We start from the raw sequence: 109,653 nt of genomic DNA, 5'->3' as shown, positions 1-109,653 counted from the left end.
GGGTCACTGGTTTGATTCCCAGTCAGGGCACATGCCTGCTTGGGGGCCAGGTCCCCAGTGGGGGGCATGTGAGAGGCAACCACACATTGATGTTTCTCTCTCTCTCTCCCTTCTGTCTAAAAATAAATCACCCTAAAAATAAGAAAAATTAAAGTAAAACAGGAGGCAGCAGGTTGCAGCTGGAGGCCTGAGTGAACACAGTGGTTGCACCAGCCCCACCCGTCTCTGAGCCGGCTGCTGCAAAGACAGGAATCTACCGCTTGCTACGAGCCAAGAAACGTTCATGCTTGGCAACCATACCGTGTTGTTAGTTCTCACAATGCCCTTTGGGGTAGGAACCATCAGCACTAGTTTCCATATTGGCAGACTGACCTGCCGTGATCAAGCAGCTGGTAAGGAGCAGACACGGGGTATGAGCCTGGGTTTTCTAGTTCTTCAATACAGTTCTTATGGCTTCCTATGCTTTCCCTTTCCTTTTTCCTATTAAACAGTGGTCACCTTTTATCCACTGGCTCAGGACAGGGATAGGGATATAGCAAAGCATAAAACAGAAATAGTTCCGAAAGCCTCTACAAAGAAGTCTCAGGAAGACACAAAATGTCTAGGATTTAAACGGGTTGAGTGGGCCCTGCCCCCCACCCCCGGCAGAAATGTCTCTGGTGAGGGAGAGGAAGAGAAAGGAGAGGAGGAGAGAGTAGGAGTGTAGGTGGCAGAGAAGAGATCTGCACCCTGCTTCCCGCTGACGTGAGCAGGAAGACCCGGCCTGACCTGGCACAGCCAATGGGACCGGCCTGACCTGGCACAGCCAATGGGACCGAGCCCGTCCTTTAGACGGCTGTGCTCTGACCTTGGCAGGGCAGCTGCGGCTGGCTGTAAGCCACAGGAGGCCCTTTGCATTTAAATGACCTTGAGACTAAAGACTGGGGACCAGATGGACCTTCTTGATAGCTTGGTGCTTGCTTCTTGGCTGATCTTGAGACTGTCTTCTTTAAGTATAAATATTTTGTTGCCTAAAGGTCACTCCCAACAGACACACGCCGTTTTGCCTTATCCTTTAGCTTAGGGAACACCACACTTCTTTCACTCACCTTAATTATGTTACAGACTTAGCTCTACTCTGGACTGTAATTTAATCCAAGACTGAGACTCCAGTCAAGTAGCTGGGATCCCAATGTACTTGAGAAGTTTCCAGAGAAATTTAGACCATTTAATGACATTTAGAACTAAATCAGTACAAGCATCTATGAGTATCTGTACTAAAAGCTTTAGTTCTCAGTACTCCGCAAAGTAGGCACCCAGAGTGTCCTCATGCTGTGGAGGAAGGCCCTGGCTTAGAGTAACGGGTCCAGTGCCACACGCCAGGAGTCAAGCCCAGGCACTCTGGTTTCTAGAGAGAGCATTTCTAACAACCATGCTAGCGTTTGGTGTGGTGCCACAGGCAGGGAGCCTCCTCAACACCGAGGAGGTGCTGGGCCTGTGAGGTTGATGCCCTGTAGTGTGAGCACTACATGCAAATTATATCTAGGGTATAAGAGACATATACCTTGTCCCAGAGAGCTCATCTGAGTTAAGGTAAGGCATGTACATGTGCACCTGTCCTAGGCAACTAATAACGTAGCAGGGGACTGGTACGGGCAGGAGCGATGGGCTGCCCCCAGTGGTCAATACACCACAAAATCTTGACCACTGGTCCACAGGGTTGGATCCTGGATGTGCCTGACTGGGTGAGTCCTGGGCAAATGGCTTCTTTGTCCATCTAACGACGGGTCCAGCTGACCAGTAAAGTCCCTCCCAGCAATGCTGGTTAACTTCTGTCTGCTCTGCCCAGCGTATGCCTCTGCCCATCCGACCCACTGGGCTCACAGGGACTCCCTGATCCACTGTACCACACACACTCACCCTCCACTGTCCAGTTTCCTAAATGGTCCGGTTTCACTGATGCTTCACGTGTCATTCTTTTCATCATTTTATTACTTTATTCTAGTGTTACCACATTTCTTTTTCAATTTTGTTTAAAAAATGCAACACAGCCCTGGCTGGCGTAGCTCAGTGGATTGAGCAAGGGCTGCAAACAAAAGCATCGCAGGTTTGATTCCCAGTCAAGGCACATGCCTGGGTTGCAGGCCACCGGTCCCCAGCAACTGCACATTGATGTTTCTCTCTTTCTCCCTCCCTTCCCTCTCTAAAAATAAATAAACAAATAAAATCTTAAAAAAAAAAGCAACATCAAACAAGTAAATGGATACTCATACCATTTTAATGGGTATTTGTTTTTATGAAATTCCATCCTCACTTGGCTAATTGCAGGACTGAAATAACTAAATAAAATACACCACGTGACCAGGCCGGTAAGATTAAACTACTTTGAAACTGCCGCACACACTGATTCACATAACTGTTTCAAGTGAATGTGAGGCTGAATTAAACACAGGTGGGAAATAAAGCACACATTGTGATGGAATAAATAAACCTGTAAAAATAACATTTAATTTTGAAAAGAATACACACAACAATGAAGTGTAGCAGGATGCAAGGTCAACAGCCAGTCACAACAGCAGGCTAAAGAAACGCGCACGCATGGACGCGGACAGACAGGGGAGCGGGGTTTCTGCACCGCCGCACGCGCAGTGCGCCGGACAGGCTCCTCCCCCTCACTGAGGCTCTCCTGCAACTCGTTTTTTGAAACTCATGGCTGCTCCTTTCCAACATTTTAATTCCCTTAGTTTTTGAGAACTATGTGCTAATTTCTGGGAGTATATAAAGTAAGTAGACACATAGTCCTTTGCTCATATGAGGTTTGAAAACTAGCAGTTTGATTGGGCAACCACCGTTCCCCACGGAGAGAAATCTGAACTTACGGGACAATAATGCTCAGCAGCGGAAAGTTTGCCGCCGGAGGCTCTGGCAGAGCGAGATTATCGGAAGTGCTGTGCTCTGATGGGGGAAAAGGAGGTGTTTACAGAGGTTCAGCCCAAGTTCATCACTGTTTGGTCCTTTCCCAATCACACAATGTCAGTTTGTGGAAACTCAAGTTTTTAATACAAAAGCCATAAAATATATTTATTTTGAGCAAGTTGAGTTTTATATAATTCTATCCCTTGTTCACAGACATAGGAAGTTGTAACAGTAGGAAGATGGTAGTTTGAGAAAGCATATCTTGAATAGAAACATTACAAAACATTTGAGCACATGAATTTTTAGCATACTAAAAATAGAAGTTTAGATATATTATCCTCAATGATTTAAAATTATTTTCGTGTTCACATTTTATTTCCAAATTAACCTACATTTCGCATTAGAAAAACAACTAACATGTATTAAGCTTTTTACTTTTTTAAATGTAGATAAGGGAGAAGATGACAAATGACGGCCCGTAATTCTTAGCCTAGATTATCCTGTGGACATAAGAAAGTAATGCCCGTACACGTCAGAAATGTACAAATTAACAAGTAAAAGCCTTCGTTCTTTCCTCTCCCCACCATTATACCCTCTCCCCACAGGCAATCACTTCGCCCTTTTTGACAGAAGCTGAACACGTGGGGAACTCGTCTTTCAAAGCCTAACTCAGGTTCTGCCATCTGGAAGGCTCCTGCCAGACTGGAAGACGGGCCTTTAGCAGCAATGCCAAGGCACCCCACCCCCGTCTACAAAAGTGGTCTGATGTCACCTCCGCTTTGTGCCAGGACCCTGCGTTCCCAGGGTCAGACTGTCCTCTCGGACATAAAGAGCCTTGGAAGTAGGGAGGACGATTACAAACAGCACTTTATCTCCGCCCACCAGTGTCAATATTTCTTTGAGGTAAATAGTAGGAGATTTAATCAACAGAAAGAAATGAATATTTAAATTTAATAAAAATTGCCAAATCACCTAATAATGCACTAAATTTGCATTCCAGCTAATAATGAGTGCTTGCCTCCCCTTATCCTCAAACACAACTTTCAACTACTACATGAGTGATGAAAACTTCAGGTTTATGTTGCATTTTTTACAGGAAACAAAGCAAATCCCTGCCCTTAGGAGCTTAAATTCTGGTAGTAGGACACACACACACACACACACTTTCAAATGACTGTGAGGCTCAATTAAACACATATGGGAAATAAAGTACACATTTTGATTAAATAAGCTTGGAAAAAATTTAATTTTGAAAAGAGTAAACAGGACAATGCTCACTCACACACACTCACACTCACACACATGTGAAGTGGTTGATAGGTGCCACAGAGAAAATAAGGCAGGGTAAAGAGGAGAGAAAGTAATAGCAGTGTGTGTGGGGCAGCTATTTTGCACAGAATGGCCAGGAAGGCCTGTCTGATGAGATGGGTATTTGAACAGACACCTGACGAGCAGTAAGGGAGTAATCCACGTGAAACCCAGGAAAGGACATTCCAGGCAGGAGAAAGGGCAAAGCGAACAGGCTGTAAAGAGAGAAACTAGTCGGCATGTTTGAGGGGCACGAGGAGGTGGGCAGATGAGAGTGCCAGAGTGGGGTGAGCAAGGGAAGGAGGAGTCAGGGAGAGGTCAGGAGTAGCGGGGTGGGGTCGGGTCAGGTCTTAGATGCTGTGCTGCGTGAGATGGGAGGCCACAGGAGGGCTTGTCCGTGCCTGGAAGAGGGAGAGGGGACCAGAGACAGTTGTGAGAACTGAGGCAATCCAAGTGAAAGATGATGCAAGTATGAGGGGGAACCCCCCCAAAACTGGAATTGTCTTCTGGAGGGTGGGCCTCTTGTGGTATACAGGCTTCCCCCACTAGATGAGTGTTCTAGAAACCCTTCTGTGTCAGTGTACCAGTTGGCATTGTTGTCTCTGTTTGGCTTCAGTGAATTTTTTTGGAAGACTTTCAACACATTTGCCCATTTCACGATGGGTGATTTATGAGCACACCTGCCCACACTGTGCTGAGTGTTCAGCAGTTTTTGACCAAAAAACCCCAGTATGACTACTGTGCTCCAACCTCCCTATTCACCCAATCTTGTCCCTGTGATATTTTTGTTTCCTGGGATGAAAAAAGTCCTCAAAGGGAGCTCTGGCTGGTGTGGCTCAGTGGATTGAGCCCAGCCTGCACACAAAAAGGTCACCAATTGATTCCCTGTCAGGTCACATGCCTGGATTGTGGGCCAGGTCCCCAATTGGGGGCTTGGGAGAGGATGGATGTATCTCTCTCACATTCATGTTTCTCTCCCTCTCCTTCTCCCTTTCTTCCCTTCTTTCTAAAAAAATAAAAATAATCTTGAAAAAAAAAAAAAGGCTTCAAAGGGAAATGTTTTGCCCCATGTGGAAGAAGTGAGACAAAAAATGGCAGAAGTACTAAAAGGCATCGAAATTGACAAGTTCAAACACTGTTTTGAGCCCTGGCTTGTGTGGCTCAGTGGATCGAGTGCCAGCCTGCAAACCAAAGGGTCAGTGGTTCAATTCTCAGTCAGGGTACATGTCTGGGTTGCAGGCCAGGTCCCCAGTAGGGGACACTAAAGAAGCAACCACATATTGGTGTTTCTCTTCACTTTGTCCCTCCCTTCCCCTCTCTAAAAATAAATAAAATCTTAAAAAAAGTGTTTTGAGCAGTGGAAAAAAACATCTTGATAGGTGTACTGCATCAAATGGAGAGTACTTTGAAGGTGACTGAAGTTTAAACATGTAAGAATAAATACATCATTTTTTATATTCAATAACTAAAATCTGGGGTTTTTTGGGTCCCACCTCATATGTATTTGTAAGTAATTTTTCCTACTTTGTTTTGTTTTTTGACAGGAGAGATAAGTGGCCATGTTAGATTTTGTTTATCTTTTATACTAATACAGCAATCTTCTGTTTATATCTTGGTTTAATGTCACATAGACAAGAAATTACAAAGTAAACTAATATTTTATATTCTTTTTTGTATTAACATTTTTGACCTATCTGAAATTGTTTTGTGGATAAGCATTAAAACACATGGCTATGACATTTATCCATTGCACAAGAGCACCAGGCTGAGAAGGGCTGAAACCTGGCCAGGCAACGGCGTGCAGCGCGGCACCGCGTGCACCAGAGGGCGGGCCTCTGTCCAACCGGTATAAACGTGCGGTGCAGACCGGTGGTGGCACCGGTGGTAGAGATCCACCTCTAACCCACTGTCTCCACGGCAATCATTGAATAACACGTCTTTCCCCACATTAACTTGAAACACCACCTTTATACTCTATTCATGGCTGCATGGGTCTTTGGTGGAACCATGAACCTCAAAGGTTGAAGTTTGTCTTATTAAAAACTTTTTTCTTTAATGTACCTTCCTTACACAGGGAACTTTTAATTTTAGGAGCCAGATTGGAAGCAAATTTTAACATATTAGAAAGAGTTGGTGCAGTTGGACAAATAACCTCTCATTTTCTGATGCAACAGACGAGAATCATTTCTTTGCTGTCTTTGCTTAAAAACTTTACCCTAAACACAGTAAGATTCATTTCAGAGTCCTGCGCTAAGCCTCTGAAAGGCTTTCTTATCTATCTTGAGGCTCCACTAACAGCCTGACGTCCTGCTGTTACCGGAAAACTCTGCTTCGAGGTTCAGGCTCAGCACTGGTTAGAGCGCTCTTTTCCCCGGGGGAGGGCTCTTCCACACCGGCCCTCACAGGGGGGCGGGGCTTCAGAGCTACAGCAGATTACTGGGGGCACATTGTGTGGGTGGTGAGGCACTCTATGCTCCATGGTCTCTTTCAAACAGAAGTGAGAGTCCTGCCTTTTCAGCTTTTTTTTTTTCTTCCTTCTAGGTCCATCATCATGCTACTCTGCCTCAGTGAGAAAAGAATTAAGAATCATTTGAAACTTCAGTAAAAAATCAGAGGCTTCTTTCTCCCAAGACAAACAAGCATAAGAAATAAGAGAAATACGAATGTGCCAGCGTGTGGTTTTATGCTTCAGCAAAGAGAAGACGAAGACATCACAGGTCCCAATTGGTCAGGCACTGCTCCCGCTCCCTGACAAAGGCCTGCAGTTGGAGGGGAGGGGAAATGGGGGGAGAGGCGGCAAAACAGTTGCAAGTTCTCAAATGAGTAGCTTCCTCAGATTCTCTTCCCCTTCCTCAGAGTGGACTTTCAGAAATTAATCTCTCCCCATGCCCACTGGTTGGTCAGCCTTGTTGTCAAGGCTGCTGAAGAATTCACTAGATGGTAGCTAAGCTTATGTAAGAAAGAATCTGAATTTATTGTCCAGCCTCAGAGTAATGCCTTTGTGTTAAGCGGTAGATGGAGAAATGAGGAGAGCAGGGGGGGCTGAAGGGCTCAAACACTAGAAGATACAAATACATAGTTTTACATCTTCAGTTGTATGAGAAGAAGCATGAAAATGTCTGAGGAGTCATATTTTAGTTAAGAGCAAGAATTTCTGACTCGGCGCTTCAACTATATATGCTTAAATATTTTTAGTTGAGACATATTTAGAATTTTCTGCTTTCCAGAAATCTTAGAGCAGTAACAGTGACAGCTAGAGCTTTAAAAAAATCAGGCACCGGAATGGAGATATATATGATAATTTAAAAAAAAAAGGTTTTATTTACTTATTTTTAGAGAGGGGAAGGCAGGGAGAAAGAGAGGGAAACACCAATGTGTGGTTGCCTCTTGAGTGCCTCCTAGTGGGGACCCAGCCAGCAGCCCAGGCACGTGTCCTGACTGGGAATGGAACCAGCGACCCTATGGTTTGCAGGTCTGTGCTCAATCCACTGAGCCACAGCAGCCAGGGCCATATATGATGATTCTGATATTTAGATATGAAGTAGATAATTTTCAGTACCCCTTTATACCAATTTCCTTCCCTATCCCCAAGGCCAGGGGTAGTTCATGCTTCCATGTGGGGGCCCAAATACTTCATCTAGACCTACTCTTGCAAGTTACTCCACACTTCAGAGTTATCTCTTTATTCTGACCTTCCGCATCTTCAGATCTTCCAAATAACAAGACCCCTTTCTATTCCTTCACGTCTCCACCAAGTCATTCTGTGTGGAACACAGAGGTCATCAGCCGTTTCTAAAGGGTTGCTAAACCCCATTCAAACCTTTTCTTTTCCTTTCTAACAGCCACTGACATAATCAGAGACCCAGTAGCAACAGAACCACTACATTATATAAATAGACCAAGGAACTTGGTGGATAAAAAATAAAAAACATTAAAATACATTGAGAACATATATATGTTCTCAATGTATTGCCACTTGAAATTTAAGAAAATTTGGCCTTGTATAAATTGTTTTATCTACTTTTCAATCCAGACCACTTAGTTGAAGGTCAGGAATACCTGAAGAAATGGTTAGCTGCTCTGTCATGACCCTATCGTAACAGTCCCAAATCTAGACTATGTACGTTTCCATGGCACCATGGTTCCTATCTACAAAAACCAGGCTATTTATCATCTTAGTTGGCAAGAAGTAGAAAAGATGGTAGAAGCACAAATTTAACAAATGCTATTTTATTATTTACTAAAATACACAGTGATTGTAAGGGTACACCTCACAAATTACAAAAAGGAAAAGTACAGGGGAAAGTAGAGACAAATGCATTAAACAACAAGGTACCCATTCATATGCAGAGCATGTAGAATAGAACAGTTCTTTGTTAGTTAGACAAGAACAAGAGTAGGTACATTGCTGTGTAAAAAAGTGCCAGTTACCTAGAAGTATACCACTACCAAAAAGTAGAAGAGTGTTGGCGGTGCATCTAAATGTGCCCTAAGTAGATGACAGCACACACAGGTTGGGGTCCTACGACAGAACCAGTGGTTTCAGGCAGACATCTGCGAGACACTTGGCTGCCTATCTTGCTGGAAGAGCAAAGCCCCAGGACCAATCAGCTTCCCTACCTTCCATAAAGCTTTGTTCAGGTGACTTTGGAATGTCGTGTCAAACACCCCATTCATTTCTGCTGCGAGTTCCCTCAGAACAGACACTGTGGACTCATCACTGGCATTCAGAATCCGCACAAAGAATTTATTCCACAATTCACCATCTTTTAGCCTAAAAATATACAAAACCATTTCCATCAAGATTAGGCATATAAAAGTTAAAATTCTTTCTGTGTTTAACTCAAGAAGTACATTTATGCATCAAGATGATTTAAGGCAATGCCCAGAACTCTAGGGTTAGAGATCATTCAAGTAGTCCTTTGAAAGTCCAAGGTGAAACTTTAGGAAAAGACTGACCATAGTGGGAAAAGCCATAATACTATGCACAAAAAGGGGAAAAAAATTCTCTCATCTGAATCTACACATTTCCGTTGTACTAAGATGCAGCCTTTCCCTTGTACAAATAGAAGAAAGATGAACATCGTCTCCTCTACTCTGACTTTCCTAAAGTCCAGGTCACTGGAGACCGCAGCCCTTCTCCGCCCGCCCAGTGGTTTGCTATCTCCACAATCCTCGGAGAATACAAAGCTTGACTGAAGTAACTACATGATATTTCAAACCCATTTTTAAAGTACATGTTAGAGACAAACAAGACTGGCCAAACTCTGAATCAAATAAAGAAAAAAAATGTTATTCAATTGTTGGGAGGGGGAAATGAAGGAGAAGAGGTGTTAAATCTTCAACACTGATTTTTTTTTTTTTTAAACCAAAGAACAGCCCTGGCTGGTGTGGCTCAGTGGATTGAGAGCTGCCCTGTGAACTGAAAGGTCACTGGTTCAATTCCCAATCTGGGTACATGCCTGGGTTGCAGGCCAGGTTCCTAGTTGGGGGTGTGCAAGAGGCAACCGATTAGAGTTTCTCTTGCACATGGATGTTTTCCTCCCTCTTTTACTCCCTCCCTTCCCACTTCTAGAAAATAAATAAATCTTAGCCCTGGCTAGTGCGGCTCAGTGGATTCAGTGCCAGCCTGCAAACCAAAGGGTCACTGGTTCAAATCCCAGTCTAGGGCACGTGCCCGGGTTGCAGCCAGGTCAGGTCCCTGGTAGGGCGTGTGAGAGGCAACCACACATTGATGTTTCTCTCCCTCTCTTTCTCCTTCCTTTTCCCTCTGTCTAAAAATAAATAAATAAAATCTCTAAAAAACTTTTAAAAGATAAAGAAAATCAATAAATCTTAAAAAAAAAAAGAGAACTTATCAATAAGTGTTAGATTGGTAACCTTGTTCTGAGAAGTTATTAGCTCTGATGAACTGAGGAAGAATATGGAGTATGTAACAAGTTGAATGAGCAGGCTTGAGGAAGTACTAAAGTTCTGAGACCAAGCAGCTCTTATTAAGAGACCATTTACTTCTTCACCAAGGAGATTCAGTTCTCTGTTTTGATTCCATCCATTCATTAAATAAATAATAGCCTACAGTTAGTATATAATTTAAAAATTTAACTCTCTTCAAGAGATGCTTAACCTTTCATAACAACAGCTATGAAAGAGGGATGTAAGACTTAAGACCAGCCCTGGCCTTTAAGACAATAAAATCTTTGGCGGGGGGTGGGGGAAACTAAAACCAATTGGTTAGAAAATTATTCTCATGAAACGTTTTGCAGTCTGTATGATAAATCTAGGTCCAGAATGATGTCCTGAAGTCTGAATTGTTTCTTATTTTTAATTACCAACTCCCCTGTCTTGCACTAGGTGCTCCGCTGACACTCCTAAGAAACACTGGTTGAAACGAATGGAATTGTGGCATTGGGACTAAGAAAACTAAGGCTGCCAAAGCAGAGAGAGCACCCAAGAGAAAGAGAAGATTATTTGAACAGGCAGAGACCCTGAAATCACTAATACTTACTCAGAAATATTTTGGCTAAGTCTCCAGAGGGACCCATCCCAGAAGACCTGTAGGTGCTCCTTGAACAACAGTAAATGTGCTAAATCTGCTATACCCAACAGATCTACCTGGAATTACAAAAAGTATTGTCAGCTAAAATAATTCTCTGCTACTATCATGGTAATTTATTTATGTAGGAAGTTGAGAGATACTATAGTGATTAAGTTTATTTTACAATATATTACTTTAGTAGACCATTCCTTACCCTTACAGTAAAGGGAAAGCTCCTTAAGAAGTGATCAGTGGAGCCAACTCTAGGAATCACCCTTAAGAACAAAAGGTAACAAAAATATCTGGACCATCGGATTCATATTTGTGGACCTGCTGCATTTGAGTGGACTCCAGCTGTGATCTAAACGTGGTCCACATGATTAATTCAGGCTCATGCTACACATTCAGTCAGCAAATGCCATATGTCCAGAACTGAGTCAGAAAGCACTTGTGCAAATAACATAAAAAACACTCTATATTTGTCCTGATGTTATTTTCATATTACATTATTTGATTTAATAGTCAACGATTCTGATGAATACAGAGCAGACTGTTATCCTTATTTTACAGAGAAGATCACAGAAAATGACTTATACAAGACTGCCTGGATAAGTGGCAGAATTGGCCCCGACACTCCGGCTACTGAGTTAGTCATGGGTCTGCACGTGTGTGTCTATTCTTTAGTGTTGAGACAAAAAATGGTACATTTTGCTTGAGTTGATGATATTTGAAAACTAGGTCATCTATTCCAGGAGAGAAAATATCAGTAAACAGTAGCTCCCATAGCTTCTCTAGAGAAGAAAGCAACCAGGAAACCCTCGGCACGTGCTCAGGCGTGCTCACACTCACCTGGCAGGGCGAAGAGCAGCTGGCCAGGATCTTTTGTCCTTCCAGGGTCTGCACCGTCCGAAAGCCGCTGACGGTGAAAACGTCCAGCTGTGCTCTCAGGTCAACGCTGTAGGAAAAGTCCACTATGTTCAAAGCTTGATTGTTCTTCTCACAATCATAGAGATCGTAGATTCTAAACCAAAATTAAAGAGAAAGGGATAATAAAAATAGGCCATGAAAGAAGCTGCATAGATGGTCTTAAAAAAAAAAAAAGAAAAAGAGGTTCTGTAGGTGTCTTAGCTATGACAACAGCTCCCTCCAGTGGTTAGTTTTTAAAATGCACCTGTAAGAGCCGTGGCAGTGTCCATCCAACCAAGAAAGGAATGTCAAGATTATAGTTTAGTGACACAAAGTACTTACTGTGTATCTAAAACACAGTCCATGGTCACCACAGAACATTTATAAGTTTCTACATTATATAAAGGAAGTATTGGAAGTGGAGTGCATGCCTCTGCCTTACACTGTACATATAAAAGCAACGATTATACATACTGGTAAGAATTATGATAGAGGAACTAGGTGTCCTAGTCGTTCTTGTTTACTATTATAAATTAGACATTCCAAGTTTCCATTTTCATTCAGATTCCTCCCTCCCAGAGTTTAACTGAAAACAACATAAAGCTCTTTTTTTGTAAAGTGCTACCTACATTGAAATGTAAACTATACTGTTCCTATTAAACTAATACAACACTTATTATAACACTATTATAATATTATAATAATATAATAATAATATAACACTATTATATTTATAATACAACACTGTATTATAAACTAATACAAAATTCTACCTTGCTCTTATTTCAACTCTTACTTCCTAAAAACAAAAACAAAACAAAAAAAAACAAACAAACAAAAACACAACTATGTAACACTAATTCACTATTAATTGATTTTATTTTCCTTGGGTTTGTTCCATGCCATAAAGCTATTACACTCACAGAAATGCAGGAACTACTTATGTGAGAGAAGCAGTGGGCTAGTTTTGTGTTTCTTTGTCTCTCTGCTTCTCCCAGTTACTCTCCTCAAGTCCCTGGCCAACACTGCTGGCAAGTCCTATTCCTAAGCACAGGCTCTGACTAACCCCATGATACAAAGCACCGAGTGATCTATTTTACTTTAAAATTTATATCTACTCCCATTTTTCCTTGGTACAAGATATGACCGCTCTTTTGGCCATCACAAAACTATAATTCTCAGATATTTTTAAACTTGAAAGATGCAGGGAAATGTTTCTTAGGTTAATGAAAAGAAGCAGGTAGGTCTCTTCGCTCTCGAACTGGCCACTCACCATCGCCATGGGCAAGGCATTCCATTTTTTTTATCTTATTTTCCTCACAAAAAAAATATATAAAAACTTCGTTAAATTACTTTGAAAAGTTCTTTTAATTCCTTTTGAATCTATCTGAAATTTCCTACCAAATTTGCTAGGCAGTGACAAAAAGGCAATGCCCCCTTAACACTATGTGCTTTTTTGGAGTCACTGGTGACTGAGAGAAGGGGTTTCTAAAGACACAGCACGCAAATGCTCAACCCTTAAAAGGCTTAGTTAGAACACCACTTTGCTTAAAATCTCCACCATCCTCAGAACTCTATCACTACCCTCTAAACTTTCAGTGGTATGAAACAATGAAAATAAAAACTATACCCAGGTTCTCACATTTGGAAACACATGGCAGGATTTCTGGTGGTCACAATGGCTGGGGGAATCCATTTAACTGGGTGGAACAGAGATATAAAACATCCCCACATGCCTGGAACAGACCTGCACAAAGAATCGTCTCATCTAAAATACCTCTGCTGCCCTGGATGAGAAGTGCTGCTGCATTATGCCCAGGGAAAGCGGAAGGATTCTGCTTTCTCAGGAAAGAAGGTGGGATGCTCCAGTTCTTTTGGTTATAATTGCAGAAATACATTGAGGGTTCCTTTGATTTCCACGCCAACTATAATTCAGTCTTCTCTTACAGATTAAGTAATAAGGGGAAACATAAAGAATGACGGAAGCTTCTTGTACACATCATTGACCTCAGAGAGAGCTAACTGGTCACCGGGAGCTGGGGCAGACAGACGCTTTACACCGGACTGCTGTACTCAAACACTATGAGACAGCAGCTGCTACAAGGGTGTGATGGTCCTCCACTCCTTTTCATGAAACAAAAACAGTGAGCTATGCCTTCCTTGGCCATGCTTTAATTTGTTCTTCTTTTAAAAAATAATTTATTTTACTGTTTTTTATTAAATTTATTGGGGTGACATTGATTCACAAATCCATCCAGGTTTCAAGTGTACAAGTCAATAAAACATCACCTGCACACCACATCATGCATCTGTCACCCCAAGCAAAGTCTCTTCCCACCCCCGTTTTCCCCACTTTGCCCAGCTTACCCGCCCCGCCCCTTAATCCCCTTTCCCTCTGGCTATCACCACACTGTTGTCTTTGTCTTTGAGTTATACTACAGCTGTTGTTTTTCTTCCTTAATCCTTTCACCTTCTTTCATCCAGCCCCTCCACCCTTCCCCTCTGACACTGTCAGTCTATTTCATGTGTCCATGCCTCTGCTTCTATTTTGTTGATCAGTTTATTTTGTTCATTAGATTCCACATGTAAGTGAGATCGTATGGTATTTGTTCTCTCTGATTGGCTTCTTTGATCTAGCATAATAATCTCTAGGTCCATCCATGCTGTTGCAAAAGGTAAAATTTCCTTTTTGGGGCCGAGTAGTATTCCACTGTGTAAATGTACATGCCTTAATGTGTTCTATATGTTCTCAGTTCTTAAATATTTGGGCTTTCTTATTTCCTGCTCTGTGCTTACCTCCTGAACCTGATGGCTAAGCTGGGTTTAATTTGAACAGTAAGCCCCTTTCCTTGGCATAGTTTGCACCTGTACTTTGGTTTCACCCATTCCTCCCACAACTACCTTCATCTGGCCTGACTGAAGCTTTGGTCTGTGAAACGTAAGCAGTGCCTCAGTCCCGCCAGATCTGCCCCAGTCCACTCGAAGACGGGTCAGGCTGTCTACCTTCCCCCAACATTCGTATTTTACATTTCTTCCTGACAGGAATCACCTTAATACTGACTGGGTAATCCTTTTTTCTGAATTAATATATTTCCAAAATGTCTTTTTTTCTTTGAATTCTTTTAAACTATTCCCAGTGTTATTGCCTTTTAGGTAGCAAATATTCTCTTAACACACTAGTTGGTCAATGCGGCACTGTCAAAAGGTAGAAGAAAATGACAACTATCCGTGTTTTAAGAGAAAGCTAAGAGAAACATTAAAAGAATGAAAGGACCAACCTGTTTCGAAAAATCAGACTCCTTGGACTCAAGTCACCATGGACTATCTCTGCTTTGTGTAGTTTCTCCACTATTGTCAAAAGGTTATAAACAATCAGCACTGTTATTTCACGGGTAATAAATTCACTGTGTTGAAAAAGATCCTGCAGATAGAAGGACAAACAAACTCACTATTTCTTAAGTTAGAGTGACTGCACTTACACTCAACACCTTGCTTACTGCTGCTTTCTACTCTTCCTTGTAGTTCTCTAGCAGAATGTAGGCTCCTTTGTAGGCTGGGCCTTCGCCTCAGTTTGAACACTGCTCTTCTGTGAGATTCTTTGTGAGGATTTCAGGAAACAATGGATGGTGAGCATCACAGATGGACCTGGCCCATAGAATGTGCTCTATAAATGGTAGCTTTTAAATACCCCCATTCCAACCATTTTAGAGAATTCATATTACAATCAAAATATTCAGCAAAAACCTTCTTAAGAACATTCCAAAGAATAAAATGTTGTATTGTCTTTGGGGTCTAAAAATAACCCAGTGGGGGGTAGTATAGATAAAACAAGAGTGGCAAAAATAGTCCTTTTAACTTCTGGTTCCCATTCCTTACAAAAGGAGTTTGGAAGTTGCCATTCTGTCTCATCAAGTAAAAAACTTAGTAACTCTTCTAGGATCTGGAAGTATAGATCCACACTTTTGTGAGCTCTTTTTTACCTGTAAGAGCTATATACCAGGTTCTCACAGTAAATATTGGGAAAAATTTACTCTCCTGCTTCTGGCAGGAGGAGGAGAAAAGAAACCAGTCTGAAATAGTCTATGGCATTCTTTTCTTTTCTTTCTTTTTTGGGAAGATTTCATTTTATTATTTTTTTTAAGAGTGGGGGAAGGGAAGGAGAAAGAGAGGGAGAGAAACATCGATGTGTGTTTGTCTCTCACACACCCCCTACTGGGGACCTGGCCCACAACCCAGGCATGTGCCCTGACTGGGAATCGAACCAGCAACCCTTTGGTTCACAGGCCAGCACGCAATCCACTGAGCACACCAGCCAGGGCCAGTACGCTGTTCTTAACAGGGTCTGCCCTCAGGGGAAACTGGTTAAACTGGTTTCTTTTCTCCTGACCTGGGGAAAAGAAACCCCCAACAGCTCCAGCTGGTTCTAGCTATCCTGTTCCACATGAGGGGGGTTGGAAGAGGGGGCTGAGAAACCCTTATGAAGTTCACAGTCCAAAGGCACAGGCTCACTAAAAAAGAACATAAATCACAGGACTACATAATGCTTCCTCTCCCCTCACACCTTATCACTACATTATTAAGGGTCTATTTATAGCAGTTCCTTTTACCAAGTACATTGTGTCTGGCTACCAAGAAAAAAATTACAAGGAATACTAAAAGGCAAAAACAAAATTTGGAGAGACAGACCAAGCATCAAAACCAGACGTGGCAGGGAAGTGGGAATTATCTGACCAGGAGTTTTAAAACCAGAGGGACCATGAGCTGATGATGATTCCAGATGACTGGGTCACTGTGCTGTTACCTACTTCTGTATATGTCTGAACACCAACATCATAAAAAGTTAAAAGAGATTCTTGGTAAAAATAACTTGGGAAAAGAAAATGATCGATGCTTTTCATTTATAATGAATTGGTCTATTTCTAGAAGATTAACAAGAAAAGTCCTTTTGCTAAATGAAGCACAAATCTCTCTACCCGAGGATTTGAGATTATATTTTTAGATAATTGCAGACCTGAAGGGTGAAGCAGTCTGTGTACTGGTGCCAAACAATACAGCCGTCCTGGTACTGATAGTAGCTGCACAGATGATCGCACTCTTCATTCAAACGTTCTTTCAACTTCAGGTTGATGTAAAAGTCCCATGGGACAGTTTGAGGAGACACCTGTAAGAAATTATGTTTTAAAATAAGAGCAGTTAGAATCTATGGTTATGGTTGGCAGATTAAAAACATTCCCTCCAGCCTCTCCAATACTCCAATAGAAATAATAGTAAAGGGATGTTTTTAAAAGCATAAATGTCTAATAAACGACACAGCATCAGCAAATTCTGGAAGCTGAAAAGAGAACAAGAGATAACAATCCACTTGGCAGACCCAAGGAAGGCCGATTCTAGCAATGGAGCAAACTGAGAGCAACCACACTTATGATAAAAGACCGCCTCCCTATAGTATAAAACTGGTGGCCAATTAGCCAATTAGCTATAGGAGGGTGAAGGCAGAGCTACACCAGGAGGGGCTGAACTGCTACAGAGGAAGTTAGATCCCAGATTCTCCCTCCTCCTCTTATAACCTGGCCTAGCAACTGCTTCTCCCCTAGAACACCAGAAGTTTGTTCCTAGAGGGCAAAACAGAAAGGCTCTGGGTTAGAGGATACCAGGCACTTTTGAGGCTGGGAATACCACATGGACAAGAGAAATAAGTTTACATATCAAACATTAAGATGACTTCCTTCTCCTCTACTCTCCAGACTAATTTCTCCACTCAGCTTTCCAGAAATAGCAGCCAGGATTATGTGCTCCAGGCAGGAAATTAGAGAAGTTTTCTCTGAGGGATCTGATCAGTTCAACAGGAAAGATCTAAAGATCTAATAGGTAGAATAGAAAATGGCCAAGCAAGATCATCCTACGGAGAGCCCCACAGCTGTCAAGGTCCCTTCCATACAGAGAACTTTCCATTGGCTTTCAGAGCCCACACTGAAATAGGAATAGAGCACCCGAGACTTGGAAGCCAGAGATCAAAACAGACAAAAGGAAATAGGCAACAAAGGAAGAAAAAAATTAAAGCATCATTAATACACCCAGAGAGGTAAGGAATATGCCATCTTTGAAATGAAGAGAATGCTACAAAGAAAATTCTGAGAATAAAAGAGCTCTTGCAAACTAAATACATGAAGAAATAAAAAACGCAGTAAAAAGACTGAAAATAAAGTTGACAAAACATTCCGGAAAGTAAAAAAGACAGAGATAGAAAATAGGAGAAAGAAGATAAGATTTTTAAAGATCTGTCCAGGAGATCTCATATCCTAATACACGGAGTTCTGAAATGAGAGAACGAAGACTGAGGGGAAGAAAAATTTCATTCTTTGAAGAAAATTTCTCAGAACTAAGGAGTTCAGATTGAAATGGCCATCGGGTGCCTAGCATATGGGTAACAAAAGGCTTGTACCAAAGCATGTAATTGTGAAACTCTGGAAGACTAGGGACAAAAGGTCTTACAAGGACTCAGAGAAGGGAAAAATAATCTCTCGCAAAGAATGGCAAGACTTTAAGAGCAAGATCAGAAGTCAAAAGATAATAGCACTCATCTTCAAGAGTCTAAGGAAAAAGCATTTTAAACCTTGAATTCTAACATCCGATCAAACTACTAATCAAGTAAAGTGTGGAACATGGAATTTTCTGGATGAAAGATTTCAAAAACCTTGTATCTCCTGCATCCCTTCTCAGGAAGCTACTAAAACACGAAGGCTTAAACCAAGAAAGAAGAAAAAAATGGAATCCAATATAACTAGGCATCCAGTATAAGAGAGATAACGTGAATCTCTAGGCTGGCGGTGAATGAAATTTTCAAAATAATACTCGTGTGTGTGTGTGTGTGTGTGTGTGTGTGTGTGTGCGTGCTCGCGCACGCATGCAACTGAAGGCTAGAATGTAACTGGTCCATACTCGAGCAAGCCAGAAAATTTCAGATTCCCTCAAAAAGATAAAATTATAGGAATAGTTAGTATGTATGGACACATTAAGAAACCTATACGATAACTTCTTATTTCTGATATCTGATCCTGGCACATAATGATGAGTGATTTCTTGAAGCATCAGTGACTTTCTATAAGAAGCTTATAGCCTGTTCAAAGGACCTGATGGTACTGTGGAGCCACAGTTATTGTTTCAACACACATTACTGACAAGGTAACTGTAATGACAAGGAATCAGTCCCACCTTTATTAAGGTTAATTCTGCAGAGTTCCTTGGTGTCACCCAGAACAATTTGTAATCTTCACATATTAGGTATTCTTGTTTAATGCAATAATCCTCATTACCTGTTGGGAAGGTTTGATTCCATTTAAAAACCACTGGAATATGTATAGGCCCCTCGCTTCTACTCCCTGGTTCAAGGGCTAACAGCACTACATATTTGCCAGTTAGTAGCAGCTAGAATACTTTTCAAAATCACTTGTTAAACACTGAAAGAACACATAATTCCTATTGTTACTGGGACAAGAACTTATCAATGTGTCAACTTCTATGATTCTATTTCTTACAATCTAGAAATATTTATTGGCCAAAAGCGTTAAGCTTAAGTACAAATAATCACTTTGTACGCTGTCATACACAAAAAGACATGCATTTAATGGTACTTACCTAACTCAATTTCCTTCTCTACTTCCAATTCAGGCATTGATCTATCTTCTACAAAAAACTCCGCAGAAGCACTCAGCTCTGGTTGGGATCTTAGTAGTTGTCTACGATACTGTGAACACCAGGGTGACTGAATGGGGTTTTCTGGAGGGGGAGGGGCAGTTGTAAAAAAAAAACAGACAAAACATCACCCAGAAAACCTAAAAGGAGTACTATAACAGAGGGGATAAAAACAAGATTACATGATTAATACCGATAACCTAACAATACTTATCCATCTCAGGCCTCCGCCCAGTTAGTACTAATACATTTTAGAAATTTCACAGTTTATGGGAACTTTTCTAGAAAAGAAAAACATACTTGGTTTGCTGAGATAAATGAGTGTTCACCAGACATGGATGCAGATGTCTGCTCGCCAGTCAGCGGTACGTAGGCACTCACCTGTGGCTTCATTAGTAAGCTCCAGTTTCTCGGGAATTTGAAGACATTTGATAGAGGAGGTGCTTATAACCGAGGCAGAAGATCCAGACAACCCAGAGGACTGTGTGGCCTCACCGCTGTCTTCAATAATTGGGCTAGGAGAATAACAAATAAGTCAGTCCCATCAATTTACCTGTTGTAATTTTATTTGATATTTAACAGTCTCATTTTCAAAGGCCATTATTTTCCTATAACAGAAATAGATTCATAATCAGAATCCAGGTACCTTTATTTACCCTGGTTGACAAGCAATACCTAGCATTAAATTTCTCAACTTACGACTTATTTACCTAATCTATAGTAAATGCCAATTCTACATCTATACTAAACTATTAAGAAACTAAGACACTAACCTTCTTCCTGTTTATCCCTTCTCTGAACCTCGCACTCTGCAGTAAGAAAGGGTCAAAAAAGAAAGGGGGCACCAACATCACTCAAGGTGAGTGCACGCTAACAAATGTGATAAAAAGTTGGTTGGAAAGAGTTTGAAAATGCAGTTTAAAAGCACAAATTGGCAAACTTAAGAATATTCCTCAAGCTGGAATAAGTTTGTTTAAATTAGCTGGCTTTTAAATATGGCTAGATATCATAAGGCTTGGTCTCTGGCTCTCTATGCGATTCCTTCATACCTACTTTTTCTTCATTTCCAACTCTTTATCCAAAAATACTTTGTAGTTGCCTAATTGAAAATAGTATTAAGTTATTTTACCATTATTTTAAATTTATATTAAAGGAAAAATAAATGCCTTTTCTCTCCCAGTCAGGTCTACACCATAATCCTCCTGGGTCTCTAAATCCCATAACCATCAAAATGTACTTTTCTAACCATCATATTCAAATCAGTTACTAAATTCCATTGACATTTTACCTGGGGCAGCCCTACTGTCATGTAAAGCACTTAGCACAGTACCTGGCAGGTAGTAAGAGCTTGATAATTAATTGCTACAACTGATAAGCACATGCAGTAAGAGCATTTAAACAATCTGGTTTGTGCAACCTATGATCACCAGTCACCTCAGCTTCTTGGTGCTGAGAGTTGGATTGTAGACAGTGCCACAAGCAGTTGGCTGGTCCTCAGAGGTCTTCCCATCGAGATCCTCTTCCTGCAACAGTCTCTCTGGATCAGAAGGATCCTTCAAGGGTATTATCTCATGAAAAGGAGTTGATACAAAACGAGCAGCTCGAGCAAAGTCACAAGTGTCTTCTGGGTTAGGACAAATAGTTACATTCCTGAAACCTGTGATAATAGCATCCTCACTCAAGGGCTCAATTCCTGTTAATTCATCCTGAAATTAAAACCATGTAAAATTTAGCTGCAATATTTTGATAAGAATGTGGATGCCCTATCTTTTTTACTTAGAGACATATGTTAACTAAGTGATTTTTAAAACAGGGTACAGAAGAAGCATATCAGAATCTCTAAGGAGATACAATTTTTAAAAGCATTATCATAATAGTTGAGGAACAAGGTTTTGTATCATGAAAGCAGCAAAACTACATTTCATCAAAATTACATTGTGAAGATTCTCTACACAAAGGAAAAATACTGAACAATGTCTTTTTCACAACAATTTCATTTAAGAACTAGAGGACTAATATTTTTCATCTTGTTTTGGCCTAGAAAACATTCTGATAATCTGCTATCCTCCTACCTTTTAAGTCATCTTCTATACCAAATATTTAATTTTTATTTCATTTCTTTTTTTAAAGAAAGATCTTATTTATTTATCTTTAGAGAAAGGGTAGGAGAAAGAAAGGGAGAGAAGCCCGGGCTGGCGTAGCTCAGTGGATTGAGCGCGGGCTGGGAACCAAAGTGTCCCAGGTTCGATTTCCAGCCAGGGTACATGCCTGGGTTGCAGGCCATAACCCCCAGCAACCGCACATTGATGTTCTCTCTCTCTCTCTCTCTCTCTCTCTATCTTCCTCCCTTCCCTCTCTAAAAATAAATAAATAAAATATTAAAAAAAAAAAAAAAAGAAAGGGAGAGAAACATCAATGTGTGGTTTCCTCTCACGCGCCCCCAACTTGGGGACCTGGCTCACAACCCAGGCACGTGCCCTAACTGGGAATCAAATCGGCAACCCTCTGGTTCACAGGCCAGCACTCAGCCACACCAGCCAGAGCTTTATTTCATTTCTTAAAGGTAATTCACAATCATGGTAGAAAATATGTAAAACAAAATATAAAGTGTAAAAAAATTTAAAATATGCCTTTGTCTTAAAAAGCGATAATACATACAGCCCTGACCAGGTAGCTCAGTTGGTTAGAGCATCACCCTGATACGCCATTGTGGCAAGTTCAACCCTGGTCAGAGCGCATGTAAGAGTCAGCCAATGAGTGCATGAATAAGTGGAACAACAAATCCATGTTTTTTTCTCTCTCCCTCCCTGCTTCCCTCTCTCTAAAATCAATCAATGAAAATTTAAAAAGTAAAAGTAATACACATACATGGTTTAAAGAAATCAACTAATTTAAAAGGACATATAGTGAAAAACTCTCCCTCTTGCACTTGACCCCTCATCTCCCCTTTAATTATCACTCCTAGAGGCAACTACTGTTGCCATATATACATATCTGGTATGATACATGAACAAGCATATTCTATGCATTAAAAAAGGTATCTTAAAACAAATGCAATATACGCTACTACAGTTGACCTTTGAACAACTCAGGGTTTAGGGAGCCAATTTCCTCCCCCTGCACAGTTGAAAATCCTTGGATAACTTTTGACTCCCCCAAAACTTAACTTACAAGTTGTCCTCTAGTATTGTGCGGGATTTGATCCAGGAGTCCCCTGCTGGAAGCTCAAATCCCTTATGTAAAATGGCACAGAACAATGCACACACTTGGCCCTCCCAATCTGCAGATTCTCAACCACAGATGAAAATTACTGTTCGGTTGGTTGAATCGTGGATGTGAAACCTGGGGAAGTGGAAGGGCCACAGTACATTGAAAAGAAGTCCACGTATAAATGGACCCATGCAGTTCAAACCCATGTCGTTCTAGGGTCAACTGTATGTATTATTCTTTCTCATATTTTTAGCATATTTTTCTGTGCTATTAAAAATTCTTTAAAAACAATATGGTCACACTAAGGATGTATCAGAAGCCAACTAACTTTTTTAGGTCATTCCATTTTTTATTTTAAATATCTTTGTACATTTACATCTTTGAGAATATCTCAGGAATTAAGGAAATTAAGAAATTAAGGAAATTATCCCTTAATTTCTTTTTTTTTTAATATTTTATTTATTTATTTCCAGAGAGGGGAGGGAGGGAGATAGAAAGAGAGAGAGAGAAACATCAATGTGCGGTTGCTGGGGGTTATGGCCTGCAACCCAGACATGTGCCCTGGCGGGGAATCGAACCTGCGACACTTTGGTTCACAGCCGCGCTCAATCCACCGAGCTACGCCAGCCAGGGCTTAATTTCTTAAGAATAATTCCTACAAGTAGAATTATCAGGTCAAAAGGTTATGAATGCTGCCCTGGATGGTGTGGCTAAGTGGTTGAGTGCCGGCCTATAAATCAAAAGGTTGCTGGTTCGTTTCCCAGTCAGGACACATGCCTGAGTTTTGAGCCAGGTCACCAGTAAGGGGGTGGGGCACAAGAGGCAACCACACATTGATGTTTCTCTCCCTCTTTTTCTCTCTCCCTACCATTCTCTAAAAAACAAATAAAATCTTAAAAAAAAAAAAAGGTTGTGAATGCTAAGGTTCTTTATACATACTGCCTGGTTGCCCTCAGGGTGACTGTACCTCTTTAAACATTTACGTGTTGTATACAAAAGTGCCTATTTCTTTTAACCCTTATGCATACTAGATATTAATTTTCTAGATTATTGATTTGACATATACTTTAAATCTGACAACATTAGTAAGTAGAGGTAAGAGGTATATCTAGAAGAAATAATAAATGTGGCTAAAAATTATAAAATTAAAGTAAAATAGATATCTATTGTCTAGGAATACATTTTATGCAAATACTACTTATGGCACTTTAGCCATTTGAAATATGATTTTTTTAGGGGGAAAAATTCTGATAAGTACCTATTAACAAAATTTAAGTAAAATGTTTAAAACCAAAAAACTAAATTAAGATTGACTCTTTTAATAATTCAACCCATTTTTGAACACCTGAACATAGAACTACTACCTCAAAATCTAGACTATCATTATGTTTTCTGGTGGTATTCTCAAGAATACAGTATATAATTAATTACCCTTCGACATTATCTTCTCAAAAGTCAGTGGACTAGCAGAATTATCTGGTAAAGTATTTAAAACAACAATACATGCTTGTATTGTCACCCCAATAAATTTAATAAAAATTATTTTTCAAAAAATAAATGCTTGGATATCACCCCTAGACATTATAATTCAATATAGCTAGAATGTGGCCTGAACACCTATAGTTGGCTCCCTAGGTTCTTCTGGTTACTGAAAATTTTCTAATCTTGATCTAGGTGGAGATTGCATGGATATTCACACGCGTAAAGTCTCATGTAGCCGGGCAATTAAATTTGTAGTCTACCGGATGTAAAACAGGTCTGTCTGGAAAAAGTCCAGCCATTGTTAATATAATGAGAATGGTTTGTGCAACATTGATGTAACATGGCAGCCAAGGAGAATGGACTGGAATGTGCATGCATGAACAATGATGACTTCACTGTACTAGTCAGTGGGGAAGGTACACACCGTTGAGTGAGCATGTGCGTTGTGTGGCTGTTTCCATTCAAAACAACTAAGTGAGTGCAATGAATCTGCATCAATTTTGCATTAAGTTTGAACATTCCTCCAAGGAAACTATTCTGATGATTCAGAAGGCCACAGCTATGGGCAACTGGTGATTAGCAGCTTTATCAAAATAACATGCCCACTCATGCATCATGTCTTGTGCAGAGTTTTTGGTGAAACATCAAATCACCCAGATGACTCAGCCCCCCTACAGCCCAGATTTGGTGCTGAGACTTCTGGCTTTTCCTAAAACTAAAATCACCTTTGAAAGGGAAGATATTTCAGACTGTTGATGAGATTCAGGAAAATATGACAGGGCAGCTGATAGCAATTGGGAGAACTGTGTGAAGTCCCAAGGTGTCATTGTCCTATGTACAGTGTTTCTTATATCTTCTTTAATAAATGTCTCTATTTTCATATTACATGGCTGGATATCTTCTGGACAGACCTTGTATTTCATGTTCTTCAACCTCACAACAGATTTCCAGATGCTGGCTTAAAGAGAATGATAACTTCTTCCTTAAAACTTCAAGACTTGAATTGCTATGCGAGGCCTTTTTACCCTAAGAATTATTATGTCATTTGTCCACAGTGGTTAAAATAGAACATTGCCCTGGCTGGTGTGGCTCAATGGATTGACTAAGTGGACTTTGAACCAAAGGGTCATTGGTTCGATTCCCGGTCATGGCACATGCCTGGGTTGCGGGCCATCCCTGGTTGGGCATCTGCAAGAGGCAACTGATCGATATTTCTCTCACATATTAATGTTTCTCTTCCTCTTTCTCCCTCCCTTCCCCTCTCTCTAAAAATAAATAAGTAAAATCTTAAAAAAAATTTTTCAACAGAACATTACTAAAGTCAAATGGCTGGTCCACATTACTCTTCCACTGCCACAAAAAACATCTTATGTAAAAAGAACAATGATTCTTTGTTATGTTAGTTTAAAAAGAAAAAGTGCTAAAGACTTTTAAGACAGTGATTTTTTTCCCCACTTAAAAAATTGAAAGCCCTGGCTGGTGGTGCTCAGTGGATTGAGTGCTGGCCTGCAAACTGAAGGGTCACCGGTTGGATTCCCAGTCAGGGCACAGGCCTGGGTTGCAGGCCAGGTCCCTGGTCCTGCAGGAGGCAACCTATTGATGTATCTCTCACATACTGGTGTTTCTCTGCCTGTGTTTCTCCCTCCCTTCCCCTATCTGTAAACAGAAATAAAACCTTAAAAAATTTTGAGATATAATTATATAATTCAAACTTTCAAAAAATTCGCCTTTTGAAAGTGAACGTTTCAGTGGTTTTTAGCACACTCACAAGGTTGTGCAATCACCACCACTATCCAACTCCAGAATGTAGTGCCCCCCCCCAAAAAAAAATCCACACCCATTAGCAGTCAGTCTCTAACTCTTACAATCTCTAACCTCCTGAAAATCCCTAATCTAGTTTCCATTTTTATGGATTTGCCTTTTCTGGACATTTCCTGAAAATGGAACCATATACCATGTGGTCTTTGGTGCTTAGCTTCATTCTCTTAGCAGTGTTTCCAAGGTTCATCCAAGTGGTAAGATGTATCAGTATCTCTTTCAATTTTACGCCTGAGTAATATTTCACTGTATGGATATATAACATTTTACTCAACCATGTACCAGTTGATAGAGATTGGATTGTTCCCACTCTTTGGTTATTATGAATAATGCTATGAATATTCATGTACACGTTTTTTTGTGTGAACATATGTTTTTAATTCTCTTGGATATAAATCTAGGAGGAATTTTCTCGTTATATGGTTCCTCTATGTTTAACATTTTGAAGAACTGCCAAACTGTTCTCCAAAGTGTCTGCATCATTTTATATTCCTACCAGCAGTACATAAGGGTACTAATTTCTCAATATCCTCACCAACACTTGTTATTTTCTGTCTTTTTGATTACAGCCATCCTAATGTCTGTGAAGTAGTATCTCCTGTAGTTTTGATTTGCATTAGTCTGATGACTAATGGTGTCGAGCATCTTTTCATGTGCTTATTTCAAGTCAATAATGTTCATTTGAACCCTAAACTATTTTGAGAATCGAATGAAACAATCCACTAGTCTATTATATTAACTTAGGAATACTGTTCCTCCTTACACAAACATCTGGAGATACATCCTCACTTGAGGTGATGCTGTCTGAAGTTTTGAGGACTGCAAGGGGTCTTCGTTGGACTAAAACCCGTGAGGGATCTGCAGGAGGACTGGAAAAAGACACATTCCATTTAGCAAATTTTCTTCTATTGACATAAATAACAGTAATCTCTCATTTGCAAAAACAGAAAACTTTCAGGTTCAAAACAAAACAAAAAATTCAAACCTGATATTCTTTTTTTCTGAAAGAAACTCATCAAAAATGGAGAAAGGTATACTGGAACCTACAGAAAAAAAGACTAGATTTATACTCTTAAGAGTAAATGCTCTATTCAAGACAACTAGGTCAATTAATATTTTGTATTGTTTGAAAGCAGAAAGGCAATTTGTTTGCTTTTTATAATGAATAATTGCAAATGTATAAAGGTAAAGGCCATTTAATGATAATTATCTAACCATGGAGGATCTTGCGTGTCTTTATTCCCCATCACCACTACTCTTGAAACACAGCCCAACTCCAGATTATTTTGATGCAAATCCAAGACACTATAATTTCATCTATAAATACTTCAGTATATATTGCTATAGAGAGGTTCTTTAAAAAAGCATAATCTCAAAACGTGATCATACCTATAGGATTAACAATTTCTGAATATCCAATATCCAGGCAGCCAAATTCCCATTTTACCATAAATTTTTAGAAAGTTTGAACTGGGGATGGAGAGTAAAATTCATGTACTGTGCTGATAAAAATGTCTCTGATATAGCTTTTATTCCATTGAATTCTTTTAAAATAATTTTTTGTTGAAGAAACTGGGTTGTTTGCCCCATAATGCTAATTTTTTTTTTTGCCAACCACACCCATCTGTGTTGTTTAACCTGTTCCTCCATGATTTTGTTTCCTATAATTTGGTGGTTGGAATTAGAGGTTTAATCAGATTCAGTTCAATGTGTTTTTTTAAAACTACTTATAGTGGATATTCATGTTATCACTTTAACATGTTACTAAACGAAAGAGAACAAATTTGAATATAAAATAATCTTATTTTTAAGCTTTTTTTCTTTGTTCCAAAAACCACTTTCCAGTCTTAGCTGCTGGATACTATAGATATGCTTAGCTTAGTGTACACTAACTAAAGTGGAAGATTATTTGGTAGTCAGCATAAATTTAAATTTACATTTAAACCAATTATTTCAAAACCCTGAGGAATCTTACAAAAAGTCTTTCAAATGTCTATCTTATCTTGAATCACATGCTTATAACTGAATTCCATGATTTAAAGATACAGTAAGAACCTTAGTCCCCTCTCTGCCTTCTTTCAACCCCCTTTACAGTAATTAGAAATATATTTACCACATGTTACATAATGCATGGGTTATCAGCAAGTTCTTCATGACATTGTAAAATACAACTCACCTTTAGCGTGAGGTTGTTCTTGACAAACGTTTTCTGCAAATGAAGTTTCCCTGTAAAGAAACTTGTTTTAAAATATATGCTTAGTACCCACAGAATTATTTAATTCTTAAAAGTTTAAGAGGCTTTTTATTAAATATAATCTTCACTCTGAGATAAAGAAAATATTCTAAGCCCTGGCTGGCATAGCTCAGTGGATTGAGCGCGGGCTGTGAACCAAAGTGTCGCAGGTTCGATTCCCAGTCAGGGTACATGCATGGGTTGCAGGCCATGACCCCTAGCAACCGCACATTGATGTTTCTCTCTCTCTCTCTTTCTCTTTCTCTTTCTCTCTCTCTCTCTCTCTCTCTCTCTCTCTCTCTCTCTCTCTCTCTCTCTCTCTCTTTCTCTCTCTCTCCTTCCCTTCCCTCTCTATAAATAAATTTAAAAAATCTTTAAAAAAAAACCCTTAAAAAGAGAAAATATTCTAGTATTGTAAATTCAAATTCTTTAATAAAATGGAACCTTTAGTCATTAAAATTGTTGTAGAAATATGTTAGATAGTAGATGTTAAGTTACATTAACAGTATAAGTAGATTAAAGTAGATTACAAAATGGCAAACTCTCACTTTTATATAACAAAGCAAGAATAGAACACATAAGGAGAGATATACCAAGTTAACAGCACTCATCTCTTGGTGGTAGACATAAATGGTTTTGCCTTTTTAAATTTACTTTATTTATTTATTTTATTGATTTACTTTTAGAGAGGGGAAGGGAGAGAGAAAGGAGAGAAACATCAACATGTGGTTGCCTCTCAAACACCCCCTACTGGGGACCTGGCCCACAACCCAGGCAAATGCCCTAATTAGGAATTGAACCGGTGACCCCTCGGCTTATGGGAAGACACCCAACCCACTGAGCCACCCCATCCAGGGCTGGTTTTGCCTTTTAAAGAATTATGGCTATTTGATTGTTTCTATTAAAAAACATGTATTTTTTTAATGGAAAAAAGTCAGTACCCTAGCCTGCCTCATCAACATCACAGTTTACGTTGTGACAGAGACCTGCAAAAATCATGTCTTAATACTACAGAAGTCAAGGAGACTTCAAACCACTAGAGAGTCTAAGGTTGGTTCTAAATGCCCTCCCAGAAGCATCATTCTTTCCATTAATGTGGTCCTACCTGGCACAAAAATTTACTGGACAAACAGAATTGGACAGAGTCATTCCTGGTATTTCCTGAGGCTCAGAAGCAATCCGCACATCAGCTCTCTCCTTTGTAGGCATCTTTTCTTCCTGCTGTGTGCATTAAATAAACAAAATCAATTTATCCCCGTCTAGAAAATGTTACCTATCTTCAATCTTTAGTTCCAAAATTAGCTTTTTCATACTATCCCCCTGGATACCTACTAACAAGATAAAATGTCTGTTCCCCAAAAGTTCCTTCCAATAATTTATGTTCCTAGTATAAACTGGAACTGTTGTAATCAACTGAGCAGTGCCAACCATACATGGAATTTCCTTAGTTAACCCCATTTTAATGGAAAATGACTAAAGAGCTAAAGTTACAGGTAACAAAACAATGGTTTAGAATATAACTAAGAAGTCAATAAATTATATCACATACCATAAATTCCATTTGAAGTCACCTGTTAAATTACTTTCTTGCTCAATTTTGCTGCTATTAATTAATAGATAAGAAACTAAAGAAAACTCAAAATGGTGGAGGAAAGGACTTTTTCTATTCTTTTACATTTCTTAAATTTGTTTCAATAAGCTTTAGAATCTTATGTATTAAAAAAGAGGAGTAACCTGATCAACCGTTCTTCCTTGCTGAGTAGTTTGAATTTGTTTTAGTTTCTTCTCCATCTCTTCAATTTGCTTCTGCATTTCTGCTCTCTTCTCTGCACTGGTCAGTAGCTCAGCTAGAAACGATAAAGTTGGCTGAGGCATTTACTTCTTATAGCAGTTCATTCTGTCAAAAACCATCTCTGGGGCTCCTATCCTCAGCATATATGTTCATATTACAGATAAGAATGATATAAGTGGTCCAGAACTCTCAAACTGAGGTCTCTTATTTATTCAGTCAATAAAAAAATAGAGTATGTACCACATGCCAAGCACAACTCTGAGCATTTAGGTTTCGGTGGTGCATAATACAAAGTCCTTGGTCATGCGATGTTAACATTCAATTTGGGGGAGGCAAACATACACACATATACAGTAACAAGAAAAAGCAATGTTAAAAATAAAGTAAAACAGGTGATATGAGAATGTATGACTGGGTTGGGAGATGGGGGTCAGGGGCTATTTAAGACCAGTGATAAGAGAAGATCATTTAAGAAAGAAACTTTATATAGCTATAATCTGAATGACTAGAGGCTAGTCCCATATGGATCCAGGGAAAGATAATTGGTGAAGGGATGAGCTGGCACAAAGGCCCTGATTCAGGAACAAGATTGCGGTGTTCAGGGATCACACTGTGTTCCAGTGAAGGCCGGCGTGGAGTGATGAAGCACAGTAAGAGGGAGGAAAGTAAAAGATGAGGTTGGAGAAGTAGGCAGAGGCCAAGTCACGTGGGGGTAAAGAGTTATATTACATTCTAGACAATGAAAAACACTGGGGAATTTTGAGTAAAGAAGTAACATGATCTGATATTTAAAAAAGATCACTTACTGTGAGCAAAACAGACTGTGGTAAGAAAGGGTGTTGAAAGTCCAGATACAATAGTCTAGATAAAAGATTGTGCTTTGGATTAAGGTAATAATGGGAATGGGATAAATGAAAGATTTGGAAATTTGGGGATGGTAAAATTAATGGGCTTATTCACTAGTTGTGGGAAATAGTAAGAAAATAGTGATCAAAAATGGCTTCTGGATTTTTTTGCTTAAATAACCAGGATGCACAGTGATACCTTTCATTGAAATGGGGAACTGCTGGTACGTGTGTGTGCTGGGGTGTGGTTTGTGACAGAAATCAGTAATTCAGTTTTGGCTATGTTGAGTTTAAAATTTTTATTAGTATCAACAATAGATAGAAGTCTGGAGTTCAGGTGAAATGACAGGGCTGGGCAGATAAATTTGGGAGTCTATAGCTTATAAACAGTATTTAGTTCATTGCCTAGAGATAGCTGTAGAAAGAAAATTGGAATATTCCAGAACTTTATCCTGGGCCTCAGGAAGAGGTCCTAAATAAGAACAGCAATAAAGGAAATTGAGAAGTAATACACATCAACAAAGAAGCCAAGAGAAGGATTTCATAAAGAAGTTTTCATCAACTGCCTAATGAGGCCAAAATCAGGACAGTAAAAGCCAGTGGGTTTGGCTGAAAGGAGTTTTCTGGTGGCCATGATCAGACTACTTCACCAGAACAGAGGGGTGCTTGAGGAAATAATAGGCAGTGGAGATGATTACAACTCCCAAGAAATTTTGCTGTGAAGGGAGAAAAATGGGTAGTAGTAGCTGGAGAAGAATAAGGATAATTGAGGAAATTTAAAAAATAAAAAGAACTGGAAACATTAAAAGTATCTTTGTTTTAATGGTGAGAATGATTTAGAAAAAAGCACTGGGAGGAAAAAAGAGCTACTCCTCCGATAGGAAGAGAAAAATATTAGTTTTAACAGAAAGAATGTTAAGGTGCACAGATATGAATTATGGGATATGGTAGATGCGGTAGAAGAAAATGGAGTTACCATTATATTCCTTTCACTTTCCCAGTGAAGTATGATGCAAGATCATAGCTAAGGAAGATCAGCAATATTGAAGATTTGAAAATATGAAAAATATTAAATTAGTTGTTTAGCAGAAATTCACCTACCAGGAAACTGCAGTAAGACTGCTAAGCACTGGGGAATACCAATTTGAGACCTGTGGTCATGAATTTAAAGACTTGTACACATAGTTGCATTTTTCTCCAGCTATTTTTAAACTGCTTGGATGCAGAGACAAACTGTGAGCAGACAGGTTAATTTAACCAGGGTTGAGGTTTTGCCAGGCAAATACAATATAGAGATAGAAAGTTAAACAGGCGAAGGGTATTTACAAGGAAGTGATCATAATGATGAATCACTGACTCTGAGCTGAGAAGAAAGGAAATCAGGACATAAGGATGATAATAAACAGTACAAAATAAAATTGGTAGGGATGGATTAGCAATCTCAATAAGGCTAAAGAATTCCAAGCCCTGGCTGGTGTAGCTCGGTGGATTGAGCGCGGGCTGCGAACCAAAGTGTCGCAGGTTCAATTCCCAGCCAAGGTACATGCCTGGGTTGCAGGCTATAACCCCCAGCAACCGCACATTGATGTTTCTCTCTCTCTCTATCTCCCTCCCTTTCCTCTCTAAAAATAAATAAATAAAATCTTAAAAAAAAAATGAATTCCAAAAGCAGAGTCCTAAAGCAAGTAAGCTAGAGGAGAAGGTAGTAGTCAAAGAAAAGAAACTTCAAAAGAGTTCCTGAGTGATAAGGTCAACAGTAAGACCAGGGAGGAGGCAGTGAGCAGGGCTGAGGAAGAGATCACAGGAGGTATGCTGACCATAAAACTGAGAAGCCATAGCACTGGGAAGATACAGAGCTAGGTGCTTAGTCAATTAATGAATAATGGGGAGTGATCAAAAAGTCTGAGGTGAGAAGACTAAGGAGGCTCAGGAAGTAGGTTTTAAAAAACAAACAAACAAACAAACAAACAAAAAAAGGACACAAATGTGAAAGAAATGAGAGGTTTTGAAGGAGGAGAAAAAGATGATTTGGAAGTAGCAATGGAAAGAAAGAAAAATAACCTTGTTTCTCTCCAGGCCCTGCCCATGGCCCCCTCACTTCCAGTATTCCTACCTGACGGTGAGCAGTCAGTGGTAGTCTTTGAGGCCAGTTTCTAACAGTGACCAGAAACCACTTTATTATAGGCATGAGGATTTATAAGAATGCAAACTATACACAGCAGGGAAATTACATGTTCATGAACTAGATTCAGAGACCAGCTTAGGAAGTAGAATTAAAAAATCCAAAGAGGTCTTTTTACCTATTCAAATCCCATCTAACCCTAACATAGGTCCTTTTCTGGCTTGCTGAGAATAAAATGTACTATCATCTTACAACTATATGCCTGATGTAAGCTAGATCTTTCCCTTAAGAAAAGTTTTCTTTTTTTTAAAATGCTGTTTTATTTATTTAAAATTTTGAAGTATAATTGCCACACAATGTTAGTTTCAGGTATACAACATAATTATTCTATATTTGTATATATTGCAAAATGATCACCACAATAAATCTAGGTACCATCTGTCACCATATACAGTTGCAAAAAATTTCTTTTCTTGTGATAAAAGCTTTCAAGATTTACTCTCTCAGCAACTTTCAAATATGCAACACAGCATTAACTATAGTTGCCATGCTGTTCATTACATCCCTGTGACTTACTGTAGAAATAGAAGTTCATATCTTCTGACTCCTTTCAACTCATTTCGCCCACTTTCTTCCATCCCCCACTTCTGACAACCGAACTGTTCCCTGTATGCAAGTTTGCTTGTTTTAAGATTCCACATGTGAGATCATACAGAATTTGTCTTTCTGTCTTATTTCACTTAGCATAATGCCCTCAAAGTCCATCCATGTTATTACAAATGGCAAGATTTCATTCTTTTTTGTTCCTTTTCTTTATCCACTTCTATATTCCATTTTCTTTATCCATTCATCTATTGATAAACACTCAGGTTGAAGGAAACACTAATTTGTTTTTTTTAAAGATTTTATTTATTTATTTTTTTAGAGAGGGGAGGGAGGGAGAAAGAGAGAGAGAGAAAAACATCAATGTGCAGTCGCTGGGGGCCATGGCCTGCAACCCAGGCATGTGCCCTGACTGGGAATTGAACCTGCGACACTTTGGTTCGCAGCCCGCGCTCAATCTACTGAGCTACGCCAGTCAGGGCTCAGAAACACTAGTTTTTTATCTAAGCACCTAGTTCCTTTCCCAGCTCCTATTTGCCTACCCTCCCAGCCTACTTCTTTGTTATGGTGGTTTCCATTTTTAATTTTTTTTTATTTATTGAATTTAGAGAAAGAAAGACAAAGGGATGGGGGGAGAGGGAAGGACAGAGAGAGACAGACTGAGAAAGACATTGACATGTTGTTCCACTTATTTATGTGTTCATTGCTTGATCCTTATATGGGCCTTGACTAGAGGTTCAACCTGCAACCTTGGCACATGGGGATGACACTTGAACCTACTCAGCTATCCAGCCAGGGCCCTGGGTAGTTCCTATCTTTTAAAAGCCTTGCTCAACTATTTCGTTGCTTCCTAACCATTACTCCTCTCCTACCTAGATACATAGGTTCCATTTTTCAATACATTATTTGAGCCTAGAGCACCTTTGTCAGTCTTGGAAGACACTAATTGATACAATGAATGAAGGCAATGCCAAACTTACTAATAAGTCTGCTTTATAGAAGCTTGCTTCTAACCTGTCACTTGGAGCTCAGAAATGATTCTTCCTTAAATTATAAGTAATGGTTAAGTTTCCTAGCTTGCCATTACATATGAGGTCTGTCAGGAAAAAGTCCAGCCATTGTTAATATAATGAGAATGGTTTGTGCAACATCGATGTAACCTGGCAGACAAGGAGAGTGGACTGGAATGCTCATGCGTGAACAATGACAACTTCACTGTATTCATCACTTCGTGTGGTAGATGTCGTTGAGTGAGCATGTGTATTGTGGGGCTATTGCATTCAAAATGACTGAGCGAGTAGAGCAACAAACCTACATCAAATTTTGTGTTAAACTTGAACTTTTTTATTCAGATGATTCAGAAGGCCACAGCTATGGGCAATGGGTGAAGGGCAACTTTATCATGACAAAGTGCCCACTCATGTATCATGTCTGGTTCAGAGTTTTTTAGTGAAACATCAAATCACCAAGGTGACTCAGCCCCTCTACAGCCCAGATTTGGTGCCCTAAGACTTCTGGCTTTTCCTGAAACTAAAATCACCTTTGAAAGGAAGAGATTTCAGACCATTGATGAAATTCAGAAAAATACAACAGGGTAGCTGATGGTGACTGGGAGAACTGTGTGAGGTACCAAGGTGCCTGCTTTGAAGGGGACAGAGGTGTCATTGTCCTATGTACAATGTTTCTTGTATCTTCTTTAATAAATGTCTCTATTTTCATATTACATAGCTGGATACCTTCTGGACAGACTCTGTTTACCACATCCTGTTAAGTGAGCTGAGTTATGTTAGTAAGTTATTCTTGATATATGTGTAGAAATATTTCTTTCTTCTTTCTCAGTATAGATTATAGTTAAAATATCTAAATGGATTAAACTTATTTTTGGACCCTGCCCCACACCTCTTTTCCTGTATTGTCCTGTCCCTCATCTTCTAATGCCTTAAGCTCCAAATACTATACTTCAGTAGTTTTCAGCCCATTCTGTACCACCTCACCCAAGTACCCCAGGCTCCAGAACAGAATGGCTTCCCATTTTCCCTAAATTCTAAATTTCTCAATTTACAGTGAAACTTCCCTTAAATTAGAAAGAAGATAATGTCTTTAATAAAACGATACAAATAAGTATCATCTAAGTGACTGAAGCGTGACTGGGTATGTTAACCTAAATAAGCCCTGGGAGAAATTCCGGGTAGAGTATCAAAAGTCGAGTGAAATATGTCAGGCAACCTGAGGGAAGTACTTAATGGGGAGGCATGGCATGTGCATGTGTGCATGTCAGGGGTCACAGCCGTCTGTCTATTGCATCAGTGAAGATGAATTCTTCCTGTAGTTCAGAGCTTCTTCTCCTTTTTGAACAGACTGAGTTGCTTAGTTTTTCTACCCATGGGTCTCCATGGAAAGCAGCAATGGGAATTCAGCTTAAATAGAGAGAAAGAAATAGTAGAAACCATAGAAGCATCACATAAATATGGGGCAATTTCCTCAGACTTAATATTAACTCAACCTTCCTACAACTAAGTTATTTTGACAAATTTGAACTAGATCAATACTCATACCTTCCCTTTTCTCTTTTAATTTCTTCCGGAAAACTTCAGCCCGGATCTCTTCGAAGGAGAACTCTCCCACTCCTGCATAAATCTTCTCCTTGCAGTACATCATCTTCTCTTTCTTCTCCTCAGATACTTGCTGATGGCTTTGAACTCTTTGCAGGAGATCACCTTCTTCCTTTCCAGGCTTTCTTGTGCTTAGAATATGGTTTATACTGGGTTCAATTTTGCATGGTGTCCTAAAAGAAGCAAAATAATTATTATTCACAATACAGGCCAAATAAACTGTTTTTCAGAAACATGTTTTGATAACACAGGGACAACGTTAGCAGCAAGACTATATATGATTGATTAAAAAAACAAAAACAAATAAGGTTGAGAAAAGAGACGAAAAATAATTTACGTGAGTCATTGACAGTTATGTTCTAAGTACTACTTTGTTATGACGAGGAAGGAAATTAACCATAAGTTAGAGTCATCAAGTAACTTATATTCCTTACAGGAGAAAAATATCATAATACAATTTCTTAATCAAACCCATATGTAATACAGCCCATTTCCCACATTTTAGCACTCAAAAGAATTAGAATTAGGAATACAGCATTTAGGGAACTGATGGTATGAAGTTCAATGTTCTCAGCTGAATAAGAGAGAGATAATATAGGTTGAAAAGAATGAAGCATAAAGTACCTCAGTCAAGATAGGACAGGTGTTAGATGAATCCTGGCTATGGATCAGAATGACTTATATACCTTTTATTTTCTTATATACCTTCTTACAACTAAAGATACTTGGTCCTTACCCCAGGTCCACTAACTCAGAGCCTTCAATGGTAGGGTCTAAGCATCTACATACTTAAAAGGCTTCCTCAACTTGCTTAACCTGATAAAGAACATCATATTTAATGATAAAAGATAGAATGCTTCCCCAGTTAAGATCAGGAACAATATAAGAATGTCCATTCTTGCTACACATTGTACTAGAAGTTCTAGCCAAGGCAATGAGGCAAGAAAAATAAATAAAAGGCAACAAGATGGGAAAGGAAACAAGTAAAGTGATCTCTTTTGCAAATGACTTAATCTTATATATAGAAAATCCTAAGAATCCACTTAAAAATTATTACTAATAAATAAGTTCAGCAAACGAGTAATATATAAAAATCAATAGTATTTCATATACCTTTGATGAACAATCTGAAAACAACATTAAGGAAATAATTCTGTTTATTAATAGCATCAAAAAGAATAAAATACTTCAGAATAATTTTTTTAAAAGGCAAAACTATAAAGACAACATAAAGATTACTGGTTGCTAGGAATTCAGTAGAGGGATGGATAAATAAATAAGGTAGAGGGAATTTTTAGGTCAGTGAAAATATTCTGTAGGATACTGTAATAATAAATGCATGACATTCATTTGTCAAAATCCATAGAAATGTAAAATACATTAGAGTAAACCCTAATGTAAACTATGAACTTTAATTAATAATAATTTATCAATAATGGATTAATTCATAACAAATATACCACACTAATGCAAGATGTTAATAATAGGCACAATTGCCCTGGCTAGTGTGGTGGCTCAGTGGATTGAGTGCCAGTCTGTGAACCAAAAGGTTGTTGGATCAATTCCCAGTCAGGGCACATGCCTGGGCAGGCCAGGTCCCCAGATGGGGGCATGCAAGAGCAGCTGATTAATGTATCTCTCATACATCAATGTTTCTCTCCCTTTCTATAAAATCTTCAAAATGCTCTATTGAATAGCAAAATAAAATAGTGAGTTTGAAAAAACAGGGACAATTGAATGAGGGGTGGAGGCAGTATATGGGAACTCTCTGTGCTTTCTGCACAATTTTTCTGTAAACCTAAAACTGCTCTAAAAAATAAAGTCTACTGATCTTTAAAAAGAGTACATAACTTGTATCCTGAAATCTATAAAACACTGTTGAAAGAAATGAGAGAAGATATAACTAGGCCCTGGCCAGGTAGCTCAGTTAGTTAGAACGTCATCCCTATTTACCAAGATTGTGGAGGACTCTTGGTCAGGACACAGACAAGAATCAACCAATGAGCCCTGGCTGGTGTGGCTCAGTGGATTGAGTGCTGGCCTATGAACTGAAAGGTCACCGGTTCGATTTCCATTCGGGGCACATGCCTGGGTTGCAGGCCAGATCCTCAGCTGGGGGAGTGTGAGAGGCAACCAATTGATGTATCTCTCACACTCTGATGTCTCTTTCCCTCTCTTTCTCACTCCCTTCCCCCCTCTCTAAAAGTAAATAAATAAAATCTTAAAAAAAAATGAGGCAGCATAGTGTCTAGCATACGTTAAAAAAAATCAACAAATAAATGTATAAATAAATAGAACAAAATTGATGGGTCTCTATCTCTCTTCCTCTCTCTTTAAAAATCAATACATTTTTTAAAATTTTAATTAAAACATAAAGATATAACTAGATGGAAAGACAACTCATGTTCATGGATCAGAAGATTTGATATTGATAAGACAGCAATATTCATTAAATTGATCTACAGATTCAACACAATCTGTATCAAAATCCTAGCTGGCTATTTTGCAGACACTGACAAGCTGATGCTAAAATTCATATGGAATTTCAAGGGGACTACATGCTTAAAACAATCTTTAAAAAGAACAGAGTTGGACCCACACTTCTAGATTTCAAGTTACCATAAATCTACAGTAATCAAGACTGCTTGGTATTGGCATAAGGATAAACATATACATCACTGGAATAGAATTAAGTGTCCAGAAATAAATCCATATATTATGGTCAACTGATTTTCAACAGGATACAAAGACTATTCAATGGGGAAGGAAGTTTTTTTCAACAAATAGTGTTGGAATAACTAGTATCTACATACGGAAAAATGAGGTTGGACTCCCTCCTTACACCATACACAAACATTAACTAAAAATGTATCACAGACATGTAAGAGCTGAAAACTATAAAACTCTTGGAAGAAATCATAGGAATAAATCTTCATGACTTTGGGTTAGGCAAAGCCTTCTTAGATACAATGCCAAAAGCACAAGAAACAAAAGAAGGGACTGTTATCCAGAATGTATGAACTCAGTTTACGGCCATACCACTCTGAATGCACCCAATCTCGTGATAATATATATGATAACATATATATTATATATAAGAGTTTTTTTAAAAAGATTTTATTTATTTATTTTTAGAGAGGGAAGGGAGGGAGAAAGAGAGAGAGAGAAACATCAATGTGCGGTTGCTGGGGGTCATGGCCTGCAACCCAGGGATGTACCCTGACTGGGAATCGAACCTGCGACACTTTCGTTCGCAGCCCGTGCTCAATCCACTGAGCTATACCAGCCAGGGCTAAGAGTTCTTATATATTAAGAACTCAACAATAAGACAGATAATCCAACTGAAAAACAGACACAGGATTTGGTCCTGGCTGGTACGGTTCCGCTGGTTGGAGCGGTCATCCTGTAAACTGAAAGGATGCAGGTTTGCTCCCCAGTCAGGACACACACGATAGGCAACTGATTGATGTTTCTATCTCATGTTAATGTTTCTCCCTCTCTCTTCCTCTCCCTTCTCCTCTCTCTAAAGTAAATAAACATACCCTCTGGTGAAGATGAAAAGAAAAAAGTCACATTGTTAAGAGGAATAAAAAAGAAAAATAAACAAAGGATTTGAGTAGACATTTTTCCAAATAAGATATACAAGTGGCCAGTAAGCCCATGAAAAGATGCTCAGCATCACTAGTGATTAGGAAAATGCAAATCAAAAACCCTAATGGCAATAACAAAACAGAACAAAAATAAGAAGTGTTGGTTATGATGTGGAGAAATCAGAATCTTCACTGAGGTATTGTAGAAATATAAAATGGAGCAGCCTCTTTGGAAAACAGTTTAACAGTTCCTCGAAATGTCAAACGTGGAGTTACTATACAACTCTGCAGCTCCCTTCTAGCTATACTCGTATACCCAAAAGAATCGAAAACATATGTCTACACAAAAATATATACACACAGAAGCATTATCCATAACAGCCAAAATGCAGAAAGAAACAACCCAAATGTCCAAAGAGTGGCTACTCTTGCAAACAGTATAGTGTAAGAAAACTGAAGATATTAGCAGAGGCCAAATCATAAATGGTTTTATAATTTATGTTAAGGAGTTTGGGTCTCATCACATAGGTTAAGGAGAACTAGCAAGGGACTCTGATCGGGAAAACACATGATCAGATTGGCACTGCAGCTGTGAAGGCATGAAGAATGCATGGGCTGAGTAAAGTAGAGGTAGGGAGATTAGTTAGGCTGCAGCAATCCCACCAAAAAATGACAGAGACACAGAAATCATAAAGAGGAATGAATTTGTTCCATGCTACTATGGAGGTGGCAAGAGTGATTTGGTATATACCTTCTTCTACCCCCTGTCCCAGGATGAAAAGGCTGCAAGCACCAGCCTGACCACATTGGGAAGACGGGAGGAGAGGTAAAGCTGCCCACCCCCTACAAAAATAACAAACTCTTCATCATAGTGATGCATATTCAGACCATGCAACTGCTCCAGGATGGGAATGACCCTGACCCCTATGTGAAGACTTATCTACTGCCTGACTTTCAGAAAACCAAGAAGAAAACAAAAGCAGCCTAGGAAACAATCGCGCCTACAGTGAAATGCATATGATGGGATCCTCAAGGGCGACTTGCAGCAGTGAGAGCTACAGCTTAATGTTGAGTGAGCAAGAATGCAGAGAATATTCTCCTTGACTAGGTGCACATCTGCCTGTGACAGCAAGACCTAGCCCAGGAGAAGACAGGCTGGTACACACTAGAATCTTGAAGTCATGAGACCTCATGAGCCCAGCAGAGCCCGGGCCCAGGGCCCCAGTCTGATGGTGAAGCAGGGGAAGGAAACTCTGTTCTCGATTTGTCTTTTCCTTTTCCTTGTGAAGGGGCAGGGCCCTTGGCAGGCCTCCCTGCCCTCTGTTATCCCCTCCTCTGCAGACTGAGTTTGAGGTGTTTGTAATGAGCAGCCCCTTAGACACTGTGAGGATGCAGCAAAGTTTTAAATTTACCTTGTGTCAAAGGAGCAATGCCTGGTTTGGGGTGTGTGGGATGAGCTGTATAAAATAGCTTTTGTGGGGAGGGAGAGTGGATATCTTTATTTTTAAGAAATGAAATAATGTCTGAACTGGACAGGAAACCTCGTCAGAAGGCAAAAATTAGACTATTTGGACTTTTTGTATGATTAAGGTTCTTATTCCTAAGTATGTATTTGTTTTTTATTTTTCTCCCCATAGGAATTATTTGGGGAGGGGCCCAGTGGGTCCTTGTTTGGCCCCCATCTAAGGGCAGGTTGGGGAGGGGCAAGGAGAGCTGCGTGTGATAGACTTGGGCCTGTGCTGCCAGGCCTTTCTGATTTTGCCCCCAAAGGAGAGCAGTGTGATACCTATGTGTGTAAGGAAGGGCCTTTCTTACATGGTTCTGCAAAGGACCTGTATTTAGGGACCAGTGTTCTTTCAGGAGTTTTTCCTCTCATCTTCCCCTACGTTGCTAGGACTTGCCCAGAATATGCCTTCTGCCCCTCCATTCTCTCACCCTTCCGGGTGCCATCTGGTCCCCGTGGATATACTGCACGTGGATGCTCCCTGATAGGTCTCCCCCTTCATTTTTCTCTGTGAGATACAATGCTGCTTCGGCCCTTGAATTTGTTTCACCCAAGGGCATCTGGGCCCTGGAATATTATGTTTTATTTTTTTAAGAAAGGTAACAATGCAACTGAAACACAAAAAAAATTTGTGCAGTGTACGGAGAAGGTGCTGTGACTGATCAAATGTGTCAAAAGTGGTTTGCAAAGTTTCATGCTGGAGAGTTTTCACGGGACAACGCTCCATGGTCAAGTAGACCAGATGGTCAGGTAGACCAGATGAAGTTGATAGCGATCAAATCGAGATATTAATTGAGAACAATGAACATTATACCATGCAGGAGATAGCCGACATACTCAAAGTATTCAAATCAATAAAGTATTGGTGAGCACAAAAAATGTGTCTTTTATTTTATGGAAAAAGTCACACGGACTTTTTGGCCAACCCAGTATTTGCTGTGTGACATCAAAAGATAAGGGGCAAACTGGGGAAAATATTTGCAACTCCTATTACAGATGTTAGCTGGTTTTCTTAATCTATGAAAAGTCCCTGGGACACATTAAGAGAAACACAAACTAAAGAAAAATGTTATAGAGAGGTCAAATAAGACAGCCATAGAAAATTTTGAGCAGAAATGAAAATAAAGTTGAACATTTTCTATATCATACTTAGTCTCACATAATTGTGTCTACAAAGTGATTTGAAACATAAAGAAAATTAAACATCCATAAGTGTGTACATATCAATTTCTTCAGGTGATCCTTTGTAAGGACTCATATGATTTTCTTAAGAATAATCTCCCTTGTGTTCAGTTCTTATCAAACAGAAGTTCTGCTTTAAATCGTGTCTATTTCTACACTGTCGTACTACCTAGCACATAGCACAGGGTTACAGGTTAGTTATGAGGAGACTTGCACTGGGAGACAGAATACGATCTAGCACTAGAATTCCACAAGGTCATGTACTAGACTAAATCTCAGGCTGCCTGATTAACTAGTCATCATCTATCATTCTCTTATAAACAGAAATGCTAAAGACTAGGAAGAAAAAGCAAAAGACATCTGAAGGGGCAGGAGCAGAGAAAAAATTATCATAATTCTAATTCCTGTTAATAATAAAGGTAGAACATCTCACTTAAATCACAGTGATTAACTTTGACTTACAGAAATGTGAATATAAACCAATTAAGCTTACTCCTCAATTAGAATATTACCAAATAGTCTCTGAACCCTAACATACCCAAAGGAACACAGACATAAAGGAAACACAAAACTTCGTCTAGTTCCTTCCATACCCCTAAAGAAGAAAATGCCTTTGGGAACCAGGGTAAGTGCCTCTACCCACACTTAATAATTCCCACCTCAGAAAATCTGGAAATCAAACTCACATAACAGGTTGTTGTGCAGTCTCTTCCACATATGGAGTAAAACTGGGAAGCGTAGAGGGTACGGCTGTCACAGAAGCTGTGCTGCCATGGTGCTGGTGATGAAGAAGACAACCAAAATTACCATAGTTTTACATTCTGACACAAAAGATGCAGACCATGCCTAATTATTCAAGAGGAATTTTTTACCCTAAACCTGAAGTTTTTGTTACATTGTCAAGTACACTGGATCTGAGTCCTTACCCTGTGTTCCAAAGGCCTGCCCATGTTCCAAGGGCCTGCTTGCAGCTCGTTTTCTTTGGCCCTGGACACAGGGGGTGCTGTCCATGGCTGCGCTGCAGGCTTAGACAGCTCTGCTATAGAAGCCTCATCAGCATTTTCATCAAAAATACTGATTCTAGAATTACTTTGCACTGGCTGAGGAAATGGATTTTGGAGTCCTCTGTTCTGGTTTGGAGCTAGGAGAAAAACATTAAAACCATGTAAAATCTTTAATTATCCCACTCAGAAGCCAGAGAAGGTTACTTCTATTACCATGGAATCAAAGAAATTTAAAAAAATAATTAGTTACCTTTTTAGTCCATTGTGTGTTGTTACTTACACTCTCCCTTTCCCTCTTCTACAATCCTCTATTCAACAGGTATAAAAACCCAAGTACTACATCTTCCTTCAGTCATCATTCTAACAATGTCTACTTCTATCGAGACGAACCTAACCTAAATCATCATTTTTCAATTCAAATTTTTCTGTCAGTGGAAATCAGATGGGTTGTACCAAATCTAGAGAAGACAAACTACAATTAGCCCATTTACTAGGGCTGTCCTCTGTCCTAGGGCTGCTTGTTACAATCAAGCTTCATCGTTAACTGAATGAAATGTTCTTTAGGACCATCTACTCCTTTATACTCTCATTCTAGGATCTCCAAGAAACAGTCTAAATATTGTAAGTTGATACCAAAGAAGGGATAAGAGATTTTTTAAAATTATTCTTATTTACATGCCTAATGCTACAAATTTTAATAAAAATTTATTGCTCTCTGTACCTTTTGCTCAATGTTGTTGTGAACCTAAAATTTCCCTAAAAAATAGTGAAATAAAAATAGCTTACTGTTCATCTTTAGGTGTACAAAGACAGACCAATTTCTAGCCCCAAAAGACTGAAGACTATGTTAATTAATACATTCTCTGAGGTTTTGGTAGGTGTAGACTTTAATTATATAAACTTTGACAATATTTATCTTTTTTCAACTAATAACACTTAAATAGAAACACTTCATGCTTCCTATATTAGGTTTTTCTTAATGAAGGCACAAAATTGCTGGCACATTTTGTTTTTTTGTGCACACTGTGATCTCAGCTCTCCTTTTTTTTGCTACCTAGTACTCAGAAAACTAGGACAATGTCTACATATACATTATCTCTTTACGTAATCTGCCTACCACTTGAGACTAAGAGATTCCCATAACATTGAACAAACTTACCCTTCAGAGCACCTCCTACACGGTTGATTGGAGCTCTTGCTGTCTTTTTCCCTTTGCTTTTAAGTTCCGCCAGTGTACTTCGTTGTGGTACAGAGGATCCAAAAACTTCCTCCTCTTCTTCTTTCTCAAGTGCCAACACAGTTTGCCGAGTCACTCGAGCTTGGAATTGTCTAAAGGAAAAGAATGAGCAATTAACTTTTGGTGAGATAAACACTACTCACCAGATTCAAATTTCTAATTTGTTAAAACAAGAGAGAAGGGTAAGATGAGGGAAGAAATATACAGAAATAGCCCAAATAAAGTGTTTATTTTCTCAGGCATAAAGAAGCCACCTTGGGATGAGAGGTTTGGGCTAGAATGCTTAAGCTTCCCCCTTTAAATGTCTAAGCGTGACCAATTAAAAATACTCTGAAGATCACCATTAGGATGGTCTGAGGATAAGATCAGGGTGACTAAGGTTACAGAATTTATTAATATCAGAGTTTTATTATAAAACTTTTTAAACTTATAGTTGATGAAGGTAAATAAGCACCCAAATACCTTTCATGTAGATTTATTAGTTGCTAACTTCTTGTCACAGTATTTTATCACTGTCTTTTATGTGTCTCTTTCCCTCTCCATAGAGCGCCCCCACAACTCACCCTTTTTCTGGAATCATGTGAAATAAATTTGCATCCAGCATAACATTTCACTTTAGCAAAACTGGCAGAAGTTTGAAGACTAAAGTTGTGCTACTGCCAAAGTTTTAAGTATTAACAAAAGGGTAAAAACAAACAAAAACAAAAAATAAACTGCAAGTGCTGGCCAACATGGAGTAAGCCCATGATAGCACCCCCCTCACTGGTTAGAATTAAAATCTCTCAAGATAACACAAAAAAGCAACTCTGAAAAGTAAACAAAAGCAAGTGGACTGTGGAGACGAGTCAAACTTGAAGAAACAACCCACACAGGGTTGTTTCCTCTTTTTTTTCCCTTCTATTTTTTTCCTTTCTTCTATTTTTTTTCTTGTGGCTTTTTTGTGGGGTTTTTTTTGTTTGTTTTTGTTTTTGATCCTTACCCGAGGACATTTTTTCATTGGTTTTAGAGAGAGAGGAAGGGAGAGAGAAGCATTGATTGGCTGTCTCCTGATGGCACCAGGATTGGGGATCAAACCCTCATCCTAGGTATGGGCCCAGACCAGGAACTGAACCTGCAACCTTCCAGTTACTAGATGGATGCTCCAACCAACTGAACCACAACAGCCAGGGCTCTCCTGTGGTTCTGAATTGTTGCAATGGTGGTGTGGAAAGCTAAAACTCCTAGAGAAATCTCATCTTTCTGGCCAAAGGCCTGGGAAAGGGGAACTCTGAGGGCCAATGGGTATGGGACAAGTATGGGAGAGGGTCAGCTGAAGAAGAGGACCTCCTAATTCTGTACCTGAACTGGCACAAACCCTGGACTCACTCACTTCTCAGCTGTGCACGCACAGGGCAGAACCAAGGCAGCACAAAAAAGGTCATGAGAACTGAGCTCTAATATAAACCACTGTCCAAGTCCCAGAATATCCCCTGAGCAAAACACACAGCACAAACCCAAAGGTCCTGAAAACTGAATTGACACAACGTACTACTTACATAAAATGAGAAAGAACTTGTACCATATGAATGTTGGTTACCTGCTGAAACAAAATCATCAACATTCTCCACAGAATATCAACCAACAGGGCCCAGAGTGTAATAATATGTTATCGGTATAAATGGCCAGGATAAAATCCAAAATTATTGACATACAAAGAACCAGGAGAGTGTGACTAATTCTCAAATGAAAAGATAACCAAGAGACACAACATCAAGATGACCCAGGTATGAAAAGTTTTCAGAGATTTTAAAGCCGCCATTATAACTATGCTCCATGAGATAAAGGTAGAAACATTTGAAATGAGTAGAAAGATAAAAGTTCTTAGCAGAGATACAGAATATATAAAAAGAATCAAATGGAAACTTTAGACCTGAAAAACGCAGTATCTAAAATAAAACATTTCCTGGATGGACTCAGTATCAAAATGAAGAGGACTGATGAAAGAGTAAACAAACCTGAAGACAAATCAGTAACAACTGGCCGTTCTGAAGAACAGAAAGAAGATATAAAATTTTTTAAAACAGGAACTGAGGTTCAGGGACCTGTAGGACAATATCAAAAGATCTAACATATGTGAAACTGAAGTCCCAGAAGAAGAAAGAGATAGAGGTGCCGAAGAACATTTTTAAATCATGGCTGAAAACTTGACAAATTTTGTGAATGGCATACATTTATAAATTCAAAAAGCTCATTAAACTCCAAATGGATTAAATGCAAAGTTAATCACATCTAGATACATCACAATCAAACTGCTAAAAACCAGTGTTAAAGAAAAAAATCTTAAATAAACCCAGAGAAAAATCAAGACATTACAGTCAAAGGAATTAGAAGAGATAAAAAGAACAAAGTTAGAGAATTCATGTTACCTGACTTCCAGACCTACTATAAAGCTACAGTAATCTAGATAACGTGGTATACACAAATGAATACACAGGCCAATAGAACAAAATAGAATAAAAGAAATACACCAACACAAAAATGATCAAACTGAAACTGATTTCTGACAAATGTGCAAAGGTAATTTATGGAGGAAGTCTTTTCAACAAGTGGCATAGGAACAAATAGAGGCTCATCTACAGAAAAAGAACCTCAGCCCAAACCCTCTAAAACAATTAACCCAAAATGGATCACAGATCTAAATGTACAAAGTGAAATGATAAAACTTTAAGATAAGAACAATGGAGAAAATCTTTGTGACCTTTGCTGAGACAAAATTCTCAGATATACCAAAATCATCCAAAAGAAATACTCAATGTTAGACTTCTTCAGATTAACAACTTTTATTCCATAAAAGATAGTTAAAAAAATGAATAGACCAGACTTAAGCTGCAAGAAGTTTACAAATCACTTATTTGACAAAAGACCTGTATCGGAATACATAAAGAACACTTACACCTCAAATGCATGATGCTAAATGAAAAAAGCCAGACTCAAAAGGCTACATATTGTATCAGTCTGTCTATGACATTATGGAAAGGCAAAACTATGGGGCTAGAAAATACATCAGCTGATGCCAGAGGTTGGGAGTGAGAGTCAGTGTTGACCATGAAGGGTTCAGTGTTCTAGAATTCCATGGAGTGATGGAACTAGTCTCTATCACGGTCATCGTAATTGTTACATGTCTCTTCATCTGTGAAAACTTGTAAACCGTATACCATAGAATGAATTTTACTGTATGTTAAGTTAAAAAGTTAAATATGCCTTTTAAAAAACTGAGTAGTAACTGAGTAAACCTACCAATCCACGGAGAGCACATTATTAGATGTAAAAACGACCATTTATAGCCAGTAGTTTCAAAGAGTTTAAACAAGCTCCAGAGAAGCAGCTTACCGGTGCCGGGACTGCAGTCTTTCCAGTGGTTCAGCCTTCTGTTGAATCCCTTCCTGAAATATCATATCTGCTTTCTTAAAGTTTTCCCTGGCTTCATATTCTTCAGCCCATGAAATGTAGAACTGAGCAAGTGAAATGCCAATCCCTTGGTTGTGTAAATAACTGTACATATCCAAAGGCTCATTACATAAATGCCCCTGCAACAGATTAAAAGCACTGACAGTTAACCAATTTCTACTTACTTACTGTCTGTTGCATGCCAAACAATCACTGGTGACATACTATCCGTAGTTTCCGCGTTGGAAAAAATATATATATCTATAATAATACAATGTTGTAAGGACTACACTGAGAGGACCTAAGAAACAGACAAAAATAAGAGATTAATTTGTGAGAAAAAGGGATGGGGAGGAAAGACTTCAAGGAAGTATGATACTTACTTGTGGCCCTGAAGGAGGAATAGACTTACATGAGCTAGAGAATGGGAAAGGGTAGGACAAAGAGAATAGTTTGCTGCGGTAAAGAGAAGATAGGAATTTGAGAAAAAAGGTATGACAGGTCTTGAATGTTAAGGCAATAAATTTTGAATTTACCTGATAGTCAATGTAAGTGTGATGACATGGGAGAGCTATAAGCAGCAAGAGCAACAACAAACACACATAGTCAAATCTGTATTTCAGAAGGGACCTTACAAGACCAGATACAATGTAGATGATTCTAGTAGCTAGAAAGGGTGGGGGGGAATACAGGTGGAAATCACTAAAACTCCACACCATTAACAGTTTGATGTGCTTTCTTTCATCTTATACAGGATAAGATGATTTTTACAATTTTATAAAGTTTTAATGATAAAAATTATTTATATTCCAATTAGTGTATTATTCATTTTTCCATGCTGCTGCTTACTCTTCACTATTATTTTTAAATAGATCAATGTTCCATGTGTAGATCTTACATCAATTAACTGTTCACTGATTTTTGGATATTCACATTTTGCATTACCGCCTTAATAAAAATTCCTTAATTCCTTAAAAAGTCCATAGTAGGGTTATATTAAAAAGTTAAAAATTGTTTTTTAAAAGTTATGTGACTTTAAAATGATAGTAATAATTCCCAAATGCTAATTCACAGAAAATATTTAACTTTAAAACTCCTTAATTTCATATAAAAATGGCATTTCAGTATTCTAATTAGTTATTTTATCACCAGGTAGGCTAACATTTTCTCCTGTTTATTTATTAGATGTATTTTCTCGCATACCCACCTTTTCCTAATTGTCTAGCCTAAGATAAGTTTTCATCATATGTATACCCACACAACTCAATACTTTCCCTCTTTCTTTTTTGTTACAATTAATTGCTTAACATCTGTCTTCCCCAATAAAGTAAGCTCTGCATATGCAGAAAACATTGCAGTTTACTATATCTCAGACCCTAGCCAGGGTCTGCTAGAAAAAGGTTGAATAAATGAAATGCTCCATTTATATCTGACAAAAAGTTACTATTTTGTAGTTTAATTTTGCAGTAACTCAATAAATGGTTGTTTTCTGCTTACCCATATTAGTGACGTTTTCCAATATGTTAGGGTATTTGAAGAAAAGTTTTAACTCTTTATCAGTATAAGATCCAGTCCTAACATTAATTTCACTTTAACAACTTTGTGAATAGCTCTAGTGCACAATGAAACGGCCAATAAAGGCTGGCTGTCCTACGGTTATTCCAGAGGCTAAACGAGATCACTTCAGAAAACACAAATAAAAGGACAATATTCTCGGAGTAATAGATCCAAAAGTTAAACAAGTCTTTTTGGTAACCCCCAAAAAGCCAAACTAAAATAGTATTACCCTTTTAACTAAAAATACTGGATATTTCTAAGAACAAACATTTCCTTAGCTAGACTATAATTATCCCTTATAAAAATAACTGACTGGAGACATCTTTGTGCAAATGAAAATAGTGAGAAAATCAACTGTTACTCCTATTTTATTTTTAAAAAATAGCAAAATAGTTTAATATGCACCTTGTTACCCATGTACAAAGTTAAGATTATGAGGTAGAGGACTTCCGGCCAAGATGGAGGAGTAGGTAGACATGCTTTACTTCCTCACACAACTAAAAGAAGGATAACAACCAATTTAAAAACAAAAAAACAGAATTGCCAGAAAAATCAAACTGTATGGAAGTCCAACAACCAAGGAACTAAAGAAACATTCATCCAGACTGGTAGGAGAGGTAGAGATGAGAAACCAGGGCAGAAAGGACTTGCAACAAGGCAGCAGTGGCTGGCTGACTGGGGCAGGCAAGGTGGCCGCTAACAGAGTGGGCGGTCCCACATTCGTGTGCAGATAAACCAGGAGGAACAACTGGGGAGCAGCCCAGGGTTCCAGAGCGGGGAATTAAAGCCTCAGAACCTCTGGCTGTAAAATTTGTGGGGGTTGTGGTGGCAGGAGGAACTCCCAGTCTCACAGGAGAGTTGGTTGGAGAGACCCATGGATCCTAGAATGTACACAAGCCCACCCACCCGGGAATCAGCACCTGAAAGAGCACAATCTGCTTGTGGGAAGCGAGGGAAGTGACGTAAAGTGGGGTGAGAGCCAAGCAAGCAGCACTGTTCCCTCTCTGACCCTCCCCCGCACACAGTGCCACGACTCAATGAAGTGGGCTGCCCAGCTTTGATGAATACCTAAGACTCCACCCCTTACAATATAAGGGGTGAGCCAAGATAAAGAAATATGGCCCAAATGAAAGAACAGATCAAAACTCCAGAAAAAGAACTTAGCGACAACGAGACAGCCAACCTATCAGATGCAGAGTTCAAAACACTGGCAATCAGGATGCTCACAGGAATGACTGAGTAATGTTGCAAAATAAAGGAAGAAGTGAAGGCTATACAAAGTGAAATAAAGAAAAATATACAAAGAACCAACATTGAAGGGAAGGAAACCAGGACTTGAATCAGCAATTTGGAACAAAAGAAAGAAATAAACATCCAACTGGAACAGAATGAAGAAATAAGAATTTGAAAAAATGAGTAGAGGCTGAGGAACCTTTGAGACAACGTTAAACGTTCAAACATCCAAATCATAGGGGTGTCAGAAGAAGAAGAGGAAGAGCAAGAAATTGAAAACTTATTTAAACAAATAATGAAGGAAAACCTTCCCAATCTGGCCAAGGAACTAGACATAGAAGTACAGGAAGCCCAGGGAGTCTCAAAGAAGTTGGATCCAAGAAGAAACACACCAAGACATGTCATAATTAAATTACCCAAGATTAAAGGTAAGGAGAGAATCTTAAAAGCAGCAAGAGAAAAGGAGACAGTTGTCTACAAAGGAGTTCCCATAAGACTATTAGCTGATTTCTCAAAAGAAACCTTACAGGCAAGAAGGGGCAGGAAAGAAATATTCAAAGTTTTGAAAGGCAAGGATCTGTCTATCCAAGATTACTCTATCCAGCAAAGCTATCATTTAGAATGGAAGGGCAGATAAAGTGCCTCCCAGATAAGGTCAAGTTAAAGGAGTTCATCATCACCAAGTCTTTATTATATGAAATGTTAAAGGGACTTTTCTAACAGAAGATAAAAAATATGAACAGTAAAATGACAACAAACTCAAACTATCAACAACTGAACCTAAAAAACAAACACTAATCAAACAACTAGAACAGGAACAGAACTGATGGAGGACTTAGTTTAAGCAATAGCTAATAAGCTTAGTAATCAATGCATGTAAAAGCCGTTGTTTGAGGAACTGAAGGTATGACCCACCCTGGCTCCAGGAGACCATGAGCAGTTCCACCTTTGTGCCTCGGGGTGGGGGGGGGGGGTGGACTGCAAGCAATCCAAGATGATATCTGAGCCCTTGTACTCCAGAGTGGGATGGCCACCACCCAGGGCAAGAATGCTGAAGTTTTTTAATCCAATTAAGTTTTCCTTGAATTCCAACCCCCTTACCTACACTTTGTTCTCCTTGTAAAAAAACCATTTCAAAATGGATTTTAAGATGGTCTGTTACAGTACAAACCCACTGTCTTCTCAGATCACAGGCCATCTGAATAAAGCATGCCTAAAGATTTAAACCCTGCCTCTGTTCATTGGGTCTGGTAGGTAATCGGCAGCATGAACACCAGCTTTTCCTGTTTCAGAATCGCAAAAATGGACATCACATGGAGGGTTATCAGTGGGGAAGAGGAAGCGGGAGAATGGGGGGAAAAGGTACAGGGAATAAGAAGCATAATTGGTAGGCACATAATAGACAGGGAAGGTTAAGAGTAGTATAGGAAATAGAGAAGCCAAAAAACTTAAATGTACAACCCACGGACATGAACTAAGGCGGGGTAATACTGAAGGAAGGGAGGTGGGTGCAGGGCAGAGGGGATATAGAGGAGAAAAAAAATGGGACAACTGTATTAGCAGAATCAATACAATATACTTTATGGAAAAAAAACAAAAGTAAGATTATTGCTGATCGTTTGAATTTGAGGGTTGTCTAGATCAATGCTTCTCAGATTACCTCAGGGGCCAGTTTTGGGGTGTGTGTGTGTTGTATAAAACTTTCCACTCCATTGTGGACTGATATTTTTAAAAAAATACAATAGAGGACTTCCGGCAAGATGGAGGAATAGGTGGACGCACCGTACCTCCTCGCACAACCAAGATTAGAACAACAATAATTTACAGATAGAATAACACCCAGAACTGACAGAGATTTATCTGAATGGAAGTCAGACAGCCAAGAAGTTGAAGTGGACCCGTACATCCAGACTGGTAGATGACGAGCTGGGCGGGCACAGGTCGGCGGCACGCGGAGGTCGGGGAAAACTTGGCGCGAAATCGGTGAGAGAGCCATCCGGGGCGCAAGAACGGAGCGGTGGTCCCTGAGTACACAAGCTGCGGCTGGCAGACCCAGTGAGGCGGCGACTGTGGACCGGGGCAGAGCTCGCAGCCCAGGATCCCAGAGAAGGGACTGAGATCCCAGGAGAACGGAACTACCGCCATTGTTCCCTCCTGTCCCCGCTCCCGCCCCCACATATAAGGTCACAATCTAGCGACTGGGGTGCCCAGTCCCGGTGAACACCTAAGGCTCCACCCCCCACCGTAACAAGAGCGACCAGACTGGAAAAAAAAAGAAAAAAAAAAGAAGACAGGGAGAGACATGTTTCCAACAGAACAAATCAGTCCCCCAGGACTCATCCTTTTGAGCGACTAAGAAATAGCCAATCTATCAGATGCACAGTTCAAAACACTGGTGATCAGAAAGCTCACGGAATTGGTTGATTTTGGGCTCAAATTAGATGAAAACATGCAGGTTACCATAAAAGAGATGCAGAAAGATACACGGAGGAGAGCCAATAGTGAAGGGCAGGAAACTGGGTCTCAAAACAATACAGTGGACCACAAGGAAGATAGAATCAACCAAGCAGGAAAGCATGATGAAATAAGAATTCAAAAAAACGAGGAGAAGCTTAAGAGCATCCAGGACACCTTTAAACATTCCAACATCCGAATTATAGGGGTACCAGAAGGGGAAGGGGAAAAGCAACAAATTGAGCACGTATTTGAACAAATAATAAAGGAGAACTTCCCCAATCTGGTAAAGGAAATAGTCTTCCAAGAAATCCAAGAAGCTCAGAGAGCCCCAAAGAAGTTGGACCCAAGAAGAAACATACCAAGGCACATTATCATTACATTAGCCAAGGTAAAAACGAAGGAGAGAATCCTAGAAGCAGCAAGAGATAAGGGGACAGTAACATACAAAGGAGTTCCCGTCAGACTGTCAGCTGATTTCTCCAAAGAGACCTTACAGGCAAGAAGGGGCTGGAAAGAAATATTCCAAGTCATGAAAGACAAGGACCTACATCCCAGATTGCTCTATCCAGCAAAGCTCTCATTTAGCATGGAAGGGCAGATAAAGTGCTTCTCAGATAAGGTCAAGTTAAAGGAGTTCATCATCACCAAGCCCTTATTTTATGAAATGCTAAAGGGACTTATCTAAGAAAAGAAGATAAAGAAAAAACATGTATAGTAAATGGACAGCAAACTCACAATTATTAACAACCATGCCTAAAGCAAAACCAAAAGAAACTAAGTAAACAACTAGAACAGGAACAGAACCACAGAAATGGAGGTCACATGGAGGGTTAGCAACAGAGGGGTGGGAGGAGGAGAGAGGGGGAAAAGGTATAGAGAATAAGTAGCATAGAATGTAGGTTGAAAATAGATAGGGGGAGGGCAAGAATAGTACGGGAAATGTAGAAGCTAAAGAACTCATAAGTATGACACATGGACATGAACTAAAGGGGGGGGCAATGTGGGTGGGAGAGGGGGTATAGGGTGGAGGGGAGAGAAGGGGGGAAATGGGACAACTGTAGTAGCATAATCAATAAAATATAAATAAAAAAATAAAAAATAAAAAAATAAAAAATAAAAATACAATAGAAACAGCCCTGGCTGGTGTGGCTCAGTGGATTGAGCACCTGACTGTGAACCAAAGGGTTGCCAGTTCGATTCCCAGTTAGGGTACACGCCTGGGTTGCGGGCCAGGTTACCAGTAGGAAGGTGTTCAAGAAGCAACCACACACTGATGTTTCTCTCCCTCTCTTTCTCCTTCCCATCCCCTCTCTAAAAATAAATAAAATCTTTTAAAAAATACAGTACAACACAATAAAAACAGAAGTTACTAGATAAATGATAATGCAGTTGGATGTTGTGACAATGTCAAATGTTTAACAAAATTTCTAAGAGATTATTCTAAATTTTTATACTGACCTCGAACAGTCTGCAGACCATTGTTTTAGTAACACTAGTCTAGATTGATTTTTTACTTTATAAAAATGTCATTGCTCTTCAGTAGCAATGCCACGTTAACATAAATGAACAGAAAAACCATTCCAATTAACTGTTTCTCTTAATAGTGCCAACAAAATATAACCATAGAATCCTGGGATTAAGTCATTTTAGAGGTTTGCCTAGTCTACCTTTTAATAAATCACATAGGTAAACATGGTATTCAACTCCTCCAACAACCACATGAAAATTACAACTAACTACAGAACCATCATTCAGAACCACCTGAAATCTGGCCGAAAGGAAGTCTTACAACTAGGGAGTTAGAGAAGAAGCCACGTGGAGACTAGTAGAAGGGCCAAAGACATGAAGTGGTTGGTCCCACACCCATGTGTGGAAGATAAAAATTGGGAAGGAGAATGACAACCGAGGAAAGGCAGAGGGAGAGATCCTTTTGGTCTCTCCCCTTGAAGCGTCCACAATTTGAACAGCTATAATGCAACAAGGAGTACCTGTTCAATGCACAAATACACCTGAGAGACCCATGCATTGAAAGTTCTCAAGGTGGGCTAGTGGAGCAAAAGGGAGAAGAGAAAAGGAAGAGAAGCTGATAGGACCCAGGGATGCAGCTCGGCAGCTGAGAGCTCACAGTAGGGCTCAGCTCGGAGAAAGGAAGAAGCTGGTTGTAGCTGACACGCTCTTTAGCCGGGAGGGGCAAAAAGACCCGGTGGTCACTCCTACAGGAGTGCACAGTAAGAGCTGCAGCTGAGCTGACATTCCTGGGATAGGACACAGCATAGGAGCATGACTGTGGTTATTGGGTGGCCAGCAATTCAGACAGAGAAACAAAGCCACAGAGCCTGGCCACCTCACCTTAACTTCCCAGGACTTGACTCCCTTTGTCCTTGCTGTTGGGTTGTAAAATACATTATCTGCAAACCTGAGAACTAGTACTACAGCATCATCTTTTCCCCTAAACAAAGAGTATATATACTCTCTAACCAATCCCAGAGTCTGGTCGCAGGGGGAACAAAACAGCAAAGAAGCTGGCAGGTTCTCCCAGCCCTCCCAAACTCCACGCACTGCAGCTACACTGACCACAGTGTCTGGCTCTGATGGAGAGCACTGGGATTTCACAGAGCTAAAAACAAAAACAAAACAAAACAGACAAACAAGATGCCCCTGTAATTCAGTACCACCTATTGAAAAAGAATGGAAAGACCTCTTCATATTAATCTGCTAGAGATATGACACTCTCACATTGATGCCTAGACAGAGAAGGAATCCATGAAATAAATATGAACACCCAAGGTAGACAAATATCATGAATAACTATGGTATAGAGGCAGCTTAGAAAGAAAATGAAAAATCTTCAGAAAAAAACTTAAAGACATGGAAATATGTGACATAAATGACAGACAATTCAAGACTGTATTTCTTGTCCTAGCTGGTGTGGCTCAGTAGATTGAATAACAGCCTGTGAACAGAAAGGTCACTGGTTTGATTCCTAGTCAGGGCACGTGCCTGGGGTGCAGGCCAGGTCCCCACTTGGGGGTGTGTGAGAGGCAACCAATAATTGTATCTCTTGTACACTAGTGTTTCTCTTCCTTTCTTCTTCTCTTCCCCTCTCTCTAAAGGTAAATTTAAAAAATCTTAGAAAAACAAAAGTCTGCAGTTCCAGAAATACTCAACATGATATGAGAAAATACAGATAGGCAATTTAGCAAGCTCAAAAAATAAACAACACAAGTCCTTCAAAGAGACTGAAACTTTAATAAAGAACAAAATGGAAATTCTGGAGAACAATTCAAAGAGACAAGTATGAACTAGCAACACAGGAAAATGAGCAAACCAAATGGAGTAAAAGATCAGTGATTATCAAAGAAAAAAACCCAGAACTGACACAGAGGGGAAAAGAGAGAAACTTGAACATTAGAAAAAGTCAAAGAACTCTACAAGAGCTATCTGACTCCATCAGAAAGAACAACATAAGAATAACAGACATACCAGTTAGAAGAGAGGGAGAATGGAAAAAAAGGGCATATTCAAACAAATAGTTGACGAGAACTTTCCAAACTTATGGAAAGAGCTAGATCCTTGAATCCAAAAATCAAACAGAACACCTACTTATCTCAATCTAAAGAGGCCTTCTCCAAGGCATATTGTATTAAAACTGTCAAAAAAGAATGACAAAGGAAGAATTCTCAAGGCAGCCAGGGAAAAGAAGAAAGTAACCTATAAAGGAAAGCCCATTATCATCTTCTCAGCAGGAACTCTACAGGCCAGAAGAGAGTGGAAACAAATAAACTACTGCCCTGGCCAGGTGGCTCAGTTGGTTGCAGCGTCGACCTGTACACCCAAAGGTTGCGGGTTCAATTCCCAGTCAGAGCACATACCTAGGTTGCAGGTTCTATCCCCAGTCAGGGCATGCACAGGAGACATCGATATTTCTCTCTCCTTCTTTCTCCCTTCCTCTCTTTCTAAAATCAATTAAAAAACAACAACATATCCTTGGGTGAACATACACTTGGTTGAGGGTTTAAAAGAAAAAAAACAATTCAAATTGCTGAAAGAGAGAAATGATCAGCCAAGAGTAATATATCCAGCAGAATTATCCTTTAAATATGAAGGAGAAATGAAGACTCTTCCAGACACAGAGCAGTGGAGGTTTATCAAGGGGTTATTCTACCTGAAACAAAGAACAAAAGGTCACAAATCTACAAGGAAGATCACCAACAAACTTACAGCATAAACAGGGATAATTTGTGACAACAAAACATAAAAGGAAAGGGAGAAAAGGTCTAAATTTGCAAAGGAGAATGGAAGTCTGATGCACCCAAAAGAAAAAGGACTACTCTATATATGAAACTTTCTTTTTCATAAATCTAATGGTAACCACACACACACACACACACACACACACACACACACACACACACAAAACTGAGACACACAGCTCAGAAAAAGAGGAAACAGGTATGGAATAGCACCAAACAAAAACAATAGACAGAAACACAAAGGAAAAGAACCAATGGAAGTCTCCTGGTATGCACCTGACAGGGGATTGATGTTTCTCCCTCAGCCTCCCTTCCTCTCTTTCTAAAATCAATAAGCATGTCCTCTGGTGAAGATAAAAAAAAAATCACCATACATGGAGGCTGAGGGAGACAGAGAATTTCTGGAGTCCCAGTAGTTCCTCTTAAAGTACCCATACATGGACTTACTCAGACTCACTCCCTCTATGCTCCAGCACTGAAGCAGCAGCTTGAAAATCACTAGAAACATACAGGGAGGAATTAAACTGCATGACATCAAGGCCAGAGCTGAGGGTGCAGCTTTCACACACAGAACAGGCAGGCTGGCACCATATCTGAGTCTCCATCAGCCTGGCTCACACTGTTTGCTCTATCCTGGTGATTCCCTGAGATACTTCCTCACCCAAATTTTGGACCCACCTAAGCTGTTCCCAGTGCTTTTCCACAAGATTTGTGTGTGTTGACTCATACCTCAGATTTTCCCAACAGCTCTCAAACAAGCAGCATCTGGCCTCAGTGTGCCCTGTACCTCTTGCTAAGTGCCCCAGGCCCAGCACTAACAGCAGGCCACCTAGGTACAGCTTGGCTTCACCTGGGCACCTCTAAGCCCAGCACAAAAAGTATCATCTGCAGATGGCTTTGAAGCTACCACTGGCAACCCCAGGCAGAACACAGGTGGCAGCTGAACTTAGCCTGCACTTCCCAGAAGACCCCAAGGCCAGCACACACAGTGGACAGCTTCAGACCATGTCAAAGTGCCACCACCCAACCACCTCCATGACCAATACACTCAAGGGAAGATTCAGTGGGCACCAGCTATGCTGAAGTAAGATCTGCTCTGTGGGATGGGTCCCTAGCTAATCCTCCATGTCGGTTAGAGGTCAACAAAGAGAATCTTAAAAGCAGCAAGAGAATAGCAGTTATTTACCTACAAGGGAGTTCCCATGAGACTGTCAGCTGATTTTTCAACAGAAATTTTGCAGGCTAGAAGGGATTGGCATGAAATATTCAAGGTGATGAAAAACAAGGATCTACATCCAAGCTTACTATACCCAGTAAAGTTATTATTCAGAATTGAAGGACAGATAAAGAGCTTCCCAGACAAAGAAATGTTAATGAGACTTCTTTATGAAGAAGATGAAAGGTTAAAAATATGAATAATATAATGGGTATAAATATATATCTATCAATTATTATTTTAAATGCAAGTGGATTCAATGCTCCAATCAAAAGCCATAACTGACAGGTATGGCTTGGTTGGTTGGGTCATTCCACAAAGCGAAAAGTTGCCGGTTCAATTCCCCATCAGGGCACTGCCTGGGTTGTGGGTTTGGTCCCTAGTCAGGGCACATGCAAGAGGCAACTGATCGATGTTTTTCTCTCACATTGATGTTTCCCTCCTTCTTTCCCTCCCTTCCCTCCTCTCTAAAATAAATAAAATCTTAAAAAAAAAAAGGCATACAATGGGTGAAAGGATAAGAAAATAAGACCCTTACCTATGCTGTCTACAAGAGACTTACTTAACACTTAAAGACACACAGAAACTGAAAGTAAGTAGCTGGAAATTTTTATTTCATGCAAATGGAAATAAAAAAAAATTGGGATAGCTATACTTACATCAGACAAAATAGACTTTAAAATAAAGACTATAAGAGATAACGGACATTAAAGGAGATAACCCTTATAAACATTTATGTCTTCTAGACGTAAAATCAACAAGGAAGCAACACTTAATATAACACACCAGACCAGATGAAATTTTCAGAGCATTTTACTCCAAAGCAGCAGAATATACATTCTTTTCAAGTGTACATGGAACATTTTCTAAAACAGACCACATGTTAGGACACAAAACAAGTCTCAAAAAATTTAAGATTGAAATAATATGAAGTATCTTCTCTGTCTACAATGGTATGAAACTAAAAAATCTATTGTGCTGGCTGATGTAGCTCAGTGGATTGAGTGCTGGCCTGCAAACCAAAGGGTCGGTGATTCAATTCCAAGTCAGGGCACATCCCTGGGTTGCAGCCAGGTCCCCAGTAGGGGGTATGTGAGAGGCAACCACACATTGATGTTTCTCTCCCTCTCTTTCTCCCTCCCTGCCCCTCTCTCTAAAAATAAGTAAATAAAATCTTTTAAAAAAAGAAAAGAAACTTGAAATCAGCTATAAGAAAAAAACTTAAACACACACACAAACACACAGAGGCTAAATAACCTGTTACTAAACAATGCATGGTTAACAATGAGATCAAGGACGAAATCAAAAGATACTTTGAGACTTCCAGTCAGGATGGAGGCATAGGTACACACACTTCGCCTCTCACACAACCACAGAAAGAACTACAACTAGATCTCAAAACAAGTAACACCCAGAACCATTAGAAAATTGAGCTAGATGGAAGTCTGACAACCAAGGATTTAAACAAGCCACAGTCATCCAGATGGGTAGGAAGGGAAGAGTTGCAGGGACAGGTGGAGAGGCGCCGAGACACCATGTGGTGCAGAGAGGCGGCAGAATGGTTGGTGCCATATTCACTTGTGGTGGATAAAAATCAAGAGGGATACCTTGGGAGCCAGCAATTCCAGCTCCAGGCCAGACCACGTAGCCCAGGGTTTCAGCACCAGGGAGATAAATCCCCATTAACTTCTGGCTGTAAAAACCAGTGGGAGTTGGGACAGTGTAAAAACTGCTGGATTTTCAAGAGACTCCATTTAAAGGGCCCAGGCAGACTTAGAACATACAGAAACCCACCCACTCTGGGATTCAGCACCAGGGCAACAGCTGGAAGGGCACCAGTCACATACGGGAAGTGGGTGAAATGGCTGGAAATGGGGTGAGTGCCAGCAAACCTCCAGAGGCCAGCAGTGGTACTGTCCCCTTTCTAACCTCTTCCCACACACAGAGCCCCAAAGTAGTGAAGCAGGTTGCCCTGCCCTGGCAATCACCTAAGGCTTTGCCCCACATAATTTACAGGTGCCTTTTCTACAATAAGTCATGGTACTAAGACAGTGAGTCAAGGCAGCTCTACCTAGTACACAGAAACAAACACAGGTAGGCCGCCCCATTGAGGAGACAAACAAATATGGCCCAAATGAAAGAACAGAACAGAACCCCAGAAAAAACACTAAACAAAATGGAGATAAACAACCTATCAGATGCAGAGCTCAAAACACTGGTGATCAGGATGCTTAAAGAACTCACTGAGAACAGCAACAACATAAAGGAAGAAATGAGGGTTACACTAAGTGAAATAAAGAAAAACCTACAGGGAACCACCAGTGGAGAGGAAGAAGCCAGGATTCAAATCAATGATTTGGAACATAAAAAAGAAATAAGCATCCAGTTAGAACAGCAAGAAGAAAAAAAGAATTCAAAAAAACAATCTGCAAATGTACCAACATCCAAATCATAGGGGTGCCAGAAGGAGAAGAGGAAGAGCAAGAAATTGAAAACTTATTTGAAAAAATAATGAAGGAAAACTTCCCTAATTTGGTGAAGGAAATAGATATACAAGTTCCAGAAGCACAGAGTCCCAAACAAGTTGAACCCAAAGAGGACCACACCAATACATATCATAATTAAAATGCCAAAGGGACAACTGTAATAACTTAATCAATAAAATATATTATAAAAAATAAGATACTTTGAGACAAATGAAAATGAAACCACAATAACACAAAATCTACAGCCCACAGCAAAAGCAGTCCTTGAAAGGGAATTTCATAGCATTGGAGGCATACCTCAAAAAATAAGAAAAATCTCAAATAAACAATCTTTTTTTTCCTGTTTTTCCCCCAGGGGAGAGTGCGAATGCAGTCCCCCTCTACCACAAATTATGCAGTCGAGTTTCCCACATTAGGGGAAATCACATGGGCCAGCACATTCAGAGTGCAATGCACAAGCCTCGCCCTGGGAAAACCACCTTCATGATCATGGTAAATATCAAATAAACAATCTAAACTTACAACTAAAGGAACTTGAAAAAGAACATCAAAGCCCAAAGTAAGTAGAAGGAAGGAAATAATAAAGATCAGAGTGGAAATAAACAAAATAGAGCCTAAAACACAACACAGAAGATCAATAAAACCAAGAAATGGTTCTTTGAGGGGACCAAAAGAAATAAAATCAGAAGTGAAATAGAAGTACAACTGACACCACAGAAATATGAAGGATTATAAGGAAATATGAAGAATTATATGTCAACAAATTGGACATCTGAACGAAATGAATACATTCCTAGAAACATACAATCTTCCAAAACCAAAACAAAAAGAGACAGAAAACCTGAACAGACTGATTATAACTAATAAAATCTAAGCAATAACCAAATTCCTAACATAAAAAAGTCCTGGACTAGAAGGCTTCACAAGTGAATTTTACCAAACGTTCAAGAAGTAACACCTATACTCAAACCATTCCAAAAAAATTCAAGAGAAAGAAAGACTCCCAGGCTCTTTCTATGAGGACAGCATTACCTTAATTCCAAAACCAAATAAAAAGACTACAAAGAAAGAAAACCATAGGCCAGTAGTCATGATGAACATAGATGCAAAAATCCTCAACAAAATATTACGAAACCGAGTTCAGCAATACATTAAAGTGATCATTAACCAAGATCAAGTGGGATTTATTCCTGGGATTAAAGGATGATACAATCTGCAAATCAACAACATTATATACCACATAAACAAAATGAAGAGCAAAAATCATATGCTCTTATCAATACATACAGAAAAAGCACTGGACAAAATCCAACACCCATTTATGATAAAAACTCAGCCAAGTGAAAATAGAGGGAACATACCTAAACATAATAAAAGCTGTACATGACAAACCCAGAGTAATCATCATTCTCAGTGGGGAAAAACTAAGAGCATTTCCCTTAAGATCAGGAACAAGACAGGGATGTTCCCTTTCACTTCTGTTACTCAACACAGTACTAAAAGTCCTAGACACAGCAATGAGACAAGTAAAAGAAATACAGGCATCCAAATTGGAAAGGAAGAAGTAAAACTCATTATGTGCGGATGACATGATACTGTATGTAGAGAACCCTAAAAATTCCACCAAAAACTACTAGAACTGATCAATGAATTCAGTAAAGTAGTAGGATACAATGAAAATTCAGAAATAGGTTGCAGACTTATATACTAATAATGAAGTATCAGAAAGGGAAACTAAGAAAACAATCCCATTTACAATTGTCTCAAAGAAAATAAATTACCTAGGCCCTGGCTCGTGTGTAGCTCAGTGGATTGAGTTCAGGCTGCGAACCAAAGGGTTACCGGTTTGATTCCCAGTTGGGGCACGTGCCTGGGATGCAGGCCAGGTCCCTAGTGGGGGCCATGTGAGAGGCAACCACACATGATGTTTCTCTTCCTCTCTTTCTCCTTCCCTTCCCCTCTTTCTAAAAATAAAAAATAAAGAAAAAATTTTAAAAAAGAAAATAAATTACCTAGGAATAAATTCAAGGAAGAAAGTAAAAGAACTGTACTTGGAAAATGATAAGATATTAAAGAAAGAAATTGAAGAAGATACAAATAAACGGAAGTATACACTATGCTCATGAATAGAAAGAACTAACATCATTAAAATGTCCACACTACCCAAAGCAATCTATGGATTCGATGCAATGTCTATGAAATTACCAATGCCATATTTCCCAGAACTAAAATAAAAAATCTAAAAATTGATAAGGAACCATAGAAGATCCTGAATAGGTATAGCGGTCTAGAAAAAGAAGAACAAGTTGGAGGTATCATGCTACCTGATATCCAACTACACTATGAGGCCAATAGTAATCAAAACAGCATTATATTGGCATAAAAACAGACATATAGATCAATGCAAAAAAAAAAAAAATGAAACTGGACCACCTTCTTACACCATATACAAGAATAAACTCAAAATTAATTAAAGATTTAAATGTAAGACTCGAAACCATAAAACTCCTAGAAAAAAACATAGGCAGTAAAATCTCTGACATTTCTCTTAGCAAAAAATTTTTTGAAGCAAGGGAAACAAACAAAATAAACAAATGGGACTATATCAAACTAAAAAACTTTTGCACAGTGGAGGAAGCCATCAGCAAAACAAAAAGACAACCTAATAAATAGAGGAACATATTCACCAATGATTCATTTGATAAGAGGTTAACATACAAAATTTATAAAGAACTCATACAACTCAACACCAAAAAAACAAACTACCCAATTAAAAAATTGGCAGAGGACCTGAATAGACACTACTCCAAAGAGGACATATAGATAGTCGATAGACATATGAAAAGATGCTCAATGTCACTAATCATCAGAGAAATGCAAATTAAAAACCACAAAGAGATATCACTTCATACCTGTCAGAATGCCTATAGTTAATAAATCAACAAACAGATGCTGGCAATGACATGGAAAAGGGAATCTTTATGCACTGTTGGTGGGAATGCAAATGGGTGAAGCCACTGTGGAAAACAGTATGGAGGGTCCTCAAAAAATTAAGAACATAATTGTCTCATGACCCAGTGATTCCACTTCTGGATATATATCTGAAGAAACCCAAAACACGATTTTGAAAGAATATATGCACCCTATGGTCAATGCAGCATTGTTTACAATAGCCAAAATACGGAAGCACCACAAGTGACCATCAATAGACACGTGGCTAAAAAAACTGTGGCACATATATTCAGTGGCATATTATTCAGTCATAAAAAAGAATGAAATCTTACCACTTGCAACAGCATGGATGGACCTAGATGGTATTATGCTCAGTGAAATAAGTCAACTTAGAGAAAGACAAATACCCTATGATTTCACTTACATGTAGAATCTAAAGAACAGAATAAATGAACAAATAAAAATAGAAACAGACTCATAGATAGAGAATAGACTGATGGTTGCCAGGGGGAGGAGGAGAAGGCTGGGGTACTGCGTGAAAAAGGTAAGAGACTGAGAAGTACAACTTGGTAGTTACAAAACAGTCAAGAGATGTAAAGTACAGCACAGGGAATACAGTCAATATTGCAATAACTATGCTTGGGGCCAGGTGGGTACTGGGAATATCAGGGGAACACTTTGTAAAGAATATCATTGTCATGTTGTACATCTGAGACTGATACAAAATAGCGTTGAATGTAAACTTTAATTGAAACATAAAAATAAAAAAGATAAGCCCTCCTCAAGAGATATATTTAGGCCAAAAATTTTATCCATTTCAAATGTCAATATTTCATCAAATTACAAATTATTATAAATATTCTATTATTTAAAACTATCTAATCTAACACTTAATTACCATATTTTTCAGACTATAAGATACCCCCCCCCCAAATTTGGAGAGAATGGGGGTGCGTCTCATAGTCTGAATGTAGCTTGCCTGGATCACTGTGGTGGGGGAGACAGCCTATGTTATTTATGTGATTAAATATTTTACCAGATTTTTTGCTTCAAAATTTTTTTTCCTATTTACCTCCTCTAAAACCTAGGTGTGTCTTATGGTCTGGTGCATCTTACAGTCCAAAAAATTTGGTACCTATTTATATATATATATATATTTTTTTAATTTATTTAAATTTTTAAAGTATCTAATTATCCATTACCTAACATCCCATTCTAAATACTTATCATTTACTTTTTTCTAATCTCTTTTAGGATAAAAGCAATGAAATTAATATCTAAGTACCTTGGTCATTATTTGTTACAAAGAAAATGTTTTCATAAAAAAATCCTCAAGATTGTTCTAGAAATAAAAGAACTGCATGTCAAGTAAGACAGTACAATGTAGTTGGCAAACATTTTTGATATAGCAATAAACTAGATAAAAGAAGCCCAAAGACAGATGAAGAATTAAACATCATTTTTTGATGATGATTCTCAAAAAAGGGAGAAAAGGATATCAGAATCATCTATGAGCTTTTTGCCAATTTCACTAATGCCCTGTGTTTGCTCTTCTACGTCCTCCTCCAATACCGCTGTGTGACCCAGTTATGTTCAAAATAAACAAAGTGAGCCACTCCCACGGAGAGCTATACCAGCCTTACGATCACTTAAAGACGTATAAAACCTTATATTAAAATTCGTCTTTAAAGTAAAACCAAGTTACTAAATATTGAATATTTACTAAATGCTTAATATCTACAAAATGGCTCAGGTTTTGCCATTTTTTGGTGTACCAGGTACGTCTGGAAAAAATCTCTTGGTTTAATATTTTAAATTCAGATGGCATTTGAGACTTACCAGTTTAAGCCAGAGACTAAGAAATCGAGGATCATTATAATATCTTTTTTCCCCTTGTAGTGCTTCTACGGCTCTTTCTAATAATGTTGACATATTACTTTCCTTCCCTCCCTGAGGATAGTTCTGCTCTGTCCAGTTAATATACCTGAACAGAAAGAAAAGGAAAAGAATATTTCAGAAACATGTTAAACTTTTGTTCTTGCTCCAAGACCCATTCTGGAATTTTTTAAAGCAGAAATATCTAATACATTGTAAGTATGTTTATCTAGAAGTCCTCAATGACATGCCCCAAGCCTATACCCCGCAACTTTTCTAAGTATCTCCAGTTAAGTATTTGTTGGAAATAATAGGGATGAGGACAGAAGGGTGAAACTCACAGCTCTATGCCACACCCTGAATACCTCAGGAAGAAACATTATGACTACTCTCTCTCTGTATCCCCAAAAGACCCCTTTACATTCTGGCACACTGTTCTGTACACCCCAATCTGAAAAGCATGACCATAAGGACTCATATGTCAAGTTTCTACTGCCCTTGTTAAATAGAAGGTCCCACCTGTCCCAAACATCCAGAGGGTCATTTCCCGTGTAAAATCGAATTTCAGATTCAAATGCCCTGAAATTTAAACAGAAAATGTTAGCATAAGCAACAGTGAAAATAGCCAAATGAACAAGTATTACCTCCATTTTTATTCATTTATTAAGTGTTTAATGTCAATCTAGATAATTTCACTGGACTTTGAGAGTTTGTTAAACAGAAGGAACAAGAAGAGAAATAATTAGGATTCTGCCTGTTAACAGAACAAGAGGGACAAAACATGTACAAATTAGAGAAGCACATTCCAAGACAACATACAGGAGAGCAGTGTGACACAGCAAGTTAAAGCCCTGGAGCAGGACTCGCTACGTTCAAGTGCAGCTCCAGGAGTCACTAACTGGGTGACCCGGGACAAGCTATTTACACTCTTTTTTCAGTTTTCTTTTCTGAAAACTGGGGATAGTAATACTACCTACCTTATTAGGTTGATTAGTCTTAAAGTGTTTAGACATAGCAAGTAGTCAATAAATTATAGTTATCATCTTATATGTGTTTAATAGTATTGAACAAATGAAACTGACACACACATATCTCTTAAAGAAAAATTCTATAGGCAACATTAGTCAGAGAACACCATATAAAATTTGGGAAGTGCCTTAAGAAAGTATAAAATATGACTTTGTAAAGGCTTAGAAAAGACAGAGGGCTAAGACTAAGTTAAGACTGACCAGTTAGAATATAGGAGAAGTACTAGGTAATAAACTACAATTTAGATAAATCAATAAAAACTGTATAAGGTGTTATGGTTGATATAAAGAATAAAATACCCGGCTGGTGTGGCTCCGTGGACTGAGCACCCACCTCTGAACCGAAAGATCACCAGTCCAATTCCCGACCAAGGCACATGCCTGGGTGTCGGGCCAGGTCCACCAGCTGGGGGTGTGCAAGAGGGAACCAACTGCTGTATCTCTCACACACTAATGTTTCTCTCCCTCTTTCTCCCTCCCCCTCTCTAAAAGTAAATAAATAACATCATTGTTAAAAAAAAAAGAGTAAAGTAGTTCCTGACACAAAGGAATTTATACTCTAATAAGACAAAGTATAAAATAAAAAATTAACTAAAAATACAAAGCAGTATAGTATATTACAATTGCCAAGAATGGATCGTTATGGTTTCAAGGAGTCAAAGAAGCAGCCTCAGCCCTGGCTGAGTGACTCAGTGGACTGAGTTTGGGCCTGTGAACCGGGAGGTTGTCGGTTTGATTCCCAGTCAGGGCACATGCCTGGGTACAGGCCAGGTCCCAAGTTGGGGGTGCATGAGAGGCAACCACACATTGATGTTTCTCTCCCTCTCTCCCTTCCCCTGTCTAAAAATAAAATAAATAAAATCTTTTTTTTTAAAAAAAGGGCATGAGTCACTATTGGGTCTTTCATTCTTCAATTGGTTAGTATCTTGAATATGACAAGATTTTAAAAAGATTAACCGAGTAACATTATAAGAACAGGCCCATTTGAAAAGGGCCACAATTATGAAGCTAATATGGTGATTTAAGTATGAGATAATGAGGGGATTATATGTAGAACAGTGAAAAACTAAAATCCAAGACACTACTTGGAAAAATCAGTCATCCTCCAAATTAATCTATAGATTAAATGCAATTCAACCAAAATCCCAGCAGGCTCTTTTCTAGAGATTAACAAGATGGTTTTTAGAAATTGTTTAGAAATGCAAAGGACCAAAACTAAGCAAAAAAAATTTTTTTTTATTTTTATTTTATTTTATTTATTTATTTTTAGAGAGGGAAGGGAGGGAGAGAGAGAGAGAGAGAGAAACATCAATGTGCGGTTACTGGGGCTTATGGCCTGCAACCCAGGAATGTACCCTGGCTGGGAATCGAACCTGGGACACTTTGGTTCCCAGCCCGTGCTCAATCCACTGAGCTATGCCAGCAAGGGCTGCAAAAAAATTTTTAAAGAACAATGAAACTGGAGAACAAACTGTACCTGACTTTAAGATTTATCATATAAAGCTAATCAGGACAATGTATAATTGATGAAAGAATAGGCAATTAGAGCAATTAAACAGAAAAGAGTCTAGAAATAATTCACACAATCAAATTATGTTTTTTTAATCCTCACCCAAGGACATGCTTACTGATTTTAGAGAAAGCAGAAGGGAAGGAGAGAGAGAGGAAAAGAAGCATCGACATGAGAAAGAAACATTGCTGGGTTGCCTCTCTTAAGTGCCCTGACCTGGGACAACTCGTAACCTAGGCATGTGCTGAGAACTGAAATGGAACTCAGGACCTTTCAGTTTACAGGAGGATGCTCCAACCAGCTGAGCCACACCAGCCACGGTTTTCCACAAGAGGCCCTAGCAATTCAATGGGGTAAGTAAAAATCTCTTCAACAAGTGGAAGCAGAACAGTTGGATATCCATATTGGGGCAAGCAGGAGGGGAAAGGAAGTACTTTTACTCCAACCTTACACTATACACAAGCATAATTTTTATTTTATTTTATATTTTTTAAATATTTATTTATTTATTTTTAGAGAGGGAAGGGAGGGAGAAAGAAAGAGAGAGAGAAACATCAATGTGCGGTTGCTGGGGGCCGTGGCCTGCAACCCAGGCACGTGCCCTGGCTGGGAATCGAACCTTCAATACTTTGGTTTGCAGCCTGTGCTCAATCCACTGAGCTACGCCAGCCAGGGCTAATTTTTTTTTTTTTAATTTTAGAGAGAGTAGAAGGGAGGGAGGAAAAGAGAGAGAAATATTGATGTGAGAGAGAAACATCCGTTGGTTACTTCTCTCATGCCCACAACCAGGGACCTGGCCTGCAACCCAGCCATGTGCCCCAGCAAGAAATGAGCCACCTTTCAGTTTGCAGGACAATGCTCAACCCACTGAGCCACACCAGTCAGGGCAAGGATAAATTTAAGATGAATCATAGACCTAAACATAAAAGTTAAAACAATAAACCTACTAGAAGAAAACACAGAATATCTTTGCAACTTCGGAGTAGTAACAATCTCCCAGAGAAGACCCACAAGAAAAACTAACCGTAAAAGAAAAACACTGATTTAAACTTCATGAAAATCAAAAACTTCTTATCAAAAAACACCAGCAAGAGCCCTCGCTGGTGTAGCTCAGTGGATTGAGCGCGGGCTGTGAACCAAGGGGTTTCTGGTTTGATTCCCAGTCAGGGCACATGCCTGGATTGTGGGCCAGGTGTCCAGTGGGGGGCACACAATAGGCAACCACACATTGATACTTCTCTCCCTTTCTTCTTCCCTTCCCCTCTCTCTAAAAATAAATAAATCTTAAAAAAAAAAATACCAGCAAGAAAACAGCCATGGACTGGGGGAAACATTATAACACACACACATATATATATATTTTAAAGACTTATTTATTTATTTTTAGAGAGGGAAGTGGAGGAGGAAGAGAGAGAGAGAGAGAAACATCAATGTGCAGTTGCTGGGGGCTGTGGCCTGCAACCCAGGCATGTGCCCTGGCTGGGAATCAAGCCTATAACACATATATTTGATAAAGGACTTGTATACAGACTATAAAAAGAACTCCTGCAACCTAATTTTAAAACTGGGCATAACATTTAACTAATACACAACAAAAGAATTATATAAAAGGCCATGTAAAAAGTGTTCACTATTATTATGCACCAGGGAAATGGGAAGTAAAACCATGGGACACTATTACACATCCACCAGGATGGCTAAAACAAAAAAGATTGACCCCCAAATACTAGAGTGGATTTGGAATAAATAGACTCATACATTAGTTGTAGAAGCATAAAACTTCACAATCTCTTTGGAAAACTGGCAGTTTCTTAAAAAGTTAAACATATGTTTATTCTATGACTCAGCAATTCCTTTCCATGAGAAGTGAAAATCTATATCCAGAAAAAGCCTTGTATAAGAATGTCCATAGCAGCTTTATTCATAAGCACACAAAACTGGAAAAACTCTAAATGTCCACCAATTGATGAATGGATAAACAAATGGACTACTACTCAGTAATAAAAAGGAACAATCTATTTAATACATGCAACATGAAAAAGCCTAGAAAAATGCTGAGTAAAAAAACTGTATGATTCCATTTATATAAAGTTCTAGAATAAAGCAAAAATAACCTATGTTGCTAGAAAGCTGATCTCTGGTTGCACTGATCGGAAAGGGGTACGAAAGAACTTTTGAGGTAATAAAAATGTGCCTTGAAATGCATGTCAAAGCAGATTAAATGGTACTAGCTCTGGCTGGGTATCCCAGTTGTTAATGCATGATCCAGTCAAGGTTCTGGGTTCGATCTCTGGTCAGGGCACATACAAAAAGCTACCAATGAATGCATAAATGTGTGGAACAACAAAATCGATGATTGTCTCTCTCTTTCCCTTTCTCTTTCTCAAATCAGTTTTTTAAAAATGCTAATAAAGCCCTGGCTGGTGTAGTTCAGTGGATTGAGCGCAAGCTATGAACCAAAGGGTCACTGCTTCAATTCCCAGTCAGGGCACATGCCTGGGTTGTGGGCCAGGTCCCGGGTGGGGGCCACGTGAGAGGCAACCACACACTGATGTTTCTCTCCCTCTCTTTCTCCCTCCCTTCCCCTCTCTCTAAAAATAAATAAAATCTTTTTAAAAACAAATGCTGATTAAATGGTATACATAAAAATCTGATCATTTCATTGGATGTAATTTATACTTAAAAAAAAAATCACTAGTCCTTACTAACCAAATAATAAAATTACAGTAAGAGAGCAAGATCATTCAGGTAAGTTTTGGTATCATGAACCAAAATGGAGTAGAAAAAGGAAGGTTATGCCCTGGCTGGTGTGGCTCAGTGGTTGAGTGCCAGCCTGTGAACCAAAGTGTTGCTGGTTCAATTCCCAGTCAGGGCATATGCCTGGGTTGTGGGCCAGGCCCCCAGTAGAGGACATGTAAGAGGCAACCACACATTGATGTTTCTCTCTCTCTCTTTCTCCCTCCCTTCCCCTATCTCTAAGAGTAAATAAAAATCTTTAAGAAAAGAAAAAGGAAGGTTATTTATGAGAGAAGATTTAGTATTTAACACATTAGTGAGACATTTATTTAATTATATATTACGGGTACATGAAAAGACATTTAGAAGACAAGTAAGAGATGTACACAGTAGTTAAATAGTCCTAGAAAACTTAAATATGGAAGGAGAGCAAAGGGCAAGGAACAGAAACTTAGGTAAAACAGCAGGACAAGGACTAAGTGGAGAAGTGGAAAAAAAGTAGCACAATGTCACAGAAGCCAGGAAGAAGGGGTAAGAACAGAATACAGTACCAGTAGCTCTGAAACAAAACAATAAAACCCAATGCTTTTAAAGATCCAATGAGATGAATAAGAATATTCATTATATTATAACACAATATTATAATTTGCCAATGATAAAAGAATTTTGTCAGAGATAGAGGGTAGAAGCTATACTTTTTTGACAAAAGTGTATTTATCAAAACATGTATTATTCAAAGAAAAGCAAGTTCCATAGCTCTATTTGAATAATGTTGTCATATTTTTTAGCTTTTGTTTATCCAGAGTTTGTTAAATCATTATTGAGACACTTTCTAGTATAAATTCAGTTTCTTTGAGGTTTACATTTTCTTTGGAGATCACTATTTTTTTTCGGCACATTATCAAAATACTTTCCTAGAAAGTTAATAATTGAATACACATAAAAGATAGCAGATTCACTCTTCCTCAGGACTCAGAATCCAAGGAAGAAATGCCTCTAATTGATTACTATCAAAGAAGAGTTAACTCTGTTTAGGGATTCCGAATGACATAATACTTTCAGGAAATACTGTAATATGATACTTGCTTTACTTTGCTTCTCATTGTCCCCTGTATAAAATGCATTTCTATTGATATAAGAGTTTGGCTGCTCCACAATGAAATGAAATCCTAAAGCTCTTGTTCATCATATCTGAGATCTTTAGATAGCCGCCATGTGATGAAAAAGCAGGCGAGCAATAGATTCTTGGACTATCAGTTCTTGAAGAGCACTTCTTATACCATTGTGCATGGATCCATGCAAATTATCTACCACAGTTGGGGATGAATCATGACAGCTTGAGCCCCAGCTGTTCTACACACCATTTCTGCTGCTGTAGAGTAGTGTTACGGGCCAGTTCTTGCTGCGCCAGTACTTCCTGAAGTGTGGATATGCTCCGCCCTTGCCTTAAGGGTTGCACATTTTCTTTACTCAGCTCCCATTCATCTCCCTCCAGGGACATGGCTTCACTGTGAAGAGGGAAACAAAAGTAAGTTTTATACCAACCTATAGTGAGTTATTATATCACTAGAGTATTGAAAATGTTCTCAGGTAAGTGATTAGTCATGATTTCTGGATTGAATATCATGGGCACACACATTAGTTGCGTTATTACACTTCTAAGCTCCTGAGTATTTGTGACCTGGTTCCCAAGTTTACGGCTGTAGTATATGCCTAATGGAAGAGAGAATGTAGCAGGGAATTGTGAATAGTACTACAGGAATAAAGTTTAGCCCTGGCTGGTTGGCTCAGTTGGTTATAGCATCATCCCCATACACCGAGGTTGCAGATTCGATTGCTGGTCAGGGCACATACAAGAATCAACCAATGAATGCATAAATAAGTAGAATGGCAAATCAATGTTTGTATCTGTCTGTCTGTCTGTCTCTCTCTCAAATAAATACATTTAAAAATTTAAATTTAAGAATAAAGTTTAAGGAAAGAAGGGCAAAAGTATTATAAATTTGGCAAAGTAAACAAAAAGCAGTTCTATGCCTACCACTGAACACACCATCTAGTTTAATTTAAAATTAGTGAAGTGCTTGTCAGAATAACACCCCATGTTTCGACTGATGACTTAAAACTAAAGTTTATATACATAGGTGGTCCAGAGCAGAGGCAGATAAAAATATAGCTTACTGGTCTCAATCGCTCCCCACTTCCCAATTCTACCAAGCCTTTGGGGGGAAATCCCCACAAGTGTTCACCATATTGGGTATTCACTCTCGACTTCAGAGCTCTGCCACAGTCAGATAAATGCCTACTTCTGGGTGCCAGGAGTTACTTCTGGGTTAAATCAGAGGCAGATTAGGCACCAACTTTCAAAATAGAGTGAAAGTTATCTGTGACCTCCATCTAGATGAGAGCAAAAACACTTAAAGAAAATGTTATTAATAATTTAGGTTGTAACTACTCACATTTGTTTAATATTGTGTCAATCTTATAACAGCCAAGTCGTTTACTTTTTTGTAACCCCAGGTCCAGTAACAGGATCTGACACTAGTAAGCACTGAATAAATACTTGAGTTCATCTGAATTTCTTGTCTTGCTCTTGAACTAGCAATTAAATTATCTCAGTTAAATGTCCTAAACTGAGTTGGGACTTCCTTGCTTTGTCCTTCTGCCTCCTCCCAGATCTGCTCCTCCCACAGTCTTTCCCTCATCACAACTTCATTTTTCCAGTTGCTCAAGTCAAAAGTCTCAGCGCCAACCTTGACACCCCTCTCACATCTCCCTGGTCACTCAGCAAATCCTGCGCGCTCTACCTCCGAAATATATCCAGAAGTCAACCTCTTCTCACCATCTCTACTGCTCCCAGCTTGGCTCAAGCCCCTGCTTCTCTTGCCTGGATTATTTCAGTAACCTCTGAACTGATCTCCTTGCTTCCAGTTCTTTACTGCCTTTAGTCTTTTCAACACTGCAGCCAAAGTGACCCCATTTAAACCCATGTCAGATCATGTCTTTTTCCTGCTGAAAATTCTCCAATGACTTGTGACTACAATCAGAGTAAAAGCCAAGTCTTTACAATGTCTGCATCCCCACCCTTTCCTTTTTACTGTTCTGGTTCATTCTGCTACAGCTACTTGTCAGGTGCAGGTCCTCCCCCAACCCTCACCCTCCAGCCTTTGTACTTTTCCTGTATATATGCAAGACTAGCTCTTCAGCTTCCTTCAAGTTTTGACCAAAATGACACCTTCCCAGTGAGAACTCCTGTTCAAACTATCTAAAAGTGTACCAACCCCCTTCTCCCCACTGTTTTTTTTTTAACTAGCAACCACCATCTAACTTTTAGCTTATCTATCGTGTTTATTGTCTGTTGTCCCTACCCTCATCCCACCCCAGAAACTAAACTTTAGGAAGGCAGAGATTTTTGTCTTTTATTTGCTGCACCTAGCACTTAGTAGGTCGTCAATAAATATTTGTTGCATGGAATTAAACAGTTCATGATACGACATTTTCGTATTGTGTAGCCCAAAATGAAAACACATAGAGAATGCCAACCTAGAAAAGCTGGTACACATTTACAATATGGAAAAGCAGCAAGTATGCAGAGAAGGGCTTTTTAGATTTCTAACTGCCACTGGCATAATTATAGCATCTACACGTTGCTGAGCAGTTACTTGGAGGCCCTTACTTTACATATACTCTGAATTTTCCCAAAATTTGGTAAGGTAAGATTAATCAGTATTTTCCATACTAAGACGAGTCCAAGGTCCAAGAGCTAGCAAATGGCTGAGCTGAGATACAAACGCAGACCCCACTACAAATTCCAAAGTCTTAGCAACACTGGGTCCCAAAGCCTCCTTTATGTTGAAGCCGCACGGAGCAGGATTCTCAGTGCCTGCACCCCAATGAGGTCAGTGATTACCCCGAGTTTTCACCTCCATCCCTTGCGTCCGACTCGAACAGGAAGAAGGCTGTGACCTGGCTTGCTCTTCTACTGACCGTCCGCTCTTCTCCCTGGCTGTTCTTAGCGTGGCCTCTGTCACCTGTTAGACACCCTCGGGTCTCGCACGCCCAGCTCTCAGCTCCTGTACCTACCTCAGAGCACCCGCTTCCTTCTTCTTCGCCTCCATCCTGCATTCCCGGCTCAGAACCTCGTCCTCCTGCGGGCCTTTCCTCGGAGACGCAGACCGCCTGGGTTTCCTTCTGCAACCTGCCTTTAGAGGTATCGAAGCGACCAGAGGGGGATCCGGGACAAAAGAAGAGCATGCACCTAACTCCCTCACAAACCAGCCACCTCTAGACCAGCCGCCAACTTTCAAATTTAACGGTCCCGCACGACGTAGCTACGTCCCTCCGCTGGTACGCGCGTCTTTTGCTTAAGGCATTCTGGGGCTTGTAGTTTATCCTGGGTTTGGTTCACGCAGTCGCGGTGCATAGTGGGAGTTGTAGTTTCCACCCTGGGTGGCTGCCCAGGTACTGCAAGCCTAGGCGGTATAAATTCCCCGCAGGTGTTGTCCGCATGGAAGGCCAGTCTCTGAGCCAAGCCAGAGACATTTTCAGCACCAGAATTTCTTTGATGTCTTGAGTGTAGGGAGTTATCTTTGACTGCTAGCATTTGACTTGACTTTTTTCTCCGTGGCTGGCCAGGCTGTATGATCACACCCTGCTCTCATGTGATCACGCCCAAGTCTCACATGTGTCCATAGTTCTTAGGCTGCTTTGTGCCAGCTGTTTCCTTCCTGTCTTTAGAATTCAGAAAAGCTGTATTCCCCCCTGGTAGGAATACAACTCAATTGGTTAGAGCAGGGGTCCCCAACTCCAGGGCCACAGACCAGTACCCGTGGTCCATGGCCTGTTAGGAACCAGCCGCAAAGCAGGAGGAGAGCTGGGATGTAATGCGCTTGAAATATCCCGAAACCATCCACCCCACCCCCGTCCGTGGAAAAATTGTCTCCCACAACACTGGTTCCTGGTGCCAAAAAGGCTGAGTTAGAGCATTGTTACAATACACCAATATTGCAGGTTCCATCTCTGGTCAAGGCTCATACAAGAAACAAGCAATGAATGTATAAATAAGTGGGACAACAAGTCTCTCTCTGTCTCTCTGTCTCTCTCTCTCTGTCTCTGTCTGTCTGTCTGTCTGTCTGTCTGTCTCTCTCTCCCCCGCCCCTCAAATCAATAAATTTTAAAAAAAGAAAAGATCCCTGCTGGCGTTGCTCTGTTGGGTGGAGCGTTGTCCCGCAACGCCAAAGGTTACCAGTTCCATTAGTGGTCAGGGCACATGGCTGGGTTGCGAGCCTGGTCCCTGGTTGGGGCAGGTGCAACAGGCAACCAATTGATGTTTCTTTCACACATCCATGTTTCTCTTCCTCTCTTTCTCCCCTCTCTCTAAAATAATAAATGAAATGAAATGATCTTAAAAAAGAAAAGGAAAGCTGAATTCTAGTAATGTAATCATCGTACCAAAGTTGCAACCTTAGGTTGCTACATAATCTCTCTGACCTTCAAGTTTCTTCATCTGTAATGTCTTGATGATACTGCCCTGCCTCCTCTATTGCACAGTTCACAGGGGAAAACACAGCTATGTCACAGCTCCCCAGGTATGGACTCTTTGCCTTTTCAGGAGATTGCCTCCACCGACACTGGACTCCAAGGCCCTGTTTCAATTTCTTGAGGAAGTGACTATGGTGGACCCAAGGGAGAAGTCTTTCGAACAAGTCCAGGTGCATGGGAGTCCTCCTCTGTGATCGTGGGAATGGTGGAAGAGATGGCAGTTCCGAGAGTGGGGAGCTGGGAGTAGGTATCCACTATTCCTTGGGTCTTGGTTCCCACGTTTTTTCTCTTTATTTTTACTATGTAAAGTTTCATTTCCTATAGATTTTTGAGACTCTTTTGATTGCAATGGAATGGAAATTCAATTCAAATTAGCTTACTGAGAAAAGATAATTGACGGATTGATATGTAAAAGGCTTAAACCTACACTCAAGGGGAGTCATCAGGACCTGGCCTCCCCATTTCACACCTCCATTCTTCTTCACGTTGGTATACTGCCATTCTCCACTGAGTACGTTTTAGGACTTTATCCTTCCAGGTTCAAATCCAGACTCAAACTCATTGCGAGTAGCTCCTTCCCCCACACAATCACTGGGGTTAGTGGATTCAGGGCTCTAACTGTTCAGGCCCAAATTATGTGTTTCACCTGGTTCCCCACAGAAACTTTGGTTTCTATGCTTTGCTTCCGAGCCCTTTGCACTGAGGAAGACTTCCTGGACTGTGGGAGATGTGGTGTATGGGGTTTTCTCTCTGGCTCATTCTGTTACCTTACACCAATATGGACCTAGCCCCTCATTTCCTTTCCCCAGAGTGTCTCATTCACATCTGCAATGCCTTAATTTCAACTGCTTTCTATAAACTATTTCAGAAGTGTAGCATTTGCTCCTTTGATCTCAGTCTTTCTCGTAGTCTAGTTAGATACCCCATAAACTGTGGTACAATACAGAACATATTCAGGCTAAACCCTTTGTGGTTGGACCGGAGAAAAAAGGAGATAGGGAAAACAAAAAGTGCATGGCGGTGGTGCTCTGTGGTCTTATTTGGAACATGAGTTCTGTTAGGCTGAATTATGGCTGTGTGGCCAGCATGGGGCCCAGATGTGTGATACAGGCTTCAACAGCACCCACCAATTGTTAGGAAAGTCAGGGTTAAGCTCTTACACTTTATGGTCCAAAGAGGATGAGACAAAGGCTCAGGCTGAGGACTTTAATATGCCAAGCATGGGTGGGACACAAAAGATGCGAACAGTGAACTAGACACAGTTTTGTCCTCTAGAAACTTCAGTCTAGTGGAGAGACAGGCCAAAAAAACAACAACCCCAAAACAGAACAACAACAACAACAAACAAGCAATTTCAGTACACTGCTGCCCCAGCTAGAGGTAAATAAACACAGGGGGCCATGGAAGCACATAAGAAGAGCCTCCAACCTAGGCCTGGGGAGAGGAATAGGTCAGAGGAAATTTCCCAGAGAAGGTGGTGAACCTGAAGGGCCAGGAGGATTTGGCATGAACTGTTAAGCACAATGACACAAGTTATGTAGTTAGAAACTGAAGTTTCTCTGTAGCATGCGCCCACCTCCCCTCCATTCCCCACCCTCTCCGCTGAATTCTCACACCCAAGCCTGCCTTCTTTAGACTTCCACGCTGGCCCATCGAAACTTACCTGCCCTCTGGCCTCTTCTCTCTCACCTGCTGTCACATTGAAAATATATGGACTAAATCACACTAAGATGTATATAACAGTTAATGTTTGAATGCAGTATTTTCCACATCATTTTCTAAGGTGCTAATTGATGTTACAGAGGACTAAGTTTTGGGTGTTCAAATAAGTTTCTGAAGCCTTTACTGAAAGGCCCTACTGTCACAGGTGTGCACAGGTGTGCACAGGTAACCAGGTTCTTAGTGATCGAGAACAAAGAATTGAACCGAACACACAAAGTTTATAGCATAAAGAAAGAGGGGAGGTTTATTAAGTGATAGTACATACCACAGGACACGGGAGTGAGCCAGCTCTGAGCAGAGGAAAAAAAAGGGCACGTGGGCTGGGGGGATTCTATTCTTATAGGGGCAGAAGCCCCCTGCTAGTCTTTGGCGGGCTTTTCCTGCGCAGGTACAAGGAGTTGGATTTCAAAGCTACTGCGCATGCGTGGTTTCCCATGACTTTCTTGATTGGCTACTGGAGAAGGGAGTCCCACAATGTTATTTCATTATAATGATATTATAATGAATCAGGGGTAGCGCGCAGGCGCATTCTATGATTCAGAGTTCTCCCAGAAAACAGGAACAACCCGTCTTAGGGGGTCTTTGTCATGTATAGGTGTTTTCTACCTCAGCCCTGCGGGGCCTCTGGAGCTTCCTTCCTGACTACCTCCTGCCTCAACTTCCCCCTGAGAGACATGGTTCTCAAAAAATCTTTTTGGGGGTTGTTGAAGGATGAAGATCCGTCTTCCATAGCTGCTTCAGGCTTAGATTGGACAGTAGACCCTGCCTATTGAGAACCACGGAACTCTCGCCCTATTCTATCTAGGGGTTGAAGAGGAATTCCTGAGGCCACCGCAGATGCTGTATGTTGGTCAGCTTCAACATCGTTCTCAGGGATTGGTTGGAAACCTTGGAGCGTCATCAGTTTGACGTGGAACTGCTTAAGTCTAGAAGAAACAAATTTAACAAGTAGATTAAATAAGCAAGGTCCTAAAAGTAGTAAAACCAGCAGTGTTATTAAGGGCCCTAAGAAGGGTAATAACCATGTTAAGCCAGGGAACCAGGAGGTCAGGGCTTCCTTAATCCCTTGGCCCTGTTGATTATACTTATGTAGCCATTCTGCCTGTTCATAAATTTTCTTTATGTTAGTTTCGATCACTCCAGAGTTATTTACATAGGTGCAGCAGGTTTTATTGATAACAGCACATACCCCTTCTTGTTCTGCTAGAAGATAGTCAAGGGCAAGGCGGTTATCCATGATTACATTTGCCAATGAGTCTACTGATCTTGAGAGTCCAGCTAGAGTACCAGCAGTATCTTTGGAGATTTCTTCTATAATCTTAGTGAGTTCCCTTAGAGTGGCCTCATGATAGGCGAAACCTCCCCAGGGGGGGCTGCAGCGGCTATAGTGGCAGCAGCTCCAGCCACTACTAGACCAAAAGCTCGTTTTTTTCTGCTGAGAGATGGACTCCCAGGACCCATGGTTATATTTATAACAGTAAGGTCTTGGGGTGCCAAGGTCCCTAAGGTACAGTCACCCCCATGTTTAGAGTTGCTGAGATGAGTATAAGCAATAGCTTCTTGAAGTTCTGAATGATCCGTTAGCCAGTTATTGGGAGTCCCACATAGCCAGACAAGCCCCGGGGGTGCTGCAATAACTGTGGCATTAGTGGAGTTATATTTGTTAAGGAGGGCATATGGCAAGGGGGAAAGGCAGTCCTTAAAAGGGCCTAAGTTATTTCCTTGATCTTTCCCCCCTGCAGGAGGTGGTAGAAATTTTGCTAATACTCCTTGAAGAGATTGGTTTAATTTCCAAGTAACACATTTAGAAGTATCGTTTGTATCTGCATTGTGAGTTTTGTCAAAGCAACAATGGGTACTATTAGGAATACAGTTAGAATCATAATTCGGGTAGCATACTATATGTGACCAATTTAAAGGTTTGAAAATTTCTTCCTCAGAATGATTCTCTAGAAAGCTGGAACTTGAAAGAGAAGCCAGGGCTTTAAATGGGTCAATGGCCCTTGTATGAGTATTATTATAACATGGGGTACATCCCATCGTACTGTTGCACTTAAGAGAGGTGCTGGAGTAATTAAATGGCTTTAATTCTAGTGGGGTCATACGGAAACACAAAGGAGGATTTCTCTCCCATGTGACTCTTAAAGAAAAAGGGGAACGCGTGTAATTGGCAGAGGAATTCAAAGCACTGATTAAGGATTCATTAGCTATTGGGTAGGCTTTTATATGAGTATTATATCTGGAAGGAGTTTCCGGGTTAGGATGACATATCCAACATTGGGCCAGGTTTTCTCCTGCTGCTAAGGTTCGAGAAGCATTCACTAGAAAATTTTCATCCCATTCCGTTATACAGGGTGCAGGCGAGTGGAGAATGGTTAATAGAAACAACAAAGACATTTTCATTTTAACTGGATTTTAACCGGTAATGCAGTCTTTGCTCTTCCAGGAATCCCTGACTCCCAAACTAGTGGGTTTACTGCATCCAGAACTGAACTTGGGATTTCTTCCTGATTTCGAACACTACTGATTATCATCACCTTACTTAACTCAAATGGCACTTCAGGGAACAACAAGATGGTTCCCATCTGAGCTAAAAGGTCCCGGCCTAACAGAGGAATAGGGCACTGAGGAACAATTAAAAAGGAGTGTTTGAATATTCGACTCTCAAATTGGCAAGTGATAGGGAATGTATAAAAATATGCCTTAGAATTTCCTTCGACCCCCCATTACCTTAACTGATTTGGAGGAAAGAGGTCCAGAGTAAGAGTTAAGGACAGAGTAAGTGGCCCCTGTATCAACAAGAAAGTCGATTTTCTTACCTGCCACATCTAGAGTTACCCGGGGCTCCTCGGTAGAGATGGGAATATGAGTATTCCCTGGGGCCGACCTGTTCCCCGGGCACCTTCAGTCCTCAAGAGTAGCCATGGCCTTGGGAGATGACCCCTTTCCACTATGGGAACGGGGGGCAGTCTACCTTCCAGTGCCAGGGATCAGAACTGAAGTTCTTGCATAGAGGACAGGGCCTCGGAGGTGGCTGAGTGCAGTTCTTTGACCAGTGTCCAGGGCGTTTGCACTTATAACAGGTCTGATCCTTTTGCCCCTGATTCCTTTGAGGCCTCCCGAGCTCCCCTGATGGGGCTGGTTTCCGCCAATGGCACTACTAAAGGCTAGTGAAAGGAGCTCTGCTTGCCTCTCCCTTTCCTTCTTTCCCTGTTTTCTTTCCTCCAAATCCCTATTGTTAAAGACTGAAAAGGCTGTATCCATGAGCTGATCTAAGGGGGTCTGCGGGCCCATTTGTAATTTCTGAAGCTTCCTGCGAATATCAGGGGCAGATTGAATTATAAAATGCTGCCCTATCAAGATTCGACCCTCCGGGGATGAAGGGTCCAAGTTTGTATATTTTTGGAAGGCTTCTACTAGTCTGTTTCTGAAGAGAGCTGGGTTTTCTTCCTTGCCCTGAAAGATTTCCCTAACCTTTTCATAATTCACAGGTTTCTTGATGCAGTTTCTCATTCCTGCCAGTAAGCAATCTATCATTGCATCCCTACTCCGGATCCCTGCCTGAGTATTGTATTCCCAGTTAGGTTCCTGGTCCGGGGACAGCTTGGGCAGCTGGCTGGTTAGTGCCAGGGTTCTGGGTATGCAGCTGATCTGCATACTTACGAGCCTCCTCCCAGATCCGCTGTTTCTTGTCTGGGGAACAGCAGGTGGTCAGAATTATGTACAAATCCCTCCACAACATACTGAATGCTAGAGTAAGAGTCTGGAAATTACTAGTGAAACGTGAAGGGTCCTCTGAAAAACTCCCTAGCCTGTCTTTACATTGTTGTAAATCAGTTATAGAGAATGGCACTTGTACCCTTATAGCACCTTCAGGGCCTGCTACCTCCCTCAAGGGTAGGAGTGCAGAGGTGGTAGGGAGATAAGAAGCGCCACTTCTAGTATGTCCTGCAGGGCTGGGTTTTTCCTCAGCTGGTGGCTTTAGGTTATCCATAGCATAAGGTGGTGGAGAGGTCGCTCCCTCTAAGGTAGGGGCAGAGACTTCAGAACTCTGGGGTTCCCTTAATCTCCCTTGAGAGACAGGTGGGGGAGCTAAGGAGGGTATCTTCTAATTGATCAACACTTGGGCCTGTAGGTTTTGTCAGGGTGGGGCTGGAGCAAAACGAGGGATCTCGGTACAGAGCCATAAACGCCTGCACGTAAGGAACTTCAGACCATTTGCCTTCCCTCCGGCAAAATAGATCTAGCTGTAGGATAGTATTATAATTTGTGCTCCCATTCTCAGGCCATATCTCTCCACCCCCCTAATTTATACTGGGGCCAAACAGTGTTACAAAAGAAAACTAATCTCTTCTTTTTTAAATTTTTGGGGTCAAATTTATCCCAGTTGCTAAGAATGCAACCCAATGGTGATTTGGAAGGGATGGAAGATGTAATTCCCATCTTGACTGCGGTGATCCTAAGAGAGAAGAAACACAAAGATACTCCTTTGCAGACTAGAGGCGTCCCTCTCTTTGCTGCCCTTAGGAGATTCCTAGTGGGCCATGGGCGTCCCCCTGGGATCCCACCGAACTACCAGACGTCTCTGGCGAAAGAAATCCTAGTGAGTGTCGGCCGACAGAAATCGAAAAAGACTTGAGAGAATCACCACAGTCTACTTTTGTCTCTAACTATTGGGAAGGAACCAGTCCTGCATTCTTGAGCAATTGCCTATAATCCTGAAAATCCCAGACTCTACCCTTGTGGCCCTAGTACATTTCCATTTCTGTATTCTTCATCTACGGGGACCCTCATTTTCCTGTAAGCTTTAATATCTGGGGAAAAGGAAGTGTCTTACTAGAAAAATAATTTCTGGCCCTGTAAACCATTAAGAGGAGCACCAAGATGACCTTATTATAAAATGACTCCTTTCCAGATCACAAAGAAGACCCTTAAATATTCTATGTAATTTTCCAGAGCTTTAAGAAATTGTGCCTGCGTCTGAAATCTCCCAGAAGGGACCTCAAGCCATGTCTAAAACACCACCCTTCATACTGGAGGCGTATCTCATGGAGGGACAATGAACTGAGAGGGGAAATTAAAATACCCTTATAGAAACAAGTAAACCACCTTAGAATTCCAAATTCAATTAATTAGGTAAAAGTGGCTCTATGCAGCCGTTCTAGTAACCAGCGACCAGCAGGTACCTGTTGTGCAGTTCTGAGCGATGTTGCTGCTTACAATGATAGTATACACGTGGCAAAGATGGGAGTGGCTCATTCCTGCAACTGTACTTAGCGCTAGCCTAACAATGACCCCAAGGTAGATATCTTAGTACAAAGACAGCAGGAACCCTTCATACATAAAAGGCAAGTGGGGTGTGAGTGAAGGTATAAAGATCAGAAGTCAGTTGGGGAGGAAAAGCATAAAAGACTGTCCGTGGGCCTGATGAAAAGAATGCAAAAGGGAAGTCACAGTGCAGGTGAGGTGGTGACTGATATCCCGCTTGGAAGGTCCGACTATGCCTACTGGGGGAGTGGCCGCGGGGTGGGGGCAGTGTTTTGTGCTTTCCACAGTGTGCCTGACCGTTGTGCGGACATTTTCTTGTACCTGGCGGGGACTAAGGCTAACCCCTGTTCCGCATCCAAGTTATCCTATCACAGGAGTCTTCAAGCGGCGGGCGCCCTTGTGGCTTTTAACTGCCCGACCTGTGCCCGCAAATTAGCGGCCGACCTTCCATCACGGAACATCAGAGTCACCGAAACAGAATAGGTGATAACGGAAAAGGGCATCCCGGGTGTCAGAGCAGCAAAGGGGGGCTTACCACTCCGGTGTCTTCTCCTAAGCTGGCTCGCCAAAAACTGTCACAGGTGTGCACAGGTGTGCACAGGTAACCAGGTTCTTAGTGATCGAGAACAAAGAATTGAACCGAACACACAAAGTTTATAGCATAAAGAAAGAGGGGAGGTTTATTAAGTGATAGTACATACCACAGGACACGGGAGTGAGCCAGCTCTGAGCAGAGGAAAAAAAAAGGGCACGTGGGCTGGGGGATTCTATTCTTATAGGGGCAGAAGCCCCCTGCTAGTCTTTGGCGGGCTTTTCCTGCGCAGGTACAAGGAGTTGGATTTCAAAGCTACTGCGCATGCGTGGTTTCCCATGACTTTCTTGATTGGCTACTGGAGAAGGGAGTCCCACAATGTTATTTCATTATAATGATATTATAATGAATCAGGGGTAGCGCGCAGGCGCATTCTATGATTCAGAGTTCTCCCAGAAAACAGGAACAACCCGTCTTAGGGGGTCTTTGTCATGTATAGGTGTTTCTACCTCAGCCCTGCAGGGCCTCTGGAGCTTCCTTCCTGACTACCTCCTGCCTCACTACTATGCCAGAGTGCACCACGAATCTCTGTATCAGTTTTCTATTGCTCCTGTGACAAGTACCATAAACTCAGTAGCTTAAAACCATACCAGTTTGTTATCTTCCAGTTTGATATGTCAAAAGTCTGTCTTGATCTCATTGGGGTAAATAAGGTGTTGGCAGGACTGCATTTCTGGAGGCCCTTTGGAAGAACTTCTTTCCTCTTTTCCAGTTTTTAGAGGCATTCACTGGTATTCCATGGCTGTGGACCCTTCCTCCATCTTCAAAACCAGAAACATAGCAGCTTTCTGGTTTCTATCACCACATCTCTTTCTCCGACCACAATCAGGAAAATCTCCCTGCTTCTCAGGGCTCATATGATTAGATTGGGCCCATCCAGATGATCTAGATAACCTTTCTACCTCAAGATCCTGAACCTTCATCAGATCTGCCAGGTCCCTTTCCTTATATAAGATGATGTACCCACAGGTTCCATGGATTGGGTCATGGACATCGTTGGGGGCCATTGTTCTACCTGTCACTGAGGGTGCTGAAATATGTTGGCATCTTCAAACTTATTTGATGCTAAAGAAACCTTCTCAAACATCTTTCAGAATGGAGGTTAGGTTCTTTGTATTCTTTGTATTTTAACAGTAGGCCCAGGAGAAGAAAATGCATAAAGAAGTAAATCTTTATGGTAGAGGCCCTTGGCCAGGTAGCTCAGTTGGTTAAAGCATTGTTCTGATACACCAAGGTTGTGGGTTTGGTCCTCATCAGGGCACATAGAAGAACCAACCAATGAATGCATTAATAAGTGGAACAACAAATCAATGTTTCTCTCTTCTTCTGTCTCTTTAAACTCAATTTTTAAAAAATCTTAATGATGGAATTTCAGGCACAGTGGCAACTGGTAGCAGTTGGGGACCAGCAAGCCCCTCATTTTCACTCATTTACTTTACATGCAAAGTCATACTTATCTGTATCAGTGGCTGTTACAGGGATTTAGTTGTTAGAAAAATCTGTGATCTCTTCCTTGTAGAGATGTGTGTGTTCTTGATTGACTGAGCTGATCTCCCCCAACTTTGCCTTCATGGATGACACAAAATCCAGGTTTAGTAGGCTAAACTGCAAAGATAAAAACCTCTGGGTCTCAAGGGAACCCTTGGATGGACTGCTTGTTTACTGTGCAACCACAGCAGGAGGGAGGGACTGTCCCAGGGGTGGGAGGAAGGTCAAGAGAGACAGAATGGGGGTGTGTGTTCAGGGCCTGAAGGAGACCACATCTGGGAAAGCAGCAGCATCATGCTGGCCTTTGCCCCAGCAACAGATCAGCCAATCAGAGCAGCATCTGCATCTTGTATTTACCAGTGATGAGGTGTCTTGAGGTACAAGAACCAATGAGAAGGAGGCATAATAATCCAAACCATCTTGGGTTGCCAGGAGGAAGGGAGGTAAAGGGTAAAAAGATACATTAGCCCAGGGCTGGGGACTACTGGCTGCTGCCCAGTTGCATCTTGCAGTTGCTCTTGCTGACAGGGTATTAGGGCGCTATCCAAGGAGCTGAGTTTCTCTAATTTCATGGGAACTCCTTTTGGGACTATGCTTCTGCTTTTCTGCAGAACTACCTTACTTTTCATGGGCCTTCTCAAACCATCAGAAATTGCCTGACCCAGAATTTCCACACTGATACATGCAAAAATATACATGCTGAACAAAGAGATACCAGTTATCAACTTTTCTACATCTGACAAAAGAACCAAAAGGTCAGAATGGACAAATATGCTGAGAACAGAAGCAGGGCTGTTAAGAAACAAAGTACTACATGGAGCTAAGTAACCTATTCAGCCAATAGGAAGTGCAAAGTTAGGCTATTTTGCCCTGGCGTTAACCTGACTAGAGTTTTGTGCTCCAGGGAGGCTTGGAGAATCTTGGGATTTCCCAGATATTCATGATATTCATGACTGTGCTCAATTAGCACATGAGTAAAGTGACTATGAGACTTCCTGTTGAGGAAGAGGAGTGTAGGACCTGAATGTCACCAGTTTCCCACCCCAAGCCTAGTACCCGGGTGCCACACACCTCAGTTCTAAGTTAAGGGATTCAACCAGTTCTAATGTTTAATAAACTTCAGCTTCGGGGTGCCACATTCTGTGGGAAAAGTGAATTCAGGGTCTTCCAGGGTCATATGCAGAAGGAGCCTCCACTCGCTCCAACATGATAAATGTTTCCCAAAAACTGACGGTGGGACCCCTGGCAGGCAATCTTGTTTGCCTTTGAGGAAGAGGAATGGTGGAAGCAGGAGGGTTGCCCATGGGCTTATGGGGAACAGGAATGGAGAGGGCCATGTAATATCCACTTGGACAGTGACCCTCCTCAGCCTGGCTGTGAGGACTCCTGCCTTGTGAAGAGGGCCTGGGCCAGGGGCTGCAGGAGTCCGCTGGGTGTGAGGCTGGCCTCCAGCAATGCCGCCCTCACGCCCAGGTGCAGAGGGCACACCCGGCTCCAGTATATCAAAGGCTGCCGATCAGGAAAGCGCTGCCAGGCCACACCTGGGCCTGGACATGAGCACTCTCATAGCCAGCTCCCGCAGAGACAGCAGGAGAGGAAGAGCAGGGCAGATGCTGGGTGGGAACTGCCGGGACTGGACTGGTTGGTGAGCATAAGAGCTCTGGAAAACACTCCGATGACCCGAGGGGGCTTTGCCTCAGGGCTGCATGTATATTACAGTTGCACAAGTTAGGCTGTGCCTAAGAGTGCTTGACCAGAGGCACAAATGGGGACACTTTTTCCTGCTTTGCTCACTCAGAAGAGGAGGCACCTTTCAAAGTGTATGTGTCCAGAGGGCCTCCTTTTTCTAATTCACACAAAGCGCTGCGTGTGCTAACTGTGGAGATCCTGTGGAAGAGCCAGTAGAATTTTTCATTACTCTGTTCCTGTGGCTCCATAGCGGTGAAGCCTGAGGGAATGTGTTACACACTGGCCTGTCCTTGTTTAAGGAGGTGGTGATCCCGCGATAACGGAACAGCAGTTGGGATGTCTCTGGACAGAGCCGGGCAGTGTGGGAGAGCTGACAGGAGGGTAGAGCGTCTGCGGGGAGGATATATCTGGGCTCCCGATTCTCCCCTGCTCAGACATTGCCTCCTAGAGCCTGGTGCAGACTGTGGAAAGTTTGCTTCTGATGTTCTGAGCTGCCCAGCTGTGGGAGGTACTCCTGCAGATCTGGACTCTGCATTGCTTTTCCAAGGAAAAGCCAGAGGTCAGAGGCCCCCAGGCTGGGAGAGGGTGAGATAATTGGAAACCACAAAGTTTGGCTGAGTGTGGGAGCCAAGCATGATGTTTGCATGGCACAGTGGGAAGCTGACCATGGCTACAAGTGAGATGATTCAGAGAAGAATTCAGTGAGGTGACAAGTCATTTGGTCTCAGTTCCCACCTTTGCCCTCCACCCTAAAGGCTGTTCCTCTTGCCTGGAGGAATGGGCCTTCCCCAGGATTAACCAACATTCCTCTTGTCTTAAAGCAGTTCTGAGACGGAGGACCTGGGGAAACCTGAATTTGGGAGCCTTCTAGAGCAATGTCAGAGGAACTCTTCACATATCAGAATCCCAGGCTCACTCCTGACCTTGAACAGGCCAGGGACAAGAACTCCAGTCTCTTAAGCCAGGACAAAACCACACAAGCTTCCCTTCTTCTTCGAGGAGGTCTTCAGGACACATTGTGTCTGGGAAGTTTCTATGCCTTTCTTCCAGAACAGGCTCCAAAACCAAAGCAGGGAGAAGAGGACCCAGAGACAGGCGGAGTTGGAAAGCCAAAGACAGAAGGGAACCCATCTGATCCTGTTTCTGATTTTCCATCCATGCCCCTAGTAATGAGTCAGGGACAGCGGTGGGCATCCTAAGAAAGAGGCAGGGAGGGTAACCAGCTGTGACCCCTGTGTGTTACCAGGGAAGCTGGCTTCTGACGTGTGCTGGGCAGAGCACCTATGGCGCTGTCATGGGAACACCCTGCCACACAGACAGGCTCAGGAGAGGCTTATCCCTCCCATCCATGGGCTGCAGTTTCCTCCTCCACTGCAAAGAAATTGGACCTGCAGGCCTCTCCCAGCAAAGGCTTTGTGAAGTTCCACCGTTTCAGCCCGCATCCCTCGCTGGAGTGCAGAGCCCCGAGGCAGGGCGTGGCAGTTCGCACTGCTCCAGGATTCCAGGACCTGGCCCAAGGCACGCGCTCCGGAAACACCCGTTAACTGACTAACTGACAGAAGTGAACAATAGAGAATAGCCAGTACACGACCTTATCAGACCAAGCATTCTAGGATTTCTGTCATTCATTCCCTCAACAAACATTTATTAAATATTTTGTGTCGGGTGCTGTACGAGACACCAGGGGCATAAATATTTTTTAAAAGCACAAGTCTCTCCCAGAGGGCTTCTATATCTCCCCTGCTCAACTTCTTGCTGCGCCCAGCCCTGACACGTTCCCATTACCTGGTGTGGATCCTCCTCGGCCAGGACTCATCACTGGGCACCACCCCCTCCCCACTTGAGGATAGAGGGCACTGTGAAGTTTTAACTTCTGAATTTTTCCTTGCCTCCTGGACCCATCTGCGGACTGAGGCAGCCCTGCTGAGTGTTGCAAGAACACTCCTGTCCAGAGGGTTGCACCCCAGATGCTTCTGCTTCCCAATAGGCACCTGGAGGGGGAGGGTATTTCCGGTTGTCTTGGAGACCAGGAACCACTGTGGGTGTTTAATGAGGATGGGTCAGGGATGCTCTGCAAAGTGACACAACCCCACAGAACAACGGATTATCCCACTGAAAGTGGCCGTAACCTCCGCCATTGAGAAACACTGCTTCTGGGCCCACTTTATTCACAGAAGTGCAATTTGTGTAAATCTTTATATCAGCGCTTCTCAAACTTTCCTGTGTACCTGAATCACCTGGGGGGCTTGTCAGAATGCAGATCCTAACTCAGGAGGGCTGGGGTGGGGCCTGAGCTTCTGTATTCCTAAAGAGCTCCCAGGTATTGTTCAGGCCGCTGGCTCAGGACCACACTGTGTGAAGCAAGGTTTTACAGCACAGCTGTGCATATTTCTTTTAGGAGGGGCATGTATTTGGGGGCATTTTGTCAGTAGAATTTGTTGAACTAGACATTGCCAAATATTTGCTTAGACTGGTGGGTTTTGACCAGGAGTGACTCTGCCCTTTCCCCAGGGGACATTTTTTACTCTCACAACCAGGAGGGCAGAGGCAGGGGTGCTACTGGCATCCAGTGGGCAGAGGCCGGACATAATGCTGAACATCTCACAGAGGATGAGACACCCCTTCACAGCAAACCACTGTCTAGCCCAAATGTCAGTAGTGCCCAGATTAAGAAACCCTGGGTTAGATAAAACTTTAAAACAATGCAAAATATATCTGTGGGCAGTCTGACTTCACTGCAAGTTGGCAACTGGAGCCACAGTTGCTGTGAATATGTGTCACTGACTGAGGCTCGGGCCCCTCTGAGTGGGAGCAGGTGAGGGAGTTAGAAATCAGAAGCACTGGGTTGTGGTTCGGGTACCAAACTCTCGGGGTAGGTGTTAGACTTTCACAGCCTCTAAGATCGAATACATTTTTTAAAAGATTTTATTCACTTATTTTTAGAGAGAAGGGAAGGGAGGAAGACAGAGGAGAGAAACACTGATCACCTGCCCCTTACACACACCGCAGCCAGGGACCAGTCCACAACCCAGGCATGTGCACTGACTAGGAACTGAACCGGCGACCTTTCACTTTGCAGAATGATGCTCAACCCACTGAGCCATGCCAGTCAGGGCTTGGAGATTAAATTTTTTAAAAATCTATGGAGGAGAGGAGAGAGTGGAGTGGTGGGGAGAGGGATAGGATGTAGGAGAAGCACATAGGTAGATGTGGGCATGGTTCATGTTTTAGTTCTGGCAATGGGTTTTCATGTTTCTTACATTCTTTTGAAATAAATAGTTAAATATAAATAAACACAAAGGCAGACCATGCCTGCATCAATGAAGAATGAGGGCTATCGGCCAAAGGTTGTGATTAAGCCAGTGCACCTGGGGTTAAACAGAACTACCCAGGGTGAGCGACAAATAATAAAGCAATGCCATTATACTTATGGCAAAATACATCTGTGAGTGACTAGAATGTGACAGGCTATGCGAAAAGACAAAAGTAGGCACCTGGGGAAGAATGCCACTTGCCTGGGATCTGACTCTTTCGTAGCACGTGCAGAGTGGAGGGGGCATCTGGAGGCATGGGAGACAGGCTCTTCTCTCTGTGTTCAGTTTCAGCCATGCAGGGACCCTGAGGACAGATACATGGGTATCACAGTCCCAATGGCTACAGGTCACATCTTGACAACCTGCTGCCCGGAGGGTCCTCCCATGTGGCCTCTGGCCAGCCCTCCTGGAACAAGGCACCGGCCCTTGCCCGACCCCTGTCTCCCTGCCCCTCCGTGATCCGCAGCCTGGCTCATCACGCTTCGCTGCTCTGCTAGCCAGACATGGGCAATTAATTGATGGCATTGTCTCTGGCAACTTTCTGTGCCCCCCAAATTTCTCATTGTCCTGTGTCCCCCATTTTCCACTTACCCAGGCATACTGCCCGCTCTCTATTTCCTGCGAAACCTCAACTAGAACCAGAGTACCTGGACAGTACACCTTGCTTCAGACTCTTTCCTGTCCATATCCAAAGTTACTTTCCTATGCCCCTCCCACAAGACGTTTCTCTCTGAGACCAGCTACTCAGAAACATCAGAGACTTTTCCTTAATGATGCTGATGGATTTTTTATTATGCTAACCTCCCCATGTGTTGCATGTGTGTGTTTTAACAAAGGATATTTGGATAGCTAGTGTCTCAACTCAGAGAAATAACTCCAGAGGTGGGAGTTAAAAATCACTGCATGGCAGAATGAGAAGAGGTCTTGCAGATTACCTAGTGCAACCCTCTCAAGTGACAGACACAGAACCAAGGTTCAGAGAAGTCATTTGCCCAGTCACACAGCATAGAAGGGGTACAGCTGAGAGCACAGCCCGACTCCCACTCCTTTATGCGGTCAGCCGCTCGGCCAGCAGGTCCTCCCTGAGCGTTTACGCCTGCATGCCAGGTGCCACTGGGCGATGTGGTACACATCAGGTGACAGTCTTGTCCCGAGTCACTGACAAAGAATGGTCCCTTCAGTCACTGGGTAGCCTTGACTTGGCTGTCAGGAAGTTAGATATGAAAGTTGCATGCAGTTACAATAATTACTTTTAATGCACATTTTTCTGGAAAAACTGTCACCCCATTTTTATTATATGCCTTTTATTCATTTATCCTTGTTTGCATGATTCTATCATTTTTTGGTCACTTACTATGAAGTCTCAAATTATTTTTGGATATAAGTGGAGTGTGAACAATAAGTCTTAACACGCTTATATCAGTAAATATTAGGTTTAGCTGTGGGTAATGGAAACTCAAAATGGCCATAGTTTCAACAAGACAGAGGCCGTTTCTCTTTAAGTGACTGTCTGGGGGTAGGTGGGCCATGCCCAACATGGTGGCTGTGCTGCACAAGTCCTCAGGAGACAGCGGGCCTCAGGCTGCTTGGCTGTCAGCTGCAGCTCAGCCCTCTTGTTAATTACCTGCCAAGGATAATATAATTATCTGCCAGGAGCCAAATGAAGGACCGTTCAACTGCGCAGAGGCACCAGCCCCAGGCCTCACCCAGAACAAGTCCTCTTAGCTCCGGCTCCATCGAGCCTGCTGTGGTGAGGGGCCTCCCGGAGGCCCACAGACCCTCCGGACACCTGGATCCCAGGAACGTTTTGGGCTTGGATGAAGTTTGCCTCCCACCTTGGGGAGCAGCATGTGGTAGTGGATAAAGGGAGGAATTGAGGTGGGCCTGCAATCAGCTGCCGAGGAAGAAGGAAAATGTGGCTTCTTCAGGGGCAAAGGCCCAGAGTTGGGCCCCATGGGAAGTCTGGCATGTAATTCCTTAGAGTGTGACCTCCTTGAGACCTGTAGCTGAACTGCACTAGAACCAGTCCTTGGGTATAGGAGAACAGCCTGCAATGATATAACTATTGATGAATAGTGTGATTGTAGTTTTAATTGTAATTGATTACTTTGTCTTGGCATAGTGTCCTGGCTTCACGGTGTCTGTTGTCTCCCAAGCACCTCCCTTCCCCCCCTTTCCAGGACTAACATCCTGATGCCGATATCTAGGAAGTGCGTGTCCTGTCCCAAGCCTTGCTCCTCTTGGGTGAGGGGCTCTGAGTCAGCTTTAGAACAAGCCTGGCTGGGGCTTGGTGCGGTGCAGGGCCATCTCCCATCTCGGGGCAGCCCCAGAGTACTTTCTGGCTCCCTCTCTACCCTTCCAGAGCTGCTGCAAAACCCGGCTGAGCCTCCCAGGCTCCCCAAAGAGTCCTGAGCCCAGACCCCTACTTCTTGCTGTGATGGATCTTGGGGCTGCATCCAGAGCCATCAGAGTAGAGCAGCAGCAGAGAAGGAAGACCCTGTGGGGCCAGGCAGGGGCTCAGCCACCCCACTCCTCAGCCTTTGCAGTCAGAGACTGGGAGCAATGCCAGAGTGGCCATAGAAATTGTGTGCCCTGGCTGGCATAGCTCAGTGGATTGAGCATGGGCTGGGAACCAAAGCATTGCAGGTTCGACTCCCAGTCAGGGTACATGCCTGGGTTGTGGGCCACATCCCCAGTGGGGGCCAAGTGAGAGGCAACCACACATTGATGTTTCTCTCTCTCTCTTTCTCCCTCTCTACCCCTCTCTAAAAATAAATAAATAAAATCTTTAACAAAAAAAGCACAGAAATCATCAGAGTACAAAATATTTTTTAAAAAAGAAAGAATTGTGTAAAACAATAGTAGTGATGGGTGGTGAAAGGGGGAACTTTTAATAATTATTCTTGGGTGACATATATTATATGCTGGGACCGTTATAGGCTAACCTGGACACGTGGCCTTCCCAACTCTAAGGGTGGTAGGGACTCATTGGGCCCCATCCCACTGGCCCTCCATCACTCCAGGGGGTTACAATCCAGGTGAACTTACACTGTTTTCAGCAGCCACGCGGTGGGCCCTCCTTCTGGTTCTACTTCTTGGGACCGAGTCACCCAGCATACAGCCCTGCCTTCTGGTTTCTGAGGGTGGCCCCAGAGCTGATAAACCAGCCCTCCTCACCTCCGACCCTCCACCCCAGGCAGGGGATGTGCCTCTCTTCTCTTCATTTCCCCTGCCTTGCCGAGGGGCACAGGCAGGATTCTCTGAGGACCGTGGAGTCATCCTTGTGGAGGATCTCAGCTCCAGGACAAGGGAGGTGCGGTGGGCTGCTCCAGACAGCACTGGGTCGGGCTTTGAGTTTGTCATTGTTTTAGCTTGAAGAGAAGATGTTGGGTCCAAAGACAGAGCTTCCAGCTCTAAAGTCCAATGATTCTGTGGTGGTTCCTGCCCCATCCAGATCCTGAGTGACAAGCCTGATGCTGATCAGCCGTAGCCCCCAGGGCTGGTGTTAGATTTAAGGTTGCACCAGAATCTGCCTGAGGTTGTACCAAAACCAGGCCTTCGGAGCAGGCCTGATGCAAAAGAAGCAAGCAGGGCTCCTGCTTAGAAATCACAAGAACTCAAAGTAACCCACAGTGAGTTACACCCTTTCTGGCTGCTTGGTCCTCTTTGCTCCATTCTCCCTTCACAAGAATGGTCCACGTCTGGGTCCTCCTGTGCCTCCCTTCGATACACTTCTTCTAGCCCATCTCTCAGAGGCTCCCCACAGCCAACCTGGGGCCTTCTTTGCCTGCGAGAAAACATCTACCCTGTCCAGTACGAGAAGGGGGTCTCTTCCCTTCCAGCAGTTCCCATCAGCATGGAGAGAGGAAAACGGAGGATTTCGATAGCATATTCCAGACGCTGGTTCCATGCATATTTCTCCGAGTTTCTGTGTCTGCCCCAGCGCATTCCTTTGGCAAGTAGTCTTAGATATTAAATCTGTTAAGGGGTTTGAGGTTTGAAATCTACCAAAATCTTGCACTTTTTGATTGAAACCAATGAAATCCTTTGAACAATGATTTAAAAAAAAAAGAAAAGAAAGAAACCAATGAAATCCTCTCTGTGCTGTGCACTCTTAGGAGCCTCTGTTATGGCGCTTCTCACCCTTTCATGCTGTGGTGCCTGGACGTAAAGCAAAGTAAAGGCAGGCACCTTTTCTTTTTCATCTTTGAATCCTCTACAACCTCGCTAATCGAGGTGTGGTTCACATTATAATAAGATCTCCAGTGATTCATTAAGGTTTGAGCAATGCTGTCCTAAGCATTCAGCACAGGGCTCTTTCAATGTTGGCTTGAGCCAGGAAGTGGGTATACTATATGGATGGCTAGAGGCGAAGCACTTTTGAAACGACATGTTCTGTGGGCCTGTTTTACTGTTCCCATTAGACCACAACAAGGAAAACCCACCGGGAGGAGGTTTTGGCTGAGTGTTACCAAAGAGAAGCAGGAGCCCCTCCTTCAGGGCTTTCTTCTGGCAACAGCTGCATCTTAGCAGGGTCTTCTGGACATTCCAAAAGAGGGATTACAGTTGTGGGTGCTGCAGGCCCCAGGGAAGGCTGTGGAAACCCAGAAGTCTGGGGACCGTTCTCACACCATTTCATTTTGGCAGCTGTCATCTTGGCCCAAGTGGGGACAATCTCGGGGAGAAAGAAGATAGCAGTAGCAATGCCACGAGTGTGGCTCTGGCCAGAGGGTTGTGCAGGATCTAGAGACCTTGCTTAAGGGCATAGAGCTCCTTGGAAGTGGAGTTGGGGACAGAGGTCAGGGCAACCAGACTTCCCTCTCACCAGGGTGGCTCAGGCCCAGCTGTGGACACTGCCCTGCATGCTGTCTTCTCCCACTTCCTCCAGGCACTGGCTGGTTTCTAAGACAGAGTTCTGTGTGACAGCTCATTAGATGCAGAGAGCCAGTTGAAATTCAAACTTAGAACAATCTGTCTGGCTTTGTCCTGGAGTCAGGCTGGTCAGCGATGACCAGAGAACAAAGGATTCCACAGATATGGGAAGCAAACAGCATGAAGCTGTAATAGTGTATTTCAAAGGCAGGTGTAATGGATCCTGGCCAAATTCCTCCATACTCCCGGGTCCTCTGCCTGCCTCCCTGGAGCTGTCCTTACAAGTCTCCATGCTGCCAGCACGCCCCACTGCAGCTACCATGTAGTTTCTCTTGTGGGGTGGGCACTGCCAAAGTGTATGTGCCCCACAAGCCCCCATTTCCCAGACTGGGGAGCTCTCTGCAGTCTGAGGATATTGTAGGGCTCAGGCAAGCCCTGACTCACTGAGCCACAGCCTCCCCAGGATCTGGAAGGAGACGGGAGGACAGTTGGAGCTGGATCTGAAGGTGGGGGGAGAGGAAGTTGGGAGGGCAGAGAGATCAAGGGAGACATTCCATCTCTGTGATACTGGGTTTCTGGCCCTCACTTCGAGGAAGCCCCAGAGCAGAAGCTGCTTCTGGGCTGCAGCAGTGTCCTGCCCGGCCGAGGTCATGCCACCTGCTTCCCACAGGCCGGCTTGTAATACGGGAGTTGATTGCAGTCACCACTAGGAATCCCAATTAATTCACTGTGCACATTCGCTTCTGACTGGATGCAAATGTGTGCAAATAATCACAACGTTGTTGCTATCCCAAGAGGCCTGGCACTATTTTTGCTCCGATTCCCAGGCTGGGGTTGTGGGGTTCATGTGGGCACTGCAGAGGGCTGGGGTCATTTAAAGGTTGGGACCACTTCCTTTTTAAATAAAACAACCCATTCCCCCACCCCTTACTTTGTTTTCTTCTTTCTTTTAGAAATTCAGCCCTAGACTCTGAGAGAATGAAGAAATGTGACCCCAAACCCAAAAATGGGAGCCTGGAAGAGAGCCCCAAGCCCTCGTGGGAAAGGGTGCAGCCTGTGAGGCACTGTCTCCCCGTGAAGAAACAGGTGCACAAGACTGTCTTCTAGTTTTCCTACAACAATAATTTTAGAATTAAAGTAAAATTTATGTTCAGCTATTTGAGTTTTTAAGCTATGCACTGGGAATGTAGATTGTAACTGAAAGTGGATGGAATCACAAGTCTGCTGTAGCCGTAGCTGGGGAATTGTTAGAGGAATATTTCACACGTCTTACCCTGCTCCTAATTGGCAACAGCTCTGAAAGACACAGACACCGAGTGGCCGGGCCACGGGTGGTTCGGGCCCGGGGGTCACAGAGAAGGCTTGGACAGCTGACCCATCACCCCTCCGCCACTCCTTCCCTTTTCTGGGAGAGGGAAGGGAAACTAACACTGCCTGCGCATCTGTGTGGTTGGCGCCATGCTCAGGGTTTATCCGTGTTGTCACCTGGTTTAATCTGCATTTTTAATAAACAAGTGAAGAAACTGGGACTCAAAGAAGTTTAGTAATTTACAAGGGACACAGCAAGATTTCTATCCTTGCCTGAGGATTCTACACCCCACCCTTCTTTCACTGCTAGCTACTTCCCTAAAACAGCCCGGAGCAGAGGGAGCGTCTGCTTTGCTGGCTAACAGGAGCCCGGGGGCTGTCCTCCCTGAGGGCAGGCCCAAATCCGCTGTTCCTAAAGGTGTCGTTTTGCACAACTACTCGTACAGCAGGACATGGGAGCTCCTAGCTCCTGGCCTCATTTCACTTGTATTCTCTGCTAAGCTCCACACCAAGTTTTCTTTCTGAGAAATCATCCTGGCCTTGGAAGGCCCCAAAGATACGCCAGGTTGGGCAGGGTGTAGCCAGAGTGCACTGGGGGACAGGCTGGGTCGATGCACGACCGGGCAGCTGAAGGGTCGTCCTTGTTTCATGGGTAAGTAAAGTATTTGGGTAGCACGAGACCCTCCTGTGTTGAGGGCAGATGTCTCCTTGTTCTTCAGAGGGAATGGAACACTGGGTAACTGAACATGAACACCAGGCTCAAGCTTTCAAAGTCTGTTCCCTGGGATGGTGGTCCATCTAAGGGGAGGGAACAGGACGCCCCTCCCGACCCCTTTCCCCGCCCCTCCCCGCGCCACCTCAGGTCAGGAAAGCAGCTGCTTTCTCCCTTGTCTCTATTCCTATAGGCCAATTTGGGAGGAGGGGCATAAGATGGAAAATGGGTATTTTAAGGCCTCTTTCATAACCTGCATTAATTTATTAATTTTAAAGTTTGAATCTTCTCTTCCTTTTGTAAATGCAAAGTTCTACCTAGAGAACTTTGCCTTTACCTAAACCCCAGATGTGCATTTGAATAACCTGGGGAGCTTTGAAAATTCTAAGGCCTAGATCCCATCCCTAGAGATTCTTATTGATCTTATGGGGAGCATGGGCATTGGGATTTTTAAAAAAGATTTTATTTATTTATTTCTAGATAGAGGGGAAGGGAGGGAGGGAGAGAGAGAAACATTGATGTGAGAGAGAAACATCATCAGTTGCCTCTCGCATTCACCCCAACCAGGAACCAAATCCACAACCCAGGTATGTGCCCTGACTGGGAATCAAACCGGCAACCTTTCACGTTGCAAGACAACGCCCAACCAACTGAGCCACACTGATCAGGACCAGTATCAGGATTTTTTTAAGCTCCCCAGGTAATGTGCGTCCAGTGTTTGGAACCACTGCATCTAAATCATCTGGCAGACTTACTAAAGCACAGATTGCTGGGCCCCACCCTCTGAGATTCTGAGTCAGTAGGTCTGGCAAAGAGAGCAATAATTTGCATTTCTAGTAAGCTCCGGTGATGCTGATACTGCTGGACCCGGCACTACGCTTTGAAAACCACTGTTCTAGAGTGACTCTGGAGGTGAAGGGAACTGCTGATTTTTACTACTATTATACGAGCATTTACTGTATGTCAGGCACTTTGGTGTCAAAGATTTTACATATTATGATCTCCTTTATTCCTCTCATAACCTGTATAATTTGATCTTTTAAATAAAATATGTGGTGTTTTTTATAATGCTACATTTATTTTGTATGTGCTAGACTTGACTCCCTGACTACAACATGCACCTTCTGAAAACAGGGCCAATGATTTTTCCGCTCTTCTCCTGGGCTTTCTTTCCCTGCCCTGTGGTTGTCACACAGTGCTGAACACACAGTAGTAACTGTGATTCGTTGAGCATTCACTATGTGTCAGAGCAGTCTACGAGCTCTTTTGCGTAGTTTATTACAACTTCTGCTCCCCCCCACCTCCCCCCTGCAACCACAGCAGGAGGGTGCTGTAATTACCTTCATTTGACAGGTGATGTGACAGGTGAAGTTCAGAGAGGTTAATTTACTCTTCCCATTATCACCAGTAGGTGCCAATACTAGGATTTTAATCCTCATTTGTCTGACTCCAAAGCCTTGTTTTTACCCTGTTTTCTGCCTCCTTTACTGTGCCACAGTATAATCGCTGGCCATCTAACTGAATCCTCAGCGAGTCCTGGCTCCCTTTTCAATGGGCCCTGGGTGTGGCAGAAGTGGAAAAGGGGTGGGCAGGTCATCACGACTTTGGGGATGCTGGCTCCCATGGGCCCTTGGCCCCTACAGCTTTTATCTTCCCAAACCACAATGCTCGGCACACAGTTGACGCACAATAAATATTTACAGGCATACTTAGAAATATTGTGGGCTTGGTTCCAGACCACCGCAATAAAGCGAAGTGTAATCTTTTCGTTGGTGGATGCTCTTGCCTTCAATTTATAAAAAACGCATCTATGAAGGGCAATAAAGCAAAGCACAATAAAAGGAGGTATGCCTGCATTTAATAGAGTTAGAGCTGATTGCACCTTATATTGTAGCTCTTGGTTATATACTGTTTTGTATTAAATATCCTCTATTTCTTCTTTTGTTTAAATTGTATCTTCTCAAAAGATGAAGACAGCTAAAGATTGGCAAACTGATATCAGAAACACATAAAAAAGCCTTACACAGAAAGTACCATTTGTCACAAGATTGCAAGGCTCATTTAATATATAAAATCAGTCAATATGTACCCAATATCAATAAAATAAAGGACAAAAATTGCATGATCATCTCAATAGACACAGAATAAACATGTGACAAAACCCAACATGTCTTCAAGATAAAAACACTCGATAAACTAGGAATAGAAGGGACTTTTGTCAACCTGAGAAAGGGCATGTACCAAAACCCCACAGCTTGCTTCATATTTAATAGTGAAAGACCAAGAGCTTTTCCCCGAAGATCAGAAACGAGACGAGGATGTTTACTCTTGTCACTCTGTGCACCGTTGCACCGGAGGCTCTAGCTAGGGCAGTCAGGCAAGAAAAAGTAATAAAAGGTGGGTCGACCGCCTTGGCTGGGTGACTCGGTTGGAGCACCGTCCCACACACCAAAAAGTTGCAAGTTCGATCACTGGTCAGGACGCATAAGGGAGACAACAGATTGGTGTTCCTCTTTCACATCATTTTTTTTTTCTCTTTCTCTCTCTCCCTCTGTCTCTTAAAAAAGAAATCGATAAACATATCCTCAGGTGAGGATTCAAAAAAAAAAAAAAAAAGCTACGCAGAGTGAAAGGGAAGAAGTAAGACTGTATTTACAGATGACCTTAATTTGTACATAGAAAAGCCTTAGGAATCCTCAAAAAAGAAACACACACACACACGCACACACACACACCTATTTGACTAGTAAATGAATTCAGCAAGATTGTAGAATAACAGGTCAACATACAAAAATTAATTGTATTTCAATACAGTAGCAATAAGCAATCTGAAAATAAAATTAAGAAAACAATTATATTTACAGTAGCATCAAAAAGAATAAAATATTTAGGAATGCATTGTTAAAAGATATGCAAGATGTAAACAATGAAAACTATGAGACATTGTTGAGAGAAATTAAAGAAGGTCTAAATACATGGAAAGACATGCTCATAAATTAGAAGCTGGGGTGGGGTTTTTTTGGCAGGAATTAAAAGCGAATCCTAAAATTCACATGGAAATGCAAGGGACCAAGAATATCCAAATGATCTTGAGAAACAAAATCAAAATTGGAAGACTCACACCTCCCACTTTCAAAAGTCCCTGTACAGCTACAGCAATTGAGACAACACGGCACTGGCATGAAGGACAGACATACAGACAAAATGCATGGGACTGAGTGTCCAGAATAAACCCTCACATATGTGGTAAACTGATTTTTTTAAAGATTTTATTTATTTATTTTTAAGGAGGGAGAAAGAGAGAGAGAGAGAAACATCAATGTGCGGTTGCTGGGGGCCATGGCCTGCAACCCAGGCATGTGCCTTGACTGGGAATCGAACCTGTGATGCTTTGGTCCGCAGCCTGCGCTCAATCCACTGAGCCACGCCAGCCAGGGCATAAACTGATTTTTAACAGGACTTCTAAGACCATTTAATGGGGCAAAGAACAGTCTTTTCAACAAATGGTACTCTGGCCACTAGATATCCACACACAAAATAATAAACTTGAACCCCTTTATGCCATACACAAAAATTAGCTAAAAATGGCACATAGGCTTAAGTGTAAGAACTAAAACTATAAAACTCTTAGAAGAAAATATATGAGTAAATCTTTGTGATGTTGGGTTAGATCATGGTTTCTTAGATAAGACACTTAAAGCATAAACAATGTAAGAAAGCATAGGCAAAATAAACTATGTTAAAATTATAAACTTTCATGCTGCAGATGACATCATCAAGACAACAGGTAAAAAGACAGCTAGTAGAAAATATTTGCAAATCATGTACCTGATAAGAAACTTGTATCCAAAATATATAAAGAATTCTTACGACTCAACAATAAAAAGACATATAATCCAATTTTTAAATGGGCAAAGAATTTTTTTAAAACATATTTATTGATTTGAGAGAGAGGAAGGGAGAGGGAGAGAGAAACATTCATGTGAGAGAGAAATGTTGATTGGTTCCCTCCCAAATGTGCCCCGACATGGGACCGAATCCACAGCCTGGGTCTGTGCCCTGACCGGGAATTGACCCCAACCTTTTGATGTACTTGGGATGACCCTCCAAACAACTGAGCCATCCCTATAAGGGCTGGGCAAAGGATTTAAATAGATGTTCTCCAAAGAAGATACAAAAATAGCCAAAAGGCCCATGAAAAGATAATTTACCAGCAGCAGTCATTAGGTAAATGCAAACCAACCCCCCCGCCCCCATTCTTCAAAAGATTAGACACAGAGTTACCATTTGACCCAGCAATTCCGCTCCAAGACATATACACAAAAGAACAAAAAACAGGTGTTCTAATGAAAACCTGCACACAAATGTTCATAGCAGCACTATTCACAATAGCCAAGAGGTGGAAACAACCCAAATGCCCATCAACTGATGAACAGATAAACAAAATGGGATGTATTCGCATAATGGGACATTATTCAGCCATAAAAAAGAATGAAGCACTGATACATGCTATCACGTGGATGAATCTCAAAAACATTAAGTGAAAGAAGTCAGTTACAAAATACAATATAGTGTATGATTCCATTTATATGATATGTCCAAAATAGGCAAATCTGCAGAGACAGAAAGTAGATTAATGGTTATTTGGGTTGGGAGGGGTTGGAGGAAATGAAGAGTAACTGCTAAGACATATGGGATTTCTTTTTGGGCTTTTTGGGGTGATGAAAATGTTCTAAAATTGTGATGGTGGTTAGAAAACTCTGAAACTATTTTAAGATCATTAGATTATACACTTTAAATGGGTGAATTTTATGGTAGGTGAATTATATCTCAGTTATATCTCTCTTTTTTAAAAGATTTTATTTATTTTTAGAGAGAAGGGAAGGGGAGGAGAAAGAGGGAGAGAAACATCAATGTGTGGTTGCCTATAGCATGCCCCCTACTGGGGACCTGGCCTGCAACCCAGACATGTGCCCCAACTGGGAATCGAACTGGCAATCGAACTGGCAACCTGAACTGGCAACCCTTTGGTTCATAGGTTGGCACTCAATCCACAGAGCCACACCATCTAGGGCTCAATTATATCTCAATAAAGACAATAGGGCAGGCAGTGGGAAGACAGCCAGATGTGTCTTATACCTCATGGCCTCCTTAACATTTCTGATATGGTTTGGGGCATATAGTATGTGTTCAATAAATACTTAGTTAAAGGAAATAGTTTTGTTTTCAGAGAAGGAATAAAATGCGTAAGAGAAGTTAATCCTATTAGGGACATGTAGAAATAAGAATAGACAACCCCCCCCCCCATTGCCAAAGAACCAAAATGAAACAAGGTCCCCAAAACATAACATTAAATTCTTTCTTAAAATAACATTGCAAAGACAATGACACAAATTTTGCTTTAGGTACCAAAGCAAATGGAATTCAGAAGCTCTCTGCCTCAAGGGTGTATCTGAGAAATAAACATTTAAGCAAAACTTCCTTCCTGCACACAAGGAAACTAGTAAACTCTAGTTATGCTTTCTGAAGAACTGCATTCTAAACCAAAGCCACATCAAGATTTTTTTTCCCCTCCCCTCTGAGCGTTTACCTAGTCCAAGGGCACAGTGAAGGTCATAGTCCATGATCTGTCTTGGAGCTAAACTAAGCTAGGGAAGTCGTTTCTTGTTAAGGTCAATAACAATTTATGCCAGGGCTTATGCAGAGGTCAGTTTTGTTTATTTTACACTCTCATTGTGAGAGGGGTCAGGATTGAAACAATGATTTCACTCCGGAGCATCCAGGAATTTTTGATATTTTTCTCCGGTTGTGAAATCCAGGAGTGATCCCAGTATTGGTTTCTTCATCATGAGTTCACACAGCCTCTGAGGATGCTTAGGAGGCCGTGAAACCTGGAATAGGCTCCTTAACCCGGTCTGATTTGGGGGAAGAGCTCAGAGTCCTCCGAGTTCCCCTTCATTCCTTAGAGGTTTATTACATCTTAAACAGGTTTGATGACCCTGAAACCTTAGGAGACAGCCTGAAATTACCCAGCTACACGTTGCATTTTGACATTTTTAAAAATAGAGTAACAAGTATTATTAAGTTAAAGCTGGGCTGGTCCTAAAAGAGTAACTTGGTATTTGTTCAGATCACTGACTCAGGTGCCCTAACCTCCACCAAGGAGTAAGTTAGCTTAGTCATGCAAAGGAAGCTGGCAGAGAGAGACAAGAAGCCCAGGGTTGGCAGAAGAGGAGCTCCAGGGGCAAGGATCTATCCTCAGTTTCAGAAGACTCCATGGTGATGTAGGAAGGGAAGCAAAGCCCAGTGCAATCTAATGGGCTCCAGACACTGCACCAGAGATACTCTGGCTGTGCTGGCAGGCTTTTCAGCACCTTCCTCTTGCTGGCCCACCTGACAGCCGGACATGGCCCAGACATGCGAGTACTCATCCTTGAAGGCAGATGTGAAGTAATGGTGGCTGCTGGGGACTAGTCTCCTGTATCCAAGAGGACTTTTCCTCTGAGCCAGAATGATCTCTGGTCCTTGGCAGGGAAAGCCCCTTCAGGCTGGCCTCCCCTCCCCCACAGGGCAGTGTTCAGAAAAGGGAAAGGGATCCCAGTTGGCCCTGTACACGTCTCATCCAAGCGACAGACCACAGTCCCTGTCCAGTCATGCACACTAGCCTAAACCCACAGGGCCAGGGCAAGCGTAGAAGATAAGGCAGTGTGCTCATCGCAGGCAAGGATAGAAGCAGGAACTGAAAACGTGCCCCAGAGCTGATGCCGGGCTGCTGGACCGCTTCCTGCGGGTGATGCAATCTCTTCTGCCACAGGTGGTGGTAGCCGTGGGAGTGTTTGCAACTAAGAGAGGCTGGAATTTACCTCGCTAGGCTGCCTCAGGCTTGGCCTTCCTGTTCTGGGGGCACAGGGGACATTGTGTTATTGATGGGGGAAGGGAAGTGAATTCTCTCTGTGGGGAGGGACTGGGTGTGCCTTTCAGGCGGTAGAGGTAGGGGCTGTAGCACCAGCTTTCGTGCCAGACAGATGTGGCCTCCAGTCATAGTTCTGGCGCTGCCTGCCTGTCTAGAAATATGACGTTAGTTTCCTTGAGTGTAAAATGGCACTGATGGTAATGACTTCCTCTTGGGGTTGTTGAGGATTAAATAATGAGACACCTTTTGTCACAGGTGTAGCATGCAGTATGTGCTCAGCAGATGGGAGTTGGGAGTTGTTTGGATTATAGCCGGAGGATCTCAGGCAGGATTGGGTAAGAGGCTGGTGTTGCCCCAAATCCTAACCTCTGCTGAGCCAGACAGTTTACCCAAGTTATGCCAACCCTGGTCTGCTGGGGCAGAGACATGATTGTGAGTATTGGAAGGTCACCTGTTGATAGCACAGCTGGGAACTGAACCCAGATCTCCTAACATCTAGCCTGGGGTTCTTTCTATTCCATCTGATGACGGGTGGGCTTTGGGGGCAGGAAAGAAGTGAGGCATCAGACATTTCCAGGAGAAAGGCAAGGTCACCTCGGGGAAGCCCAGCCCCCCAGGGAGGCTGTTTGCCTTGTCCGGTTGCTGCTTCTGCCACACCTTCCTCCTGTCCCCATCTCTCCCTTAGCTCGTGTGCAGGAAGGTTCGTGTTTGTGAATAAAGGGTGTGGATATACTCAAGGACCCCCGAGGGACTGTGCCTGCACCTCTAGCCCTTGGAGAGGAGCCTAGCATGTGGCAGCTGCTTAGTTAATGTTTAATGAACTCATACCTAGGTGATCGATCTTCTCCCTCACTTGCAGATAGGGACCCTCTTCTACTCCTGGAAAGTGGGGGCTGAGGGGTTGGCTGGGAAACAGCTGATTCAACTTATCTTCTCTGCTCAGATCCTCTTGAACCCCAGATTCAAAACTTGGGAGGCTCTAGGCCCAGAAGGGACCGGTGCCCAGCTCTTCTAGAGTGGCAGATTTCCTTGATAACAATTGATCATTCTCTGGCCTCAGCTGCAAATTTCTGATGTTTCCCTGCAATCCCAAGGAAAATATGTACTGATGTATTGATGTACCTTTGCCCAGGAACGAGGCTGCATGTGGGGGGGAGTAGATTTAAAGGAAGAGTATTTTAATTGGATTTCTTCGTCTCTTACCAGGATCAGGCCAACTTTTTTACCCGCAGGCTGGGCATGCTGAGTGAGGGGAAGGGGAGCTGAGGCATGATGCTGAGGGCCGTGCTTGAAGTTATTCTGTAAATTGGCCTCCATAGACGTAGTTCCGTCATGTGCCAAGCCTGGGGGAGGGTGGTCTAAGGGTACCAAAGCGCTGATGGCATCACCTTCGCCTTCTGAGGCTTTGCTGGTGAAAAGAAACTGAGGTAAAACCAACCATCCCAAGTGGCAAAGACAGTGTAAGACAGGACATTCATGGAAAATGCTCCACCAGAGGTTTTTTCCACCCCCTAATACTCATATTTTTAAATGTGGAAATATACATTCATCCCTTTGCTTACTCAGGAAATATTGATTGCATGTCCCTCCAAACAAAATCGAATATGTGCTGAATGTGATAACTCATGGACTTCACCCTATCTCCTAGGCTCCTCTGGGCGTTAGCAGGGATGCCTCCGTCTCTGCATTGCCCTTTACGTACAGGTTTCTGAATTCCCAAATGTTTTCTCTCTAGTGCCTGTTTTTTCTGTTTTAGTCCCACTGAACTAGTGATTGGCATGTGGTGAGCCAATTGACTGGGAAATCAAGTCTCTCTACTTGTTTATCCAATTAGCAGAAGTCAATCTGTCTGCTGTCTGTTCTGCTATTGTCTCCCACTCCTCTCCTCTCTCCTCTCTCTCTCTCTCTCTCTCTCTCTCTCTCTCTCTCTCACACACACACACACACACACACACACATACGCACGCACGCACTCTGCAACTCAGAAGAGAGGAACTAATTCCTATGCAGGCAGATGGAATCATGCACAGAGAGATAAATTCACTCTGTTAGAGCAAATCCAGAGAGGGAAGGGACACCAAGCCTTCCAGGTTCTTGGTCTTTCTTACATTCAGGATCCGTCTTCAAGGGAGCTAAGAGGCAAGGGGGTCAAGCACTATGGGCTCCCCCACCGAGACCCCCACCTTACCCATAAATCAGTTTCCAATCTAACCCCTCCCTGGGGGTTGAGTTACAAACCTCAGTAACCCCAGGGCGGCCTGCCTGGTAATTCCTATTATTCAGCTGTCAGCTGGTTTTTAAAAAACCTCCCTTCCCAGTGATCCAGTTACCGGAGTTTTAGAGCCCATTCCTTGTCTCGGAGAGAAATCCTATAGCCAGGTGAAACAATGGAGAGGGCTCCTGCCTGCTGTCCACAGGGAGCTGGGTTTTCTCTTCTGTTGAAAGCGCTCCCCTTAACTCTTCGCATCCCTCCCAGATTGTGGGGGAAGGTCTGCCTCCCTCTCAGGCCTGCACACTGATGCTGTTCAGAGCAACTTTGCCTTTCCTTTCTGGGGACCCTCCTTCTAGAGCCAGGATCAGTCGGCAGAAGAGAAAACAAATTAAGGAGAGGGGTGGGAAGAGAAAGAGAGAAAGGAAATTATCTGAAATAAAGGTTGCTGCGGCTGCAACATGCATTTGCTCTGAACCCCATCAAAAGCCTAGGGTTGGTTCCTCTGTTACTAGCATGTGGCTCTTGGACAGGGGCTCAGAGCCCGGATTTCTAGCCCAGCTGGTCCCAACTCTGCAGAGTCTGCCCAGTCTGGCAGGGGAGAAAGGGTGGGGTGGGGGGCGGGGTCTGCTTTGACAGGGATGAGAGGTGGGGAGTGAGGCTCCTGACCTCCCTGACCCCTTTATCCCTGACAGTCTTTTCTGGTCCCTCTGGTTCAGAAGGCTCAGCCCCTGCTGCTTGACCTTAGAGGCTGAGGGCCCAGGAGGCCAAGCCACCAGGTGTCCTTTAGAACTAGCCTGAGGGAGCAGCCTGGGAAAGCCTGGGGGAGAGGACTTAGAAGAAATGTCACTACAGGGTGTGGCCCTCCCTTCATCTTGCAAATGGCCCAGACCCACTAAGATGATCCCCTCTGCTCCCCTAGAGTGGTGATTTTAAGTCTTTTATAGGGTCACAGACCCCTTGGGAAACTGTTATAAGCTATGGAGCCACCCCTCCAAAAAATGTTTGTGTTAACCCACATGGAATTTAGCCAAATTCAGGAGTTCGTAGTTGCTGAGGAGACCCTGTAAGTCTGGCAAATACATAGATCTCAGGTAAACACCCTGCTCTACCAGCTCCCTGGCCCTGTGGACCCAAAGCAGACAGAGCCTTAGCAGCTTGGGTCAGGAGAATTAGGATGACCTCTGTCCCCTGGGGCCTATGATGCCCCGGAGGACAGATTCAGAGCTGCTTTATCCTTTAGTTTCACTCTTTACCCTAAGTAATTCCTGTCGTCATCACTGGCCATGGAGGAAAGCCAGTAAGAAGGATGGGAGGGAGGAGGGGAAGGAGATCTGTGTGTGGTGAACATGACGAGGGCTCCCAAGAACCCTGCACGGAGGCTGAGTTTGGTCTCCTCATCTCCCCACGCATTCACAGCCACCCTAATGGGTTCTGATACCCCGCCTTGGCCCAGCCTCCTGGTCAAATAATATACCTCCTTTTGGCTCCAGCACCTCTTTTTGGATGTCCATCAAGTCCTGGGGGGACTGGGCTACTGGCCAACCTTGACACTCCCCTCTGTCCCTTTTCCCTCCTCTCCATCCTTTTGGGATAGTGTTTTCTTACTCCAGCAACCACAGCACTCAGTGTGCCTGGTTTGCTCTCTTTTACGTAACTTTGAGGGAGCTAGGGAAAGAAGGGGTAGGAAAACAGGTATAAGATGACTTCAGGCTCTTCTGAGCTAAGGGTCCCAGTTCCTTAAACTTAAATCCGTCTGAGTTTACAACCCAGAGAGAGCAGCTCAGTAGTCAGAAGATGGCCAGTCACCACCACCACTGTGATCAGGCCTTCATTTATCTTTCCTAAAATTCTGGCTTGGTCAAGTCACTCTGTCTTCTATAAATCTTTGCTGGCTTCCTTTTGCCTCCAGAATAAAGTACAGATTCTCCCACCTGGCAATCTAGGGATGCCAATGTACTCTGACTTGAATCTACCTGTCCTTGCCCACCCTTCCGAAATCCCGGTGTGCATCCAATGGTCTCCTCCTCAAGCCTCCTCCCAGGCCAGATTCCCCAGTTCACTTTGTTCTGCTGCCCCTAGGCCTGGGCTATTTGATACAGTTTCCTTATTGAAAAAATGTCCCCTTCCTTCAAGGCCCAACTTGAAAGTCATCTCTCTGAAGCCTCTGCTAGTCTTTGCTTTGTGCCTCTCCCAGGAGTCATTATTCCTGAGATTAACACATTTCATACTGTTTTCCATCATTTTCAGGTCTACCTCTCTCAGTAGGTTATAAGCTCCCTGATGGAAGACACCAGGTTTTTGGCACCCAGCCCAGTACCTGGTACAATGTAGGTGCTCAATAAATGTTTGTGGATTAGTCCACAGATTCCCTTACCGATAGTATACCATCTGCAGGGCACATTGCTCTCCTGGCAGCACTAGCACCACCTCTGGATGCCGTCATAAACAGGATGTGTGTTAATTACCCAAGTGGTCCCTGTATTTTTTTATTTCTCTTCTCCTCAGTCAGATGTTTATTTTGTAAGTGTCCACGCTCAGTCATGAAGACTACCTGAGAATCCCTTTGGATGTGTTTAATCTGAAAGTCACTCAGTAACAGCACTAGACACATGTTCTCAGGATTCCCACAGATTTGGGGTTGGGGTTTTCCCCTGACTCGCTCGGTAAGTGGGAGGGTGCCCTGCCACCCGGCTGGGATCCACAGGGACCCGCACCTGAACCCATTG

At 41.8% G+C, this 109,653-nt stretch overlaps 1 protein-coding gene and 1 non-coding gene across 3 annotated transcripts; both read right to left on the bottom strand.

The window, feature by feature from the left end:
- Positions 1 to 8,431: 8,431 nt before the first annotated feature.
- On the bottom strand, positions 8,432 to 75,604 carry BUB1B (BUB1 mitotic checkpoint serine/threonine kinase B). Of its 2 annotated transcripts, none has more exons than XM_045822781.1 (23): positions 75,380 to 75,604; positions 72,661 to 72,807; positions 66,545 to 66,604; positions 65,990 to 66,134; positions 47,940 to 48,136; positions 44,493 to 44,662; positions 43,256 to 43,470; positions 43,016 to 43,107; positions 35,997 to 36,226; positions 29,814 to 29,926; positions 29,185 to 29,300; positions 28,023 to 28,072; positions 26,832 to 26,889; positions 26,610 to 26,715; positions 20,771 to 21,042; positions 19,718 to 19,851; positions 19,280 to 19,420; positions 18,857 to 18,957; positions 16,656 to 16,805; positions 14,923 to 15,065; positions 11,588 to 11,759; positions 10,709 to 10,815; positions 8,432 to 8,977 (listed from the first exon to the last, which is right to left on the bottom strand). In XM_045822781.1, exons 1-23 carry the CDS (start codon positions 75,412 to 75,414, stop codon positions 8,746 to 8,748), a joined length of 3,186 nt encoding a protein of 1,061 aa, XP_045678737.1. In that variant the 5' UTR covers positions 75,415 to 75,604; the 3' UTR covers positions 8,432 to 8,745. The 2 variants fall into 2 exon arrangements, with proteins under 2 accessions (XP_045678737.1, XP_045678736.1); XM_045822780.1 differs by having other exon boundaries at positions 29,185 to 29,297; positions 75,380 to 75,549.
- On the bottom strand, positions 61,551 to 61,709 carry LOC123809075. Its single transcript, XR_006783947.1, has one exon. It is a non-coding gene; the product is annotated as a U1 spliceosomal RNA (small nuclear RNA).
- Positions 75,605 to 109,653: the final 34,049 nt, after the last annotated feature.

The sequence above is a fragment of the Phyllostomus hastatus genome, unplaced genomic scaffold (genome assembly GCF_019186645.2).
Source record: "Phyllostomus hastatus isolate PE091 unplaced genomic scaffold, TTU_PhHast_1.1 phas_scaffold_501, whole genome shotgun sequence".
Classification (NCBI taxonomy): domain Eukaryota; kingdom Metazoa; phylum Chordata; class Mammalia; order Chiroptera; family Phyllostomidae; genus Phyllostomus; species Phyllostomus hastatus.
The sequence above is the reverse complement of the archived record's forward strand: the minus strand, read 5'-3'. Positions and strand labels throughout refer to the sequence as shown.

Coding starts and splice junctions, on each gene's coding strand:
- BUB1B (XM_045822781.1), bottom strand. CDS start 75,414: ATGGAGGCGAAGAAGAAGGAAGCGGGTGCTCTGAG. Junction 43,108..43,255: donor GCAGGCCTTTGGAACACAGG/GTAAGGACTCAG, acceptor CTTCATCACCAG/CACCATGGCAGCACAGCTTC. Junction 26,890..28,022: donor AGAACAACCTCACGCTAAAG/GTGAGTTGTATT, acceptor TTTTTTCTGTAG/GTTCCAGTATACCTTTCTCC.